The sequence below is a fragment of the Ceratotherium simum genome, chromosome 5, assembly GCF_057802395.1.
Source record: "Ceratotherium simum simum isolate JZ-2026a chromosome 5, ASM5780239v1, whole genome shotgun sequence".
In the NCBI taxonomy this organism is placed as follows: domain Eukaryota; kingdom Metazoa; phylum Chordata; class Mammalia; order Perissodactyla; family Rhinocerotidae; genus Ceratotherium; species Ceratotherium simum.
Genome location: NC_141904.1, coordinates 78,385,702 through 78,529,880, shown reverse-complemented (window position 1 = coordinate 78,529,880; position 144,179 = coordinate 78,385,702). Strand labels below are relative to the sequence as shown.

The 144,179-nt window shown below is 41.1% G+C and overlaps 2 protein-coding genes across 2 annotated transcripts; both read right to left on the bottom strand.

The window, feature by feature from the left end:
* Window positions 1-42,342: 42,342 nt before the first annotated feature.
* On the bottom strand, window positions 42,343-81,605 carry EDEM1 (ER degradation enhancing alpha-mannosidase like protein 1). Its single transcript, XM_004442208.3, has 12 exons — window positions 80,983-81,605; window positions 75,186-75,258; window positions 72,108-72,211; window positions 69,967-70,138; window positions 68,522-68,705; window positions 56,185-56,359; window positions 54,486-54,606; window positions 53,829-53,999; window positions 51,895-51,968; window positions 50,931-51,027; window positions 48,629-48,832; window positions 42,343-46,323 (listed from the first exon to the last, which is right to left on the bottom strand). Exons 1-12 carry the CDS (start codon window positions 81,498-81,500, stop codon window positions 46,234-46,236), a joined length of 1,983 nt encoding a protein of 660 aa, XP_004442265.2. The 5' UTR covers window positions 81,501-81,605; the 3' UTR covers window positions 42,343-46,233.
* Window positions 81,606-90,024: 8,419 nt separating this feature from the next.
* On the bottom strand, window positions 90,025-137,741 carry ARL8B (ARF like GTPase 8B). Its single transcript, XM_004442207.3, has 7 exons — window positions 137,421-137,741; window positions 102,629-102,709; window positions 101,182-101,255; window positions 100,667-100,760; window positions 97,356-97,423; window positions 96,997-97,067; window positions 90,025-92,098 (listed from the first exon to the last, which is right to left on the bottom strand). The coding sequence occupies exons 1-7, from the start codon at window positions 137,712-137,714 to the stop codon at window positions 92,049-92,051; spliced, it is 732 nt and encodes a 243-aa protein (XP_004442264.3). The 5' UTR covers window positions 137,715-137,741; the 3' UTR covers window positions 90,025-92,048.
* Window positions 137,742-144,179: the final 6,438 nt, after the last annotated feature.

Here is a 144,179-nt window from a genome sequence, read left to right as displayed (position 1 = left end):
ATCAAAATGTCCAGAATTAAAGATAAAGAGAGAATCCTAAAAGCCGCAAGAGAATGTCAAGTTACATACAAAGGAAACCCCATAAGGCTATCAGCTGACTTCTCAGCAGAAACCTTACAGGCTAGAAGAGAATGGCACGATATATTTAAAGTGCTAAAAGGAAAAAACTTACAGCCAAGAATACTCTACCCAGCAAGGTTATCGCTCAAAATGGAAGAGAGAGATCAAAATTTTCCCAGATAAGCAAAAATTAAAGGAGTTTGTCACCAAGAAACCAGTGCTACAAGAAATGTTAAAGGGACTGATTTAAGGGGAAAGAGAAGACCACAAATAGGAAAAATTATCTATTTCACGATTAGAACGTAATGGATACAAATGCACAAAAAGAGGTTAGATATGATATCAAAAACATAAAAGGAGGGAGGAGGGGAGTTAAAGAGGACAGCTTTCAGACAGAGGTCAAACTAAAGTGACCATCAATTCTGTATAGAAGAAGTAAGGAACAGAGAAGGACTACTAAAACACTGAGGGAAAAAAAAAAAAAATAAAGTTAAAAAATGGCAGTAAGTAAATACTTATCAATAGCTACTTTAAACATCAATGGACTAAATGCTCCAATTAAAGGCAGATGGTGGCTGACTGGGTAAAAAAAAAAGACCCATGTACATGCTGCACACAAGAGACACTTCAGACCTAAAGACACTCACAAACTGAAAGCAAAGGGATGGAAAAAGATACTCCATGTAAATGGCAATGAAAAGAAAGCTGGGGTAGCAGTACATATATCAGACAGAAAAGACTTTAAAACAAAACTGTAAAAAAGAGACAAAGAAGGGCATTACATAATGATCAAGGGAACAATCCAACAAGAGGATATAACACTTAGAATATCTACGCACTCCAATGTAGGTGCACCTAAATATATAAAGCAATTATAAACAGACATAAAAACAGAAATAGACAGTAACCCAATAATAGTAGGGGACTTGAACACTCCACTTACACCAACGGATAGATCATCCAAACAGAAGATCAATAAGGAAACATTGGCCTTAAATGACACACTAGAACAGATGGACCTAGTAGATATATACAGAGCATTCCATCCAAAAACCGAAGAATACACGCTTCTTTTCAAACGCACATGGAACATTTCCTCCAGGATTGATCACATATTAGGCCACAAAACAAGGCTCCATAAATTTAAGAAGAATGAAAAAAATACAAGCATCTTTTCTGACCACAACCGTATGAAAATAGGAATCAACTATAGGAAGAAAATCAGAAAGCCACAAATACATGGAGATTAAACAAAATGCTACTGAACAACGACTGGGTTAACGAAGAAATCAAAGAAGAAATCAAAAAATACCTGGAGACAAATGAAAATGAAAATACGACATGCCAGAATTTATGGATACAGCAAAAGCGGTTCTAAGAGAGGGAAGTTTATAGCGATACAGGCCTATCTCAACAAACAAGAAAAATCTCAAATAAACAATCTAACAATGCACCTAAAGGAGCTGGAAAAAGAAGAACAAACAAAGCCCAAAATCAGTAGAAGAAGGGAAATAATAAAAATCAGAGCAGAAATAAATGAAATGGAGACCAAAAACAATAGAAAAATTAATAAAACCAAGAGCTGGTTCTTTGAAAAGATCAACAAAATAGACAAACCTTTAGCTAGACTCACCAAGAAAAAAGAGAGACGGCACAAATAAGTAAAATCAGAAATGAAAAGAGGAGAGGTTACAACAGACACCTCAGAAATACAAAAGATTATAAGAGAATACTATGAAAAACTATATGCCAACCAATTCGACAATCTGGAAGAAATGGATAAATTCTTAGAATCATACAACCTTCCAAAACTGGATCAAGAAGAAGTAGAGAATTTGAATAGACCAATCACCAGTAAGGAGAGATCGAAACAGTAATCAAAAACCTCCCAAAAATAAAAGTCCAGGACCAGACGGCTTCCTGGTGAATTCTACCAAACATTCAAAGAAGACTTAATACCTATCCTTCTCAAACTCTTCCAAAAAAATTGAGGAGGGGGAAGCTCCTAACTCATTCTACGAAGCTGACATTACCCTGATACCAAAACCAGACAAGGACAACACAAAAAAGAAAATTACAGGCCAATATCACTGATGAACATCGATGCGAAAATCCTCAACAAAATACTAGCAAGTCGCTACAACAATACGTTAAAAGATTATACACCATGATCAAGTGGGATTTATTCCAGGTATGCAGGGATGGTTTAACATTCGCAAATCAATCAACGAATACACCACATTAATAAAATGAAGAACAAAAATCACATGATCATCTCAATAGATGCAGAGAAAGCATTTGACAAGATCCAGCATCCATTTATGATAAAAACTCTGAATAAAATGGGGATGGAAGCAAAGTACCTCCAACATAATAAAGACCAGATATGAGAAACCCACAGCTAATATTATCCTCAATGGTGAAAAACTGAAAGCTATCCTCTAAGAACAGGAACCAGACAAGGATGCCCACTGTCACCACTCCTATTTAACATAGTATTGAAGTCCTAGCCAGAGCAATCAGGCAAGAGAAAGAAATAAAAGGGATCCAAATTGGAAAGGAAGAAGTGAAACTGTCACTATTTGCAGATGACATGATTTTATATATAGAAAACCCTAAAGAATCCACCAGAAAACTTTTAGAAGTAATAAACGAATATGGTAAAGATGCAGGATACAAAATCAACATACAAAAATCAGTAGCATTTCTGTTCACAAACAACAAAGTAGGAGAAAGAACACTTAAGACTCCCATCTGATTTACAATTGCAACAAAAAGAATAAAATACCTAGGAATAAACTTAACCAAAGAGGTGAAAGATCTGTACACCAAAAACTATAAAAACATTTCTGAAAGAAATTGAAGAAGACACAAAGAAATGGAAAGATATTCTGTGCTCTTGGATTGGAAGAATTAACATAGTTAAGATGTCCATACTTCCTAAAGCCATCTATAGATTCAATGCAATCCCTATCAAAGTTCCAACAACATTTTTCACAGAAATAGAACAAAGAATTCTAAAATTTATATGGAACAACAAAAAAGACCTGAATAAGCTAAAGGAATCCTGAGAAAAAGAACAAAGCTGGAGGTATCACACTCCCTTCAAAATATACTACAAAGCTATAGTAACCAAAACAGCATGGTACTGGCACAAAAACAGACACACAGATCAGTGGAATAGAATCGAAAGCCCAGAAATAAACCCACACATCTATGGACAGCTAATCTTTGACAAAGGAGCCAAGAACATACAATGGGGAAAAGAAAGTCTCTTCAACAAATGGTGTTGGGAAAACTGGATAGGCATATGCAAAAAAATGAAAGTAGATCCTTACCTTACACCATACACAAAAATTAACTCCAAATGCATTAAAGACTTGAATGTAAGACCTGAAACTGTGAAAGTTCTAGAAGAAAACATAGGCAGTACGCTCTTCGACATCGGTCTTAGCAACATCTTTTCAAACACCACATCTGACCGGGCAAGAGAAACAATAGAAAAAATAAACAACTGGGACTACAACAAAATAAAAAGCTTCTGCACAGCAAAGGAAACCATCAACAAAACGAAAAGACAACCTAACAATTGGGAGAAGATATTTGCAAACCATACATCTGATAAGGGCTTAATCTCCAAAATATATAAAGAACACATGCATCTCAACAACAAAAAAACTACCAACCCAATTAAAAAATGGGCAAAAGACCTGAACAGACATTTCTCCAAAGAAGATATACAGATGGCCAACAGACACATGAAAAGATGTTCAAAATCACTAATTATCAGGAAATCCAAATCAAAACTACAATGAGATATCACCCCACGCCCGTCAGAATGGCTATAATTAACAAGACAGGAAACAACATGTGTTGGAGAGGATGTGGAGAGAAGGGAACTCTCATACACTGCTGGTGGTGCAGCCACTATGGAAAACAGTATGGAGATTCCTCAAAAATCAACGATAGAACTACCATATGATCCAGCTATTCCACTGTTGGGTATTTATCCAAAGAACTTGAAAACACCAATTTGCAAAGGTACATGCACCCTGTGTTCATTGCAGCCTTATTCACGATAGCCAAGACTTGAAGCAACCTAAGTGCCCATCAAGGGACGAATGGATAAAGAAGCTGTGGTATATATACACAATGGAATACTACTCAGCCATAAGAAACTTGACTGAAATCCAGCCATTTGTGACAACATGGATGGACATTGAGGGTATAATGCAAAGTGAAATAAGTCAGAGGGAGAAGGTCAAATATCACGTATGATTTCCTTCATTAAGTAGTAGATAGTGACAACAATGGACGGATACATAGGGACAGAGATTGGATTGGTGGTTGCCAGAGGGGAGGGCGGAGGGAGGAGGGTGAAAGGGATAATTCGGTGCATGTGTGTGGTGATGGGTTGTAATTAGTATTTTGGTGGTGAACATGATGTGGTCCATGCAGAAATAGAAGTATAATGATGTACACCTGAAATTTTTACAATGTTATAAACCAATGTTACTGCAATAAACAAAAAATTTTTTTAAAAATTAAAAAATTAAAAAAAAATAAAAAATAAAAAAATAAAGTTGTGCCCATCCCCTTGTCTTTCTTTTCCTTACTAAGAGAGGCTACATAATGGTTTTCACATATAGATTTATGGCCAAATGTAGAGTCCCAAGAATTAAAATTTCAGTAAGTAAGCAACTAGAAGGATGTGCAACTGACATACAACTATCTACTGGGGCTTTGGGGGAAAAAATAAATAAATAAAATTATTAAAAAAAAAAAAATTTCAGTAAGTGAACCACCAGGAGTACATTACAGCACAGGTCAGCCATAAAATTGCAGTTGTGTATTTTTAGGGCCATTGTATACTAACAGACAAGGCCTATTTGTTTTCCTTTTCCTGTGATACTGAATTTTGAAATTGCTTCCTTGGTTCAAAAAATTCTGATGCCATTTGTGTTGTGTCAGTTGCAAAACAAATTCAAGTAATCCTGAAGAATCTAATAATCATGTGTCAACAAAAGATGAGGGTTGTGTTTCTTCATCCTGTGAATAATGCATTCTTAATGAAACTATTTCACTTCTCGAGTTTGAAAACTATAGCCCAAGTGTTCCTTCCTCTCACATTATTTTGTTCTGGGTGGTCATTTTCCTGCCTTGGCTGGCAACTTCAAGATACAGAAAAGGAAGGAGTCAAGTAGATAGACATGAGCATCCAGGGTCACTTGGTGTTGAGTTGCCATCAGAGAAAATGTTCTCACCCTAAAGGATCAGATTCTCACTTGGTGCAACCCATTTACTTTCTTTCCTGAAATACACAATTTTCCATCTGTTCCAGGAGTTGGCTCCCATCAACGTCTGGCATGGGGTAAAGTGCTCAAAAAATCAAATGAAGCCTTGCCTCAGCCATTCTGTCAGAATTCCCAAGTGGAACTTCTAAAATGGCCCACTTTTCAAAGTGACATAACAAGCAATGAGCCATGTAGTGATTCAGCTGAAAAGAAAAACCTCAGGCTGTTTATCCTTAAGCATTTCCATAAGGTGAAAAAAACCAGAGAGGAGAGAAGAGAAAGAGAACTTTTTCTTATGATCTACATCAGGGATGGTGAAAGTTTTCATCTCAGTCAAGTGGTAGTTCTCCCTGGAGGGCTGTGTTGAGAAGAATTTTGAGGTCATGTCTGGACGTGATGGGAAATGTGCAGCAATCAATTAGTAATGTCTGCTTAGTTATAAAATTAGGAGTGGCAGCCTGTGTGCCATCCTGGCTTTGTTCCTCCAAAAGTCACAGTTGTTTAAGAGTTCATTCATCTAGAGTTATCCAATATGTTTTATTATATATGGACAATAAAAAAGTATCTTTTAATGTCCAACATAACTGATGGCATTAAAGAAATTACAGTAGATATCAGCATCTTTCCACAATGGGCCACTACTCAAAAAAGTCATCTAGGGTTTTTTCCTAGAAACTATATCAGAAACCTATAACCTGCTTACATACTTATTGTTCATTTCCAAGCTCCATAAAATTGGCTTCATCCAACTGGATTTCACTTTAAAAATAAATAATTATTCTTTTGTATTCTCTCACCATAGTTTAGAAATTGAATGCTATAAAATGACTACGTAACCCTGTTTTTGTGCAGCCCCAGAATCGAATCAGTGAATTAGGTAGAAATTAACTGCCTTTTTTGTCTGGTATTTCATTAAAGTTCAAAAATAATAGTTTTCCCTACTAGTTAGCACTTATTGTACATCTCCCCTTATCACTTTGTAGTGAAACAATCTATTCATTGATGTCAGCACAGACCTGGGACCAAATGGTGCTTTGTTCATTAAGCAAAGGTTGCAGCACAAGATGAGGTGCCTGCCCTCGGTGGAACCCAACGGCTCTGGGCTTAGCTGACACCTAAGCAGGAAGGGATGAGAAGCCTCCAGTTTCTTTCTCTATTCTTTCTTCTTCTCTGACTCTCTTTTCCTTCTTTTCTTGTTGTGTGTTTTATCCTTTCCTTTGTACTTTTCTCAACTTTCCTCACTTTGTTTTCTTTTGATTTTTCTTCTTTTCTTTTTTCCTTCTCTTTTCTTTACCTTTTTGCTTTGATTCTTTCCTTCCTCTTCCCCCTTTTCTCTTTTATCTTTGTACACCAATTACCTTCAGTCATGTGTCGCTTAACGATGGGGACACGTTCTAAGAAATGTGTTGTTAGGCAGTTTCGTCGTTGTGCGAACATCACAGAGTGTACTCACACAAACCTAGATGATACAGCCTACTACGAACCTAGGTTGTATGGTACTAATCTTATGGGACCATCCTCATATACGCGATTTGTTGTTGACTGAAATGTCGCTATGTGGAACATGACTGTATTTCTAGCCATTGAGACTATGAGTTCAACATATATCGAGTGCTTTTTCACACGGTCACACCTGATAAACAATCCTACTATCAGATCCTTTTCAGAGAAGCCATTTTGTTGCTGACTGGGGAAGGGCTAAGGAGTAAAGGAGATGGAGTGGACTGCCCGCCTCTGAGCAAGTGGCGCCACCATTGCTGACAGAGTAGAAGTCTATGTCCCACGGTCCTATAGCTTCATCTATATTTATTTAATAAACTGTGGCACAAGGAAGATTTAGAAGGAAAATAATTTTAACCCATATTCTAGATGTTTATTTTATTTTAGTAGAATTTGGGGGATAATATTGTACCATTCCTTGATTACAGCTGATTTTGGCCTGACTCTCAGTTTGCACAGCACCGTGGGCTCTGACCTCAGACAACAGGCAGTGGAGAGAGGGCTAAGTGGGCTCCTTTGGCCTGGGGTTTAAATCAGTGCTTGGTCGTGGCTGAGAGCCTCAAAATTCACGAAGAGCAGAAAATTCACTGGAGCCCACACAGTCCATCCACCCCTCTATCTGACACACCCCTCTTTCTTGTTTTCCTGCTGAGTCCTCAGTCCCTATAAGCCGCATCTGACTTCCCTGAGAGAAAGATCGAGGATAAAACCTACGTCTGTATTTAAGTTATTATTAAAAGGTCACCTTTACCAAGAACATACAGATACTAAGATTTTTGCACAAATTAATCTCTTTTAATTTTTACAACAACCTTCTGAGGTGAGAACTATTGTTTCTATTTAACAGATATGGAAAATGAGGCCTAGATATGTGAACTTATTTGCCCAGGTCACACAACCAGTACGCGGCGGAGCCATGACTTAAAGCAAAGCAGCCAGCTCCAAAGCCCTTATTCGCAGTCCCTATGCTTCACTGCCTCCCTTAAAAAGCCTATAAATGCGTCTGTACAATGACTAACCTCAAGTCCGCAAAACCCCATAGACTGGGTACCCATCCTTCTAGGGCCAACTAAAGCTTCGTTTTCTCTGTGAAGCCTTTTATAAAGCCCCAGCCTGCATGGATCTCTCCCCATAGAGAACTGGTTAGCATATATTTACATTTTGTACTGAAATTTCACCCCCTTTTTACCATTTTCTCTGTCTCTCCAACTAGACATTGGGGGATCAAAACACTTCTTTCCACTTCACGTTTTTGTGCAAAAAGGATAGAGGTTCTCCAACCAGACTCTGCATATCAGAGTCACCCAGGGAACTTGTTAAAAATACAAAGGGCGACACCTGACCTACTGAACAGGCCTCTCCAGCAAGAGCCCCGGCCATCTGTATTTTTAGCCATTTTACTAAGTTCTTCTGAAGCACAGCCAAGCATGTAAACAACTTACCTACAATGTCTAGAAGAAGTTTGAGCACTTCTCTTCTTAAAATGGGGATGGAGTCTAGTCATTGATATTTTTCATGACCAAACCTCCTATCTTCCTCTAACTGCCAGAGCCCCTGCTAAAAGGATAAGGCTGGGTGGTGCCTTTGTCCTCAAGTGACCCAGACCCAGGACTGTACTAGGTCCCTTGAGGTAAGAGGCAGAGCATGGCCCAAGGGTGTTACAATTTTCCAATGGAGGGAGAAGGCCAGACCCATGCACACATCCTAGAGAAAGTTAAACTGTGCTGAATGCTATGACAGAGGTGTGTGCAAAATGCTCTCTGAAACCTGAAGAGGAATTTTGGAAGTCTTCTCCAAGGTTACATTGATTGAAGGATGAACAGATGTTGTAGGGAATGTGACTGGGGATGGATGGGGCTCTATCTAGGAGGAAAAAGAGACTCAAGAACATGTATGAAGGCAAGGAATGGTACTCAAAGAAATCTGGTTTTTTTAAAATAACCCCTAAATTACCATTAATATAGTTATAAATGGTTATAGATAATAATATAGCTTTACAGTAGACTACTATACGGATGCAAAACAATTGAATTCAGTAGGACTGTATGTGCTAATGTGGAATAATCTCCAAGATACATTGTTTTAAAAAGGAAAAAAGCAAGATACAGAACCGTGTGAATTGTATGCTCCCATTTGTGCTAAAAAAAAGGGGGGGGGTGGGGAGACTGTGTACACACACACATTCACATACACATTTGTCTAAAGGCAAGAATACTTCTGGAAATGCACATGAACTACACTGGGAAGAGTGTCTGGGGATGAGCGCCAAAAGGAAGACAATGTTTCTTGATACATCCTTTTGTACTGATACTCTCAGACACTACGTGCAAACATCTGCAGGCAGGGCTTGTACCACCAAGTTCAATGAAACAAGCCCACCGCAATGAAGTTACCGAATCCAAAATCTTATTAAAATGTCTCCATTTTGAAAGTCTGCTCATAAATAACAAAGCCACATTAATCTAAGATTTAAATGAAGTTAAATTTCTGTTAACAAATACACTAAATGTCAAAATCTTTACTTTCCACCGGGCAGCTAGCATTACTGCAAATACTATTCATGCACAGGCTACTCCTTGGTTTCTGTTGAAACTGGCTTGCCCATTGCCCCTCATTATCTCCCTCCAGCCAAAGGAGCAGCAATCTCCTCATTTCAGCTCAACTCCAGGGCGGCATTGCCTTTGTGATATGATCAGGTATCTTTCTCCGGAAATTTCCTTTGAACTCCTCGTTGTTAGAAAAGAGATTTCCTCTGTGGCATGAAACCAGCTGGTGGGTGTAATTTGTGGCATTGTGCCACACCACCAGGAGACTGGAGGAAGGCAGGAACATTAATCAAATTTGGAAACAACGAAGAAACAGTGGGCTCCAAGTGTATCAGCAGGTGATTAGCAGCCCACAGGATCAGACTTTAGAACATGAAAACCGGAGACCCTTGTGGTTGAGCTGCATGCTTCTGGGATTAAAGTGCCAACCTGCTGGGCACCCCAAGGGCTCTGAGAGCAAGTATTACCTCCAAATGTATAATGCACCGTCATTAATTTACAAGTTGTTTGTATTTCCTGTCTCTCTATCATGAACTGCAATTTTTCAGAAAACTATAAATTTATCAATTTGGTATAGTCCCTAGCATGGCACAAGGGCATGAGGGTTTGATGAGTGCTTCTAGCCAATGAAACGTTTGTTGAGTACCTACCGTATACAAACAGCACTCTTGGGGATGCATAGTTGGACATTTCTTCAAAATATGTAATTATTCATCATGGCATTTTTTAACCTCTGGGCTTCTCATACATTTTACCCTGACAGAAATGTTCTCAATCTTTCAAGATTCTACTCCTCCTTCAACACTGTTCCCGATCCCTGATGTCTTTCTCCTTTGAGATCCCATAGTACTTTGTATGTTCTGAGAGTACTCTTCATGAACATCATTATAAATAGCTACCTGTGTATATTCCTTATTTTCCCTCCTAGGAGTAAGGATCCTATTTGCTTGATCAGTTTCTCTCCCTATACAGTGCCCAGCACAGAGCCTTATAAACAGCGTGTTCTCAATATTTTTCTTTTCTTTTCTTTTCTTTTTTGTGAGGAAGATCTGCCCTGAGCTAACATCCATGCTAATCCTCCTCTTTTTGCTGAGGAAGACCGGCTCTGAGCTAATATCTATTGCCAATCCTCCTCCTTTTTTCCCCCAAAGCCCCAGTAGGTAATCGTATGTCGTAGTTGCACATCCTGCTAGTTCTGTATGTGGGACACCGCCTCAGCGTGGCCAGACAAGCAGTGCATTGGTGCGGGCCTGGGATCCAAACCTGGGCTGCCATTAGTGGAGCGCGCGCACTTAACCGCTAAGCCATGGCAATATTTTTCAAATAAAGGAATAGCAATCACCATGTGACATTGTAGTGGATTGAATAGTGGCCCCTCCAAAATACATACACTCAGAACCCATGAATGTGCTATTTGGATAAAGGGTCTTTGCAGGTGTTTCTAAGTTGAAGATCTGGAGGTGAGATCATCCTAGATTAACCAAATGGGCCCTAATCCAATGACACATATTCCTATAAGAAACAGAAGAGGGCCCGCCCCGTGGTGTAGTGGTTAAGTGCACGCACTCTGCTGCTGGCGACCTGGGTTTGGATCCCGGGCGCGCACCAACATACTGCTTGTCAAGCCATGCTGTGGCAGCGTCCCACATAAAGTGGAGGAAGATCCGCATGGATGTTAGCCCAGGGCCAGTCTTCCTCAGCAAAAAGAGGAGGATTGGCATGGATGTTAGCTCCGGGCTGATCTTCCTCACAAAAAAAAAAAAAAAATGAAGAGAAGATATAGACACAGAAAAAGAGAAGGCCTTGTGAAGACAGAGGCTGAGACTGGAGTGATGCTGCTACAAGCTAAACAATGCCTGACACCATCAAAAGCTGCAGAGGCAAGGAAGACTCTTCCACTAGAACTTTCGGAGAGAACGTGGTTCTGCCAACACCTCGATTTTGACCTTCTGTCCTATAAAGCTGTGAGAGGATAAATTCTGTTGTTTTAAGACTCCATGTTTGTGGTAATTTGTTACAGAAGCAATAGGAAATGAATACAAATACGGGCTCCGGCTTTAAAGAAATTAGTTGGAGAGACAACATGTGCAGATTTTGTAGAAGGATGTTCACATATAAAAAGATGACAGTAAAGTCAGGTGTTCTTAGGTGCTGCATGAGTTGCACAGGTTTTGGATGCCAGGTATTCATTCACTCTGCAAACATTGACTGATCATCTCTTAGGCTCCAGGCTCTGAGAACTCAGCAACAAAAACAGCAGGCATATGTCTAATCTCATAGAGCTTACAGACTGGGCAGACACTGCAAAATGCAAATGCCCCACAGGGGCCAGGTAGACGTTGGGAAGCAATAAGGTAGGGTGCGTGGATCCACCATTCACTTTCCCACTTTTGATAAAACAGAAATACAGAGAAATATTTCTTTACTTTAAAAAATATCAGCATGAATACCATATGATTTCACTCATGTGTGGAAGATAAACAAACACATAGATACAGAGACCAGATTGGTGGTTATCAGAGGGGAAGGGGGTAGGGGGAGGGCAAAAGGGACAAAGGGGGACATTTATACAGTGACAGATGGCAACTAAACTTTACGTGGTGAACACAATGTAGTCTATACAGAAGTCGAAGTATAATGATGCACACCTGAAATTTACATGATGTTATAAATCAATGTTACCTCAATAAAAAAAATATGTCAGCACAAGCATGATGATAAATAGCAATCGACACTCAGACTTCATTTGGAGAGAAACAATAGGGAAACGTGGAGATTGTGGCAAACTGGAGACACACACCCCAGCTGAAGGGGAGGCTTCCACTGCTGCCACATGGAAATGAGAGAAGCGTTGCCAGAGTTTCTGATTTTAAGAGAAATGAGAATTCCAGGTTTTTGACTACAATCTCCTTTTTTTTTTTTTTTGTGAGGAAGATCAGCCCTGAGCTAACATCCATGCTAATCCTCCTCATTTTGCTGAGGAAGACTGGCTCTGAGCTAACATCTATTGCCAATCCTCCTCCTTTGTTTTTTTCCCCCCAAAGCCCCAGTAGATAGTTGTACGTCATAGTTGCACATCCTCCTAGTTGCTGTACGTGGGACGCGGCCTCAGCATGGCCGGAGAAGCGGTGCCTCAGTGCGCTCCCGGGCTCCAAACCCGGGCCGCCAGTAGCAGAACGCGCGCACTTACCGCTAAGCCATGGGGCCGGCCCGACTGCAATCTCCTTTAAAGATTTTATTTATTCAGTTTTTTCCCCCCAAAGCCCCAGTAGATAGTTGTATGTCATAGGTTCACATCCTTCTAGTTGCTGTACGTGGGACTCGGCCTCACATTGGACGGAGAAGTGGTGCCTCGGGGCGCTCCCGGGATCCGAACCCGGGCCGCCAGCATCAGAGCGCGCGCACTTAACCGCTAAGCCACGGAGCCGGCCCGACTGCAATCTCCTTTAAATGAAGACTCAAATGTTTAAAAATGACTGTACAAGCCAGAAAATAGACCAGTGTATCTAATCCAGCCCTTGTGCCTCCAGGCCTCTGGTTCAGATAATAAATTAGTTCAAAAGAGAAAGATCTCCCTACGAACGTGTGCCAATAAAAGGACGCCACACAACTGTGAGACCTGAGCTGGACCTCTAAAAGTGAGGAATATTCTTGGCAAGGAGAGGGAGAATACTTTAGTTTAGAAGAGTCTCTCATTGAATGGAAAACTACAATCAAACATCTTTAAGGCTTTTTCAACACCAAACTGGGGCATAAAGATGGAAATACATAAGGTACGTGCCAGGCAAAGACAAGAGAAATGTGTAAAACGTAAGAAAGCCTGATCAACAGAGATAACAGAGCCTTCCTCTTTAAAACTCTGTCCTTACTTAGATCCAGTGGAAAAGCAGAGGTTCCTGATTCCTTCCATCACTCATGCTTGTATTCAGAGAGGAAAAAAAACATTTATAATGATCATTTTGTGGGAATTCTAAAATTCAGAGACATCTTAGTGGAAAAGAGAAGGAAGAGGAGGAGAGGGGTTGAGAAAGCTAAAGATTCATTTAGACATTTATTTATTTATACATGTAGAGCATTTGCTAAGTGCCAGGAGTTATTTTAGGAGCTGAGAATGCAGCCCTGAAAAAATCAAGGAAAGCTTCCATTTTCAGGGGGCCTCTATTCCAGTGAGGGAAAAGAGATAATAAACAAATAAATGTGTAAATACATAATATATCAGTTGTGCAAGCCATGTGGCTATCTAGAGAGGACAGCGGCAAGTGCAAAGGTCCTGAGGTGAGACTGATCACAACACGTTTGAGGAACAGTGTGGGAGACAGAATTCTAAGAGGGGTCCCATGATCTTCCCCTTCTCCCCTATCTTACTCCTAGGATTATGTATGTTAAAGGAATTTTGCAGCTGTAACTAAGATTACTAATCAGTTGATCTTTACTTAGGAAGATTATCCAGGTGAGCTTAACCTAATCACACAAGTCCTTTAAAAGCAGAGAGTTTTCTCTGGCTGGCTGCAGAAGGGGAGGTCAGAGAGATTCAAAGTGTGAGAAGGATCCAATGCACCCTTGCTGGCTTAAATATAGAGGGGACCACATGGCAAGGAATATGGGTGGTCTGCAGGAGCTGAGAGTGGCCCTCATCTGACAGCCAGCAAGGAAACAAGGATCTCAGTCCTACAACCTCAAGGAACTGAATTCTGCCAATGACCTGAATGAATTTGGGAGTAAACTTTTCCCCAGAGCCCAGTCCAGCAGACAAGCTGATTTTGACATAAGCAGAACATGTGGCCGAGCCTGCCCAGACTTCTGACCTACAAATCTGTGAGATGATAATAAATGGGGCTGTTCTGAGCTGCTACACTTGTAGCAATTTATTATGCAGCAACAGAAAACCAATAGAAATAGTAAGGAGGCCAACATGGCAGGAGTGGAGTGAGCAAAGGTAGTTGCTGAGAAGATGAAATCTAAGAGACTGTCAGAGGCCAGAAACTGCCAGGCTTTCTGTGCCTTGATCAGGCCGTTCGATTTCTGCCGAATGAGAAGGGACGCCCCTGGAGGGTTTGAGCAGGGGAAACATGGCCTTGACTTGCTCCTGGGAGCTCAGCACCACTTGATGAACTGATATCCGGAGAAAGCAACTCCATTGATGGAATTCCAGATGACCTCCAGATGCACTGGTAAATACTTGATTATAAAATATTCAGAAGAAGCTGGCAAAACAAATGGAGAACAGCCAGAAAGGTTGAGAGGAAAAGCATATCAAACACAGCATTAAAGATACGCCAGCAGCTTAGAAGAGCAAATCCGTCCAGAGAGATCACACCAGACAGCCTAAAATGCAACTATGCTTCCATTATCTTCAGCTCCCACACGCAAGAGGAAAAATGCTTTCCGTAGACATGTTTCTCTAACAAACATATCTGCACAGTACAGACTCAGCCTCAGAAATATCTGAAGCTTGCCCCCATGCCACCCTGGCAAATGATTAACGTATGATTAATCCTGATGATTAATCATGGCCAGGAGTTTGATTGCTAATAGTCAGAGAGTCAGGGGGCAACTTTTATTGGCGGTTGAGAGCTTTGCCAGAAACTGCCTCCCAGAGGGAGCTGCGGGATTGGAAAGATGACTAAGGAGCTCTGTGGTGGGAAAAATGAGACCGTAGACCCATGAGATAATAACAGCAATAGAGAGAGAAGCAAAGCCTCCCACACACACACCAAGTCAGAAATACCTCAGGGATAATTAAACCCTACTCCAGAATTCAGCACCTTTTTGTAATAAGAACCTTTACTTGCAGTCCTCAGCCTCCTGTTGCCTTGGCAAAAACCCCATCTCTTGACATTTGAGAGGTTTCTGTCCTATTGTCAAAGAACAGTCCTGGTGGAGGTGCCTTTAAAAATGTGTTTTGTGTCTGCAGATGCCTTTCCTGCTGAATCCCCCTACTCCACCCCTACCCCAGGCAGAGTAACCTGCTCTCTGGCAGAATCTGTTCATATCCCCCACCTGTCTTCTCCATAATGGGCATCCCCCCCCACAATTTTCACTGGCAAACCTTGGGTTGGACAAGCCATGGGGACCCAGTTGTATGAGGGTGCCCAGGCAGGAAGCAACCGAGATTTCCATGTCACATGGTGTCTTTGAGTGCCCACTGTCTGAACTGGTGACCTTCTGCTTGTCTTTGATCCCGGTCCCTGGGAATAGTCCACTCCTGAAGCAGGTTGAGCTTCTTGGATTTGGGATTGGCGATTTATGCTTTCTTGACTGGTTTCTGGTCAGTTTTATCCCGACTGTCAGTTTATGGGGACTCGTACCTTCCATTTCCATTCCTGCCCCTATTTGCTTTCTCCTGGCTCCCTGCTCTCTTTCTTCAAGATTTATGGTCAGAGCCTAATGCTGTTAGGAATAAACTGTAACTAGGAATTCTGTAAACTAGGAATACTCGTGATTCGATCACAAAGGGTGATTGTGATGATCTGGAAGATAATACATAGAAAGCACTGTGAGGGTGGTTGGCACATAAGTGTTGAACAAACGTTAGACATTTTTCGCAGGAAAGCAGGTGGTTGGGTGGGAGAGGATCAGAATGAAACAGAGAGAGTGCTGGTAGGAGAGGCAACTTGGGCTATAGGAATAGACTTTCAGAATTCTTTTTACACACAAAAGGCACTGGGCAGTGGACTCCCATTTCATGAGCATCGATCCAGCCCTATAGTCATAGAAACACAGAATGAGGCATTTGGGAGTTTGCTTAAAGCCAGGTAAGGCTGAGTATGCTGTTTGAAAACTCTAGTGATGGAAAATTCGCTTTAGTCCTGCTTTAGCCTTCTCTGTCATAGTGATGACAATGATGATGTCTTCATTCACTAACTGAAGTAGTTCCCCCTCATCCACGGGGAACACATTCCAAGACCCCCTGTGGATGCCTGAAACTGCAGATAGTACCGAATCCTGTATATACTGTTTTTTCCTATACACACATATTTGAGGCACGCCAGCAAAACTAGCATGAATTTCATTTGCCTTCTTCATAATTTCACAGATAGCAGATTCTTTCTCACCGTAGATCTTAGCAACCTCAACATACAATTTTTTTTCTTCCCTTTTAAGTCAAGATCTTTCACCTTTTCACTTGAAGGAAGCAAGCACTTTATGGCTTCTCTTTGGCATATCCATCCAAACTGCCAGAATCACTACTCTTAAGCTTTGGGGCCATAATAAGGGTTACTTGAACACAAGCACTGAGATGCCGCAGCAGTCAATCTGATACCTGAGACAGCTACTAAGTGACTAACAGGAGAGTATACAGTGTGGATATGCTGGACAAAGGGATGATTCAGAGTGGGATGGAGTGGGATAGCACAAGATTTTATCATCGTACTCAGAACAGTGCACAATTTAAAACTTATGAATTGTTTATTTCTGGAATTTTCCATTGAATATTTTTGGACCACAGTTGACTGGGGGTAACTGAAACCCCAGAAAGCAAAACCGAGGCTAAAGAGGGGACTACTATGTAATAAGTATGTACTATGTGCTAGGCATTAGGTATATTGCAGAAAGCAAAGCAAAGGCCATGTCCTCATGTGTCTTAACCGTCTGGTGGGGAAGATAGATAATATATACAAACATGATGTAAATAAGTCATTGCAGTCGAAATGGTGGTATGAGTAACAGGAAGGAATCTCTTTCAGACGGGGTTATCAAGGAAGGCCTCCTTGAGAAGGTAACATTTGAATGGAGACTTGAAGCAAATGAAAATAAACAAAACAAGCAAACAACAGAAGTAAGGCAGAAGGAGGAAGTAAGGTGGGGAAAATGATAGTAATAGTATTGAGCTGCTATATGCCAGCCCCTGTATAGATTATCTCATTTGATCCCACAACTCTGCAAGGAAGGAGCAATTTTTCCAGAAGATAACTGAGGCTCAGAGAGCTCAAGTAAATCACCCAAGGCAAGGGACAACATTGACTAACACTGAGTGGATCAGTATCTATCTGTGGTGCAGAGCCTTGTTTTGGAAACCCAAGGTCAGAGCAAGGCAATGGACCAGAACTGGTAAGAACAAAAAAGACAAGGATCCTGGGCCTGGGAGAAGGCCAGCAGCCACCATGATTGATTTCAAATGATTCTCTTAATGAAAATTATAATAATAGCTACCACATTCTAAGAGACTGTCTTGTGCCAGGCACCGTGCTAAGCCCTCCACAGCATCAGTCATGGCCTCCTGACAGCACCCCATAAGGTAAGAAGCACTACACTCCGGGTTTGTAGATGAAGAAAGGGATATAACACCCCTTGCCCGCACCCCCTTCTCCCCCATCACCAGGTCACACACAGACCCAAGTAGAAGCCAGGATTTCGAATATTGACTTTGAATGTTGACTGCAAAGGTAAGGCATGAGGGAGATCGTGAGTCTTTCAACCATGTCTTATGAGCATTAGTTAAAACAAAGTGAACCTGGAGAAGAGAACAGTACAACAGAGAGCCCAGATAAGATTTCATCTGCGAGCATCTGGAAGGTTACATCTTACAGAAGCTAGACTAGATTTGTTGACCTCGGAAAACAGGACTCAAGTCGATGTGTGTAGTGGAGGCTACTAGTGCCCCACCCAGATCCCCTTTACCAGACCCGTCCTCTCAAACCCAAGTTGCTGGGAGTGCTGGCTACCAAGTTCTCACAGGGGCACCCTTTTCTGGAGAATCTGCCCTGAGGATGCACCCCAAAGCAACTGAATGTTTGCTTGGTCCCAGCGACTCTATTCAACCTGAATTTTGACACGTATAATGACTGTCTGAAAACCCAGCCCCCCTCCTTGTGCAGCTCACTTTAATAAAGTGCAAGAAGACTGTGATTTGGAGACAAAATGAATACCACAGTATCCTGATTCTCCCCAGCAAGCACACAAAAGAAACCAAAAGAGGACACACCGAATGTAGCACCTGGAAAATATGGTTTTGGAGTTTCTCCATGCCAATATTTTATTTAATCCCTGGAGCTTTCCTTCACTTGGATAATTTACAGGTCAATGATTTCTATTCTCTTTGCACACCTAATATTTGCCTCCTCGCTTTCATCAAGGAAAGATGGAGGCAAAAAGCAAGGATGTCTGGCTGTAACAAAAAGCAGTTGTGAAAAGCCTTAAGCCAAGATCAAATATTTATGCTGCAGCAAGCTAGCTAACTGATCGTAATATCAAAGGATAATAAATCATTTGAAAAAAGGGAGAAAAAGCGATCAATGTGAATAGTATAATTTGCCTTTCATCAGGTGCTGTTGAGATCTTGATTTTTTAGTTGTTCATCTAACAATGATCTTTTCTGACTTTCTCTTTTCTCACTTAAAAATACATTTCATTTCCCTCCCCCAAAACACTCAGACCTGCAGTGTTATGAGATGAGGTTTTGTGAAGACGGCATCGAATTCCATGTTTTGTAGCCTGTAAAAGAAAACGTGTAGTTCTCTGCAGCCCACGTCTCCTTTCCAGTGGCTCCCGCTGTCATTACATGATTAAGAAATTGATTGACCTCTGAGAGACCGGAACATTTCAAAGAACAGCCCTGTTCAAATTATAGATTTCAGTAAATGAGACTTATGAAAAATTAACAGCAGCCAACTGGCCAATATTTCTCATCCCTAGCCACCACCACCCCCAAGCTCAAATGGGCAGCAGGTAATAAATTAAATGTAGATAATAAAAGAAAAATGATAATGAACAATTTGACATCTCTTCGTCATTAACATTTTCTAAAAATCTACTTTTTTACTATGTTAAACTGTAACATTCATATTATTGCATTTTTTTTATTTTATTATGTACTTCAATTACAAAATCTTCCTAGGAAAGTCTGCATCAAGGTCATACTTAGAAGATAAATTACCCTAAGATTTATCATCAGACTGTTAATTTCCAGTGAAAATGACCTGGTTCTTACAGAAAGCTTAGTGTTTATGGAATTTGGTCCTCCTGATTTTTTTAATTTACTTATAACAGCTTTATTGAGATGCAATTCACATACCATACAATTCATCCATTTAAAGTATACAATTCAGTGGTTTTTACTATATTCACAGAGTTGACTTTCTTTTGAATAATCACAATTCTGTTGTTTTGAATTGGTCTTTTTGGAGGGAAAGCTTTAGAGAAAAATCTTAACCTTTAACCTCACGAACTCTGAACTCAAAGAAATCAGCTGCCACTTTTCTTTCCCCTCATGGTTTCTTTCTTGTAGATCTATATTTTTACTTTTAGAAGAATTCACTCATCTATTGAAGCTTTCTTTGCCTAATGTCAGTACAGAAGCAGTGTCATTAGGTTAAACGTGCCCCTTTGCTCTGGAAAGCATCGTAGGGGCTCTGCTGCTGGAAAACAAAACCTTGATTTCCCTTGTGCTTCCTTGCAGACATATTTAGGCATGCCTCAGTGCAGCCTGATCTTTGCAACTTCACAGTTGCTCAAGGCAAGGGATTTATTAGCAGTAGTACCAACATAAATTCATAGAGGAAAAATCTGGATAAAGTATCAATGAACCAGATTCACTTTTCACACTTTGTGCTGCCTGGGCACATGTGTGTGATTTGCATGCACACACACACATTCAGTCATTCATAGCATGGCTCACGGTACAATTCTGTTGTTTTTTCCTTTTATAAGAGGAGATAATTAAACACGAACACTTACTGTCCATCCAATTCCTGTACATCACTCCCTCTCACCCCAGGCTTCCTGAACCTCTTGGAGGGATGGGGCCCAGGAACTTGTATTTTAAACAAACTTTCCAGGTGACTCTGATGGCCCAACATTGGGGCACCGAGGCTACTCTGTCACATACTGAAGACTGGGTATTCAGTGCAAGCAGTGGATGGCTTTACGGCTCATATTCAGGGAGACTGATGCACAAGAATTTAATTCCTGACTGCTGTGGTCTGAATGTTTGTAACCTCCCAAAATTTGTATTTTGAAATCCTAACCCCTTAGGTAACGGTATTAGGAGGTGGGGCCTTTGGATGTTTATTAGGACATGAGAGTGGAGCCCTCATGAATGGAATTAGAACCCTTATAGAAGAGGCCCCACAGAGAACCCTCACCCCTTCCACCACGTGAGGACACAGCAAGAAGGCCCCAGCTGTGAATCGGGAAGAAGGTTCTCACCAGAACCCAACCATGTTAGCACCTTGATCTTGAACTTCCAGCCTCCAGAACTGTGAGAAATAAGTTTCTCTTGTATGTAAGCCCCCCAGTCTGTGGTATTTTGTTACTGCAGCCCCAACGGACTAAGACACTAACTGTCCTAAAGTCTGAGAGTACCCACCTCCACATGCGCTACCACGTGTCTACTCTATGCCATACACAGGGACTACAAGATAAACCAGACTCAGCTCTCCACTCTCTATCTAGTGGGGATCTGGACATGCAGGCCAGTAAACTACAGTAAAGTATTAAAAGTATGAAAGCAAAAATCTGTGTTACAAGGCCAATTTGGGGAAAACTGTTTAAAAACCCCTTCAGGTTTCCTGTATCTCCACTTTCTTTCTTCTGACCAAACCTCCCGGCCCCCTACCCAAACACATACCCCTCCACACAATAACACACATACACCATGTACACACACACACCACACATCCCCCACACTGCTCCCTACTCACACATCACACAGATAGGGTTGCCAGATTTAGCAAATAAAATACAAGACGCCATTTAAACGAGAATTTCAGACAGATATATTTGGGACATACTTATACTAAAAAGAAATTATTTGGGCCGGCCCCGTGGCTTAGCGGTTAAGAGCGCGCGCTCCGCTGCTGGCGGCCTGGGTTCAGATCCTGGGCACACACCGACGCACCGCTTCTCTGGCCATGCTGAGGCCGCGTCCCACATACAGCAACTAGAAGGATGTGCAGCTATGACATACAACTATCTACTGGGGCTTTGAGGGAAAAAATAAATAAATAAAATAAAAATTTAAAAAAAAAATTATTTATCTGAAATTCTAATTTAACTGAGGATCCTAGAGTTTACTTGGCATCTCTTCAGACACTTCTCTCTCTCTCTTTCTCATACACACACACACACACCCCTGTACTCTATTTTCACATAGTTCTACTATATTGCTGCAAAACCCCACAAGTAAAGAGAGTTCTAAGTCCCTATCTCTTTCACCTTTTTATAATGTTTGCTTGAATTTTTTTAATGCATATGTACACATTTGAAATTAGAAATTTAAAAGCTGTTCAAAAATATTTTAAATGCATATTCATCCCATTAAGCTATCAGCATTCCTGAGAATGTGTCCCCTCCTCACCAAGTTGGTGAACTGCTACAGAGAGCATCAAGTTTCTGGGGAAATGCGGGAGCTTTAGAAAGAGCAAGAACATAAGTCCAGCAAAAAAGGCAGCTAGGAATGGATGCTGGAGAAGGCAACCAGGAGGGCCCCAGGCATGGGGACTGCTAAAGCCTTTGCTTTTTTTTTAATGATACAATTGATTACACAATAATAGTTACCAGGACTGCTACATTTGGTTGTGTGATACGTGCACTGCAAAAAGGGCTCATCCAAGGGGGGAGGGGCTGTACTCTGCCTGCCCCTCCCCCAAGTCCAGAGGGTGCCTTTTTCTAACTTATATAAAGGCCCCCTAGAGGCTAACAACTGCCTCGGTGAGTTAGCATTTAGGGAAATTTGTTACATGCTAGCTAGTGTGCTAATTGGCTTAAGATTCACGACTCCCTGTGAAGACCTCCCCATTACAGAAGGAACACCACCCCGGGAAATTCAGAGCATTAGCAGCTAACATGAACACCTGTCTAGTTCATACCTTGGAAGCTGTCACCCTTCTTTAGCCTGGCCTCCCTCACACTGGACTCCAGAGAGAGGTGGAGGATTGTATTTGCCAAAGATGGCTGCAGTAGACTCTCCTACAGTGTGACTCTCCAACCTGGAAACCAGGCAGGATTGCCACCGTTTCAACCAGAGAGTAGAGCAGAGTTGACGCAGATGGCTTCAGAGGCTGGGTCATAACAGGTGAGGCAGCTTCCACCTTGAGTCTAACTACCCTGAGGCCGCCATACTATGAGGAAGCCATGTGGCATGGAGAGGCCAGGTATAGACCTCTGAGTCCTAGTCCAGGCACCAGATATGTGCAGGAATGAACCTTCAGGAGATTCTAGTCCCATGCAGTTGCATCAACACCAACCTTTGAGTCTTCCCAACTGAGACCCCAACATCCTGGCACATTGATACGCCATCCCCACTATGCCTTGCCTGATTTCCTTACCCACAGAATCCGTGGGTATCAGTCAGTAAGTATTCAGTAACTTGTAACACAGACATAGTACCTGGAATAAGAGAACAGAATGCCATCTGACCTATGAACCTGGTGAGAGCCAACAAGTTTTATCATAGCCTGGAGAATGGAGAGGTGTAAGCAAGGTCAACTGCACTGCCCTGGAATGTACCAGACTTGGGCTGTTTCCCTCCCTGGCCTAAACAGCACTTTGAGCCCATTTGATCACACCAAGACAGAAACTGCAGGACATGAAAGATCAGCGACCAGCAAAAATGGCTTTACTCTCTTATTACTGCCTATCAGAAGCAATCCTAAGCTCACTCTGCTCCTATCCTCTGGGAAAGTTTGGTTCTTCAATAGTCTGAACATCCCTGGGCCCCAGGGCTAGCAGAGCCTGCTCAGCAATGGTGGCAGGACAGCAGATCTTGCAGGTACAACTGGGCTACTATTCCCCAAGGAGAGGGGCAGTCTGATGCCTTTTAGTATTTCTCCCCGGAAAGAAATTGTGAAGTCAGGGTGCTATCCTATCACAACACTCTTGGGCCTTTTTTGGGATATAAAGTATAAGCTGCTCCCTAATATGTATAAGAACATGCCTAAGAATAAAGATAAACAAGCGTAATTTTTAAATGAAGGAGGGAATTTTCAGCAAAGGGTTTGCAAACATTAAGAATTCTCTTATTTTTTGCAGATAGACTTGCAGCCCATCTTTGGGAAAAGACACAGAAAGTTTAGGAGACCCCATAAAAAGATTGTGAGAAACTAGCTACAGTCCATTAATTCCATCGATCACCCATGAAATGAAAAAGTCACTACATAGTGTTGTCGGAGGTCTCAAGGCTTACGTAAGGGATTTTTCTGAGGGTCTCCCATGACATTTGCATATAGTTTAAATAAGCACTTGCGATGATTCAATAAGGTCTAAGAGGATGCCCAAATCACCTCTGTACTTTCATAGGACTCACAATTTAAGACACTCACTGTCACCAAGAAGTAGAAAAGTCAAGATCCATGAAAAAGTTTTGGGTCATTTGAAGAGGTTGTGCACTGCTACTCAGAAGCAAAAATAATGGCCCTCATTGTTCACAGTGACATCAGCAAGCTTATATTGTACACTAACAGTCTGCCTGGAAGGGCTGGCATTAACCCAGGGTCTCTAGTAAAAGGATGACACGCAAGGTACTTCCAGATCTCCAATAAGTGACATGATGTAGTGGCCCAAGCACTGGCCTCTGACAAGTTTGAATCCCAGCCTAACCACCATCCTACAAGACCTTGAGAGAATCATGCTAACCTCTTTGGAACTCATTTCTCATAACCTATAAAATGAGGAGTTTATGGGGCCGGCCCCGTGGCTTAGTGGTTAAGTGCGTGCGCTCCGCTGCTGGCAGCCGGGGTTCGATCCCGGGTGCGCACCGACGCACTGCTTCTCCGGCCATGCTGAGGCCGCGTCCCACATACAGCAACTAGAAGGATGTGCAGCTATGACCTACAACTATCTGCTGGGGCTTTGGGGGAAAAAATACATAAAGAAAATTTTTTAAAAACTTATTAAAAAATAAATAAATAAATAAAATGAGGAGTTTGGACAAGCATGGTGTTTCCCAAAATGTGTTTCTTAGAATACTAATTTTACAAGATATTTCACAGATTTAAAAACAAAGGGGGGGGTGGTGCAGCCTGGTGGCATAGTGATTAAGCTCACGCGCTCCGCTTTGGTAGTCTGGGATTCAGATCCTGGGCACAGACCTACATGCTGTGGAGGCATCCCACATACAAAGTAGAGAAAGATTGGCACAGATGTTAGCTCAGGGACAATCTTCCCAACAAAAAAAAAAAAAAGAAAAAGGAAAAGATCCTGTGATCACATACGTTTGGAAGACAGCATATTGAATCACTTTTTGGGGAACCACAAGATGCATTGACATATACGAGTTCTGAGAAGTCTTGCGTTAAAGAAGTTTGTTTCAGGGCCGGCCCCGTGGCTTAGCGGTTGAGTGCGCGCGCTCCGCTGCTCGCGGCCGGGGTTCGGATCCGGGCACGCACTGACGCACCGCTTCTCCGGCCATGCTGAGGCCACGTCCCACATACAGCAACTAGAAGGATGTGCAGCTATGACATACAACTGTCTACTGGGGTTTTAGGGGGAAAAAAACAAAGTTTAAAAAAAAAAAAAAGAAGTTTGTTTCATTTTGTTAACCCAGCATTTCCAAAACATGGTTGACCATGAAACGCTTTTAACCTATAACTCCTGTTAATACTTGGAAAATGGTTCCATGGAACCCATTTTGGGAAATACTGGGTTATGTTCATTTGTTCATTCACTCATTCACTAATGCATGTTCTCTTCGTCTCCCCAAGTCCCCTAATTCTTTTATTCCACCTTAATTAGTTTGTTTGTTTGAGTGGGACACGTGCCAAGTGGTTTATAAGAATGTCATTGGAGTCAGAACCAGACCCGAGACACAACATGCTTTCTACCAAATTTGGCAGAGGGACAGCCCCAGGTCTCATCGATAGGACTCTGGTTGTGAAAATGTTAATAAATGAGTTCTCCAGGAACAAAAAAAGCCTAATGGAAGTGCTGAGAAATATTTTCATGCTGAGAGCTCCTTTTGTCCTCTCTGATGCTATTTAGCCATTGCCAGGTTGACTGGGGTAAACCATTCCTCCTTAACTGCCCCCAAAATAGTAAGAATGTTCCCCTGTTTCCCAGAAGTAGCCAGTTCTGAACAATTTTCTATAGCTGTTCTGAGAACTGAATATTTATCTTGCTGCACTTCAGATAAAATGCCTATCCCTCATCCAAGGAGAGCAACTAGGTTTCTGACCTTTTCTCTCCCTTTCTTGGACTGGGGGAGAGAAGAAATCTAAAGCCATGTCATAGAGTCATGGGGAAAGAGTTCTGGAGTTGATTAATGATGTCTGCAGGGGATCAGGGAGCAAAGACATGCACCATGGATTTGCTGTTCTGGCTCTGAACTAAGGTGAGGTGGAAGCCACTATCCCAAAACAGCAGGACTGTCACAAAAATAACCACAAAAATCAATCATAAATGAGCAGGGGAAATGTAAACAAATGCTTGTTTTTTCAATATTGTTCTTTTCACTCCACCAGCATTCAAGGAAAAAAATTTGAAAAATTAGTCCATTTTATTACACTCCCAGATCCTGCTACTGATTCTAGTGGGATTAGAGTTAATAAACCTCTGAAATGGAAGATTGAGTTGTAGTTGCTGCAATCCCCATTCTATTTCGTTACAGATAATATGTACTCACCAAAAGTAACTTTCTTATTCTTCTGATATCTTTTATCTAATTCAGAAATGGGCAATTCCAGCCGTGAAATGTGTGTGCCGCGTGCCAATATATTCAGAAGCTGGGCAAAGCCCTGAGTGCTGGTTATGCATGAAGAAGGGTCTGTGGTTGGCCCCTCGGGATCTCCATGCAGCCCCGGTGGCCCTGTCATCAAATTCACATGAGTGCATTAGTGACAGCCGCTTCCTACTCGCAGTCACTACCTTGCAGTGAAGATGGCGGGAATCAGTGAGCTGCTCTGGACTCTGCTCTGTTTTAAGGGCTGGGGAGCACCTGTGGGTCAAGCACAGTCTAGAGTTGCTGACCGCAGCCCCCGAACACTAAAGGACTCCAAACTGAGCAGGGAATCCGGCCGTGCATTGGGCCAGGAACTTTAGGAGGCCTAGATTCTGGATGAGCACTGTCCAACAGCACCTTCTGGGACAGTGGAAATGTTCTATCCTCTGCCTGTCCAATAAGGCAGCCATATACTGAGCACTTATATTGAGGCTGATGCCACTGAGAAAGTGGAATGTTTAATTTTTAATTAATGTAAATTTAAATAGCCACTATGTGACTCTGGTCAAGTTATTTAACTTCTCCAGCCCTCAGTTTCACTTCCTACAGATCTCCCAAATCCATCCACTTCTTTCCATCTCTCTGCTAGCATTCTGATCCCCTTAATGCACGCTCCTCTGGCTATCTTTATCCAGGATAGCCACAATGGCCCCCTCATTAATTCTCCTTGCTGATTGTGGATCATAAGCACTTGTAAAAATAAAAATTGGACTAAAAAAATCTTTCAGTGGCTTCCCAATGCTCTCTGGATACAGGCCACAAGCACTATCGTGGCCTGCTCCCTTCTACCTCCCCAGCCTGAACTCTCACTGTGATGCCCTTGCCCTCTGGGCTCTAGCCACTCTGGCCTTTCCCTGTCCCTTGAAGTTCCATGCTCCTTCCTGCCCCAAGGCCTTTGCACATTCTTCCTTTCCCATTCCTTGCTCTCTGTCATCCTCCTCTCTCCCTTCGCCATATTCACTCTTGTGCATCTTTAGAACTCAGCTCAAGCATTCCTTTTCCAGGGAGGTCTCCAGTCTGGGTCCCAATCCTCTGTTGTGAGGTCTCTTAGGATTGTAGTTCACTCCTTCAGAGAACCATTGCCTGCCAACTTCAAGGTCATTGCTCCTACAATAAGGGAGAGCACAGCCTTGTCAAATTTGTGGTAGCATCTCAGAGCACAAGGGCACAATTGGAATATTTAGGAGATTTAGGGGGACTGGTTTAAGGCACCTCTCAAGGCAAGGTCTGACTGGGCTTGGACGAAGTTCATAACATCATCATTCAGGATTGGTGAATGCAGCAAGGCGAGGGCTTCGAAGTAGTCCTGAAAAGTCATTTGATGACCCTAGTTAAGCAACCTATTGCCCTGAGAAAGGAATATTTAGCCCAATGAGAGCCAGTTGGGAAGTTCAATTTGAATAAATGGATTTTCCCAAACAGTCCAGCTATTTGCAACTTCAACTTTCTGGAATGGTAAGTCCTGTTAATGCAGTCAATGGACAAGTTTTGTTAATGAGGACCATGAGCGGAGTGCTCGCAGAGGGCTCTGGTTCTCAGCACCTATGGGAATTTGTAATTATGCATTTGGGTGACTATTCGATTAATGTCTCTCCCTTTAGGCTACAAACCCCGTGAGAGCAGGGACTATATCCACTTCTTGAATCACCACTGTATCCTAACACTGAATCTCACATGACGTCTGGCAATAAATAGTTGTTCAACAAATAAATAAATAAACAAACATAAGGAAGGAGTGGACCAGTGAGACTTTACATAGGGTGAGGAAGTCAAGAGGAAAATGCTGGGAGGAGGCAGAGGTGGTTATGAAAGGGAGAAGGAGAATGGCCCAAAATGGAGACCATGCTGCCTGATTAACAAACGAGATTCCAGCTGCAGAGACACTCTCAAGCCTCAGAGTTGTTCTGCCTCCGTCTTCAGTATCCACAGCGGCCCGTCTCTGTCCTTTGCTCTTTCTTCCCAGGAATCTAGGCCCCCACAGACCCCCTTTCCATCTCACCCTTCCTCTATCAAAACCTTAGATCAGGTCCGGCCCAGTGGAGTAGTGGTTAAGTTCTCCCACTCTGCTTTGGCAGCCCAGGGTTCACAGGTTCAAATCGAGGGCGCGGACCAAGGCACCACACATCAAGCCACACTGTGGTGGCATCTCACATACAAAATACAGGAAGATGGGCACAGGTGTTAGCTCAGAGCCAATCTTTCTCAGCAAAAAGGGGAATATTGGCAACAGATGTTAGCTCAGGGCCAATCTCCCTCACCAAAAAAGAAAAAAAAAAAAAGTTACACCAATCACATACCTTCCATCCCTGCAAATTTAAGTCACTATAGGCCTTCCCCCCAGAAGCTTCTTCATCAGCAGCTCTGTTTCTTGTGGAATCAAGGGCTTTTCCCCTCATAAAGGGAACACAGGCCACCTCTTTCCCCAGCCTGCGGGAAGCAGAGGGTCATTCCATAAACATTCACTGAACCTATTCTGTGTGCACGGGCGTTCCTCAATTGAGAAGTGGGCTGACAACACTTCCGACCCCCTGCAGAGGTCTCTGTCGACAGGGCCCACCCTGCGAACATCCCCACAGGCAGTGTCTCAGTTCCTCCTGTGCTTGAGGGTGAACCCGTTGGCCTCAGGAGCCGGGCTGGCAGATAGTACTTAGGATCTCTGGGACCTTACAGAAAGACCCTGGCTCCAGGCCACACACAAGGGGAGGGGATTACGCAGGCCACGAATGCCAGTAGAGGGAGATCGTGGGGGGCCAGTGTAGAAGCGGCCTGCTCCACCTTCCACAGTCAGCCGGAGGCCCGCAGCTGAAGCTGGCCCAGACTTGCCCCTCACCCTCAGCAATGCTAAGGGAACAGAGCAGATTTTAAGCACCTGATGTTTTCATTGAGTCAGACACCAATGAGAACACAAAAGAATCGGATGCAAACAGTGAAGAATTAAACATTTAGAAAGATCATCTTGTGTAAACACAAAGACTAAAGATGACAAATGTCAGAGAAGCACAGATTAAGCAGCTAGAGGAAACTCAGGTCTCTAACTTGAGGTTATCCCCAGAACCAGGGCCTCAGCCAAGGCCAGTGTGACTTGCTTAGACTTCTTAAAAGAAATGAAACAGATACTCAACAAAGAGATAGAAGGAGGCTCTGTAGCACCCGCCCCGGATCTCCCTTCCCAGGAGCACCTACTAGGAGCATTGGCCGCTACCGGTGCACAGCTGCCCGTTCTCCAGAGAATTGCCCCCAGATGGCAGGAGCCAACTCTCCCAGAAAGTTGCATGCACACCCCACCCAGGGGTGGCCCACTGCCTAGCAAGAGGACAGCGTGTGGTGCCAAGGCCAGTCTCCATGAATCTCCATCCTTCCTCTGCTCCTTTCCCTTAACTATCCTGCCTCCCTCACACCCTTACACACTTGTTTTCCTCAAGAAATCACATATATCCAAATCCCTGTCTCAAGCTCTGCTTCTAGGGGATCTGACCTAAGATAGTGATAAAAGATACAAGATGCCAGGTGCTGTTGGAAGGGCTGGTCCTCCAGGATCTATGCCAAGTGCTGGAACATTCGACTGCAGTTGGTAAAGGCCAAATATCCAGGCAACAGGGGTTGGTGAAAAGAGTGGCCCTATGAGGAGTATTTGTTGTGTTTAAGTGAATTGGCATGACAAACTCAGGTCTAAAAAAAAATGGAAGAGATCTGCCCAAGAACGGGACTGCTGTTCTTACGAGTCTCAAGGAGGTAGGTTAAGGAACGGATCCCAGGCCATCCTTGGCTGGCTGCAGCTTGTAGTCCACCAAGAGCGTCATGTTGACAAGGTAAATGAGAAGCATGGTCCATTAGCAATAGTTGACCTCAATGCAGGAGTGAAGCGCCAACCCTGCCCGCCTTGAGCAAGCCACCTCTGGACCGTAGAAGTGAGAACTAGGCTTTGGAGCCAGGGAGGCCTCTGTTAAAATTCTAGAACAGCTTCTTACTAGCCCTAGGGCCCCAAGCAAACACTCAGCTCCTCTGTGTCTCAGTGTATTTGTTTCCTATGTCTGCTGTAACAAATTACCACCAATTTGGAGGCTTAACAAAACACACCTATTTTCTTCCAGTTCTGGAGGCCAGAAGTCCAGAATCAGTTACATGAGGCTAAAGTCAAGGCGTCAGCAGGGCTGGTTCCTCTGGAGGCTTTGAGAGGAGAATTCGTTTCCCTGCCTTTTTCAGATTCTAGTGCCGCTTGTATTTCCTGGCTCAAAGGCTTTTCCTCCATCTTCAAAGTTCATCACTCTAATCTCTGCTCATATTGCCTCCTCTTCTGTGTTAAATCTCCCTCTACCTCCCTCGTATAAGGAAACTTGCGATTACATTCAGGGACCACCTGGTGACAATCCAGGATACTCTCCCTATCACAGCATCCCTATCTTAATCACATCCGCAAAGTCCATTTTGCCAATAAGGGCTCCAGGGATCAGAACCTAGATCTTTGGGGGCCATTATTCAGCCTACCACACTCAGTTTACTCATATGTGCGGTGGGAACATGCCCATCTCCTCAGGGTGTTGTTGTAATGATTATAACACTCGAATGTTAGGTCCTTCCTCTTTCCCATGGGTACAAACTGTCTGTTTTTAGATCCCAGCTCCACCACTATGCAGTAAACAACTTGGCTTTACCCAAAGAGAGCTCTGAACTTTGTCCTCAGCTTCTGGGAGGTAATTGATGTCATACCTGATAGGATGTGGGCAGGGGCTGGCCATGTCAGATCTTAGAGTGGGGCTGGCCATACCTGACAGTCTTGGGGTGGGGGCTGGCCATGCCTGAAAGACCAACCATGTGATTTAGGGTGGGGGCTTTGGTCAAGCTGTATCAGCTGACCTGGAGACTGAGTTCAACCACATGGGCAATCAATCAATCAATCATTCCTACGTAATGAAGCCCCAATAAACACTGGACAACAAAGTTTCTTGGGTAAGCATTCCCTGGGTGGCAATACTCCATGCATATTGTCACGCACTGATGCCAAGAGGGTAACACAACTTGAGGACAATAGAAGCTTCACGTTTTAAACTCTTCCTGACTCTGCCCTGTGCATTTCTTCCTTTGGGTGACTAATCTGTGTCCTTTCCCTGTAATATACTGTAACCATGAGTATACTAGCTTGCAGTGAGTCCTTCTAGCAAATTATCACACGTCAGGGTAGTTTGGGAAGGAGTTTGCTCCCTCTAACTTTGTAGCTGACCAAAACCCCTTGTAGCTGGTGTCAAAAGTGAGGGAAGTCTTGCATGGACTCTATTCCCTTAAACTTTGCAGCTTGATTAACTTGAGACCAGCACCCATGAGCTCTGTAACCTTGAACAAGTCACTTGTCTGTGTCTCAGTGCCCCAACTCTGAAATGGGAATACCTGGTAGGGTCATTGTGAGGGTTAAATCAGTTAATATAAGTAAGCACTCAGAAGAGAGCCTTGTGCATACAGAGTAAGCATAGATCACGCATATGATTTTTATGTATAAAGCACAGACACACGTGCAGTACATAAACAGGTATATGGTATATATATGGTATTAAATTTCATGGTGGGGTGGTGGGGAGGATTAGGAAAAAAGCCTAAAAGGCTCCATGGGGGGGCAATAACGCAAAAAAAAAATGTTGAGGAACACTGCCCTCGATGGATGCTAACTATGGTGATGGTGGTGACAGAGTCCAAACTGCTCCAAATGGCTGAAATATGGAAATGGGCTCTTTCTGTTACTCGGGCAGAATCGCAATCTAAGGACTGGTCAGTCCAGACTGTTCTCCAGAACCCCCACTTCATCCCCACCCCCTCCCCAGGCGGTCAGTGTTGTGACCTGGTGGGACTGTTCTCAGCTGGAGGAAATGCTTCCTGCCTCTGTGGCTCACAGCACATTCATGCACGGCCAGGCCTGGCCATTCTCCCTCACCTCCACCCCTGCTTTGCGTATTACTGAAACCAAATTATTTGGATGTCTGGGCTGAGAGTATTTTACTTTTTTTCTCATTGAAATCTATTTTGAAATTGATGGATGTGTAAAAGACACATGCAATGTGAATTAGCCTCAGAATGACTGAATTTTTCTGTAATTCTGAGGAAAGAGATAGTGTTGCCCCAAGAAAGTGTCATCTATCTGCATACAATTTGGGTTAGAAAGAGAACATCCTTATCAGTACCTTATTATATAGCTCTCAACCCAGCACCAGAAAGAGTGTAATTTGAGACAACGAATATCATCAATGCCATGAATGCAGTGTAATTATATTTCATTGAGAAAAGGAAAAATGTCTCTCCTCAGCATACTTGTGCTTCTTTGATGGGGGAGAGGAAGAAAAGGGAGAGAGAGCACTGTACCATCTGGACCATCAGAATAGAGATGAAAAATAGAACAGCCACTCACTCCGTCATTGAGAACTCAGTCACACGTTTCTGAAACACAAAAGATGAACACACTTAAGCTAAGGTAAAAAGAAATCTGCTCGACAGCTGGTTATTCTCTGCAATCCAGCCACCCCTTGTTGAACACCTACTATGGGCCAAGGGCTGTGGTAGCTGCCTCGCAGATTCTCTCCCCTTGCTGAATCTTCTCAACCAGCCGTTTTAACAGAAGAGGTAACGACTCACCCTGAAAGTGGCAGAACCAGGAGTTGAACCCATGTTCTCTGAGTTTAATATTATAACCCTTTGAGTTTCAAGAGATTGAAACAGGTTTCAGCTGAAAAATAAAGTATGGGGTCACCAAATTAAAAAGTCCAGGAGTAAATGCTTCAGGCATGGCTGGATCTAGTGGTTCAAACAATGTGATTAGGACTCTCTCCTCCTCTCAGCTCCACTTCCTGTGGGTGGGCTTTGTTTCTCAGGAAAGCCTCATGGCAATCCCAGAAAATCCCAAGCCTAAAATCCTCACAGCCCAATAACTTCAGCAGTTATTTTAAAAAGGTTATTCATTTCTTTTTCTCTCCAGGAGTTTCTAGTAGAAGCCCCAGGACTGAGTCTCCTTTGGGCAGCTCAGAGCCCATCACTGAAGTGTTCACTGTTGGGGCCAGGGAGATGAATGCTCTGGTTGGCCGGGCCTGGGTCATGCGCCTACCCCCAAAACTGTGGGAAGGAGAGCGGAGCCTTTTCAACTGAGAGGGAGCAGGGGAAGATCAAGGTGCTCTTCCCAGAACAAGGATTAAAGGGCAAAACATAGTCCTCTGTGTCATCCAAGAGAAAACAAATAGCCCTTTTCCCCTTCGCCATGCCCTCTCCCACCCAGCCTCTGTCCTCTTGCCCTGCTGGGCCCTCATGGCCCTTACCACGCTTTGACATTATAGCAGAACCTTAGTTATCTCTGCAGAGGCACAATCTTATCACTATTTTCCCCGGTACCCAGAGAGTGCCTGGCACATAAGAGCTCTTGAATATTTGTTTAATAAAAGAAGGAATGAATCAGAAACACCAAACCTGCCTCTCAACTATAAACAACATAGGGTTTTGGTGATGGGGCATGTTAGAGGGGATAATAAATGACCAACACACCCAGTGGGTGCTTAATAAATGCTCAGGGGCCGCACCCTCAGGAGAGTGGAGAACAAGCCTCCCCTCCCACTGCTACCAGCCGAAGGCTGGCAGGAACTGGATAGAGTCCAGGATCTGTCCCACCCGGTCGGGAGGAAGACGTGCTGGCCCGCACAGGAGACCGGCCCTCCACACAACTACAGAATCCCCGAGGCTTGTCACAGCGCAGACTGCAGGGCCCCATCCCAGAGTTCCCTGTTGAGTAAATCTTGCGGGGGGGCGGGGGGGGCATGAATTTGCATTTCCAACAAGTTCCCAGGTGCTGCTGCTGCTTCAGGAAGCGAGCTTTCCTGCAGTCAAAGACAGTGTTTTTCTAACAGTATTCCAACGTTGGCAGGCAGCTACTGAGTGCCTGGGGGCCCATAGGAGGGTACAGTGGGCAGATGCCTGGAGGACCTAGATTTGTGAATTTTATTAAACCGGTCCCTGAAGGTAAGCCTTGAGATGCAGGATGTGGTGCGGGTCCCCCAGCAAACTCCCAAGGCCGTGGTTCTCAGACTGTGATCCTCTGACCGCTGGCCTCTTGAGAGATTGTTAAAAAGCAGATTCTGACCCAGGGCCATCCAGGAATTATTTGGCAATCACACCAACGGATTCTTTTTCTTTTTAGATATATAGAAAGAGATTGATTGATTACCTGATTATGGAGTCTGAAAAGCCCCACAATCTTCTGGCTGCAAGCTGGAAGCCCAGGAAAGCCAATGGTGTGGTTCTAGTCCAAGTCTAAAAGCCTGAGAACCAGGGAAGCCAATGGTGCAAGTCCGCGTCCAAGTCTGAAGACCTGAGAACAAAGAGTGCAGATGTCCAAGGGCAGAAGAGGATGGATGCCCCAGCTCAGCAGACAGCAAATTTGCCCTTCCTCTGCCTTTTTGTGCTACTCAGGCCTTCAATGGACTGGATGATGCCTGCCCGCATTAGTGAGGGCCATCTTGACTCAGCCAGCCACGAGGGGTGGAGGTGGCAGGGAGGGCCACTGGCCCGCTGTGCTTTCATGAGGGGGATCCCCACAGAGACTAGACCTGCCGGGCGTCTCGGAATTGAACAGGAGATTCTTATTTAAGTGTGAGAACCACTGCCTGAAGGACTTCAGGATTTTACCAGAACATAATTAGGTCTGTAACAAGTATTCTGTGAATTCTCCCAGAACCGGGGACCACAAGCACAGAAGCAGCTGATCTGAGGGTGAAGGAGGAAGAAAGGGAAGGAGGATTTGCTAAGCAAATTCACCTACTGCACACCAGGCCCCTTACAGACACAATCGCTTGAATCCCCACAAAACCCTATAAGATGAGTATCATTAGCCCCATTTTACAGATGAGGAAACTGAGACTCAGAGAGCTTTACTAACTCACCCAGCTAAGAAGGAGCAGAGTCCAGAGTCAAACCCACAATGTTGACTCCAAATACTGCCTCTGTCTGCCAAATGGGATCACGGGAACAAAAGGCAGGGCAGTAACTACAGAGGGCTAAGAGGTAGGGCTCCACGGGACCCGGAAGTTTCTAACATCCAGAGGTAGATGTCTCATCTCATGATGAGAGGCTGTGAGGAAGGAGAGCCTAAGGAAGCTGTCGTCTGGGAAACTCCCAGCTGTGCAATGATCCGAGGGTGACCAGAGACACCCTGCTAAGCTCTATCTAGAACGACATATCTACCCAATTTCACAGCAAGTTGAAAGTAACTCCACAAGATGAAAATTAAACCACCCACCTGAAGGAAGGTAGGTGTGCTTCCAAAAGCATAGGTTTACATTTCCCCCTTTTCTTACTTACCTCTCGGTTCTGAAACATCACCACCTAACTATGCAAAAATTGTGGAGTTTCCCTAATTTTTCTCTCTGGAAAACGAGAACTGCAAGACGCATGGCACTGTGAGTCGTAACTGAATAATATATATGAAAGAGCTTGATCCTGGGAGGAGGACCCTATAGAGACGCCAATGTTATCATTGCCATAATCACTATCACTCATATTTCAATTAGCAGCACGCACCGAGAGTTAGATACAAGATTCCAAAGGACCATGAAATTACATTTTTGCACTCTGTGTTTAAAATATGCCAACACTGATTTTTTCTGTACCACTAGTTGTTAAAACTGCATTTTTAAAGCCACCTTTACAAAAAGTTAAGCAATAGTGGTCTCTTGTGGAAGTGAACAGTATGTACAACAATTTATAGAACCTGAATTGCACAGGATCCTTGGAAGCCCATTGGTGGAAAATGGCCCGTTTTCAGAGTGGAGGGTTTTTTGAAAGTGCTTGCCTAGGCCATACTTGGGAACCTTTTCTTGGGGCCATGGAAAGTTGTATTTCTCCTGTCAGCCGCCAGCCTTCCTGCTCTGTGCTCAATCACTCAGGTATGTGAAGCAGGTGTTCAGGGGATGCTCTTTGAGATTCAGTGTTCCAATGAGTTTCGCCAGCACCGTGTGCTGCATACCACTGCGTTTTCTTCAAATACCACTTTCAAAGTGGAGCCATGCTACTTAACGACTTTCCCTCCTGGGCACCCATTCAAAACTGGGCTGCTAACCCAGTGACAACCCATCCTCTAGGTTTGTGTCCATGTAAGGCAAAGAAAGAGTGAGGCTAGCGGAGGTGTAACAGAGCTAAAAGGTTGGAGGGGGCCCAAATGCTTGGTAGATTTCTCCACCCGATGATGCACATTGTTTTGTTTTCCCCTATGTTGATGAAGATTTTGCCATTTTGGGGTGCCGGCCCGGTGGCGCAGTGGTTAAGTTCACGCAATCCACTTCAGTGGCCTGGGGTTTGGATACCCGACGCAGACCGACACACTGCTTGTCAAGCCATGCTGTGGCGGCGTCCCATATAAAATAGAGGAAGATGGGCACGGATGTTAGCCCAGGGCCAATCTTCCTCAGCAAAAAGAGGAGGATTGGCAACGGATGTTAGGTCAGGGCTCACCTTCCTCACAAAAAAAAAAAAAAAAGGTTTTGCCATTTTTACACTGTACCAGAACAAACTGAATTATGACTTATGCTTCTTGATTTGGGAAACCAATTTCACATACAATGTTAAAATTCATTTATTATGAAATTTGACATCACACTGAAGAACATCTAAACACGTGGACCGTATATAAAGAATAAAAATAAAGTGAGCATCCACACAACTAAAACCGAGGCCAGGCTAAGAAAGAACATTGCCAGGACCCCTGTGACCCTCCCCACAATTACATCCACTCCAGGGATGACAGACCCCTATGCTAACATTTATGATAGTCATGTCCTTGTTTTCCTTTATAGCTTTCCACGTGTGTTTCTATCTCTAAGCAATAAATTTAGTTTGGGTTGCTTTTGAATTGTATATAAATGGACCTATTGTGATCGCTTCTCTGCTCTATAATATTCCATTGTATGAAATGACTACTATTGATGGACATTTGGGTAGTTTTTCAATTTTTTGCTTTGGCAAACAATGCTGCTGTGAACAGTCTCATATGTCCCCTGATTCCCACATGCAAGGGATCCTCTAGACCAGAGGTTGCTAAACATTTTCTGAAAATGGCCATAGTAAATATTTTGGGCTTTACAAACCAGACGTTTCTCTCTCGCAACTGTTCGACTCAGCCGTTGTTTCGGGAAAGCAACCATGACCAAAGGTAAACAAATGCATGACAGTGCACCAACAAAACTTTAACAAAACAAAAACAAATGGCAGGCCAGATTTGGACCATGGTCCAATAGTTTGCCGACTCCTGCTAAAGATGACTTGCCTAGGAGTGGAATTGCCAGGGCCACCCCACTGCACAGCTCAGCGGCAGCCCTGAGTGGTGCAGTGCACGGGGTATACGCAAATTCAGCTTTGCTGGGTAATGACCAACTCCTCCCAAAGCAGGTTTGCAATTTTGCATTCCCAGCAGTGTGGAAGTGTCCCAATTGCTCACATCCTTATCAGTACTCGGTATCACTAATTTTTGCCAAACTCATGAGCGTGCAATAGTTTTGCTTTGCATTTTGCTGATAAGTAGCTGAGTCTTGAGTTCGCGTATTTCTGACAGCAATACTACTTTCGTGTAAATTGAAGATCAGTCATTTTTCTTGGGCACTTGAGTGGCAGAAGCATGTGCTTCAATATCTCCCTCTGGCCTCTGTCCCAAAACCATGCTCACACATTGCTGAGACAAGTATTTTGGTAATTCAAATCATGCCTTAAAAATTTGAAAAATCCTCCTAACGATGAAAGACAGGCAACCAAGACTGGTGGTTGAGGCTGAGGGCATTTTTTTTTTTTAAATACAGACCGTATTACAACCCTGAAAAATAAACACAACCCTACTAGTGAAGAAAGCCAAGTGAGTGGCTATCTCAGGGGTTCTAGGGGACCCCTAGGTCTGGTAAAACAGGCCTGTTTGGGAGAGGGGGGAGGTTAGGGGTGGGATGTGCCAAGTGTACAGGGTCTCTGCTCCCACCCCCACCTCACCAGAGCTACAAGTATTGGGTTTTGTTTTTTTTTTCATCTGTTTTATAAATTCAATTACTACACATTTTATTTGAAGATTTTTATAAGTTTTTTAAAGACTACAAACCACTGTTTACTATTAATCAACTTACAGAGAGCCAATACAAGAAACTGCCCCACATGAGGCATATATGAGACAGTTAGTGGTTAAGATCTGGGTGCTGCAGCCAGACATTCTGTGTTCAAATCTGGTTTCCATCACCGACTGGCTGGGTGAACTTGGGCTGATGCTACACTTCTCTGAACCTGTTTCCTCATGTGCAAAATGGCAGTAATGATTGAACCTCCCTCACTGGCTTAGTCTAAGTGTTAAATGAGATAATACATGGGAAAAGCTCACTATGTTTCTGGCATAAAATTTAAGCAATAAATGCTGGCTATTGCTATCTTAGTAGTTTTTTTTTTTAAATGCAATCAGGAATATAGTAGAATGTCCCTTATACAATTCCCCTAAACTCTTCTGGCTCTGAACCACTTGTCTCCTATTGAAGAAGTAGGGTTGGCTTGGCTAGACAGTGAGAGGCCGAAAATTCAACTACTTCCCCTCTTTGCTCTAACTGCCAGGAAGCTGAGGTTCTGTAACCAGACGGTTGAGGGTATGTGTTAGGGAAGAGGCATACAAATGTGAGCCACAAAATATATACATATTAATATAAGTATAAACACAGAAAATAATCAAAGGATATGTAGCCAAAAAATGTAGGAACAAAAGAGGTGAATCAGGTAATTTTAATTAAAATATTCTAATTTTTATGGATTTTGTGTAGTGGTATTTGTCAGCTTTTTAATATTTGCAATTTGCTGTGATTTCTTTTCTCAACCTAAATACATATTCACTTTTGCATTTCTGATTTTGCGTTCATAATTTTAGGGTTTTTTTCTTAAAAGGAATTCCCTCCAGAACCTGGAGACAAGCTACCCCTGCAAGACATGGAAAAGTTAAGACAGTGTTGCTCGTACTGGAAGAACTTCCAAGAGGCATGTCTGCAAGGAAAGCTTTAAGCAGGGTTCACAGACTGTGGTCCCAGATCGGCAGCATCAGCCTCACCTGGAAACTTGTTAGTAATGCAGATTCTCAGGTCTCACCCCAGACCTACTGAGTCAGAAATGCTGGGGGGCAGCCCAACCATCTGTGTGTTCACAAACACTTCAAGTGACTGAGGCACTGTAAAGTCCGAGAACCACTGGCTTTAAGGGAATCAATTTCCAGATCCTCAATGCATAGAACGTAAAAGTATGCATCTGTGATCTGCCTGTTCTCGTCCTCCACAATCCCCTCTTCTAGTTTATCAGAGGGCGCGCCTCTCACAAACCCAGAATCTCACTGTTCTGGGTGCACAGCCCTGGTGTGTAAAAACCTCTGGGGCACCAAAAGGGGGATGTGAAATATTTTTCATGTAACAACCTGCCTCTTCCCTTCCCTGCTTGTTGGCAAACGATGCCTTGCTCCAGAGGTTGAGTCTCCATGAGGCTGCAGACTGCAGCCAAGCTTCCTGCTGCGTCTTTCCGTCCCAGAACTTGGAAGGGAGAGGGCTATCACAGGACATGCGTTAACACATCTATTAGGACTGAGAAATGAAGGCAGACTTTTCTGGTTAGCAAATAACCCTGATAGGGCCAATTAGCTTGAAAACAAGCACCAGCTTAGCCAACTAGGTTAAACGATGGATATATTTTCTAAATTGAATGAGTTAAGTCTACAGCTCCAAAGTTTTAATGCAAATATATTTCAGGGAGATGACAAGATAAGGGCACTTATTTTTTTAAATGTATTATCAGAGATATGTTGAATTTTTAATTTCCCAGGACTTTCTGAGTACTTCAGGTTACACAAAGTGCCTCTAAATTAAAAAATAACAGGTACAATGAAGAACCATTTGATAAATCTTGGAAGGCTTTTCTGGAATACATTCCAGAAATTGCAAAAGTGAATGACTCTAATAACTGAATAACAAATCTTTTTGCAAGTCAGTGGTTTCCAATTCTTTGCTTGCAACAAAATTGAAAGAGAGCCCAATCAATTCGTCAACAAGTGGATTCTTAAAAATAAATTCTAACAATAAATTGTGTAATTTTGGTGTATTGCTCAGAAGTTCAAAGAATTAAGATATCTATGTCTATAGATACTATATGTAATGTCTATAACAAAAACTGCTTCTTTCCCATCCCTTGTTTATGTGAATGAGATTACTTACATCTATAAAAATGAAAAATAGGAATATAATTGATACTGAAACCCATCCCATTCTGACAATAAGTAGCGTTCATCCAAAGACACACAATTCAATTAACGGGGGGTGGGGGGGGAACCCTGTCATTTAATAAAAGGAAACATTTCCAACAAAATTTTACCCTTTGAATAATTATCAAAATATATATTTATGCTGTTTATATACTAATTGTAATGTTAGCTCGATCCTGAAGAAATTTTTAATACTTAGAAACTCATGATCATAGAAAATTTGTTAAACCTTATATTTGTCAAACTATATATATTTTTGTGGCACAGTTTGGGTAGATAATGAGACTTCAAAGGATTGAAATATATAAATCAGTATAAAATTCTGTGGTGGGAGAAGAATAAAGAACTTGTTGGAATATACGTTTTAATAGACGATGGTAAATAGCAATGGTTTTTAGATTTCAATAGATTTTCAAAAGAGTAACAGTGTTATTTTAAAACGTTCTTATTGATCAGCTTTTGGTGGCTCAGATGGGTTTTCTGTCAACGGAAGCTGGCTCTTCACTCCCTTTTGGAGTCTTCTTGCTAAGCAGGTGTCAAGCTTTTCAAATACTCAGGCAGTTTTCTCCAAGAATTTGATTATCCCGCCATTGAAAATTATCCCCTCAGAGTAGAGCTTCCTCAAAGTACCCCACAAAGCAAGAAATCCTTGCCCTGGAAAGGTGGATATTTGAGGAGGACCAAGCTCTTGAAAGAGGGCATTTCTTTGTGTAGCGGCAGTGCAGACCCCCAAAGTGGCCTTACTGCCTCCTCCCCACCCCCCCACCCCCCACAGGCACAGAGAATATTCTGAGTTGTACAGAAAGGCTCCTGCCCAGGCCTCTCCGCACCAGTCTAAGTTCTTATCCCTCCTCAATATCCGTTTAAAGACCCTGGGGCTTGCCCTGGGTATCAAATCCAACTTGGCCATGATTATAGGAAATGCACACACAGAGCCTGCTATGTGCCACGTACTGTTTTAAGCACTTCACATATTAATCCACTCAATTCACCCCATGCACATGGTCTATTATTATCATCTAATTGATGGGGAAACTGAGGCCTGGTGAGGTAGTGTAATTTGTGTGACTCGGCACAGAGCTTGTCGGGGGTAGAGCTAAGACAGTACCCTACACAGTGTGGGTCCAGATTCCCGACCCTCAACTCTGACGCTCTACTGCAGTATCAACACAGGATGCTCCAGTCCACTCGCTCCACGGCTGACCAAGGGCACTGGTGCTCCCACTAGCAGGGCTCAGCCTCTTGGAAAGGGAAGGTGGGACCGACGTGGGCTCTATGGCTCTTCAGCTGTCCCTTTCGTGTACTGGGCCTGCTTGGATTGATCAAGAGGACTACAAACCCATGGGACTTCATAATCTCAACCACCAGGCCTTACAATGCACACGCTTTAATATCAGCAAAGTGCTTCCAATCTCAGGACTCTCTCCTTTGCCCTGTGGCAATTCATAGTTTTTATAAAGGCCCATCACAATTGCCTATGACACAAAGCTGGGACACCAAGGGGCAAAATCAGCAATCTCCTTCAAGATCCCATCACGACTCAGGGAGCAGTGGGGACGAGACTGTCCCTCTGAAACCCTCCTGGCTGACGCTTCCCCTGAACCAGTGCACCCCACATCGACCACATAGTGCCATTACTCCCATCTTAACCGGTAAGAAGTTAGGAGAAATGAATTGCCTTGCTTAAGATAACAAAGAATTGGTTCTAGAACCTCAAGAGACTCAGATAAATGGCATCAAGAATTGAGAATGAGTCAGTGCCTGGGAGAAAGGAGGCTAATGCAGAAAGGAGGATAGGGATGGGACAGAGATCATCAAAAGCGGCTCTCATCCATATGTGAGGGACAGTTATATGAAGATGTGACAGACAAAAATGAGGGCTTAGCTGTACAAAGAAAAAAAAAAACAAAATAAAGTTTTTATTTATCTAGCTTTCTAGTTTCCTTTAAAGATGTTTTCTCCTTGTTTGTCCTGCATGTAAAGTGTATATGCGAGTACATAAAGAAACAAAATGACAACTCAAAAAAAAAGAATCTTTTAATAAAAATTACTCATAAAAATCCTAATAAATTTCAAAAAGCAAGATATTTCTTAGTACATTTAGAAAAGAACATTTGGTCCTTTTACAAAAAGCTCCCTTTTAATTTAAATACATTTCTTATTTACAGATTAAACATAAAATATCATCTATAGTTGCAAAGCATATTGCACATTACAGAGAGAGAAGCATTTGTATATTTCAATAGGTTTTCCCAGAGTTTCCAACTCTATATTTTTTTGTAAAAACAGATTTACCTTTCTTGTGCATAATAAATAAAAACATAGCTTGTGTTTTGCCATTTAAAACTAAAACAAAATACCTTTAAAAATATTATTTCTCTGCCTCTCAGAAAGAGGGAAGGGGGTAATGAATCAGGAAGGTCCACAGGTACTTAACGTTTTCACCAGATTCACATCCAAATTCAAGCCTGAACATAACCCTGAGCCCTGCAGACCTGGGACACACAGCCCAGCTCGTCCCCCTTCTCACTTGCACAAGGATCCCTGCCCTGCAGGGAAGAGGCATTAGAGGAGCAGCTGGATGTCTGGGAATAGAAAAGGAAAGATCATGATATTTTTTCTAAAGTCCCCGCACAGCCACCCTGGCTCGAGCGATCATTCAGCCCTGTTAGCCGGCACTAAATTTGAAAATGTCAAGAAAGAAAGACCTCTGGAACTCTCCAGAAAGAAGAAAGGAACGTCTGATGTTGAGTCTACAAAATCCAAAGAGAAGAATTACAGTTTGCAATCGTTCAGTAAACTGAGCTAAGAAAATAGCTAAGAGGGTTCTTTTTCTTTGGCAAGGGAGAGAGGGGGATTGAGGGGGGAATCAAGTTCAGGCTCTCAGATTGCCCAACTGCACTTATCCAGCCAGGTCACTACAGGTGTCCTCTAATCTTCCTCTGCACAGACACCTCCGTGGTGCATAAACACAGAGAAAACAATTTAGTGACGTGTGCACACCCCCACGATCCAGGACAGCCTCAGAACCTGGGATTCGGCTACACAGAGCAAGTTCTGGCAGAAGAGCTGGAACAAACTGAAGGAAAGATCTGGAAACGGAAAAGGGATTTTCACAAAGGCCCACACAATTGGAGAGTTAAAAAACACTTCCATTGTCACCTACTCTTCCTGGAAGTGGACGAGTTCCTCAGTCACATCATCTGGAGTGGCAAAGCCTGCCCTGTAAGGATTGAGAACTTGGTGGTGGAGACTTAGACTCCACCAAGACTAACTCCACCAAGCTTTCTACAACGGTTTTGCAAAATCACTTTCATCATGTCGACCAAAGCAGACTCTAGACACTAGCTACACACAGGAAAGCAAGGATGGTGCAGGCTCACAGCTGTTCCAAAGCTGTTCCGTTCCGTTCAGAATCAGGGCGTCCCTGGGGCAAAGCAGTGATCAAGGGAATTTCTCTGACGCCCCCGCCTCAGCCCTCCCCTACCTGATATCTAACAACACAGACTAGAAGGAACAGCAAAAGCCCTGCAGGATGGATCGCAGTTGTTGACATTTTGATTTTCAAAAAGAAAACAAGCAAGCTTTGAACTTGGCTCAGAGAACCTTCTTTTTACAACTGGCACTAGAGAGCATTCTGGAATCTAATCCCACAAACCACTGACTAGGGAGCATCCGACTTGAGAGTGGATAGTCTGGAAGCTCAACAACCAGCACTAGTGTGCAGTAACTCACTCACCCTCAGACTCACCAACTGGTACCAGTCCAGTGCCTGCAAGTCGAGAGCGTTTGAGACTTAACACAAAACATGACTCCTGTCAGCGTGCAGCCCCTGAGGTTCCTCTGAGGCATTTGGTGCTGCCAGGCACAGATCCCTATTCGGAGCAGGAGGAGGAAGAAATGCCCAAGCGGGTGGCAGGTTAAGGGCCCCGATGAGAGGGGGATGTTGGTGTGCTACACATCAGCGTTGTCACAGAAGCTGGAGAGGGAAGCCAGGAGGGCGCCAAGAGAGAAAACAGATGTACGAGGGACCCACTTTCTTCTCTGTGCCCCATTCTCCCAGCTGGGTCCTTTACAATCCCACCTCGACTGCTTGGAGAAATGGTCCAGGGATGCTCGTGTGCGTGTGTGTGTGTTTCTGTTTTTAACATGGGACATTTTAGTTTTACTGAGTCAATGAAAACATTTAAAACATACAGTATTCTCCCAGAAAATTCTCTGTTCAGTAGATGAGACAATGTTGATAAACAGAATGCTTCTGAAATGAAGAAAAAAGGTAAAATAGAAGCATTTGACTTTTTTTTACTTTAAAACAATTTGCATAGTAAATGTTTAAAAGATAGAGGTGACACATTACTGAAAATCCCTTTTTTAAAAAATCTCAAAGAACTGAATTATATACCTATTTTATAGAACAACACAACTTTTCAAGAAGGAATAAAATTTCTCCTGTTTGATAATGCAATGGCATAGAAAGCACTTCTAGTTTTAAAAAGACTAAAATGAAATCATTTGAAGTGTGCAAGGAGTGACAGGTGAGCAACATGATAAATGAGGTTGGTGGTTTTTAAGAGACTTTCTGCCCTTTCTATTGGGATTCATTTCAGCCTCTGAAGTTACACAGCAGCCAGGCTAGGGTTCAAATCCACCTCTGCTTTGTATGAGTGCTCAGCCCAATTTCAAAGAGGGATACTCCAGTTCTGGCTGAGAAAATAACAAAAAACACAGAAGGCATTTTAGCACAACTTCCTCCTTATACATGCTTGCTTAAAATATCAGGTTGAAAGGCAAGGACTGGCCAAGATATTTCCAGAATCTAATAACTAATACCCATCTTGTCCCCCTTTCACTGTGGTGCCACCATGTGGCAACACAAAACTAGCCTGCTAAGACCATAGCAGCAGCTGGCACATCCAGTGGCTCAAACCAAAATCGTATAAGGCACTCATCTAAAGCCTGTATTACACAGAGAAATGGCTCAAGGATGCCAGAAAGTCCTCTATCATTTCTTTCTCCCTGACTTAGCTAATTGGCACTAGTCACAAGAAACAAAAACAAAACAAAATTCTAACCCAAACACGGTCAGAATTGAGAATCCTTGGTTAGCAAATACGAGACAGATGGAAGCTCAGACAATCTTATGTATTTTTCTCTCCCTAAAAGGCACCTGGTTCTGGAACTGTGGCGTTCCTCAGGTAAGTTCCAAATAAAGGTAAAATACCATCCAAAAGATCTACCTGTTAACCTCTTAAACCGTGATGTGACAACATAAGAGACTGCCTGTTAGAATTTGGATAAAACCATTATTCATAAGCAAATAATCTGTAACACTGTGAAGATTACTTGGGGCACAAGTGAGTAACGGGACGATTGTTTCCCCATGTGATCAAAAATCATGGGTGGATATCTGGGGGAGAGCCCCATCATCCAACAAGAGAGAGAACGGACAACAAAACACAATAAAGAGGAATGCCAAGTGAACCTCAGGCTCTTTTGCACAGAAATTCCATTCACAATCCCCTCACAGAGAGGGAGCAATACTGCAGTCACAGTGAGTGCTGGCCACGGGAAGAGACCTGCTGGATTCCAGAGTCTGAAGCAGTGAAAATCAATCCAAGAATGCCCCATCCACTGCGCTTAATAACATCAGCATGTCACAAGAAGACAACTTCTATGGGCCTTCTCACTTCAAATTATATCCTTAAGAAATACAGGGCATTTTATTTGAACAGAAGAGAAACACTAAATTATCTAAGATTTGACTACTAGATGTGGGTGAGGAGCTAAACAGAAATTCCTACACCATCACGGACAGCCAGACTTCCATCCTCTCCCACTTGAGACCGGATCTTGGCCTGGGCTCAGCTGTTTAGGTCCAGTTTCAGAGGAGGCCACGCAGAGGAGAGCCGATCAGATCAAACCAACCATCTGGTCAATCTGCCGCATGTAGATGCTCTTTAAGGGCAGGGAGTACCTCCTCTCGTCAGGAACCCGATTGCACTAGAAAGAAAAAAATGAGAGAAAATGTGAACTCCGAGTTAAAAGTCCATGTGTCACTTCCTCAGGAAATGTGGTTGAATGACCTAATCTGGGGTTTCTCAGCCTGGGCACTGTTGACATTTGGGGCTGTAGGATGGTGAGCCACATCCCTGGCCTCTCCCACTAGATGCCCCCCCCCGACCCATACCTCCCAGTTGTGACAAATAAGATTGTCTGCAGATGGTGCCCAACATCCCTTGAGGAGCAAAGGCAGCCCCAGTTGAAGACCATTGAGGTAATTTAACACCCTCACCTCACAGGGGAAGAAATGAGAGCCAAGGAGGCTGAAAGACATCATGCACGGGCAGAGTGGCCAGGACTAACAGCTGCATCCCTTGGGTCCTTAATCCACCCCAAACTTCAGAAAATGCTTTAGCTATTTGAAAACACTGTGGTTTTTCTGAGTTGACAGTTCTTCTCATCCACAGCTAAAACCTAAATGCTTAAGACTGCTATCTTTTGTTGTTGTTGTTAACTAAAGGCTTTCTTTCCCCTCAAAAGTGATACAAATTTGAGAAGCAAACATGTTATTTGGAAATAGTTTCCACATACATTCATTACATGCTCTTCCCCAAAGAACCATGTTCCCACTGCTCTGTACTTGAACTCACTATACCAGCTCCTCATCCTTGCAAGATCAAGACTCACAGGTCCTCCAGTTGATCCCAACCACTCCCCTGACCCCGGTGCTTTTGTAGGTGCTGTTCCTTCTGCCTGAACGTCCCTTCCTGAGAAGCTCCTCATCCTTCCAGGATCTACTGCAAAGCAACCTCCTCAGTGAAGCCCTCCTTATTTTCCCTGGCAGATTAATTCCTCCCTCCTTTATGTTTTAACAGCATTTCTCACAGACCCCTACTGACATATGCCTGGGGAGAACCAGTCTCCCTACCAGGCCATGAGCCTAATCCAGAATCAGGACCCCTCTGATCAGCCCGCATCCCCAGTGTCTGGCACAAGGGGATCAGGTCTATTAGATGAGTGTCTCCTTTGGTCCAAATCCTGGCTCCACCACACGGCTCTACTGTGTGACCTGAACCTCTCTGTGCCTCCCTTTTCTCATCTATAAAGTGGGAATATTGAAAGTACCTATACCTCATGGGGCTGTTGTTGAGAAGTAAATAAGTCAACGTACGTGAGCATTGAGAACAGTGCCTGGCATATGGTAAGCGTTATAAATAAATATTGGCTGTTATTATTATTTCTCCCTTTAACTCACCTTCTTTTTCCTTCTCAATTATGCTTTGTTCACTTAATCTACACTCCATGGCCTCATGGAAACTTGGGGGACTTTGCTCTGCTCTGGCCTGTGAATGTAGTTCATAGACTAAAGACCTTCAACGAGACACTACAGGGAAAGTCCTGAAGCACAGTCTGGGATGAAAGGGTGTCCCCTAACCAAGGCAGGCTGGGGGTGGGTGGTAGGACTCTCGACAAGTGAGGCTTTTTCTGAGAAGAGAGATGGCATCTAATGCATTGTGGGATAATAAGGTTTGATATTTCAACTGACACAGGGTCCATTTCCCCATCCTCACTTCCCAACCATCCTATTTGATTCAAGTCAATATAACTAGCTGAGACTGCTACTACAGACTCAAGGATTGTGTTTCCAAACCTTTCCACTGCTTATCAGGATAATGTAGGCATGCTCAGTGTGGCCCTGCTTTAAATGAAACTGGGCACTTACTGCCCTTCAAGAGCATCTTCAGTAAAAACACAATGACTAATGACTGCTATTTTCCCTCTCCTACTGCTGGGTGATTTTGCGGGATCCCTTCCATTTGCCCCTCTGGATCCACTCTCCACCCTTCTCCACCCTGCTCTAGCATCGTATCTGGATTCTATCAACAGGTTCTCTTGCCCTCTGGCTTCTGGTGGGGATAGCCAATGAGAAGCTCCAGCAGATCAGAGGAGACAAGGATGCTCAGATATTCACTCTATTGGCTCCCTTCCTGCAAGGTCACTGAAGCCAGCTCAGAGCAGCGGCTCCTGCCAGGAGGCTACCCCCTCCCACACGCCTCTCTCCATCCAGGTTCCATGACCACATACTCCACTGGCCCCTTCAGCCAGGAGTGATGTCACTGCTCCCATGGTATTCCCGTGGTACACCCTCACGACACCTACCTAAATGGCCTCTCTGTGAAACTCTTCTCAAATTACCCAATCTGAGTGTGCCATCAATTTTCTGTCAGGAACTATGGATGACAAAGTAATTGGTGGTATTTTCTCTTCCTCCACATACAAACTACCCCTGGAAAAAGCAACTTACATTGGAGCTGGAGTTGATGACTTTTAACTCGTGAGCTTTAGGCCTGTGCATGGACTCTCCCTCTTGGTCCTGCCCTCCCACTTCAGAAAAGAATTCCTTCCAGGGTGATTCCCGAAGATGCTTGTCCACAGATACAATGTGTCCCTCCGTTGTAAACATGTATCTGGTTCCAGATTTGTGGACTGGATTCTCCTCATCAAATAGCTAATGGGAAAGAAAAAGAAAAAAGATACAACTGGTCATAGTAGCACGTTTGGAACTAACTCATAGGGTGCTATGTCCCATACCATGCAGGGAGCAGAACTGTGCTTGGCCCTCAGGCTTTTCAGTGACAAATGGGTAAAAAGGCATCAATTAACAACTGTGGTTCCCAACAGTCGTTGACTACAAGGCAGAATCACCAGTTTTGTTTAAACTCAGATGCCTGGACTTACCCCACCCCAGACCTAGAGATTCCAAAGCCCAGGGCTGAGATCCAAGCACCAGTAGTCTATAAAAGCCCTCTGGATGATCCATCTACGCTCCCCCAAGAGTTCTTGTGCTAGAACACTAGAACTACCCCCACGTCACACACAGCTAGGCCCTAATGCTGGAGGGAAGAAGGTGCACGTTTCATCCTTCACCGTATCCCCAGGGCCTAGCAGGGAGTCTGACACCTGTGCAGCATTCAGTTCATTCCTGTGTGAGAACACGGGCCGGGCTCTGAGGGCGCAGGCCATGTGCGCCGGTCCTTTCCTTCAAGAGTGGGCGTGGTGGGGATGAAAGAGGGGCAGCGGGAGCAGCCAGAAAGAACACCTCACCAATACGGGGCAGGTCGGTGCGGGCAGAAAGCAGGTGTCCAGTAAATGGTGAATGAGAGAACACTCAGAAGCAGAAATCTCAGAGATGGAAGAAACCTTACAGTCACCTCAGGTATTTTACAGATGAGGAGAAACAAGACGCAGCGCAGCTTGTCCGTGTTTACACAGCTAACAGGAGAAGAATGGGATAGGCCTCAGGTTTTCTCCTCCCAGACTCTGAGTTCCTTCCCCTAGAACACCCTAGAGGATCCCCTTCCCTCACTCCAGAACTCATCCTGTGAACATCCCAATACCAACGGCTGCTGGACGGGGGTGCAGGCCAGCCTCTGACCAGCCTGCTTCAGCCGACCTGCCCCCGCCATGCTGCACTGTGAGTAAGGACTCGCACACCACGGGACTCAGCAGCAGGACAGCCGTCTTCCCACTGCCTGGACTACAAGGCCTGCTGGTGGGCACACCTCCTCTGCAGCCTTCTGCGGTAAAAAGTGGTGCCAGATGCAGAAGTGTCATCTTAAAGGATTAGATCAGTACTTCCAAAATCTGGCTTTGTACAAAATCATGAGCCGTTCACCAAACCACAGAATCCTGAGCCCACTTCTAAAAACTGATTCAACAGAGCCATGATTTTAACAAGGGCCCTCAGGGGATTCTGATCTAGCTGGCCCCAGGGCTGGGGAACCGCTGAACTAGATAATACAAGTGTCACTACTGATCCATGTCTTTGAATCTCAGCCCAAGTTCTCAGTCTCCATGCTGTCTCCTCACCAGGAAATCCTGACCCTCTGTGCCTTGAGGAAGCGTCCTTTCATATACAGCCAGACTGAGTCCAGTGGCAGAGAGGGAAGGAGTGGCTACGCACACAAGCGCACAGACACCATGCGTGCATGTGACAGAGTGGTAAAGTGGAAAGAGCACTGGAGAAGGAGTCAAGACCAGGGTTCAAGCTTCAGCTCTGCCACGCAGTCACCCCGAGAACCCAGGCAAGTCACCTGACCTCTCAATGTAGACTGCAGTTCCCATGAGGGGAAGAATCAACAACAATAAGACGATCCCCTAAGGTTCCTTCCAGTTCCAAAAATTCTCTGTCTCTCTCTTCAGACATGAGAATGTGCCTAGGGCCATAGAGCCAGCTGGGCTGTGGGTCTCAGCCAAGATCACTCACGTCAAGAGAAGGAAGAGCTATAGACACAGCTCTCTTCCTCAGGGAAGCCTTCCTCACCACCATGCTGACGCGAGCCCTCCATCAACCATTACCACATTTGGCACAGTTTGTAATCTTACATTCGTTGTTTGTTTACCTGACATTGCCTCCTCCATGATGAGGTTAGAAACCATGGAGGAAGACAGCCACATCCTTTTGTTCTGAGATCGCTGTGTCCTGGGCCAGCACAATGGCCGGCATGGAGCACTGCCCAGGAAATACATGCCAGATGGAAGACTGCGTGAGCGCCTGCTCCAGGCAGTAGTAAACATTTCTTGGGTTAATCTTACAAGACACATACCAGATACAAGTATTTACAGGTCTCGCTGAGGAAGAAGCTCTCCATCCGGTCCTCTTTGGATTTGTCTATGACGTGATGCAGCGTGGCATACCCACACCTATAAAACAATCTTCCTGTTAGTCCTGTCTCTATTCCTCCCCACCTGCCTATTTACGTAAGAAGAACAAGTAGTCTATTAACAGAATAATCAATCAAATTATCAAATCCCGTATGAAAAACAAACTACATTAGGTTTAAGGGCTATCCTTTATTAGCCTAGATCGTCTACAAATTCATTTAAAAAGTGGTTTGGTTGCTAAATCATCAGGTTAGTTGTAGGGGGAAACGGGTGGGAGGTGCAGGGTGTTTGCCAAAAGCATAACAAGACACCAAGAAAATGACTGGCAACAAATTCAAAAGGACTGATTTAAATTTTTTGTCCCAATATTTGCAGAACTGACTTATCATTTGGGTAGTCTAAAACAGTATTTTTTAAGAGAAAACTTATGATATACTGCTAGGTGAAAAAAGCAGGTCACAAAATTGAAATATAGATTTTTTAATCTATACATATATACACACATTATATATATAAATATATAAAAGAGACTCTAAGTATTCATACTTAAATGCTGATTGTGGTTACCGCTGCACGTGGAGATTACAGTGATAATATTCTACCTCTATATTTTCTGTACTCAAACTTTTTAATGTATGTACAAATAACTAGGGGAAATAAGTTACTTAAACAAACACACATAGTCTGCGGGAACCTTACATAAAAAAAGGTAAAAAAAAAAATAAAAAGCAATTCACACTATAATGGACAGGTTCTACCACACAAAAAGTAAGCAATTTCCCTACAAAATTAACATTAATGACCTGTTCCATAAATTAAAATGCAAAATAGAGTAATATTTCCCAGAACAACTCAAAATAAATCAAAAGTGGCCAACAGAAAAAGGAAGAAACTTAGATAACTAACTTGACTTTTGTGTACTTTTCCAGACTCTGCAGAATATCCATTCCTACATGGAGGTAGAAGGGATTCTTGGTTGCCTAGAGAGAACATGAGAGAACGTGATCCAGCAAGGGCCTGGAAGACAAGCCATCAACAAACATCACGGTGACCGCAGGAATTTCCCGAGGAGATGAGTCACTAGCCGAAAGAAGGCACAGCACCCAGTTCACTTCATCTTGAAGGGTCATGAACGTTAAAGGTCTGAGGTATTCTGTCAGCTCACGTCAAAGCGCACCTATGATCTGTTTAACTTTAACCTGGTTGAGACAATCTGCTCCAGGGTAGAACAATACTCTGCTTTGGGTCTCCTGATCCCCATCATGATCAGAAATGAAACAACACCTCACTGACAGTACCATCTCTAAGAAGAAATCCAGTTTCTATCTTGCCTCAGAACTCTCTAGAAACTTAAGATACAGGCACAGGGAAAGAGGACCTTGCCCCCATTATTCTACTTTCAGCATTGTGAGGAAAGGCTAATAGGAAGAAGACGACTTTCAAAAGTATCTAAAGGAGGCCTCCACACTTAGCTCTCTAATCGCCTAGGAACTCACTCCTTGGGCTGCTTACTCTTCTGTTACATGCTCCTAGGTGGTTTCCTTACAGAAAAAAATTCTCTGGGAAGATGAGACTTTTACCCCACAAATAGTTTAAAAATTCGGGTTCATCTTTAATTCGTGCCAAGTGTCAACCTGCAGCAGCAAAAGCAAACTACTAAAAGGTGAGCTGTCTCTGGATGAAGAGAGCACAGGGAGTGGCTTCAGAAGGCAAAGCCGTAAAGCTGAAGATTTCTCTGGAATCTAAGAAAACAGTCACTGTGAGGAAGAAGCTGAAAATAAGAAAGAAGTGGTGACAGAAATTAAGAGGTATAAACCCAAAGGCAACAGACCTAAGCTTAAGAGGAGAACTTGGACAACACCAGGCATGTCATCCTCAAAGAGTGTATGCCAACTGTACACTGAGTTCAGGGAGGCAAAGTCAGAGGCTGTCCTTTCCCTCTTCTGAGAGGTTATCTAAAACTCATGAGGTCTCTCATTAGGCATGAGCACTATTATCAGTTTCATAGGACCTCTCCCTTTTTCATCTAGAAGCAAGTAGCAAGGATTCAGTATCAACAAATTATTGAATAAATCTAAACCACAGTACTAAACCTACTACCAAAGCTCATAAAAATAAGGGCCTGCCCACGGCAGGTGTCTGTTACAGGTTTACTGGGCTGCACTGAAGGCCAGCTTCTTGGAAAGTGAACAGCTCGTGCTGCTGTATTTGTGAACGGATGAGGACTCTCAGTGTGTATATATGTATGGCAGGCACAGAAGTATAAATATCTGCCTTAAACTATGGGGGAGAACACTTTTCATAGTTAAATTGACATTCCCTCTGGCACTAAAGTAATTTCATGAAAGATGAACATTATATTTTTTTAGCATTAAACAAAAATAGGCATTCAGATGAATCCAAGATGATTTCCTTTACAACCAAGAAAAATAATTTTTTTGTCTGAATAATTATTACATAGACCAGTGTTCCACAATACATTAGTACAGAATTGCATCTCAAGAAAAGAATTCTTTGATCAAATAAATTTGGAAAACACTGAATACCAAATCTTCCTTCTGATTACTTAAGGATGTGAGAAATAAACCCTACAGTAAAGACACGATTCAGCTTTGCAGAATGTTAGGTTAAAAAACGTATGTGACCGCAGACGCCTTCCCTGTCCTGTGGACCAATGAATGACACTAAACACTACCAAGACTATGGATAGATGGTAACTCTATCAGAGTCACTATGAAACAACACAATTCTACATCAGTCATCAAATGTTCACTAAGAACCAACTGCCACAGGTCCTCCTAGTGTTTAAATACAAACTACTGTTGAACAAACTCTAGTACCTGGTAGAGGAGATATGTCGATTCCACTAATTCTGGTCTCAGCGGGTAGAAGAGCACGTCAGGAGCCTGTAGCTGCCAGTTATACCTCTCAGGGAGGGCCCCATATCGCTTCCATATGGCATAGTAAAAGGCATGGAGGCAGATGGCATCTTCCACGTCTCCTATCAGAACCTAAGGAGAAGACACAGGGCACCAAGCTAAGACACTTTTCCCAGAGTGGCAAGACACGAAGGCCCTGGGCTCTCCCTCTACCCCCGTTTCTCATCTGACCTACAAGCATGACTGGAGATAAAACCAACCCAAAAGTAGCAACCCAGGCAAACAGATGCTCTCCTCGTCTGGCCATCAACGCCAAATTGATGTCAACTGCATAGGACAAGAGGTTAATTGTACTCATGAACAAAGAATAGACAACTGAGAGATGGGTCCTCCAAAAATCACACGCGGCTACTTTTCAAGCGTGGTTTTGCAATTATTTAATGGCTCTGTTCAATATTCTGGGGACTAATTTCACAGAGTAACCAAGACATACTGTGCGAAATAACCTCCCAAATCCAAAGCAACCAGAGAACACTCTGGTATCATAAAAAGAAGAGAGAGAAAAAAAAAGCTCTTTCCAGTGATAGCTTTTTCTTAGCGAATATGACTGCAAACTACCTGCAGTCCGGGAAAGAAGGCCTGCAGAGAGTCAATCCAAGTGTTCATCAGCTGCCCACTGAACATGTTCACGTTGACATACAGCGGAGGGTCTCCTTCCCCTTCGTTACAGGCTTCCCGGCTGAGGAGCCAAGCAGAGCGGTCACAGGTAAAGAGAAAGATCACTGACAGGACACCACCTCCACTTCTCCTGCAGCCCCTGGTGGTTTAACTGAAATGAACTTTTCCTCCTCCCTCGTTCTCTAAACCTCAGGAGACAGACTGCCTCTACCTGTCCATACTAGACTCTAGCATCAGATAACACCTACCATAGAACCAAAGTTCTAAATTCAGCCATTGTAACACAGCAGGATTTCACTGTATTTTTCAGAAAGCACTTTGACATTCAGATTTAAAAACAATGCCATGTAATAGAATTTTGTGTACAGCATGGGTCTACGTTGGATTTGACCTGAGTGGGGAAGCCTGGTTATTTCTGCACAAAAAAAGAGTCTCTTCTCTAATAAGGTCCTACACCAGGGGCCTGGAGGACTTCATCAGAGAAGGGCACTCAGGGATTACTACTCAATTTAGTTTGGGGCTTTAAAAAGCAAAAATGACTGAACTCTGGCCAAACAACCTCTTCCTAAAACATAGCACTCACACAAGTAGTCCCTACCAAGGCTAATGTGGCAATGGATCCAAGAAAATTCTATCACGCAGGAAGCTCATTAGCTATCGCTTGCACTGGCCATTAGCCTGGAGAAGAGAGAGGTGATGTCAGGGTAGAAGTCACGATAGCTTCGAATGGTACTCTCTCTCCTGCCATCCTGAAGGCACAAGTGAGAAGGAGCAAATAATGGTATTTTAAACAAACATAGAGGGAAAAAAATGTGGTAACTGTTCTTTCTCTCATCAGGTATAAAGCCCAATCCTAACAATTCTCTGGAAAGTAAAAGAACCAAAACAACTCAACAACTGTCCTGCATTACAGCTCTATCTACAATTAAAGCCACAGGTAAACACAGGGATATGTCACCCCTTGTGGCAGCCAGTCTCCAAGATGGCCCCCAGTGACCCCTGCCTCCTGGTAGTCACACCCTTGAGTAGTCCCCTCCCACACTATATCAGGGCTGGTCTGTATGGCCAATAGAGTCAGGCTTTGTCACTCCAAGATTAGGTCATGAAAGCACGTGGCTTCCACTGTGCTCTCTTCCTTTCTATTTCTCTCAGATCATTTGCTCTGGGGGAAGCCAGCTGCCATGAGCTGCCTACAAAGAGGCCCACGTGGCAAGGAACTGAGACCTCCAGCCAAGAGCCAGTGAGGAACTGAAGCCTGCCCATCACCACAGGAGTGAGCCTGAAAGCGGATTCTCCAGTCCCATTCGACCCTTGTCACGGCTGTAGCCCCCAATAATAGCTTGATGACAACCTCCTGAGAAACCATGGATCAGCTCAGCTGCTCGTGGCTTCCCGACCCTCAGAAACTATGTGACATCTTTGTTGTTTTAAGCTACCAAATTCTGGAATAATTTGTTATGCAGCAGTAGATAGCTAATATACCTCTTCATCCCCAAATGACTGATAAACAACTAGGAGGCAGTAAGGTGAGGGCAGAGACCAACAGACCCTGTGAATTTATGTTGAGAAAAATAGGAACTTTTCAGAATGCATTCTATTTGCTTTACACAGCAAGAGAAGAGATGTTAAGGAGACATACCCTCTTCTTAAGTAGTTCTGAATACTCTGATATGCAGCATTAAACATCTCTAGGTCTTCTTTTTCTCCAAAGAGAATATAAGATTTCAAGAGGTATTCATAGAAGGAGTCTAATCCAGCACCCAAGCCACTCTGCTTTCCAACCCAATGGCCCGTCTGAATGTTCACAACATTGCCTGCAAAAACAAACAAGGCACTTCAGATCCCAACTATCTTGGGAGGAAGAGGCCTCCTAGTGCAGCCCCAGTGCTCTTCAGGACCTTTGTCCCTGACAGGTAAGGGAAGGAATGAATGCTTGGCCCTCAAACGTTTGTCAGTCCTGTCAGTAGCATGGAGAGCCAGGAGATCTTTCTGAATATAGTGTGTAACCACTGACACAAAAAGGGGCAAAACATTTAACGCAAAAGAAAAACAGGTTTGTCATTTTGCTTTCCCAGACTGACAACACATTTCAAAAGCCAGAAGAGTGTTCACAGCTTTTGATCCAGTACCGCCATTCCTTGAAATTTATCCTAAAAAAAAAGCTTTTAAAAAGAAAAAGTATTACATTATTCATAGAGAATTATCTGTAAAACAGGGAAAAAAAAAAAAAAACCTGTAGAAATTATCCAAACATTCAACATCAGAAGAGGTAATGGACTGTCAAGTAGCTTTTAAAGACAATAACTGTGAAAACAAGGTAACGACTTGAAAATACTTGAATGACTTGCCAAAAGTAAGGTTAATAAAAACGTTTATGTTGTATTATACTTTGAAAATATACAAAAGTTGCACATGCCAGGCTGAAAGGACCTATGGAAAGCTGAAAATTTGACAATTTGGGATGACATTGGTTAACCATTTGGTGTTGGGCGGACAATTTGGGCGACTTTTTTATTTCTACTGATATTGTAAAATAAAACAAATGTCAATAAATGTAAGAACTTAAGGAATAATCAAAAATCTCTTTTACAAAACAGTGCTTTTGCAGAGTGAAGTCAGCATCATGGCAGAGTGAGCTTCCCCCTTAGACTCTCCCTCCCTAAGATACAACAAAAAGGACATTCATATACCAACAGAGGACATTCACACAACACAAAAGACATCTGAGAGACCCACGCAGCCTTACATCTGAAGGTGGAGGTGCTGGTAACCCCGGAGGAAGTGAAAGGAGGTAAGGAGAACTCCTCTCCTTCCCCAATGACAGCGACCCTGGTACTGGGACTGCGCAGCTCTCTGAGAGAGATGGGGGAGGGGCAGCCCTCCACGGGAAAACCGTCACTCTCCAAGTTCTCTCACAGTCCCATACAGAGGGGACTGAACTGTTGCGGGGGTGTATTCATCAAGCTAGCACCCCAGGAGAGCAGAGAGTGAGGGAAGAACAAGAAGCCACCGGGATCGGGCAGGTAAAAGAAAGAGCCCCTCCCCCAGCCCAGAGCACCAGCACAGCCGGTCGGCCAGAGCACCTGCGGATCACAGAGGGCTCAGAATACATAGCTTTTGACCCCCATCCAGTGGCGGCAGGTGGAAGCTGCAACCACATATTTTCAGAATGAGGAAAAATAAGCCCACAACCTCCAGGAGTACACAAAAATATATTAAATCTCCAGACCAGCAGGAAAATGACAAGCACCCAGAAATCAATCCTGAAGGCACAGAAATCTATAACCTAAACGACAGAGAATTCAAAATAGCTATCATAAAAAAGCTAAATGAACTACAAGAAAATAGAGATAGACAATTCAATGAAATCATGAACTTCTTCACAAAAGAGATTGAAACTATAAAGAAAAACCAATCAGAAATGTTGGAAATGAAAAACACAATGGAGGAGATAAAGAAAAATCGGGAATCTTTAAAGAACAGAGCTGACGATATGGAGGAAAGAATCAGCAATATTGAGGACAGGAATGCAGAAACGCTCCAGATGGAGGAGGAGAGAGAACTAAGACTAAAAAGAAATGAAGAAATTCTCCGAGAAATATCCAACTCAATTAGGAAATGCGATATAAGGATTATAGGTATTCCAGAGGGAGAAGAAAGGGAAAAAGGAGCAGAGAGCTTGTTCAAAGAAATAATAGCTGGGAACTTCCCAAACCTAGGGAAAGAACTGGAAATACCAGTGAACGAAATCAATAGATCTCCTAAATATATCAACAGGAAAAGACCCTCTCCAAGGGTATAGTAGTAAAACTGGCAAAAGTCGATGATAAAGAAAAAATATTAAGGGCAGCAAGACAAAAAAAAAATAACATACAAAGGAATCCCTATCAGGCTTTCAGCTGATTTCTTAGCAGAAACTTTACAGGCTAGGAGAGAGTGGAATGACATATGCAAAAATCTGAAAGACAAAAACTTTCAGCCAAGAATACTCTATCCAGCAAAACTTTATGGTAACCACTAAGCAAATAATCAGAACAGAGACACACATGATAAATAAAGAGAAAACTAAGAAAACCATCATACGGAACTACCAAACTGAATTGGTAGTCCGAAATACACAGGATGAGAAACAAAGGAAATGCAGAAGAAATGGAAAACGAGTGATAAAATGGGAGCATTAAGCCCTCATATATGAATAATCAGTCTAAACATAAATGGATTGAATTCTCCAATCAAAAGACACAGAGTGGCAGGATGCATTAAAAAGCAAGACCCAACAATATGCTGCCTCCAGGAAACACATCTCAGCAGTAAGGACAAACACAGACTCAGAGTGAAAGGATGGAAGACAATACTCCAAGCTAATGGCAAACACAAGAAAGCAGGTGTTGCCATACTTATATCAAACAAAGTAGACTTCAACATAGAACAGGTAATGAGAGAAAAAGAGTGGCAATATATAATGATAAAAGAGACACTCCACCAAGAAGACATATCACTTATAAATATATATGCACCCAACACAGGAGCACCAAAGTACATAAAGCAACTATTAACAGACCTAAAAGGAGATATTAGCAACAACACAATAACAGAAGGGGATCTTAACATCCCACTTACATCAATGGATAGATCATCCAGGCAGAAAGTCAATAAGAAAATAGTGGACTTAAATGAAAAACTAGAAGAGATGGTCTTAATAGATATAGAGAGAGTACTCCACCCAAACACAGCAGATTACACATTCTTCTCAAGCGCGCATAGAATATTCTCAAGAATAGACTATATGTTGGGAAGCAAGGCAAGCCTCTACAAATTTAAGAAGATTGAAATCATAACAAGCATCTTCTCCAACCATAATGCTATGAAACTAGAAATCAACTACAAGAAAAAAACTAGGAAAGTGACAAAAATGTGGAGACTAAAGAACACAATACTGAATAACCAATGGATCACTGAAAAAAATTAAAGGAAAAATAAAAAAATATCTGGAGACAAATGAAAATGAAAATACACCATACCAACTCATATGGGATGGAGCAAAAATGGTCCTGAGAGGGAAACTCATAGTGATATAGGCCCACCTTAACAAATAAGAAAAATCCCAAATGAGCAACCTTAAAACTAGACCTAACAGAATTAGAAAAAAAGAACAAACAAAGCCTAGAGAGAGCAGAAGGAAGGAAATAATAAAAATTAGAGCAGAAAAACATGAAATTTAAACCAAAAAAACAGTAGAAAAGATCAATGAAACAAAGAGCTGGTTCTCTAAGAAGATAAACAAAATTGACATACCCTTAGCCAGACTCACTAAGAAAAAAAGAGAAAAGGCTCAAATAAATAATATTAGAAATGAAAGAGGAGAAATTACAATGGATACCATCTAAATACAAAGGATTATAACAGAATACTATGAAAAACTAAATGCCAACAAATTGGACAATCTAGAAGAAATGGATAAATTCTTAGACTCATACAACCTCCCAAAACTGAATTAAGAAGAAACAGAGAATCTGAATAGACAAGTGACAAGTAAAGAGATTGAAACACTAATCAAAAAGCTCCCAGAAAATAAAAGTCCAGAACCAGGTGGCTTCTCTAGAGAATTTTACCAAACATTTAAAGAAGATTTAATACCTATCCTTCTCAAACTATTACAAAAAATAGAGGAAGATGGAACACATCCTAACACATTCTATGAGGCCAACAGCACCCTGATACCAAAGCCAGACAAACACAATACAAAGAAGGAAAATTACAGGCCAGTATCACTGATGAACATAGATGCAAAAATCCTCAACAAAATATTGGCAAACTGAATACAGCAATACATTAAAAAGATCATACACCATGATCGAGTGGGATTTATACCAGGGACACAGGGATGGTTCTCATCCGCAAATCAATCAATGTGATACACCACATTAACAGAACGAGGAATAAAAACCACATGATCATCTCAACAGATGCAGAGAAGGCATTTGACAAGATCCAACAACCATTTATGATAAGAACTCTCAAGAAAATGGGTATAGAAGGAGGGGGCTGGCCCAGTGGCGTAGCGGTTAAGTGCACACACTCCACCCAGGTTCAGATCCCGGGCACGCACCAATGCACTGCTTCTCAGGCCATGCTGTGGCAGTGTCCCACATAAAGTGGAGGAAGATGGGCACAGATGTTAGCCCAGGGCCAGTCTTCCTCAGCAAAAAGAGGAGGATTGGCATGGATGGTAGCTCAGGGCTGATCTTCCTCACAAAAAAAAAAAAAAATGGGTATAGAAGGAAAGTACCTCAACATAATAAACACCACATATGACAAACCCACAGCCAACATCATACTCAGCGGGGAAAAACTGAAAGCCATTCCTCTGAGAACAGGAACAAGACAAGGGTGCCCACTTTCACCAATTTTATTCAACACAGTACTGGAGGTTTTGGCCAGAGCAATTAGGCAAGAAAAAGGAATAAAAGGAATCCAAATAGGCAATGAAGAAGTGAAACTTCATCACTGTTTGCAGACAACATGATTTTATATATAGAAAACCCTAAAGAATCCACTGGAAAACTATTAAAAATAATCAACAACTACAGCAAAGTTGCAGGATACAAAATCAACTTAGAGAAATCAGTTGCATTTCTATACTCTAATAACGAACTAACAGAAAGAGAACTCAAGAAGACAATCCCATTTACAATCGTAACAAAAAGAATAAAATATCTAGGAATAAAGTTAACCAAGGAGGTGAAGGACCTATACAATGACAACTATAAGACATTATCGAGAGAAATCAATGATGACATAAAGAAATGGAAAGATATCCCATGTACGTGGATTAGAAGAATAAACATAGTTAAAACGTCCATACTACCTAAAGCAATCTACAGATTCAATGCAATCCCAATCAGAATCGCAATGACATTCTTCATGGAAACAGAACGAAGAATCCTAAAATTCATATGGGGCAACAAAAGACCCTGAATAGCTAAAGCAATCCTGAGAAAAAAGAACGAAGCTGGAGGCATCACAATCCCTGACTTCAAAAAATACCACAAAGCTATAATAATTAAAACAGCATGGTACTGGTACAAAAACAGACACACAGCTCAATGGAACACAACTGAAATCCCAGAAATAAAATCACACATCTATGGATAGCTAATCTTTGACAAAGGAGCTAAGAACATACAATGGAGAAACGAAAGTCTCTTCAATAAATGGTGCTGGGAAAACTGGACAGCCACAAAAGAATGCAAAAGAATGAAAGTAGACTATTTTCTTTCACCATACACAAAAATTAACTCAAAATGGATCAAAGACTTGAAGATAAGACCTGAAATTATAAAACTCCTGGAAGAAAACATAGGCAGGACACTCTTTGACATCAGTCATAGAGGGATCTTTTCGAATTCCATGTCTACTCAGACAAGGGAAACAAAAGAAAACAGAAACAGGTGGGACTTCATCAGACTAAAGAGTTCCTGCAAGGCAAATGAAACCAGGATCAAAATGAAAAGACAACCCACCAGCTGGGAGAAAATATTTGCAAATCATATATCCGACAAGGGGTTAATCTCCATAGTATATAAAGAACTCATACAACTGAACAACAAAAAAACAAACAACCCGACCAAAAGATGGGCAGACGGGCAGGCCCGGTGGCATAGCAGTTAAGTTCTCCAGCTCCGCTTTGGCGGCCCAGGGTTCACAGGTTCACATCCTGGGCACAGACCAAGGCACTGCTTGTCAAGCCATGCTGTGGCGGCGTCCCATATAAAGTAGAGGACGATGGGCACAGATGTTAGCCCAAGGCCAACCTTCCTCAGCAAAAAGAGGAGGGTTAGCAATGGATGTTAGCTCAGGGCTAACCTTCCTCACCAAAAAAAAAAAAAGGGCAGAGAATATTAACAGACATTTTTCCAGGAAAGATATACAGATGGCCAATAGGCACATGAAAAGATGTTCAACATCACTAATCATCAGTGAAATGCAAATCAAAACTATACTAAGATATCACCTTACACCTGTTAGAATGGCTGTAATCACCAAGACAAATGTTGGAGAGGTTGTGGAGAAATGGGAACCCTAATTCACTGCTGATGGGAATGCAAACTGGTGCAGCCTCTATGGAAAACAGTATGGAGATTCTTCAAAAAATTAAAAATAATACCTTATGATCCAGCTATCCCACTTCTGGGTATCTATCCCACAAACCTGAAATCAACAATCCAAAGAGTCTTATCACCCCTATGTTCATTGCAGCATTATTCACTATAGCCAAGAAATGGAAGCAACCCAAGTGTCCCTCCACTGATGATTGGATAAAGAAGATGTGGTGTATATATATACAATGGAATACTACTCAGCCATAAAAAAGACAAAATCGTCCCATTTGCAACAACATGGATGGACGTGGAGGGTATTATGTTAACTGAAATAAGCCAGACAGAGAAAGACAAACAGTGCATGAATTCACTCATAAGTGGAAGATAAAGCAACACACGGACAGAGAGAACAGTTTGGTGGTTACCAGAAGGAAGGGGGTTGGGGGGTGGGCACAGGGGTGAAGGGATGCATTTATATGGTAACTGACAAACAAAAATGTACAACTAATATTTCACAATGTTATACACTATTATGACATCAATTAAAAAAAGCTAAAAAAAAAAAAATAAGCAGTGCTTTTGCAATGACACTCTGGCTCTAGGACAACCAATCAAATTACTTCCCAATGGCAAAAAGAAAATATTTCTCAGTATAAGACAAAGAGTTACATCAGGTAGAAACCCATTTTTAAATAACATCTTGACTTACCAAAATATTGACAATTATTGAAGATAAATGATGAGTACACAGGGATTCATTATTCATTATACTTTCTTCCTACCTTTATATGTTTGATATTTTCCATAATAATTTTTTTTAATAACATCTTGTGGAGAGATAAAAAGTTTCCCAGACAAGCAAAAATTAAAGGAGTTTGTCACCAAGAAATCAGTACTACAAGAAATGCTAAAGGGACTTATTTAAGGGGAAAAGAGAAGACCACAAATAGGAAAAATTATCTATTTCCATGATAAGAGCATAATGGATACAAATGCACAAAAAAGAGGTTAGATATGATATCAAAAACATAAAGTGTGGGAGGAGGGGAGTTAAAGAGGAGAGCTTTCAGACAGAGGTCAAACTAAAGAGCCCATCAACTCTGTATATGGACCCCATGGTAATCACAAACCAGAAGCCTACAATAAACATACAAAAAACTAAGAGAAAGGAAGCCAAACATAATACTAAAGAAAGCCATCAAACCACAAGGGAAGAGAGCAAGAGAAGAAGAAAGGAACAGAGAAGGACTACTAAAACACTGAGAAAAAAAGTTAAAAAAATGGCAGTAAGTACATACTTATCAATAGCTACTTTAAACATCAATGGGCTAAATGCTCCAATGAAAAGGCATAGGGTGGCTGATTGGATAAAAAAACAAGACCCATACATATGCTGCATACAAGAGACACACTTCAGACCTAAAGACATCCACAAACTGAAAGTGAAGGGATGGAAAAAGATACTCCAGGCAAACGGCAATGAAAAGAAAGCTGGGGTAGCAATACTCTTATCAGACAAAATAGACTTTAAAACAAAAACTGTAAAAGGAGACAAAGAAGGGCATTACATAATGATCAAGGGAACAATCCAACAAGAGGATATAACACTTGTAAATATCTATGCACCAAAAATAGGAGCACCTAAATATATAAAGCAATTATTAACAAACATAAAAAGAGAAATAGACAGTGACACAATAATAGTAGGGGACTTTAACACTCCACTTACACCAATGGATAGATCATCCAAATAGAAGATCAATAAGGAAACATTGGCCTTAAATGACACACTAGAACAGATGGACTTAGTAGATATATACAGAACATTCCATCCAAAAACCGAAGAATACACATTCTTTTGAAATGCACGTGGAACATTCTCCAGGATTGATCACATACTAGGCTACAAAACAAATCTACATAAATTTAAGAAGATTGAAATAATACCAAGCATCTTTTCTGACCACAATGGTATGAAACTAGAAATCAACTACAGGAAGAAAATCAGAAAAGCCACAAATATGTGGAGATTAAACAAAAGGCTACTGAACAACAATTGGGTCAACAAAGAAATCAAAGGAGAAATCAAAAAATACCTGGAGATAAATGAAAATGAAAATACAACATGCCAGAATTTATGGGATAAGCAAAAGCAGTTCTAAGAAGGAAGTTTACAGTAATATAGGCCTATCTCAACAAACAAGAAAAATCTCAAATAAACAGTCTAACAATGCACCTAACGGAACTCGAAAAAGAAGAACAAACAAAGCCCAAAATCAGTAGAAGAAGGGAAACAATAAAAATCAGAGCAGAAATAAATGAAATAGAGACAAATAAAACAATAGAAAAAATTAATAAAACCAAGAGCTGGTTCTTAGAAAAGATAAACAAAATTGACAAACCTTGAGCTAGACTGACCAAGAAAAAAAGAGAGAAGGCTCAAATAAGTAAAATCAGAAATGAAAGAGGAGAAATTACGACAGACACCTCAGAAATACAAAAGATTATAAAAGAATACTATGAAAAGCTATATGCCAACAAATTGGACAATCTGGAAGAAATGGATAAATTCTTAGAATCATACAACCTTCCAAAACTGGATCAAGAAGAAATAGAGAATTTGAATAGACCAAATACCAGTAAGATCAAAACCGTAATCAAAAACCTCCCCAAAAATAAAAGTCCAGGACCAGACAGCTACCCTGGTGAATTCTACCAAACATTCAAAGAAGACTTAATACCTATCCTTCTCAAACTCTTCCAAAAAATTGAGGAGGGCAGGAAGCTCCCTAACTCATTCTATGAAGCCAACATTACCCTGATACCAAAAGCAGACAAGGACAACACAAAAGAAGAAAATTACAGGCCAATATCACTGATGAACGTTGATGCAAAAATCCTCAACAAAATACTAGCAAATCGCATACAACAATACATTAAAAAGATTATACACCCTGATCAAGTGGGATTGCTTCTAAGGATGCAGGGATGGTTCAACATTCACAAATCAATCAATGTGATACACCACATTAATAAAATGAAGAATACAAACCACGTGATCATTTCAATAGATCCAGAGAAAGCATTTGACAAGCAGCATCCATTTATGATAAAAACTCTGAATAAAATGGGTATAGAAGGAAAGTACCTCAACATAATAAAGGCCATATATGACAAACCCACAGCTAATATCATTCTCAATGGTGAAAAACTGAAAGCTATCTCTTTAAGAACAGGAACCAGACGAGGATGCCCACTCTCACCACTCCTATTTAAGACAGTATTAGAAGTCCTAGCCAAAGCAATCAGGCAAGAAAAAGAAATAAAAGGGATCCAAACAGGAAAGAAGAAGTGAAACTCTCACTATTTGCAGATGACATGATTTTATATATAGAAAACCCTAAAGAATCCACCAAAACACTTTTAGAAGTAATAAATGAATAGGGTAAAGTTGCAGGATACAAAATCAACATAGAAAACATTAACATACAAAAATCCATACACTAACAACATATAAAAATCCATACACTAACAATGAAGTAGCAGAAAGAGAAATTAAGAATACAATCCCATTTACAATTGCAACAAAAAGAATAAAATACCTAGGAATAAACTTAACCAAAGAGGTGAAAGATCTGTACAACGAAAACTATAAAACACTGCTGAAAGAAATTGAAAAAGACACAAAGAAATGGAAAGATATTCTGTGCTCTTGGATTAGAAGAATTAACATAGTTAAGATGTCCATACTTCCTGAAGTAATCTATAGATTCAATGCAATCCCTATCAAAGTTCCAACAACATTTTTCATAGAAATAGAACAAAGAATCCTAAAATTTATATGGAACAACAAAAGACCCTGAATAGCTAAAGGAATCCTGAGAAAAAAGAACAAAGCTGGAGGTATCACACTCCCTGATTTCAAAATACACTACAAAGCTATAGTAACCAAAACAGCATGGTACTGGCACAAAAACAGACACACAGATCAATGGAAAAGAATCAAAAGCCCAGAAATAAACCCACACATCTATGGATAGCTAATCTTTGACAAAGGAGCCAAGAACACACAATGGAGAAAGGAAAGTCTCTTCAACAAATGGTGTTGGGAAAACTGGACAGCCACATACAAAAAAATGAAAGTAGACCCTTACCTTACACCATACACAAAAATTAACTCAAAATGGATTAAAGACTTGAATGTAAGATCTGAAACTATGAAACTTCTAGAAGAAAACATAGGCAGTATGCTCTTCGACATCTGGCTTAGCAACATATTTTCAAGCACCATGTCTGACCGGGCAAGGGAAACAACAGAAAAAATAAACAACTGGGACTACATCAAACTAAAAAGCTTCTGCACAGCAAAGGAAACCATCAACAAAACGAAAAGACAACCTAACAATTGGGAGAAGATATTTGCAAACCATACATCTGATAAGGGCTTAATCTCCAAAATACATAAAGAACTCATGCATCTCAACAACAAAAAAACTAACAACCCAATTAAAAAACAGGCAAAAGACCTGAATATATTTCTCCAAAGAAGATATACAGATGGCCAACAGGCACATGAAAAGATGTTCAACATCATTAACTACCAGGGAAATGCAAATCAAAACTACAATGAGATATTACCTCACACCCGTCAGGATGGCTATAATTAACAAGACAGGAAACAACCCGTGTTGGAGAGGATGTGGAGAGAAGGGAACTCTCATACACTGCTGGTGGGAGTGCAAACTGGTGCAGCCACTATGGAAAACAGTATGGAGATTCCTCAAAAAATTAGGGATAGAACTACCATACGATCCAGCTATTCCACTGCTGGGTATTTATCCAAAGAACTTGAAAACACCAATGCGTAAAGATACATGCACCCCTGTGTTCACTATAGCGTTATTCACAATAGCCAAGACTTGGAAGCAACCTAAGTGCCCATCAAGGGACGAATGGATAAAGATGTGGTATATATACTCAATGGAATATTACTCAGCCATAAGAAACAATGAAATCCAGCCATTTGTGACAACATGGATGGACAATGAGGGTATTATGCAAAGTGAAATAAGTCAGAGGGAGAGGGTCAAATACCGTATGCTCTCACTCATTAAGTAGTAGATAATAACAACAACAAACAAACACATAGAGACAGAGATTGGATTGGTGGTTACCAGAGGGGAAGAGTGGGGGGAGGAGGGCAAAAGGGATAATTTGGCACATGTGTGTGGTGATGGATTGTAATTAGTATTTGGGTGGTGAACATGAGAACATAATGTAATCCATGCAGAAACAGAAGTATAATGATATACACTTGAAATTTATACAATGTTATAAACCAATGTTACTGCAATAAACAAAAAATTTTAAAAAAATAATCATAATAACATCTTGACCAAATATTCTCAAGGGAAAAAAAACACCCCACCTAATACAGGTTTAATCTGGGCTTTCAATCTACTACCACATGCCTTTTTAAAAGGAGAAAGCCACCCTACCAGTAACTCTAAATTCCTATATTTAGAACCTTATATTGAAGCAAATATAATCTGCCTCAGAGGCAGTTCTTTTTATAGCATTTCCATTAACAATTATCTTCAAGTGGAATATGCCAAGGGATTCAAATCAGAAGGGAGCCCTCAAACAGCAAAAGCATTATTCTTTCCCATCAAACCTTATAGCCTCACTCTAAGCAAAAAGTCACATAAAAAGAAATTGGATATGGCAGACACTAAGGGCCATTCTGAGTTGTCAATTTTTAGATTTAACTGTACAAGAAAGAAAGAGTGGAGAGGAGGGAGAGACCCAGAGAAGATGAAAGGAGAAGGCACCAAACGTATACAGTCCTGATGGTGCGAGAAGGTGCCACCACACCTAATAATCCTGTATCATTGCTCCTGAGGTTCCAAAGGGCTTTCACTGCTCGTCTGGCCACCCACTCAAACGTGGAATCACCAAGCAGTCGGCTCAGAATCCCGAATTCCACCAGGAGGGAGCCAGCCCCTGCCGTGCATGTCTCATTATTGCTGTCAGGAGGAACGCCTGTCTTTAGATTCACCTGAGGACACAAAGAGATAAAAGATTCACAGTAAAACTCAAGGAACCCACAGGGCTAGCAGGCAAGGTCACAGCTACTATATTCCACTAATGAATAAGCTCACCACAGTGAGTCAGCTCACTGCCTTCCACTTTATATCCAAGATGAAGATGGGAGTTAAGTTTCAAAGACACAGACAAGACAATCAGAACACCACAGCCTTGTTTTATTAATAAGAGCAAGTCTTAGGAGAATCATTATAATGCTATTCACTAATCCATCTCTTTCCCGCAGGTTCTCTTCACGGTTACACACACCAGGCTGTGGCATTAGAGACAAAGACCAGCTGTGGAATCACTTATAGATTTTAGTGAGCTCCTGTGAACTCACTCCTGCTCAGTGAATGTAAACAAATCTCAGACTGGGGGAGAAAGGAGACACAGTGAGAACATGACAGCCTGTTTCATCACTTAGGCTCTGTGGTCTGGTGATTCTCTGCTAGTTACCTCAAAAGGCTTACTCAACTCCCAGAGGCATTCTGGGCTCAGCAAATCAGACGCCACAAAGACACAATCTTATTCCAGATCTTGCATTTAAATCAGCAGCTAACTTGTTGGTCTGTGCCGGCTTTATTTGAAAGATCCATGTGAAGCATTCAAAAGAACATTCACTGAGCTCCTACATTATACATGTGAGGGTCTTTGGGGAAATGTGCCCACATTAGAAATGAAGACAGGGCCGGCCCTGTGGCTTGGTGGTTAAGTGAGCGCGCTCCACTGCTGGCGACCCGGGTTCGGATCCCGGGCTCGCACCGACGCGCTGCTTCTCCGGCCATGCTGAGGCCGCGTCCCACATACAGCAACTAGAAGGATGTGCAGCTATGACACACAACTATCTACTGGGGCTTTGGGGGGAAAAAATAAATAAATAAAATCTTTAAAAAAAAAAAAAAAAAGAAATGAAGACAAATTCCCCACGCTATTTTGTAGCAGGGGATATAAATTCCACGTTTAAAAGGACTTAAGAATAGTGAGCACAGGAACATAACTTCTTCCTTAAGGAGAAGGATTAAATCGGACATGTCACCATGTGCCTGGCATACAGTAGGTGCTCAGTAAATGTTGAATGAATTAAAAAATATTTACATCATATTTTAGGGCCAAATTCTCTCAAGGACATGTCTTTCCTCTTCCATATCAGCCCCACTCCTTCCCCCAAATAAATTAATCAACAAAGAGTTTTAACTCAGGAAGACAGTGAACTGTCAAACCAGTCTACCTACCCGAGGATAGGGGATCCCTGTCTTGGTGTTTTCAAAGGCAGGGAGGAGCCGTACGGCCAGGTCATGAGCCATGTGCAACAATTCATTATCATAATCCTTAATTGTCATGTCACCAAAGGGCTGCTTGGAGTCAGTTATTATTCTGTGGGCAGAAAGGAGGCTTCCTAGGACCCTAATGAGAGGAAGAACAAAAAAATAAATAAAATCCTATCAATTGTAAATGCATACAATCCAGTTCAGAATGACAGAAGCAGTCTGGAATTCCTTATGGACTCAGAGCTGCCTGGAATCAGAGGGAATGGACTTACTGGCTTCTTGAAGTTCTTTCCAGCCCTAATAATAAATGATCGATCCTTATGTCAACCACATTACTGAAAGGAAGAAAGGGAGCCATTCATCAGAGGCTACTGAGAATAATCCCACTTAAAGTAATAACTAATGTTTGGTAATCTCAATAATCTCATCAGAAGTGAGTGTACTAATCATTCTCAGAATAAATATTACCTTTTTGTATTAATAGATTACTCTTGATTTCTCTCACTTGGGGAAAAAACTTAGCCATATAAGAAACAGAAAAGGGCAAGACAACAAATACTAAGTAATTTTTGTAGTTTTGGCTGCCAAGCAACTGATGAAATTCTCTAACCTCTGGTAAAAAGGAAAGGTGAGGAGGAGGAGATGAGGAAAAAAGGACCTACTCAGAGGTAGGAGGCACCAGCTTACATTTATGTCCCTGATGAGCCATGAATTCATGTCCCACTCCAATGATCTGAAGTGGATTGTGACATTTTTCAGAACATATGTTTTCATAACTTTAATTTCATAATTTTAATAAATATTACATCTGGAATGTTACGCAGTAATACAATTTTCAAAAAGTTTAAATGAAATAGGAAAATAGACACAATACAGTCATCCCCCTTATCTGCAGTTTCACTCACTTTCTGCAGTTTCAGTTACCCACAGTCAACCACGGTCTGAAAATATCACATGGAAAATTCCAGAAATATACAATTCATCAGTTTTAAACTGCACGCCATTCTGAGTAGTGTGATGAAATCTTGTGCCATCCCACTCCATCCTGCCCGGGGCGAGAATCACCCCTTTGTCCAAAGGATCCATGCTGTACATGCTACCTGCCCATTAGTCACTTAGTAGCCGTCTGGGTTATCAGATCCACTGTCTCAGTATTGCAGTGCTTGTGTTCAAGTAACACTTATTTTACTTAATAATGGCCCCAAAGTGAGAGAGTAATGATGCTGGCAATTCTGATATGCCAAAGAGAAGCCTTAAAATGCTTCCTTTAAGTAAAAAGTGAAAGTTCTCTACTTAATAAGGCAAGAAAAAAAATTGTATGCTGAGGTTGCTAAGATCTATGGTAACTCTTATTACAGTATATTGTTATAATTGTTCTATTTTATTGTTAGTTATTGTTGTTAATCTCTTACCGTGCCTAATCTATAAATTTAACTTTATCATAGGTATGTATGCGTAGGAAAAAATACAGTATACATAGGGTTCAGTACTATCCACAGTTTTAGGCATCCACAGGAGGTCTCGGAAGTATCCCCCGCAGATAAGGGGGAATTACTGTATATCAAGCTAAAAAAGGCAGGATACAAAACTGGGTATGAAACATGAGCCCAATACATTGGGGGTGGGGAGAGCAGAAGCAAGGGGGAGAAGGAAGGAGATGCGGAGGGAAAGAGAGACACAGACACACACACATAAGGAGGAAATATACCCAAACGGTAAGAAGTGGTCTTCTGTGGGTGGTAAGTGAGATGGGAAACTTTCATTTCCTTCAGAAATATGTAGGGGTTTTCCTAGGACACACTGAAGGAAGCAAATGAGACCAGACACAAAGCAAAACCGTGAAAAACTGCATTAAAGGGAGCCCTATCTTACACCTTCATTCACCTTCAAGTGTGTCTTATTGTTCAGTCCAAAACTTTAACTCCTTTGAAATGTCAATTGTACCAGTTTTGATAAATCCAAAAACAGAGATGAAAAATGGACACTGCGCCCACAAGGTCCACAGGGACTCTCTATCTGGATCTCGCAGCTGACAGACCCTCACAGGGGTTTTTCTCCCTACACACACAAAAGAAGCCTTCAATCCACTTTATGCACTATTTTACCTTATTGTGGCCTCAAAGACTTGGACGGTGGAATCTCTGTCAAATGAAACTGTGTTGATCACTAACTTGACTGCTTTCTGGAACTCGGATGAATTTCCCATTATCTTTAAAAAGAGGAACACAAACCATTACAACAGCTTGAAATGAAACTGAGGCTACATGATCGCAGGAGCTGGGCCACTTCATCTAAATGTCTGTATGTGTGGTTTTGCCACCCGTGGGAGTAGAAACAAAAGGTAGAAAAGCACAGTTATCTCTTAGAATATATTTCGGGACAGATGGGAAGCTCATTTCCTCCGACTCAAGAATCATATCTCCAAATGGCAAAACTGTGAAAATAATTCCTCATAAAATCATTAGCATCCCTCATCTTCCCACTCTCCCTCAAACTTCAGTCTGATCTTATTTAGCATGCAAGGTATTATAGTTCCTAAAATTCCTAAAATGAGTAAAAATAAATACCAAAACTGAAGAAACAAAAATATGACTTTCCCTCTGCTCCTCAAATAATTGACAGCATGGGTGCTTGGCTCCCAGGAGACCAAAACATCTGGAAAACTGACTTGTTGCTTGTTACCCAGATGTCTAAACACTTTGAAAAATAGTAACGTTATCTTTTGGATCCACATAACCAGTGACTTCAAACAAACAAAATATCCAAGTATTAGCTCTATGTCCTTTTTAAAAAGTGATCTAAAATTACGATTCCTATTTTGGGTATGTGGATATGATTTCATACCAAGCTGCTCTCTCCTTTATGAAGTGCAAATTGGGCATAACATTTTATAGATTAACCTGCATTGAAAAGCTTTCATTCTGTTCAAAATTTTATGACAATCCTGCGACTATAACAACATCATAAGGACACACACACAAAAACAAGTAAAAACAAATAATTTCATCCAGACACTGCTTCTTTCAAGTATGTCTTACTTCCTAATATTTATTGGTCTAGTGCATCTTTTTTTCCCCTCCTTCTTGTTATTTTGCTGTAACACACAGAGAGCGAGTACAGACGTTTCTTTTCTGGCTTTCAGTTCTTTCCTTTTTAAAAGATTATGCAACAATGCTGCAAGTTGCATCCAATGCTCAGGGGACTGCCATCTTCCACGTGTTTCCACAGCACATCTGTTAGAGCCTGTTTAAAATGTTAGCAGAAGAAAAGGAAAACCTCAACAGAAGTAGCACCTGAAAAATAAGCCTGAAGTGCTAACACATGAAAGGCCGGATATTCTACAGTGAAAACCACAGAGATAGGTTTATTTCCTTACAGATGTTTACCAGCAACAATATCTGTTAGCAGGTGCAGATGCTGATACAATCTCAGACCAAGTGGAGGACGGTGAAGGAAGCCAGCAACTTTCAATTACATATTGTACATTACCATTTTAGTCAGATAGCTACAGAACAGAGTAACCAGGCTATGAAATAATGCACTTAAGCTTAAGAAAAGCCGAATTGGACAGAAGAGTTAAATAGGTTTCTTTACTGCATGACATCTCAGTGCCTTTAAAACGCTGCTGTGCATTGCAGCTCTCTGATAGCGGGACAGACATGCAGAATTTCTCAAGTTCATTTGGGAACAGAATTATTCTTTCAGGGGTATACCCTTGGAATACACGTTGGGAAATGCTGGATTAGTAGAAATTCATTTTTGAACGTATTATTTGCACTCCTACTATGTACCAGAGACCATTAGGTGTGGAGAGAGCGTAGTAAATAATAGAGATAAGGTCTCTGTACTTAACAAGCATGACAGGGGGATAAAAAGACACAACAGGGCAAAAAAGGAGACCTCAGGGTGAAGAAGTGAGCTTTCATAAGCTATATATGAGTTTTAGGACTTTTTTTTTAAGCAACACTTTAAGGCTGAGTCAGCCTCTGGTATCTTCAACACATTAACTCTAATTAGGTTGAACCTACTTGCCTGGGCACATTGTGATCCATGATGGCAGGTGACTGAAGGGGAGCAGCAATAACTTCAGAAGGAGATATTGGGAGACTAAATTGCTTTGCAACTACAGCCTGGCAGAATGAAATCCCAGATTTCCCATTAGACCATGGGCCCAGGAGAATGTAGAATGATCTCTCAAGCTGTCTTCAAGTTCTAGTAATTCTACCACTAGCAAGACACTGGACAGTTGTAATGCAAACTTAGCTAGCATTAACCAGTTCTAACTCCTGACAGCTTTAAACTCTTCTAAGGAAAGTTACAAGAAACAAGACTAAATTATTAACTACAGGATTTGGGCTAGACTACAGTAAGAATTTTCTAACGGTAAAGGCTTACTGGACAATGAAGACGAGCAAAGAGGTTGTAAGATCACCCTTACTAAGGAGATTTTTAAAACAACGCTATGCTGGAATCCAGTCCCGTGGGAGCTGTATTCTATAGCGAAAGGTCATGAAGTCAACCGAGCACACAGCTCAGTCTGATAATAAGTACCAGCCCACAGCGCCTTCTTGCTTTCAATGTGCTTCTGCAAATCTGTTCAAGGGTCTCCAGTTCCCCAGAGTCAATGAGGGAAACCACAGGATGCGGAGATAAAGGCAGCACCTGAGTTGGCAGCCCAGGTGTGGAGTGTCCACAAAACACAGAGTAGCAAATAAAAGAGGAGTGCTTACGGATAGGGTCCCTGCACAGGGTCTGGGACGGGGCTCAGAAACACTCTTGGGGAGCCAGTAGCTGGATGATATTTCAGGGGACCTAGCAATCCTGACATCTTGTCTTTTACTCCTGAAATCTTAACTACAGTAACTGTAAACTTTAATGGAATTCTCTATGGATTCCTGCAGGGAATAAAATAGTGGGAAACGGGGAGAAAAACAGGTTCCCTAAAAACAATCATACTTTCTTCTCCATGTTTTTACAGTAATCACGTTTCCCCTCATTTAACCTTCATGCTTCTCTTGCTCTCCACATTAAGGTCATTAAAATCAACAATAGCTATCAAAGCTATAAATACATTTTGAGTATTGGGTTTCCTGGCATTCCCATCCCTGGGGAAAAGTAGGGGTAATTAATTCCAAAATATCTTAACTAATTAAAAAATAATAATAATAAGGCTGAACACTTACTGCAAGTGTATCCAATGCATCAACAAGAGTCAATGAATAGTTCCCTAGGACATCATTGATGTTCAGATTTGAACTGAAAAAGAAATAAAATTAAAATTAAACAAAGGTATAAAAGAGAAAAAAGACAATAAAACTAAACACCCATCAGAAACTAAAATTACTGGCAACTCTCATTTATGCAGGGACCATTGTGGGCGGACCAGTATGGCAAAGGTCTCTCTCTCTCTCTCTCTCACAACTGACAGTTTCTATAGTGTCTACTAGCAGAATTGAGTCACAGAACCGCAGACACACTTACACTATGGTGGAAAGAACACGGAACAGGAAGTCAGGAGACAGTGAACAAGAGTCATTTGCCCTCTGAGATACGAGTTTTATCACCAAAAATGATCTCTCAGTCCAGTTTCAAAAAGCTCTGATTTCAAAATCACTAAGAATGAAAAAGGAGGGGACCTGTCATATGACCAGCCTATAATACTTGATTTAACACAGAAATCAGACACTCAAGCAATTACACACAGAAAGATGCAAATACTTTCAGCTAAAATCTCAACATCATGCATCTGTCCTTTGGGTGGGGGAATAAAATAACTTCCTTATACCATTTTTTCACTTACATCTCACCCAAAGAATCCCCATCAATTCTAAGGAGATGTTTTCTTAACATGAACCAAGGCAGGACTTCTCTGAACTTGGGCTGCGTAAACATTTCTGCACACACCTCCTGCCCCGTAATCAGCACCAATTTCCCGTCTGAAACAAGCTCGAGATGCCAGCCTCAGGCCGGCAAGGAGGGTAAAGCTCCTCAGCCACTCTGAGCGTTCTTAGTAACACTGAAAATGATGGCAACGACAACTAACACATCTGGAAGGGCAGGGATGGAGAAATAGTGAGAGCGACCAAGTGCAGCTTGAGAAATTCTGGGCAGTTCAGTTACTCCTCTGTCCTCGTCCCAGCAACCCAGAAAGCAACCATGGAGGCTTGGAAAAGATGATAGTAAGGGGAGAACAAAGAAGACTGTTTAAAGATTATGTTTATTAAAGACCAGAGTGAAAAAGTCCTGGTTTTATCTTCTGCCAGATTCCCTGAATATTCTGACATGTTCCATCAAATCCCAGGACCCCTTTCTTTCCTCCTTGGGTCCCTCTCACAGATCCTTGTCTCACTTGCCTGTGGGCAGCATCTCCGTATTCTCCACAGCTGGCTATGCTCCCTGAACGGCCTCCTATGTGCCTCAGCTGGAGTGAAATGGGCCTTACATCATGTAGGCATAAACAGCTTCAACACTTCAAATCTGATCTTATTTGAACCTTCCAGTTGCTTTGTTTATGATGTGTTATGTCACTTAATCTAGGACAAAGAATTTATAGCAAAATTTTAGATACATTTTTTAAGTCAAACTGTTGAGAAGGGGTTATCTAGGAACCAGGGCTAACTCGTCTCTCACAAGTCACGAAGCCAGCAAATGGCACAGCTGCAAAACCGCACCCGCTTCTTGGATTTGTTGATTCTTTCTAGACAAATTTATATAATTGCAAAAGGTCCCCTAAAGACAAGAGCTGTGGATTAAAATAAGCACTTCAAGGGCAATGCCAGCCAGAAAGGACCTAGGAAGTGTCATAGTTGAAAGAGAAGGTCAAAGTAGACAGGGAGATCCTCGTGCTCAATTCTGCCAACCCAAGAATATTCTGTTGCGCTTACATATTTAACTTCATTGCTCTGCTGCTCAGAAACAGAGTGGGCTCCAACAACCCACCTCACCAGAAAATGCTTGCCTCATCCTTTAGAAGCCAAGCTAGATACGTGGTGAGTGAACCACTCGTAACCACTCTGTCCTGAGTTACACCGGAATCTACGGCTTCCATCACCCCTCCACATGCACAGGCCCATGGAAGGCGTTACTAATTCTGATCACTGCACTCCTTCCCATGTTTTATTGTGCTTTTCCTTGTAGGCTAATGACTAAAATGGACCTAGTTTTAAAATACTTCTCAATACAATGCCCAAGCAGTCATTAATAATTAACAACTATAAGACTTGCCTTGCAAATTGCAAAATGTATTTGCAATTATGGGGGTGGTTCCTTCTCTCTACTCTACTCAGACAAATCCACTCAAATATCTAAGGTGTTCATTAAAACACTTCCAGTTCTTTTCTACCAATTAATTACTATACACTCTTTCAAAATATGCCAGTATAGAAAAAAAGAAAGAGAAGGAGGGGAATGAAGGAAGAAGTAGACTCCATAAAATCCTCCTGGCCTGACAGCACCAAGTTTTCATGACTCCATTATGCCAGCCCACTGAGGAGGTAAGACTGTGGATTGGTTCTTTGTGGATATTCTTGATTGATGGCCAGTCTGATTTGATACCTTCTAAGTGCCTCCAGCCAAGAACTCAATCCTCCTGCACAAGGCTAGACTCAAAAGTGCACATCTTTCACATAACCAGCTAGCTGAACCTCGAGGACCCAGAATTAAACTCTCCACTTAATCTACCATGTGGGACTGTTCATGACATTCACCCCACTGAATTTTCAAACTTCTTATCACCCCAAAAACAGAGAAGATAGAGAAAACAATGGCCTCTGAAAGAGAAGTTTTGATTATGTAGCTAACAAAATCAAATACACGTGTAAAAAAAAAATTCCCACATATACTTAACCCGTAACAGCTGTTCAGAAATCTACCTGGTGCTGTGTAGGCACACAGATAACATAAGAAACAGTCCCTATGTTCAAGGGATTGACAATCCGGGGAGACAAGATGAAGGGATAAGAAGATGATTATATAACAGAACTCAATGCTCAAATGATGTTAAAATGCAGAAGAGCAGCTCAAAGAAAAGGAACGAGAAAAACTGAGTAAATCAAGGAAAATTATCTTCAAACAGTTTAACAGCATCCTACAGAAGGACTTGAACCTGATTCTGAAGGAGAACAGGACTTTAGAAAGAAAAAGGAATGCAGACGAGGCCACCTTAAGCTAGCGGTGCCTAGGAATGAGTTGGTTTGGGGGGAGTTAATATTTGTTTGGTTTGTTAACTTGAGATTTGCTTTTTTGGTCTGAATAGCGATTTGGCTGGGGAGAAAGCAAGGTTCATGTGCTCAAGGCCTAACTATAGTTATTATTCACAAGATTGCAAAAATACAATATCCAAATTTACTTAAAGAAACTTCTAATTTTGGAACCTCCAACCCAAATTGGGGATGTAAGAGGAACTGACTTTGCATAGGAATCTAAAGCTGGGCAGAAAGATTTGCTATTTTTAAAGTGTTCAGGTTTTATTTACTCTATGTTAACTCCTCACCCTACCTCCAGTCAAACAAGACAAGCAAGATAAGCCTCAAGTAAACAGAGGCTTAAAGAAAAGATACTCATGTTTAGCACCCACATTTTGTTTCTGTACTTTTTATAGAATATCCTTATGACTACTTCACTCCATTTTTTAAAACAAATCATTGGAATACACTTGACAACAATCATTAGACTATGTTTGATAAAAAAAAATCTGAAAGATTTTTATTACAGGTTATTTATTTTGAGGATGAAAATGTGTCCTTTTGTTTCAGAGCCAGAATGACAAAGCTTTGGTTCTAAACTTTCCCTGAAAATACTAAGTTTGAGAGGGGTTAAAGGTAGGAGAGTATGAAAAATTGACCTTTCTACTCTTTGTCAGTGGCCAGTGTGAGGATCTACTCAAGGCCCCCATAACCCCAGAGCTCTCTCACCTCCTCGAAGACCTGAAAGTTTACCAACTCAAAGGTTTATTAATCTCTGGGTACAACCCTTCCCAAAGGCCACCCCCTCAATATTTCTAACTCCATCTTTCCAACAGCAACATAGCTGTCTGAAAGCAACCTGACCTCGACTTACCCAGACTGTCACTGTACACCAAATCGAAACCCTCGTCAGCAGACTTCATCCCGAAACAGAGGCCTGCGCCACGTGGAACTACCACCAGACCAGCCAGCTAATCAACCGCCACCTCACCTTGCAGGAGAGAAGTGCTACTCTCCAGAAGGTTCTTAAGGTTCATTAAGAAAAGCATTAAAATGTCACCGACTCACTCTCCAGATCGTCATATTCCCCAATGAAAGTGTTATCACAAGTTCTCATTAAACTGTTTTCCTTAGGTCCACACCATAAAAGGAAATCTGAGAAAAAAGTCTGTGAGACCGAATAAGGAAGGGCACTTACTAAAAGAGTTCCTTCCCTTCTTGTAATACCATGAGCATTAGTGAGAAAATACAATTAAGATCCAAAATATGTACACACACTTTGATTTCAACTATGTAAAAAATGTGTAGGCATAAGGGCATGAGCTGGCAGGAAAGATAAAATAAAAATAACTGTCTGGCAGGATTTTAGGCTTTTTTTTTTTCAAATTTTAATGTTTTTTCTCCCCAAAAAATTGAAATTGAAAGAAAATACATAGGTATAAATTCCGATAAGTTAAGCAAGACAAATAACTCATTAATTTCCTATAATCTGGAAAGGCCCAATACTTTTTTTCAAAGTTTAATAAAATTTTTTCTAAAAGAAAATTGAGATAGAAAATACATTTACATGTATAAAGCCTGATATGGTGAAAAAGAAAATTAACTCAGCTTCCTACAATTTTAGAAGCTGTCCTTTCTAAAGTCCTTTGAAGTTTGCCTGGCATCTGCCCTTGCTTCACTAAAACTCATGCTCTCAAACTGCAATTTAAGACGTGAATTTGTAGATAACCAAACCATCTTCAAAACTCCTCAAGCCTGTTAGGTATGGGCTTCCTCTTTAGAACCTCAGGATTGGACTCTGCTGCTTTTCACCAGGTGCCCCAAATGTCCCAAGGCACCCATAGGGTGTGGTGCCAAGGCAGTGAGCAGCCCAACTCCTCCAATGCCACCTAAGGGGAGGGACCTGGAAGAAGATAGTCACCTATCCCCCCTAACAGGGTCGGCACACCCTTCCCTCCAGCTGGGAGGTCCTCAGCTGGGCGTGCTGACCTCTTGGACTCTGATGTCAACAGCAGTAACTCTTGAAGCTCTGCCTCTGCAAACAAGGCTGGTGGAAGCGGAAGACCTGGCCGACCTTCCCTGACGGCCCAGCCACCAGAGCCGGGGGTGGGGGGGCGGCAGCATTTATGGAGCAGATGGTACAGGGCAATGATGCTGACAGTCAGTGCAGCAGCCAAGGAATCCCACTCTGAGTATCAGGACCCCAAATCCGGGCCAGACAGCCTCTCTCCCTCCTACCTAACTATCCTCAGCCTAAGAAGCAGCCCCTGCGATGAAGGAGAAAGATTGTAGCCCCGCTCCGCCTCAAACTCACTGGATGGCTCTGGAGAAGTCCCTGCCCGGGACCAACTCCTGAATCTGATATTTATATATAGAAAAGCCTCGGGGGGTGGGGGGGGTGAAGATAAGGGCTTGTTTTGAAGCTACGTTTACAAAGGATTTCATTTTGATTATATGTTCATCTGAGGAGGAGTTGGAGATGGAGTCTAAAGCCCCCCAAGCCACCCCGTAGTACCGCCACTGTCCCTTCCGGTCTCTGGGCCTCAGTTTCCCCATCTGTAAAGGAGATTGCGCTGGACGGCTGTCCCGTAGTTCAGAGATTCCCGGAGAATCAGGAAGGAGGACAGCCACCGGCCCATCCACGCACCCCCAGGCCCGGGGGAACCTCAAAGGGGGTCGGCCAAGGCTCGAGGCGGGCGGGCGCTGGCCCCGGGACCCTAAACGTTCCAGCGTCCCTTGGGGACCCGGAGGACCGAGGACGGCGCGTGGGGCGCGGCCCGGGGCGTCGGCTACTCACGGGTCCCCGCGGTCGGGCCCCCGGCCGCGGCAGTGGATGGGGTTGAGCTCGTCCTGGGGAAAGGCGTGCGCCATGTAGTTGTCGTAGCCGAAGACGAACATACCCCGCGCCAGGTCGCGCATCTGGGCGCGCAGCTGCGGCGGGAAGGCGCCGCTGTAGCGCTTCTCGTACTCGTCGTGCCCGCGGCCCCGGCCGCCCAGCACGTAGCCCCAGTGCGCCGGGCCGCACACGCCGGGCCGGGCCCGCCGCGGAGCCTGGCGCCGTCCCGCTGCCGCCCCGGGGACCGGCGGCTGCAGCCAAGACGGCCCCGACGGTGCCCCGGGCATCCCGGGCCGGCCCGCGGGCCCTGAGGCGGGAGACGCGGGGCTGTCGGGGCCCCTCAGGCGCTGGAAGCCGAAGCTGAGCGGAAAGTGCTGGTAGAAGCCCATGCTGGGCCCCAGCCCAAAGACGAGCCACAGCACCGCATGGAGGCCGAGCCGGAGGAGCACCAGGCCCAGGACGAGCGCTCGCCATTGCATGGTCGCGCGGGCGCCGCGGGCATTATTTTAAAGCGCTGGGGGCCTCCCCCGCCGACCACCGCACCGCGCGCCCGCCCCGGAGCCCTGCTCACTTCCCCTTTAAGGAACTTCCCCGTGACGCACCAGGAACTGATCCATTGTCCCCCACCCCCAGCCCTGCGGGCCCGGCCGGTCAGGCCTCGCGTTCGCCCGCCCTGTCGCGGGGATTGGCCCGGCTCCGGGCCGGCCTCGAGGGGCGCGGCCCCGGACTCCCTCCCACGCCGTAGGCCGCCCAAGCGCCCGCCGCGCCGCGAGGCCCCGCCCCGGCCCTCGGCCCGCCCCCCAGTCCCGCCCCCGCGCGCGGTGCCGGCCCCTGGGCGGTCCCGAGTCCGGATGGGCTGGCGTGGCGAGCAGGGGCCGCTCGGGCTACGGCGAGGGAACTTCCAGCCAATGGGAGCGCCGCACGGGAACGCCCGCTGGACGCCGGACAGAGACGTGGCCCCGGACCCGCCCGGCTTTGGACAGAGCGAGTGTTCCCACGAGCTGGGGCCGAGCTGGCACCGGAGAAAGCCACTCCGGCTCTAGGTTAGGGATGGTGACAGTTAAAAGACGTAAGAGGAGAGAGAGGCGCATTTCTGTTTGAAAGGAGCTACTTTTGCATAGCAAGGGCAGGGTTTTTAACTTGATTGTTTATGGTGCGGGTCGCATGCTCCTTTTAGCTCAATACTGCACAAAACGGTATCCTGAATTCTGCTATTTTTATTAGAACACGAGAATTTGTAAGAATCCCTCACAATGATTATAAAACACATACTTCCAGATCCTGTCCTAGACCTATCGAACTCCAATGGAGGGTCCCGGGAATGTATGTATAACAAGCGCTCTTGGGCGATTCTTAGCGTCTGGCAATTTCAGGAAATACTGAGTTAGGTTATATTGCATTTGTCTCAGAAATTGGATCATTAAAAAAGAGAGAGCAGGAGGAGTCAAAGCTGCTGCCACCACCAAATTATTTTTACCAGACCTATGTAATCATCTCCCCTCCTGCCCCTCCCACTCCCACCATCTTTCCTGCGCACGCAGCAGGGATCTCACCTTTGAGGTGTGGGATAGATTCCTGGTCAAATCACTTTACCCCTCTATATCTACCTCCTGTAATTAAGAAGGTTGCAAATGTCAGCTCTGAAGGGCTATGGCTTTTATGTAATGATTCAACAGTTTAGGGTTTTTGTTTCTTTTGTTTGCTGCATTTGGAAAAGTCTGCTCAAGTTTGCACTCCCTGAGGTTAGACCATGTGCCTGTTATACCGAGGTTCCTGAAAAGCTTGGGAAGCAAGGCCTGAGAAGTGGCCCAAATCAGAGATTGGCTGAGTGACCAAGAGAGTGATTAAGAGGATGACGAAGTTGTCATGTGGCACAGTCATCACATTCTTAGAGTCAGGGGACTTTTTGCAATACAGAGGAGGTGTAATGGAGACTGAGAAGGCGCCCAAAGAAACATCTGATTACAACACAAGGTGGTTGACACATACTAAGGGCCTTTTTGCTGGCTGAGCCTATTTCTCCCCCAAATCCTGAGAGAGAGGCCTGCCCAAGCATTAAAAAAAAAAAAGATAAAGAGGGGCCGGCCAATGGCATAGCAGTTAAGTGTGCGCGCTCCCCCGCTGGCAGCCCGGGTTCAGATCCCAGGTGCGCACTGAGGCACTGCTTGTCAGGCCATGCTATGGCGGCATCCCACATAAAGTGGAGGGAGATGGGCGCAGATGTTAGCCCAGGACCAGTCTTCCTCAGCAAAAAAGAGGAGGATTGGCATGGATGTTAGCTCAGGGCTGATCTTCCTCACACACACACACAAAAGGGATAAAGAGAGCTCGAGCCAGGGTTTTTTGCCCACACATTCTGCTTTTTCTCCTCCATGAAAGACACCTAGGACTCTGCTGGAGTCCAGCCTCAGTGCCTGATCCTGAACTTTCGGGTCTGCCATCCCAGAACTTGCAGACTGAATGTGGACCATTAAGGTGTGTGTTGTATGTTTCCTTCCTAAGCCATTTTATTGCAAAATTTACTTAAAAGTTTTAAATTTGATCTTGCACCATGGTCAACTGTAGACACTTTGATGACTGCTCCTCTCCTCACATTAGAGACAATCTCTAATAAAAACAAATCTCTTTTTCATAACCAGAGAAAACCATCCAACTTCTGAAACATGCTTTTCACAGTAAAACTGATAATAGCTGCCAGTCGTATATGTCCTGTGGTTTTTAAAATTCACTTGTTCTTGTTTAATCTTCACAAAAAAAAACTCGTAAATTCTAATGCACAAGCCATAATGGAAGAAATGAGGTTGGGGGCTCAAGTTCTCCAAGCCAGTTGGCTCTAGGCAGAAAAAGAGCTACTGCCTAGCTCTCCCATGCTTCAGTCTGGGGAAACTTACTAAAACTGACCCTCAAAGCACAGAAAGACTGGTCCTTCTACTCTTCCCAAGCCACCCCACAGGCAACAATGTTGACATTAGTGCCCTGCAAGGCACAGCTAGGATTTAGGGGCCAGGTTCAGAAAGGGTTTCCTTCTCAAATTAAATTGAACCAAAAGAAAATGGAATATCTTGTTCTAGCCCTTTAGACTAGGATTCCCCTCAAGGTAAATGTGGCTGATGAGATTGGGACAATGCCTATATCTAATCAGAAAAGCCCAACCTTAAAAATCAACTCTTGGGGTAGGCCTAGTGTCGTAGTGGGTTGAGTTCATGCGCTCTGCTTCAGCGGCCCAGGGTTCACAGGTTCAGATCCTGGGCACGGACTTACACACCACTTATCAAGCCATGCTGTGGCAGCGTCCCATATAAAGTAGAGGAAGATGGGCTCGGATGTCAGCCAAGGGCCAATCTTCCTCAGCAAAAAAAAAAAAAAAAAACCAGGAGGATTGGCAACAGATGTTAGCTCAGGGCTGAGCTTCCTCACACACACACACACAAAATCAACTCTTTAAGAAACTGATTTGTGATAGGTTTTTCTGTACATAATCTCACAAGAGCACCAGGGGACCAATTAAGAAAGAACACTGAAATGCACTCTGGTAAAAATGGTTTTACTCTGGGGGGCACCAGAGAGAGCACAGCTAAGAACCCAGACTCAGAAGTCTGATTGCCAGGTATTCAAATCATAGCTCTGCCCTCTGAGTGACCTTCTTTTCTGGAACTGTTTTCTTACTGTAAAATGAGGGTGATAAGAATAGTACTTACTGTATACAGCAGTTGCTAGAATTAAATTATTTAACGTATATAGTGTACCTACAACAATGCTACATACACAGTGAGCCCTATTATTATTACTCATCAACTATGTGAACTGTTTTTGTGTGTGTGTGAGGAAGATCAGCCCTGAGCTAACATCCGTGCTAATCCTCCTTTATTTTTGCTGAGGAAGACCAGCTCTGAGCTAACATCTATTGCCAGTCCTCCTCGTTTTTTTTCCCCCAAAGCCCCAGTAGATAGTTGTATGTCATAGTTGCACATCCTTCTAGTTGCTGTATGTGGGACGCGGCCTCAGCATGGCCGGAGACGCGGTGCGTTGGTGTGCGCGCGGGATCCGAACCCGGGCCGCCAGTAGCGGAGCACGGGCACTTAACCGCTAAGCCACGGGGCCGGCCCCTATGTGAACTTTTTAAGACCAGCATCTAGTAAAAGTACCTGGTACATATACACCTGAGGTCTACTGGATGAACTAAACTAAGCCCCTCCTATTTTCAAAGCCCTATTTTAGGAGAAAAATGTGTCTAAAGAAACCAAGCATAAAATGTGACAAGGGTTAAAATTCACCCCAGTCCAAAAACAGCTGAAAAGGCTCTGAGTCCTCAAGTCTATCTCCAGTTCTGTTTAACTCAACCTGTTCCAGCTTCTATGCATCATGGTCCTAAATCTCTGTGATTTGGGGTTATATCCCACAAGGTGATCCAAATTCAGTCTCCTTCTTACTTTGATAGTTGAAGGAGGTAGCTGACCTGGCTAACAGATGTATTTCAGTGCCTTTAAAAATATCCTCCATTGTAAAAACGGCAGACATCCCAGTTTCGGGAATCAGTCTTGTGAGTCTGAGTGCACGAATCAACGCACTTGGTTCCTAAAACTGCAAAGCCAGAAAAAACCTCTGGCCCTAGAATGACCTCAAAGTGTAGTCCAAGAGCTTCCTATGTTAAATATCAGGGTTAAAATAGTCTATTAACAGCAGGGATTAAAAAAAAAAAAGGAGGGATTTTTCTACTCTAAGAAGTTATGATTTATTATCCAAAGCAATAATGTAAAAAAATCAAGTGATGTAATGATGACTTTTAGAAGTCTGACCATTGCTTTCTGAAGCAATATATACTTGTTTTATAAAGGAGGGGGGAGAAATAAATTTAAGCAAAAAAGGGGAGGGAGGGAATCACCTATAATTATTAATTTGGTGAAGATCCAACTCCAGAATTAAGGTAATACTGTTTCTTCAGCTCAGTAAGAAAAGCTAAATTTCACATGTAGTTTAAAATTGAATAGTATACTTATTGTTCTCACTTACTTGATGGGCAGAAATCCAGAAGTTTTTCAACACACTCTGCTGGCAAAACACAGGAGACAGAGACTAGTAGAAATAACTGTGACATCCCCCGTCAAGGGCAATTTGGCAATTCCTAGCATAAGTACAAATGCATTTACCCTTTGACCCAGATATGCTTCTGTGAATTGCTACACATGTACCTGATTCACTGCAGTATTGTTTATAAAAGCAAAAGGTTATAACAACCCAAAAGTCTATCAACAGGGTACCAGTTAAATAAACTTGGGAATCTCCCCATACAGTGAAAACCACACACACAATGAAATGGGAGCCATGCTGCTGTGAAAGAGAATGAGGAACCCTCTGTATACTGATATGGAAAGACTGCCAGGACATGGTAGGTGGGGAAAAACCATGTTCAAATCAGTATGCTACCTTCTCTGTAAGAAAGTGGTTAAAAAAAAAAAAAAGCATATATATTTCTATTTGCTTTTTGTATTTTGTATAAAGAAAACACTAGAAAGATAAATTAAAAAACTGATATAAGGGTTACCTGTAAAGCCTGGGTGGGGGTGGAGGGGTGGTTACTCAGTCACGGATGGGATCAAGAGTTCATATGTCTTTTTAGGTATTTTCAATTTTTGAATCATGTGACTTACCTATTAAAAATCACCTTATTCAAAAAACAAATGGAACTTAGAAAAAAAGTGGTGAGCTTCCTTTCCCACCTGTTCTAACTAAACCACTAAATCAAATGCAGTGACTATCCACCAAGAACTGACATTCACCACCCATGTGCCATGCCCCAGCCCCTAGGTTATAGATGCTTCCAGAGAAAGTAAGAACTATGTAAATTCTTAACCCTTCTTTGAAGGGTGAGAAGAGCTAGCGCTTTCATAAATAAGCTAGTGGCATGACAAATAATAGCAATTTCTTTTTCCTTAGAGAATGATAGAAATAGAAAAAGGAGTTAGCTAATTCATATACTGGGTAACAGTAGATAGAAATGATGGACTCTCTTAAAATGTAGCAACAAGATAGCACATTGTGTGATAACAGACTGTACACAACTGAGGGTAAGCCAAAGCTGTAGATTACCTGTATATAAGAGCTGGCTGGAAGAGACACTGTAATTACCAATCCATTAATGTTCTACTTCCCATATTCAAAAGGGAACACATTGGGTTTGCTGGGGTTTTGTTTTTCCCCCCTCATTACTTTGAAAGGAAGTATTTTCTAACTGCTCCAGTTTGCTCCAAGCTCCAAATAAATTCAAGCAGAACCTAGCAACACAGCAGTTATAAAGTGTTAAACATTAGCTCTAAAACATTTACCCCAAAATTGGTAGTAGGTATATATTTTTCCATCTTGTATACCAGAATAAACATTTTTCTGCAGTCTGGAAGAAACGCTTTAAAATTTTTAAATGACTTTCAAAATATAAGCCCATGTGATTACAGTATTTCCTTCAAACAATATGTAAGTTATTGTATCATTCTGTAAAATGTCTGTGATCTCCAGCCCTTAACTATGTTAAGATTTAAAGTTATAAAATGTAAACATTTCTGTGTTTTTGGATTATTTTCAAGTGGAAGGAACACAACATGAACATATTCACTAGGACAAGTGTGCGTTTTCATCTCTCTTCTCTGCCTTCTGTTTCACCACCATCCAAATCTCAAGGCTGCTAGAACCACAGCCTGTTAGTGGGAGAAGTTAATTAGAAATCCTCTCCTCTTCATCTTACAGATGGGAAAACTACGGAGCCAGGGGAGGTTCAGCAACTCACCACAGTCACACAGTTAACAGCAAAGAACAGAACCCATTCTCTCAAATGCCAATCCAGCACTCTTGACAGAACCAAGCTACGTGAACATTTTAAGCTGACAATTCTGCTCCTACCACATCCCCTCCTTTTAAGAATGCAAGACCTGCAAACCCCAGTAAAATGAGGCTAAGGTATCTTTCCCCTCTCCTGATTCCTGTAGGAAATCTGCATTATCTAAGTCTCCAGCTGCCTTGGGATTTTAAAATAGAATTACCTTACTGAAGAGAGGGCTTGTTAATGAAATGGAATAATGAATGACTACTGCTGTTGCTTAGATTAAGGAACTTCCCATTGCAGTCCATCCAGCATGTCAACATCCTGCTTCAGTTTCCCTAAGAACATTCAAGAGGTAGCAATTACAAAAGTACCCATTTTTAATAATAGCTGAGTTTTAAACAGAAATTGTGTGGAGGATATTTACTAATCAACAGGAAACACCTGCTGTGGGCCACACATTTGTGGAACTGCAAACTTAAGGGAAGTCAACACGGCTAGTGTTTGCTTTACTGTCTTCCTTTTTTCAAGGATCTTCACTGGCATATATGTTGTTGAGGGCACAAGCTTTAAAGTTGGTAACAAATTGAAAATATTTCAAATACTAAACAAGGTGGTTTCCCCGCAATGGCACATTTTTAGAGTAAAGCATTTGGCCAACTGGAGGTTACAGTTACAGTGCTAGCTACAGTAAATTTAAACTTTCACTCCAGTTCTCAATGCGCCAGACGCTGAGAAGTTGAAATTACCAAATCAACAGGATTTCAGTGTAACTGGATTCTATATGGATAGAATACACAAAGCAATTGGTTCCTCAAAAACAATGAACAGTAAAGTAGCCAGGGCCCAATACATGCAACTTACTTGACGGAACCAAAGGGACTAATTTTAGAAGTCCCAATTTTTGAAAGCAGATATAAACTTAGAATCAAGAGTTAAGTAACCCAAATTTATATCTCCCCATCCTCCCCCCACCGCCCCACTCCTCCTCCAAAAATTGCTTTGGTAGGAGGGTGGTGAGAAGAGGACCAAATTGATTGCTTGACTAAATGGCTCCACCAATTCAATAAAAGAATTTAAGGCTGATATCCTAGGGACTTCTGTCCTAGAAATGCTAAATCACATATCTGATTGGCCAACAAGGTTTGGCTGTACAGAATGACAGTATGGATACAGAGGAAAAGTTGAACTTCCCTGAGTAAAAATACATAAAATCATTTCTCCAATAGCTTTGATGAGATGTTCACTTTTATAGCACAAAAGACAACATACTAGCAAAATAAATCAAATGCTTTACTTTAAAAAGGTGCTTTTTGGGCCGGCCCGGTGTCATAGTGGTTAAGTTCGAGAGTTCTGCTTCAGCAGCCCAGGGTTCACAGGTTCAGATCCCAGGCACGGACTGACCCACCACTTGTCAAGCCATGCTGTGGTGGCATCCCATATAAAGTGGAGGAAGATGGGCACGGATATTAGCATAGGGCCGATCTTCCTCAGCAAAAACAGGAGGATTGGGAACAGATGTTATCTCAGGGCTAATCTTCCTCATCACACACACAAAAAAAGTGCTTTTGTGGGAAAAACACGTTTGATATTTAAAATCTTTTCATTCTGGGGGCCAGCCCCGTGGCCTAGTGGTTAACTTCAGCACACTTCTCTTGGCAGCCTGGGTTCAGTTCCCGGGCACGGTCCTACACCACTTGGCGGCAGCCATGCCATGGCCGAGACCCACATACAAAACAGAGGAAGACTGGCATGGAAGTTAGCTCAGGGTGAATCTTCCTCAGCAAAAAAAAAAAATCTTTGCATTCTGGAACTGAAGCCAGTAAGTAAGCATGTCTTGCAATTTATTAGTAGAGTTTTATTATGATTTTTAAAACAACTGGATTATAAAATACTTAACTAGCTCTTGCCACTTTTAAAAGTCCTAGATTTGGTGTATCATGCCAGTTTACAAGTAGTAGCATCTCCTCCACCACCACGACCCCCCAAAAATTGCAATATCAATTCTGTGGATATTTTAAAAGTTTATTTCTATTTAACTAGCTCACAGACCCAATTCTTTGAGAGCTGAGCTGATTTCTTTCTAGCACACGGTCTAGGGACCCTGCTCATGGTAACCTTCTCTCCATCCCCTCCCAAAAAAGTCAGCACCTTCCATCATGATGCACATTTTAAGTTAAAATTGTCAATACAACCCTCAAAATGCAAGTTTATTGAATAAAGCTGAGAACAGTAAACAGACAAAAAATGCATCCACCTAAATAAAAAAAATTCACATATTTACAAAGTTCAATAACTGTTAAGTTTTCACATGCAGAGGTTAATGCACAGGAAAATGTTGGTAGTAGTGTTTGGATGTCCTGAAATGCTGAAAGCAATGAACAGACACACAAACACATTAGGGTTTAGCTATAGGTCAATTAACAAACCTATGCGGTCCCCACAAAGTCACACATTCTAGTTCAGATTCCTCCTCTTAGGCACAAGCAAACTGCCGCTTTCTTTGTAATGGTTCATAGTGACCGTTAATGGTGTTGAACTACAGCAGCAAGTTTAAATATCTCTTCTTTACAGAACCATCCATCCCATCAGGCAAGTATGCAACATGCTTTAAAGAATAAGAACAGAATTTTAAAAGCCAAGATTCTACTCATAAAAATCTGAAAGGAGAAAAACAAGTAGTGTCTGTGCAACACGGTGCAGTATTTTGTACAGACTATTGTTAAGGCCATGGCAGTCTATAAATTAAAACTGGTACTCATTAAAAGAACTTACTGTTGACTGTACTTAGAGTGCTCAACACATTTGGAAATGCACTGTCTACATGGGTGCTGCTTAACAAAAGAAACAAAACCACACACAGTGTGAGGTAACACATAAGCAGGTGTACTATAGAGTTTTATCTACCTCAGTGGTCTATGTGAATAACAATTTACAAGTGAACCAGTATTAATATGTCCCTTTATGTATATGGAGATCAGTAAACTACAAAACAGGCTCATTTTAAGTTTTTACACATCTCTGTATCATAGAAGCAAACAATAAACGGCATCAGTTCCTCCGTTCTCGGCGTGACTGACTATCAAACAACCTGCAGACGTTGCGCGAGATTACATTAGATAAAGCAGGCAGGTCTAGAGTTGTCACAATAACCAAGATGTCTAGTGGCACCAGACAAAAGAGTGCCAAATCTTACATCAATAAGAGAGAAAAATAAGAATTTTTATTTGTTTACAAGTATCTATTGTGCTGAAAGTCAACTTTATGACTGGATATAAAAGTCAAGAGTGAAAGTGTCATGCAGCAGCACTGATTTAATGACTAGAGATAGAAAGAACAAACAGGTGTTTGAACAAAGTTTGACATTCTTAACATGTTTTATTATATTGGCTGGAATGCTCTAAATTCATGAAAGCTTTTGAGAAAATCTTCAATTCCCAACCCCTTAAAAAAGTGTGTTGAACCAGGAAAAAAAGAAATATATAGAAGTAATGATCTGGATAGATACAAAACAGCATGCCTTAGTTCCTCCCATATCCCCAGCTGCTATCTGGTGATGAAGAATTCTCAGAAAGCAGACTGTTTTTAAAATTCATCCCGTAAGATCTAACCAGAGTAAAGAACCAATAACAAAATTAATCTGGTGCCTCTGCTCACTCTTCGCAGACTATTTTTTTAATTCCTAAGGTGTAATTATACATTTTACATGCATTTGTGAGATATGTAAACATTATGTTTATATCCCACATGAGTCAGGCTAAAAGTTTTCTAAATACTGTGTGTGGCACTAGAAACTTCATGCTGTATCAAGTCAGTATCAGTATTAAGCTACTGGACTCTATAATGAAATATCATAGATAGACATTTACTGAAAACCAATATAAAAGTCTGGCCCAGAAAGACCAGAACAGAAATATGCAATTTTCTTGATTTAAGATGGTCAAAAGTGTGTTTTTTAAAAAAAGCTCTACACACTGTTTAAGACAAGTATGTATAAGAAGCCTTTTTTTGTGTGCTGACTTTATCATGACAACTCTAGCTGATTTTTCATGAAGGATTAGGGATACACATCTTCAGCAGTGCACATGAGAAATAAACTCTGAAAAAGGCAATTTCTTGGGTTTAGGAAGGACTGTATTCTAGGAAGTACTTCAGAGGTACGGACAATAATTCTAAGATTACAGCCAAGAAGGACTGGAAGACGTCAGGAGATGCTTCAGCTTCTTCTAGATTTTGAATGTTGAATAAGCCACTGAAGTGTGATATCTAAAGACGGAGAAAAAAAAGTGAAGGCATTAAGATACCAAAGTTAAACTAAACATCAGAGATAATATTTAAAATGCAGCAATTTCCAAGCACATGTTGGGCCTGCCCTTCTGCTCTTCTGCATCTATACTACTGTCCTCTATTAATAATCAAGGAATAATCTGAGGAATTACGAGAGACTGAACAGCCTCTAATTTAAAAGTTAAATTGCATACAGGCCAGCCTGTGCCATCTTTTATTCATTTAAAATTTTACTGATTGCCTATAAGATCAGATATTGTATGTGAAGTGTCAGGAATGCAAAGACAGGGGAGAACCCCGCTCTGCCCTCAAGGAGCTTTTAGTATAACCATCAGAAAACATACAAGTAATCATTTGGGGTTGTGGGGCTGCCCCACAGAATTTCAGGCAAAAGAAACAGCAAATGCAAAAGAATAAACAAAGGCATGAAACAGTATAGAGCTCTGGATGGATGATAAGTGGTAAGATGTGGCTGAAGCACAGAGATGGAGAAGGGAGTTGCCCCTCATTGCTAAGGCTAGAGCAGGGGTTCTCACCCTTTAGACATTTTGGGCTGGATAATTCTTCACTGGGAAGCCGGGAGGGCCCTTCTTGTGCACTGTAGAATATTTTGCGGCATCCGTGACCTTTACCACTAGATGCCATTATCACGCCCCATCCTCAGTGTGACAACCAATAATGTCTCCACATATTGCCAAATGTTACCTGGAGAGCAAAACTGTCCTCAGTTGAGAACCACAGGGCTAGAGGGAGCCAGATAACCTTGTACGCCATTCTAAGATGCTAAGCAGTTTTATTCTCAAGTCAATAAGAAGTTATTGGAGAATTTTAAGCAAGGAAATTATATTAGTGTTTTTAATAAGATCAACCATGGCAACAGAGGAGGACAACTCAGAAGGTTGCCAACATAGAGACTGACTATTACAACAGGAATAGGAAAGGCATAAGGGCCTGAAGCAAACCAAATGCTGTAAGGATGGAGAGGAGTAAAATGAGGAGCACGGTTAAGATACAGAACTGAAAGGACTGACTGTATGTAGTGGGTGAGAAAGAAGCTTCTGCCCTAAATGAGTAGTATGTGTCACGGAGCTGCTGACTAACCCAGTGGCTAAAGGAAGAATGGCCTGAGAAAAAAAGATTAAGAGTTCAGCTATAAGTACATCAAGTTTGAGAGACAGAAGGGAACACACATGAGAGAGACGTCCAGCAGGTAGTTTTAGCTATATGGATCTGAGGAAGAGATGGAAACTGCCAAGATATCATCGTATAGATGGCAACTGAAGCTACAGTAGGTGAGATTAGCCAGGAAAAGCACTTAGACGGATAAGAGAAGGCAGGTAAGTGAAAACACTGAATTACTCTCTTTGAGTTCTTTAAAATGTGTTATCCACATAAAGGGTATGTGTGCATCTATTAGAAGCACCACTCTATTCTCCAAGCCTGAAAGATGAGTGCAAATTCAACCTCTCAGTTTCCTAGCTAACATGCATTAAAGAAACTATAAGCCACACACATATAAAGAATAGCCCAAAGCTGAGATCTGAACAATCACGACCTGTTCAGAGCTGTGGAAACAATGATTTAACTGGACTGCTGAAGCAGGTCATTTGCACTTCAAAAGGAGGACAGCAGTGTGTAATAAGAGCAAAGCCACACTCATTTGAACTGAATGAGGGAAAAGGTAAATTTGAAAGTGAAATGGTCAGATTTAAATAAACAAAGAAACAAAACTTGTGGACACTGGACAGAAATCATATCCTAAAGATATAGATCCTTAAGGATCCTTAAGACTAGATAAAAAGGCAGAAAAAGAAATAAGATACTCAGATGAAGGAGGAGTCATCTTCCATGACAAAAACGGCCACAAGTATGAGCCATCTTTGCAAAGATGTAATTACTTCCCAGAAGTAATCTATTCTGTGTGTGGTTTGAGGACACATTACTAATGAAACCATTATGGTACTTCATGTACCACATCAGGAAGCTGGAAGTATAATACACAATCTATGTGCACTGAAATACTTTTTGGAGCAATTTAGCAAATTCATAAATTTGGTACTAAAATCTGTTACAAAACCTGAAATTAGGAGGGTGTTCTGACTTGATCACCCAAGAAGTCTAATTTACTTGGCTGTTAGTTGTATTTCTTGCTCCAAATAAACAGGCATTCTGATTTACAAACTACTTGTTTTGAAGCTAGTTAAAGCGGATCAGTTTCCTTGGGCTTAATAATACTAGGTGCATCAGGAGTTCCGCAATCACAATCCTGGTGACTATAGAGCGCTACAGAAAACTATGAAGATCAGTCTCAAACAGCAAAACAAGTTCTCACCAGCTCTCTGGCATTTACTTCATAAATGAGCTCACAAGATTTTTTCAGGAAAATATGTGGCTGGTTTGTCACGGTAGTAAAACAAAGGATGTTTTTCTCCCTTCAAAAACTTTTTTTTCTTATTTTAGGAAATACTAGAGAAAATATAAGGAAGTAATAGATTTACAGAATAGCACAATGTATTAAACATTATGGTTAGTGTATAACAGGGCTTCTCAACCTCACCACTACTGACATTTTTGGCTGGAAAATTCCTAGCTGTGGGGCTGTAGGATGTTTGGAACATCCCTGGTCTCTACCTACTGGATGCCAGCATCACCCTCCTTATTATGACAACCAAAAACGTCTCCACACATTGCCAAATGTCTCCTGGGAGAAAAATCCCCCAATGAGAACTACTGGTGTATAAGCAAATGGTCTCTTGGGGGCACAACTTAAAATTTAACACGCGTTGCCCCCAACATAGAAAAAAATTTTTTTTCAAATAAATTCTAAGTAACCCTAAGTACTTGAATAGTCTGTTCTCAAATTAACTGAATGCTCCCAATGTAATAAGTCACTTATTCTATCCATTTAAAAGAGGAGAATTTGTGTCCATCAGCAAAGTAGCCGCAAATTGTTTTGGGTAGTCTTTAAAGGAAGCCTAGAATCAGCCAGAAAACTATCACCACTTTGAGCTCATCAGAGCATGTTTGAGAGGGGTGGGAAGGAGTTGAGATAAACTGGAATTGACTTGGAAAAAAAGTATGATGAGAACCAATACATACTGAATGAAAGCTAAAAAAAAAAAAATATTAGGATACCTTGTTAGACTATTTTGGCACTATTATTACATTTTATTCCAATATACTTTTTTTTTCTAATTGGAGATGTGACTATAGAAGTATGGTCAGAGATATATAATGTTTTTGGCTTTGAAGATGGAGGAAGGAGCCATGAGCCAAGAATGCAGGCAGTCTCTAGAAACTAGAAAAGGCAAGGAAATGAATTCTCCCCTCAAGTCTCCATAAGGAGCACAACCTGTAATTTCAGTCCTTGATTTTAGCTCAGTGAGACCTGTGACAGACTTCTGACAGTAGCACTAGAAAACTAATACACCCACGTGATGTCCACCATACGTCAAACACTGTGCAGTTCATTTTCTCACTCCCTCTCACAAAAGAGTTTTGAAGTTGTTGCCATTATCCCCTTTTTTATGATGAGTAAAAACTGGAGATCAAGAAAGTTCAGTGCTTTGTGCAAAGCCAGTCAGAAAATAACTTAGGACCAAGTGTTCCGGCCTGAGGCTGACTGACTCCAAAGCCCATGCTGTTTCTAGCCCACTATGCAGCACTGACAGACGGCCTCATTTTTCTATAGTGACCCACAGAGAGATTTTTAGCACCAGTGACCACCAAACTGGGAGAGGCGAAGCAACCATGAAAATCCCTAGGTTCCTATCCATCTGTTTCAAGGCACATACATTAAACTTTCCTTTCAAACTTTGGTTGAGCCTGTCATGCCAGATAAGAATTGTGTGACTTAGCTTAAGTATCTTTTGTCATGAAGGTATCCATTACTGGTGAGTATATTTTATTGCACTGTTATAGGTCTTTTCACTCAAGCAGCTAACATGTTGAACAGCCTTTCATCTTGTCAAACACTTACATTGGTCTTTTTTTTTTTTATCTGTTGACCCTCTTCACCCATTCCAATACACTTTTATTAAATAATCCCTCACCAAATTAGTTAGGAGATTAGAGCTGAGCCAGACATATTATTCTTTAAGAATACTCTACTCGATTGAAGAGTGTCCCCTAAAAATTCACATTAGGGTAGGCCCTAATCCAATGACATGTGTCCTTATAAGAAGAGAAAACAGACACACAGAGGAGAAGGCCAGAGGCAGAAACTGGAGTGATGCATCTACAAGCCAAGGAATGCCAAAGACTGCTGGCAACTACCGCAAGCTAGAGAAAGGAAAGGAAGGATCCTCCCCAGAGCCTTCAGAGAGAGCATGGCCCTGCTGACACCTTGATTTCAGACTTCTAGCTTCCTGAACTTGAGGGAATAAATTTCTGCTGTTTTAAGCCACCCAGTTTGTGGTACTTTGCTTTGCCAGCCTTTGGAAATTAATACAGACATTAAGTAGATAAAGGGTATTTTTGGCTTATGCCTCCAACAGAGTACTAACGTATTGCAGTAATATACTGGTTCAATAAATGAAAAATTACTATAGTGACTATAGACCAATTTTTGTAAAGTCTTACTTCAAAAACAACATTTTGTTATAAGGCTCAGCTGGATACCAGCTCTGCAAAAATTAATACTATAAATTTATATCACATAATGTTTAACTTCCTGTCTTTATTGCATTTACTTCTTTAAATAGCATAGAGCAGATTGTTGTCAAAAGGTATAATGTCTACTCTTCCTCCTGAGGCAAAGCAACAGTACTCTATAAAGCAAGTCACTTAAGCAGAAATGGGGAGAACAAACAGTAAGAAGCATTACACATCCCTTCCAACGATATTCAGTTCTTCCAAAAACACTAGTCATTTCTTACCTATATTATCCTTTTCTTTGCAAGAAATTGAATAGCAGCAAATTTCTCTATCCTGAATAGCAGACAGATTCCTATAAAAAGCAGAATTAAGAGAATAAGTCTGTGCTTTAAAACAACTGTCATACCTATCACTCTTCGCTCAATTTTACTTGTTTTTTTATCACTATACTGAAGAAATTATTTTACTATTACTAAAATTTTAGAGATTCACTTCTCCAGTAGGCCAAGTTTATATACCTAAAAGCACAGCTATGATCATTACTGAATAACATAACAATGCTAAACAAAGTAGTGGGCAAAATAGCATAATTTAGAACCACATTTTCTTAAAAATGCCATTATTCATTCTTAAGACATACATTTTTTCAATTAGCTGTTTCTCATCCAAGGCATTAGGAAGATCTCTCTTGTTTCCAAGTACTAGCACCTTTAAAAAGAAAAGATATTAAGGGTAAACTTTTACGTAAGAAAATGTCACAGAAATATATCATATTCACATCTCCAGATGTTAAAATGAGAATGCTACCACATGCCACATTATTAAAGCATAGGCCATAATATTAGAGTGTAACTGGTGGCCTATCTCATTTAATCATTTAATCATTCAAATCAGCATTTATTTTAACTTCTACTACACAGATGCCCTTAATTCAATATGTGGCTGCCAACTTCCATTTAAAATATTGTAAGTCTATAGTACACATTCTGCTATTTCTTTTCTTTTTTTTTTGTGAGGAAGATCAGCCCTGAGCTAACATCTATGCCAATCCTCCTCTTTTTGCTGAGGAAGACTGGCCCTGGGCTAACATCCGTGCCCATCTTCCTCCACTTTATATGGGACGCCGCCACAGCATGGCCTGACAAGCAGTGCATCGGTGCGCACCCGGGGTCCGAACCCGGGCCGCCAGCAGCAAAGCGTGCACACTTAACAGCTACACCATGGGGCCAGCCCCCACATTCTGCTATTTCTTAATAAATCTTTACCAAAATGTGAATATGATCTTAACAACAAGGGGAACAATTTCTGAACCATTTTTTTAATCTGTTAGCCATTAATCATGTGAACATGTTAAGTAGGCTTTTAAAGTTCCAGATCCATCTTGTAGAATATCATGTATAAATATTCTAGGACAATGAATAAATCTGGGGATCAGGATAAATATAGTAGCCAGCAATACACCCTTGGAGTAAATGTTATCATCTGATTGCTATATGTGCTTTGAAAAGGGAGGAAAGCAGTGACGGGCTTCTCAGTTACCACTCTGTCTTTCCCAGATATATATAGCCTTTCTGCCTCACAGAAAGAAAAGAATATGAGTACATATAACATATTTGATAACATCCATACTCTCAGTCAGTGTTTTCTAAGAACTTACATCTTTCCACCCATCCTAACAAAGTACACTCCAAGTCTACCTTGTCATACCTATTTCTTTCACTTAATACAACCCCACCCCTGACTCTGGAGACTGACTGATTCTACCCATAGGCCCTAGACTCTATTTCACACAAAGGACAAGGAAACAAGGAGAGAGGCACAGAGAGCCAGGGGCACTGGGAGCTCACAGGGGAATGTTAAACTTCAGGGAGTTGGAGAGCCAAGAGCCAAATCTCAGTACCTTTGGTCAGCCTGTCTTCTGTTCCCCAGCTCTTAACCCTCTCCATACTCTTATTTAAGTCACTCCAGGCTCTCAAGCTGGACCAACCTGAGTTTCTAATAATACATCATGGTCATTTGTGATCAGTTGTCAGTTCTGGGGTTGCCTGGCATCTTAGCCCCCTTCCTACATTTAAGAAATCTCCCACCTGGGGCCGGCCCGGTGGTGCAGGCGGTTAAGTGTACGCACTCCACTGCAGCGGCCCGGGGTTCGCCAGTTCAGACCCTGGGTGCACACCGACACACCGCTTGTCAAGCCATCCTGTGGTGGGGTCCCATATAAAGTAGAGGAAGATAGACACTGATGTTAGCCCAGGGTCAGTCTTCCTCAGCAAAAAGAGGAGGACTGGCAAATGTTTGCTCAGGGCCGATCTTCCTCACCAAAAAAGAAAAAAAAAAAATCTCCCACCTTTTCAATCTGCCTCCCAATAAAACTACTTGCTTCTGCAGATAATTTCTTTCCCAGCTTTCCTTTTTGCTAGAGCATGGACACATAATCTAGGATCAACCAAAACTTTGAATACAGAGCCAGCGATGCAAGAAAGCAGGAATAGAGAACCCATTCTGATGGGGAAAGAGCATTAACTGCATGACCTTCCAATCACAGCAATTGTGTCTAGTGTTCAGAAATTGCACGTCACCAGACTTATTCTATGGTGTGAGTTTGAATGTGATCCTGGCAGCTGCTTAGCTTCCCTTGTTTCAGCCTATTTTCTGAGCCTGGTTATGTACAGCTTTCTCAGAGACTCTTTGAGCTACCCAATATCCTTTCAATGATTCCTTTCTACTTAAATCAGCTTTTGATTGCTTGCAACTAATAATCCTTATGGTGACGAAGATTAAGACTGATTTTTACTTATGGTATATAACACTTGTTTTTAATATAAAAGAAAAAGAATGGGCTTTGAAGTCAGGATTCAAAACCTGGGTGTGCAACATACTAATGGCCATATGATCTTGAGTGAATAACAACTGTTATAAAGGAGGGATAATACCGCCAACCTCAATACGTTGTGAGAATTAATTGAGATAATATACCTCAAGCATCTGACACTCATGAACTCGTCATGAAGCTAAAGCCTGGTCCTTTTCTAGCATTCCTGAGCTCAGCAAATGGCACCACCTTCCATCTAACTACATGAGCCAGGAACTAGGAATTATTCTTTATATTTCCCCCTTTTAATCCATTACCAAGTCTAGTGGACTATGTTCCTAAATATTCCTAGAATCTGTTTGCTTCTTATCATCTTGTCTATACCACCATAATCCATGGTACTGTAACTTGCCAGGACAACTTCAACAACTTCCTAAAACTACCCTCCTTATAGTCCCTCTTGTCACTTCAATCCATGCTTAAACCGAATTCAGAATAATTTAAATAATAAATCTGATCATTTAAAACACTACAATAGCTTCCCCCACCGTGCATGGCTCATCACACTCTACCCGACCCTCCCCACTCTGCTCTGTGCTCTAGAGAGACTGGCCTCCTCTCAGTGCCTTGTTTCCTCCTACTAAAGGGCCTTTGTCTGCAATTCTTTTTTCCTCCAATTGTCATATCCTTCACATGCCCACACATCCCTCACATCCCAACTCAAGCATCACTTCCTTCTTTCTTCCCTCAAACTAGATCAAATCTCCCCTCTAAGTTACAACTCTCATAGCCCCCTGTACATCTCCTTCGTAGCATGTAGCAGAACTGTATTATTCAAGTGATTTCATATCATCTACCTTTCTTACTAAACCATAAGCTCCACAATGGCAGGGAGCATGTTTCTATCCACTTCCATTCATCACTATAACCCCAGGACTGAGCACTGCTCCTACTGCATATAGTTTAATAACAGCTGGTTAAGAAATGAATAAAAAGCACAGTACCCAGTACATGGCAGATATTCAGTAAATATAAGCCTTCCAGACTTTAAGACAGAAGAAATTTTACTGATTTCATAATTAAGATAATTGTATAATTATAAATATTATAATCATATAACATAAGTACTCCATACTTACTGGAATTCCTTGTAACTGTGGTTTATCTAGAAGATTATGCAGCTCATTTCGAGAGGCTTCTATCTTTTCATGATCTGCAGCATCTATCATGTAACTTTAAAAAAAAATAAAGTGATCTCAATATGCCTTCTCCATATTCTTTGATGATCACAATTAAGATTATAGATCTTTAATTTTCTTAAGATTTACACTATTAAAACTGTTAATCAAAATAAAGTCCTAGATAAAGAAAAGCTCAGCACCCAAAAATACTTCTAAATAGATTGTTCTAAGGGTCTAATACATTTATATCCCTTAAATATACAACATTTATATCCCTTAGCTCTTAAGTGCATAAACAAAAAACAAAATTCTCATTCTATGATTAAATTTTTAAAGTCTCATGTTAATGGGGTTATACTAAGAAAATATCTAAGACAGACTGTTATTGCCTGAAATAAAAATTGAGCCTTTGAAGTATTAAAAACAACTTTTTTCCTTGAAACCCAAACTGACTTTAAAAGAAAAGTGCTTACACAATAGCATTGACTCCTCTGCAGTACCGTTCCCACATGCTCCGGAATCGGGGTTGTCCTCCTATGTCCCAAATCTTTAAATCAAGACAGACAATTCTTAATAAAGACATTTCAAATACTACATTGAAGGAAAAAGTGGCAAAAGAAGGAGAGAAAGATCGGGCAGATATGCCCATTTCCACAATGTTAGAGCCTCACTGCTCCTGAAAAACTTGAGCTCAAATAAGCTCTTAATCTGGAAGTTCTTGGGGCTACTTCTAAACCTGAAGTTCGTATTTAATATGTTTAGACTAGATCCAATAAGTTCAGCTTGAGCAAAGATTTAGTTTTTGTGGAATACTTTCTTTGCCTGTTAACCAACAAATTTCCAATACTGAAAATATATATCTTTAAGATAACACTTTTAGAATCTACAGAATCATGCATTATCCAGATTTGAATGTCAAGACAGAAAACAGTTCATTCAGAATCTTTTAAAGTTTAATTGACTGATTGGGTATACATTAATGCCTAATCACTTTTAATTACTCTGTAAATAACATAGCCAACATTCCTACTTAGGTTTTTTTTTTAAATATAAAATTCTTTTATGCATATGAAAGTCACTACTCACAATAATTCCATTATTGTGCCTACTCTGTAGGGTACTACTCTGGGCACTGGGCTACATAAAAGTCTTAAGTCATGGTATTTATTTAGATACCATGCAGCTTCCAATTTAGCTATAGACACCAGTAATATGCATAAAAACATATATATATGAAAAATTAGGAGCTTTATTAGATGAACTATAGAAAGAATTTAGTAAACAGCTTCTATGAGCCACAAGAATTGGATGAAGTGGCCATAAGGGCTCAGGCTATAGAAATAAACTCCCGTAAACTATTGAACAAAAAAAAAAACACTAAAATATGGCCCCTAATAAATAGCCCAACAGTCCATGATTTCAACCTGTCAAATTCATTCTAAAAACAAAATTATGTTAAACTAGTTAACTTTTTCCTATTTTATAGTTTTAATTTTAGGGCTTAGTAGTAAAGAAAGGGAAAACTGGGTTAATATATTTCCTACCACAAATATACTACTAAATTACCAATATTATAAATAATAAGTTATTTTTCAATATAAAATATCGTTTATGAAATAATGTAATACCACATTCCAAATACTCTAAAGATGGGATTTTTATTTCCTCAGAACATCGAAACCCCAAATATACTTCTGATAACCCATATACTAAGTTTTTAATGGCACTTAACATTTCAACTCTTATACATTTTGATCTCTTAGAGCAGGAAAAAAAAAACTGATTTACACTCTTTGGAACACGCCCATTCATTAGTTAAGAACAGCCAATACTCATGTAAACAAACAAACAAACAAACAGAAAAATTCCTAGCTGTATGTGCTAACAATTTAAATCGAGTACGGCAAGAAGATGACATACCTTTATTGTGACGTTACCTTTAGTTACTTTCCTCATGTTGAAGCCCACTGTGGGTATCATATCTTCACTGAATTGACCTGACTGAATGAAAGAAAACATCTGAAGTTAGACTAATCAATATTTATTAAGACATATAACACTGCAAAACCTTTTAGCATCAACGCTGCTTCTGTATCTATCTTAGTAAATAATTTTTCAGTGATGGTAACAATCTGCATTAAGAAAACATTCCTTCTAGCAATAATTCTTGAAGAAGTGTATTACTTTGTTCACATAAAGACATATTCTCCCATTTAAAAAGATATTTTTGAAACTAAGGTAATTTTTTACATATTTCCTTAAGTTTAAAAAAAGAACTATTGTACATTACAACTATATATGACAACTTATTAATTCCCCCACCTATATATACATTTTCACACACAAAGTAGAAGAAAATCAGAAGTAAAACTTCAAAGTTTTCCATTTTTAGCTTTTAAATTATTATAACTGTTAAAATTCACTGCTAAATGGCTTTTGAGCTTGTCTTTTAACAAGACTTATAAAATGTTTTGTCACACAGAAGGTCTTCCTTTTATGTAATCAATTCCGTTCTTTTTGGTTTATGATCTTCCTGTCATAAAACTAAAATATTTTCTAATAGTATTTATATGACGTTTTCAAATTTAAAATGTTCATCCATCTAGAATTTGATTATACAGTGGCAAGAAAGTTCCTTTTTTCAAATGGATAACCAATAATCATCTCACTCATGTCAAAATCCACACTTTCCCAACTAATTTGAAGTGATATGCCAAATTCCATATAGAGACAGTTCTATGTCTGAGTCTTCAATTCTTTTTCATTAGTCTATTTATTCCTAGATCAGGACTATATGAATTACTGCAGCTTATACTATGTATTATTCTTTATAGCAGATCAAGTATTTGGAACGTTCTCGAAATTGTCTTAGTTGGTTCATCTCTCACATTACAAATAAACTTTATTTTTTTTTTTAAAGATTTTTTATTTATTTATTTTTCCCCCAAAGCCCCAGCAGATAGTTGTCTGTCATAGCTGCACATCCTTCTAGTTGCCGTACGTGGGACGCGGCCCCAGCATGGCCAGAGGAGCGGTGCGTCAGTGCGCACCCGGGATCCGAACCCGGGCCGCCGGCAGCACAGTGCGCGCACTTAACCGCCAAGCCACGGGGCCGGCCCACAAATAAACTTTAAAAATTAATAATTCTGTTAAAATATTGACTGGAATTATAATAAATGTATTAATTTGAGAAGAACTGCCTTTATCAACACTTGATATTTAACCACTATCAAGTCTCTCCATTCAGGCTCATGGTTTGTCCACTCAAACATTCAAATCTTTTATAACTTTCAGTAAAGTATCATAAGTCTCATAAGGTCTTCCACATTTCTTGTCACATTCTTTATTTTGACTGCAATTGTAAAGTACATCTGATGAGTCACAGTTAATTTTATATGTTTACATATTTACATATTTTATTTACCAAATATTAACTTCTCAGTTGACCTGACTCTTACTTTTTAGGTAAACAGCCCAGGATTATGAAATATCTCAACAAGGAATTGGTTAAACAAACAGGACTATTTTCAAGGCCCTAACACTGGCAGATTGCTTCCTGTGACCTTATGGTAACCACACATGCATTCCAGAACTGTCAATAAGTCCTCAGCACAATGAATTCCAATCTTACAAATTAATTTCCTCTACATAACTCCAAAAGTTCTACCCTTTCTTCTCCCTTGTTCAGTGGAGTTTGGGCTGATTTCAGAAAAAATGTTAACACAACCATAATCACTACTTTCATTTACATTAGACATTATAATTTTCAGGACTTTCACATATGATTTATATATGAAAATCTAGTCATGATATCAAAACTACATGTATCAAACTAGTCATGATACAACAAAAAATATAACCTGATTAGAAAACGGGCAAAGGCAACACCAAAGGCACAATCCATGAAATAAATAATTAATAAGCTGGACTTCATTAAAATTAAAAACTTCTGCTCTGCAAAAAATGTTAAGAGAGTCAGAAGACAAACCATAAAGTAGGACAAAATATTTGCAAAAGACACATCCAATAAAAAACTGTTGGGCAAAATATAAAAAGAACTCTTAAAACTCAGCAATATGAAAATAAACAACCCAATTAAAAAATGAGCCAAAGATCTTGACACCTCATCAAAGAAGATACGCAGATGGCAAATAAGCATACAAAAAGATGCCCCACATCATATGTCATCAGGGAAATGCAAATTAAAACAACGAGATGCCACTGCACATCTATCAGAGTGGCCAAAATCTGGTTCACTGATAACACCAAATGCTGGTGAGGACGTGGAGCAACAGAAATTCTAATTGTTCTTGGGAATGCAAAATGGTACAGCCACTTTGGAAGACAGTTTGGTTGTTTCTACAAAACAAAATATACTCTTACCACCATACAATCTAGCAATCATGCTCCTTAGTATTTACCCAAAGGAGCTGAACACTTAAATCCACACAAAAACCTGCACATTAATGCTTATAGCATATTTATTCATAATTGCTAAAACTTGGAAGCAACGAAGATGTCTTCCAGTAAGTGAATGGATAAACTGACTGTGGTATATCAGACAATGAAATATTATTCAGCACTAAAAAGAAATGAGCTACCAAGCCACAAAAAGACATGGAGGAACTTGAAATGCATATCTAAATGAAAGACCCAATCTGGACAGACTACATACTGTATGAGTCCAACAACAGATATTCTGAAAAAGGCAAAACTATGGAAACAGTAAAAAGATCAGTGGTTGCCAGGGGTTAGAAGGGTGGGAAGGGGTGAAAATACTCTGCATGATACCATAATGATGGATACATGTCATTATACATTTGTCCAAATCCACAGAATGTACAACACAAAGAGTGAACCATAATGTAAACTATGGACTCTGGGTAATTATGATGTGTCAGTGTATGTGCATCAGTTGTAACAAATGTACCACTCTGGTGTGGGATGTTGACAATGGGTGAGGCTGTGAGTGTAGGGGCAGGGGATATATAGGAAATCTCTGTACCTTCCCCTCAGTTATGCTGTGAACCTAAAAATGCTCTAAAAAGTTTAACAAAATGAAAAACAAAATGGACAAAGGACTTGAATAGACATTTTTCCAAAGGAAATATATAAATGGCTAATAAGCACACAAAAAGATGCTCAACATCACTAGTCATTAGGAAAATGCAAATCAAAACCACAAAGAGATACCACCTCACACCCACGAAGATGGCTACTATCAGAAAACAACAAAAACCAAATAACAAGTATGAGTGAGGATGCAGAGAAACTGGAACCCTGGTACACTGTTGGTGGGAATGCAAAACGGCATAGCTGCCTTAGAAAACAGTGTAGCAGTTCTTCAAAAACTTAAAAATAGAATTACACCACATGATCCAGCAATTCCACTTCTGGGTATATATCCAGAAGAATTGAAAGCAGAGACTCACAGAGATATTTGTACACCCATGTTCATAGAAGCATTATTCATAATCATCAAAAGGTGGAAGCAACCCAAGTGTCCTTCAGCAGATGAATGGATAAACAAAACGTGGTCTATTCCTATAATGTAATATTTTTCAGCCTTAAAAACCTTATTCATGCTACAACATGGATGAACCTTGAGGACATTATGCTAAGTGAAATAAGCCAGTCACAAAAAGACAAATACCATACGATTCTACTTATATGAGGAACCTAGGGTAGTTAAATTCACAAAGACAGAAAGTAGAATGGTGGCTGCCAAAGGCTGGGGAGTGGGGGAAACAGGGAGTTACTGCTTAGTGGGTATGGAATTTCGGTTTAGGAATACAAAAAAGTTCTGCAGATGGATGGTGGTGATGGGGACACAACCATGTGAATGTACTTACTATTGAACTGTACACTTAAAAATAGTTAAGATGGTAAATTTTATGTTTTGTGTATTTTACCACAATTTAAAACAAAAACTAGTATGATATAAGGAGAGGCAATTATGACCACCATTTTATAGAACAGGAAATAAATTCCCAAGGTCACGCAGCTCAATAGTGGCTGATTATATTTTTCTTAAAGATTTCCACTGTAATTATATGTATTGTAATAGGCTTTAATTCATCTCTGAGGAGAGGTCTATGTGAAATAATGCCTCCTTTATTTGGTATCATTAGGAAATAGGTGTTTTACATAATGAAGCAGCCAGAAATGGTAGCTAAACTTTTTAAGTACCAAAACTTTTAAACTAGCTTGCACAGAAATCTTTCTAAAACGCAATACATACTTGGCTAACTTCTCACACATAATCTATGTAACATGATTTAATGTGATCTGGGTGTTTCAGAGCTATTTTATCAATTGTTAAACAAGAAAACTAAATGAGATAACCCTTAATGGCCCTTCTGGCAGCAAAATTTTATGATTACGAACACCAATTATGGCACCACCCCATGATAAAATGATGTAGGGGGTGCAGTATACTGGGGTGCCCCTCAAATTTCTTAGATGTTCATTCATCTCTTTCTTCACCATTACTTCTCACTGCTGGCAGATGCTGACAACGACTTTCCCTAATTTAGTTGCTACTGCTAATCTGCAATGGCTAAAAATTAAGTAATCAAGTCCTTGGGTTTTTAATTCCAAAATGTCTTGAGTACAGCAAAATGTTCAATAAATATTTGTTACCTTTGACGCATGGATTTTGTGGCATAACTACTTTACAGACTTGGAAGCATTTTCTACTTCTTTCTTAGTGCCAAATTTTAATCGTCACTTTTCAAAGCTTGTGTTGAATGACTAACCACTCAGTTGGCAGTTATACTCTAGATAACTGAACACTTATTTCTACACTGTCGAAATGCCACTAAACAGACTAGCAATTTAGGAAACAAATGCAGTCATGTGTCGTTAAACAACAGGAATACATTCTGAGAAATGCGTCATTAGGCGATTTCATCATTGTGCGAACATCACAGAGTGTACTTACACAAACCTAGATGGTATAGCCTACTACACGCCTAGGTTATGTGGTACTAAGCTTATGGGATCACTGTAGTATACGTGGTCCGTTGTTGATTGAAACATAATGCAGCACGTGACTGTAGATGCTTAAAAAATACTACTTGTGTATCATTCTATTTATTTTAGCAAATTTAACAAACACTTAACACCCAGCACTGTTCTGAGCACTTAATAAATATCAATATTAATTTATTTAATCCATATAACAACCCTATGAAACAAGTAGCATTATCCTCATTTTCCAGATGAGAAAACCAAGGCAAAGACAAATTAAGACACTTGTACAAAGTCCCATTATTTTTAAGATCTGTATAAGGAAATAAAAATAAGCTTTCATGCTTGTATTCTTTTTTTATTTTTTATTTTTTGGCTGAGGAAGATTCACCCTGAGCTAACATCTGTACCAACCTTCCTCTATTTGGTACATGGTCACCACCACAGCATGGATGACGAGTGGCATACATCCACACCCAGGATCTGAACTCACGAACCCAGGCTGCCAAAGCAGAGCACACCGAACTTAACCACTAGGCCACAGTGCCGGCCCCTCATGCCTGTATTCTTAAATAGTATATGAAATATAAACTGACCTTCACTTAATAACACAAATTCGTGATTACAAGTGGCACTCACTGTGATTTTGTGATAATGGATGGAACTGTAGTTATGAATGCATACCCTATAAGCCAAAGTCGCAAGGCAGCAGCCTTGGAATTTGTTTGGTTGGGCAAAATAAATTTGAAGCAAAATAAGATGGCAAAAAGAAGACTATCCTCAAAGTCAGGGAATCTTATTACTCGTTATGCTGTTTACTAACCACATGCAAGTCATTTTACCTTTGGAATTAAGCTACCTTATCTAGAAGAAGAGGGAACCAGATGAAGGAGTATCTCCAAAGTCACTGCCAGCTCTAACATTATGGTTTTATGTTTTATTCATAGGCCTCTCGTTTAAAATATAGTTAAACAAGAGATGAAGGCTTACCACGGTAGAAAAATGGGGATCTCTTTTTCCAATTAGTATACCAAAGCCTAAACGCAGACCTTGTCCCAAGAAGTTCTATTAGTGTCAACTCCATCACATAGAGCTTACCTAAATTTATTACTGCAGATCTTAGAAATGAAAATGGAAGAGGGGAAGGAATTTAGAGGAAAGAGAGGAACCAAGGTAAAAGTTAACATCAGGAAGGCAGAAAACAGGAGGCAGTGGACCTATATTAGTGAAAGGATACTTCACAACTTCACAGACCACACTCTAAGACAATACCAAAGCAGGAGAGGTCTCTTCTTTGTAAACAGGTTAATATACCAGAGATGTACCATGCACTGGCTGTTTGTAAACCATGATATCTGACACCGGTGAGAACACAGTGAAACACTCATATATTTCAGTGCTTTAAAGTATGGAGATTCTAAATGAATTAGATTAGATATTACAATTGCTTTTTTAAATGAACAAATGCAGACAGCAAGCTGGGAAACATGGGAAAAGAAGTTTCTCTTTGCTTGATCTGATCACCTACAGTAACAGTCCAATCTAATCCAATAAACTTGAAAAGACAAGTGGAAAAATACTTGCTTTGACAAATGTCTCTCAGTTTTTTCTCTAAGAATCTTTTTTTAAGGCTTTGGTTATCAAGCTACCTTGTAAAAACAGAATGAAAAAAAAGAGCATAATAAAAGCCTCATACTCAATTTTTCCTCTTGGCCAGAAGAAACAACTTTCACATGCTAAGCAGAGTCATCATCATCGTCTTTTTTTTAAACACATACTATGACTCAATTGTTAAATTGCCAAAATTCACACACTTGACAAGTGAGAAGATATGGCCAATAAATATACAAGTTAGTCATTTTTCTTTCCAAGAACTTTTAATTCAATACGAAACCATTATTACCAATACTCATTTTTCCTGTTGGTAGCATTATTATGCCTCTTACATTTCACTAATAAGTGGAATTACTGGTAGTAATATTACTCTTATATTTCAATATACATTAGTAAGAAAAAAGAATGACAACCTTATTTTTTGCTGGTGAAGCATTTAAAATGAAAGGTAGATCTAGGAGGGAATTTTGATGAGAAGCAGGATATTTCCATGGTCTTAAAGTGTATCCCCACAGACAGCTCATTAGTTGTAGGGGGAAAAACTAGTAATTATACAATGGAGAAATCAGAGGACACCTTGACTGAGTGATCAAAATTAACATCACGATGAGGCTTAGATGGACATCATGTGCCTAAAGAAGTGATACCATGAGAAGGATACAATATTCCCTATGTAGTATTTCAGCTGAGAATGCATAAACCAAATCTAATCACGAGGAAACAGCAGACAAACCCAAAATGAGGAACATTCTACTTAAAAAATAGGGTATTTTTCAAAAATGTCAATTTCATAAAAGACAAAGAAAAGCTGTAAAAATGTTTCAGACTAGAGGGGGCTAAAGAGACATGACAACTAAATGTAGTACCTGACCCTAGACTGGATCCTGTACTGGAGGGCAAAAACACTATAAATCACATTATTGGGTCAATTGACAAAACAGGAATAGATAAAATCTATGAGGTATCAGTTTTTAATGTAATAAAGTTAGTAACTAAACTAGTCACTTAAGAGAATATCCCTAATCTCAGAAAATACAAGTAATTAGGAATAAAGGGCCATGGTGCATATATCTTACTTACGTAAGGTGACACACAGGGAGGGTACACAAATGATAAAGCAAATGAGATAAAATGCTAACAAACAGTTTGATCTCGGTAAAGGGTATATGGATGTTCTTTGCAATGCTTTTATTCCTGCAACTTTCCTGTAAATTTGAAATTATTTCCAAATAAAACATTTTAATATGACAAATTTTTAAATGGGGATAATCAAATATCACCTTCTCCTATATAACATCAAGGACATCTAGAATTAAAAGATAAATTAGCCATACCACTACTACCTATTACCCACCACGATAACAATGAAATTCATAAATACACTCAATCATAAGGAGGAATTCTGACAACTAGTTCAGGAACAAGTCATTGCCAATCTTATTCTGTCCTTTAATACTCTAAAAGGATACTAATTTATAAACGTCTTCTAATAGAAAAATCCATGTTTTATAGTTTTGGTATAAGGAAAAAGCCTCTGGGCTTTAAAATTGGCATTTTAAAATCTACTCCAATGTTTTAGTATTTATTTATAAGCGGGAAATGAATTAAATATAGTATGCTCTTCCAAGTCTAAGCTTCTCTTAGTTTCTGGAAAACAATACCACTTTAACATATTTTCCTCTTCTTTTCTTTCTAAGCACTTAATACAGTTATTACCATTGTGAATACATACATCATGCCTGAGGACTTCTCCCTAAAAGCACTCTGTTTTTAAAGAGCTAGAAAAGGGCCGGCCCCGTGGCTTGGTGGTTAAGTGAGCGCGCTCCAGTGCTGGCGACCCGGGTTCGGATCCCGGGCTCGCACCGACGTGCTGCTTCTCCGGCCATGCTGAGACCGCGTCCCACATACAGCAACTAGAAGGATGTGCAGCTATGACATACAACTATCTACTGGGGCTTTGGGGGAAAAATAAATAAATAAAATCTTTAAAATAAAGAGCTAGAAAAAATAGACTCACTCACTATAGTAGCATTTCAAGGATCATATAATGTTCATTTTCTCCCAATTTTAGAACACTTTGGACAATCCTTCCATAAATAATTTCCCCAATTTTTCTCAGTTTTATGAGCAAATCTGGATTTATTCCAACTACAGACATAACTCCTTCCCACAGGATGTCAGTTTAAAAGCACATGTTAAAAGATTCATTCGGGCAGCTAAATCTTACTAAGAATAACATCTTACAAAGAATAACATCTCTCAAAATTCCAGTGGGCTTCTGTTTTTTTGTTTGTTTTGGGAGGGAGGGGTTCTCTTCAGTACTTACCACACAGAATTGAGTAGTATGCAAAAATTTTAAATTTTAGGTTCCTTAGGGGCATAATCAATTAAGGCTTCTTTTCTTCAAATGGCCCAAATTCTCAAAATGGGCTATCATTCCAAATAAACTAAACTTGGAAATTATTTCTCTGAAGTAAATCAAATAATAAAAAACTTTCTGCAAAATCATAAAATTCTAAGATTATCCTTCAAAAAAATGACATAATTTGCAACAACGACTCAAAAAAACTTCTAACTCTTCAAAAAACACTAGCCAAAGAGATAAACGCATCTTTAGATTCTTGCATGGACAGGCACCCCGCGCAGACTGTGGTCTGGACGCCAACGATTTTCATCTGGTCTGCCAACTCAAATAGACCCGCAGCGGCTTTGACATCAGTGAGTGATGTGCTCCTCTTTCATCTGTGTTGTCTACACAGATGAGGGAGAAGTGGTTGCAGCTCTCATGCGAGGCATTTAAGAATTCTGGCCTAGGTGTTCTAATGCAGGCAGGCCAATTATAAAAGCCTGCTTCAAAGATGATCCAGTCATCAACAGCATACATAGATAATGAATCTGTGTTATACTGATTCACAAACAGCTATTACAGTGCACCTTTTCCTCTATGGTCTTATAAACCCACAAAGCTACTCTGACTCTGCCATTATTCATTTATTCACTCATTTCAGCAACAGAGGGAAGAAAAAGAAACTAGAAAACAAATATAAAAATATTGCACAATAAATATATGCTATTTAAAACAGAGGAGATAATGTGGGGTGACTGAGTATCCAAGATCTCTCTGAAGTAGTAACATTTAAGCCTCTAGAGATAATTTAAAATCTACATAGGATAATAGGACAGGTTCTGCAGATCACCTACCTACTGTGCTACTTGAAAATGAGTAAGGAAATCTAAATTTCAGCCCCAGCTATGTCACTTTCAACTACATATAGACAAAGAGAACTCATAAAAACTCTCTTACTCAGAATGCAAAGGTTCTGTCTCTTCTCCTTACTGCTTCTCCTAAGTGCCTATAGCTAAATTCATTTCCCCCATCACCTCAAGCATTCACTCCTCCCTTCCCTCTGCTCTTCTTCTTTCCTGAGCCTCAAAAGCTACTGTAGATAGGAGTTTCTGCTCCCAAACAGCTGGTCTTTAATAAATAAAGTACATTCCTTTCATCTATGAGGCAAGCAGATCCACTCCAAACCATAAGATGTAATATTTAACTCTTAACTGCTATACGGGTACTCAGAAACCACTCAAGAATCCCCTTCCTGCTGTCAGAGGTGCTCTTGATATACTTCTGAACTGAGGACCCCTCCTGAACTCTCATGGTCCAGGAAAGCAAGTCTCCAGGTTTTAGTGTTAAAATTGCCAGGTTTTTTTGTTTTGTCCTTTTTTGATGTTGTTAAATGTACGGTAATTTGGCAAGCAACCGGGTTTGTCTTAGGAGGGACTGGGGGTGGATAGTTTATGTTTCCAGTTAACTCTTGGTAGGTTTTATTTACACTGTCAGGATATATAATACCCCGAACAGTAGCAGCATGGATTTTAAAATAGTTCTTTTTGGGTGGCAACATTAAAACTGAGTGAAAGATATTATGTTTTCTTTGACATCAGGCTACCCAAACTGAATATAACAGATGAAAATTCTCTGGATAAGAAGTTTTTATAAAGCATAATGGCATAGGGAACTCTCGAACTACTAATTTGCCTGTCATTCCAAATCAACTCATTTCAAACAACTAATTAATCCTTACTACCTACCAATACCAATAAAGCTGTTTTGCAGCAACCTCTTTTACAAAGACAACTCTTGAGGATTAAAGTATTCTCAAACCCACAATTTCAATTAGTAGCCTGAAAACTCTCATTCCTGCTAACCTCTATTCCTGAAGAAAATTCATTTCAAAAGGTGTCTAATGGGGGCCGGCCCAGTGGCATAGTGGTTAAGATCACGCGCTCCGTCCGCTTTGGCAGCCCGGGGTTCGCAGGTTCAGATTCCAGGCACGGGCCTACACACCGCTCATCAAGCCATGCTGCGGCAGCGTCCCATATACAAAATAGAGGCAGACTGGCACAGATGTTAGCTCAGGGCCACTCTTCCTCAGCAAAAAGAGGAAGATTGGCAACAGATGTTAGCTCATGGCCAATCTCGCTCACCAAAAAAAAAACAAAAGTCTCTAATGACTATTTCCTATGTTTGCGGGCCGGCCCCGTGGCTTAGCGGTTAAGTGCGTGCGTTCCACGGCTGGCGGCCCGGGTTCGGATCCCAGGTGCGCACTGATGCACCGCTTCTCCAGCCATGCTGAGGCCGCGTCTCACGTACAGCAACTAGAAGGATGTGAAACTATGATGTACAACTATCTACTGGGGCTTTGGGGGGAAAAAAAAAATAAAATTATTTCCTATGTTTGCTATACCTTTCGTTAACAGCACTTTAATAATGGTTTTAATAAATCTATATACAAAACTGAAGAAAATCTGTATCTCTATGTGTAAATCTATAGATCTATATCTAAATCTATATCCTGCTGAAAAAAATTCAACTTGTTTGTCTGTAAAATAATCTACCAGTGAGCATCCCCAGTCAACTGCTCAATGACCACATCACAGCACAGCATTTTCATTCAGATATTCAGAAATTCTGATGATGCAATAACAATGTAAAAATGGATCCAAAAAGAAATCAGCGCTGGAGAGCTTTAGCAAATACAGTATTTGCAACATGTGAAGTCACTAATATGTCTGGATGTACTTCCCATGAACACCAAGGGTCCACCATAAATCTTTAATCAACACCTGCATCCATACATAAAAAGACTACTAATCTTCACATGTAGGCTGCAGCAGGTTCTAAAGTCAGAAGCATGGGGTGGGGGGAATTAGCATACAAGTGACATTTTCAGGCCTTGATACTATTCTACTAGTTGGTGTCTAGACATTTCAACTACTTTTTTATTTTAACTTTTCTTTCTAACTTAAATACTTTATCATAAAGAAAGTGATTTTCTATATTTAAAAGTTTCTTTCCCTCTTTCTGGGAAGAACTGAGTATTTAGGGAACTAGAGTGAGAAAGAGACTTATTTTTCACTGTATGCCCCTCTGTGAGTGCATGTATAGCTTGTTCAAAAAAAAAGTTTCCTTCAAATCCTGAAATAGGCTTCTATTACTGAACTTAAAAAGGGGGATTCCTAGAACCACCCAAATGCTACAAATCAATAAGTTATGTATGTAACAAAAGTTCTTTACTCTTAAGAAAAACTTCCTTAAGAAAAAGCTTCAGCATATATAACAAATTTTTAACCTACAAACGGTAAAATGAATTTTGTACTCTTTAAAACAAACTAAGAAGGCTTAGTCTTTATCAAGATCTATTAAAGTAAGCCAGAATCAGAATAATAATAAAATAAAAATTTGAATGTAATTAATATTGCCCATCCTAAAAAAATAAAATCACATAGCTGATTAATAAACATTTGAGTATAAAGAATCCCAGTGGCTGTGGAGTTACTAACAAGAGGTCCTGTTCATTTTCTCAGGTAACGGATGTTAAAACACAATGAAATAGAGGTAGTGTTAGTCTGGTGGTTATGAATGGATTCTGGAGACCGTTACACTAGGTCACAACTCTGGTCTTACCACTTGCCTAGCTGGCTGTAATGTCCTTCTCGCATCTTTCTTAACTTTGCAAAGCCTCACTTTCCCCCAATGTAAATGTAAAATGGAGATAACAACAGTCTCTATCTCATAGAGTTGTTTAAAATTAAATTAATTAAAACACACAGCATTTAGAACAATGCTTTGCTTCAGGCATTGCTACATTCAATATCTGCTACCACCATCACACAGGGTCCATGAAACGTGATGTAAAAAAGCAGTTCACAGGGTTCTGGGTAAGATCAGGTAAGCACACTCCATCCTGTCCCTTCCACTAAATGTAACTAAAACCCTGGAGAGATGCATGCAGCAGCTATCTGAGGACTCTGAGAATGGTAGCAGGTAGATTTAGAAGGAAATCAGAACTCAAAACACAAGCAATTTGGTGCTATTTCCTAGTTTTTCTTTCCCCCCGATCTCCCAGCCTAGATTCAAATGTAGCCCAATTGTGAGAAATGTACACCAGATATGAACAAAAAAAGCTCCAAGAGAAGTCTTCTCTTTTTGATCTGAGGAGTATGCGTGTATGCTGCGGGGGAAGGCAGGTAGGACAGAGTGGGAGAAATCCCCTGGATTTTTGCCCCCTCTCTCCTACCATAGCCCCTAGACAAAACCAAGCCTGGAAGCTGTGAACACCTATGGCAGCAATGGCTAGGCAGCTACCTAGAGAGAAGGGAATTCTCTCCAACCATAGGAACTGTGGTCCAAGAAGAGCTGGGCAGCGGGCGGTTAAAGGGAGGAACTGCTGCTATTGTTTTGGTCTCTATTCTCTCTCCTACCACTTGGCCCCTGAGACAGATTCAGCTGAGGTAAGGGCATAGAAAAGCAGGGAGACTGAAGCCCCAACTTTCTAGCCAGAGGATCAGGAAAGGGGTGGGGGGGCAGAGCTGTGAGTCAGACAGTTATCAGGGAAATTCATAAAGGAACAAACTAGAGACATACACCTCATGAAGTTGTACACAAACTCCTGGGCTCATCTCTAAGTTGTGATGTGAATCCGACCTAAACAACATATCAAAGGCCTTGAGAACTAAACTATGAGGTAGACCACTAGCCAGGTTTCTGGTTAACCTCCTAGGTGGTGTATAGGCAGGAATGATCCAAATAGTACTACTGAGGCTTTGAAAACTGGACTGACATTAGAACCAAAGCCCACAGAAGAAGGCAGGTTGGATCTTGTGGTCTGAACCTAACTGGGTCAGTTGCCTGCTAAAGCAAAACAAAACAACAAATCAACATTCTCCATAGGATTTAAACAAAACCCAGAATCTCACAGTATTCCAAGTGTCCAAAATAAGTGAACATATGAAGAATCAAGATAATCTCAATAACTAGCAAGGGAAAAAGACATTGAACAGATGCCAACATCAAGATAACCCAAATGTTGGAAATATCAAAGACTAGCTATCATAACCATGCTCCAAGAAGGGCAAACACTCCACAAATGAAAGGAATACAAAGTTTCAGCAGGTAAATAAAAGCTATAAAATAGAACCAAATTGAAATCTTAGAACTGAAAAATACAATAACCAAAATTGAAAAAAAAAAATCACTGGATGAGCTCAATAAAAGAATGGAGATGACAGAGGAAAAACTCAATGAACTTGAAGACAGATCAATAGAAATTATCAGCAGCTGAACAAAAGAGAGAAAAAAATATGCATTAAAAAAAAAATCCACAGAGCCTCAGGGATCTGTAGGACAATAAAAAAGGGTCTAACATGTCATTGCAATCTCAGAATAAGAGAAAGAGAATGGAACCACAAAAGACCCTGAATAGTCAAAGCAATCTTGAGAAAGAACAAAGCTGAAGGCATCACACTCCTGGATTTCAAACTTTATTACAAAGCCATAGTAATCAAAACAGTATGGTACTGGCATAAAAACAGACACACAGATCAACAGAACAGAGAGCCTAGAAACAAACCATGCATATATGGTCAATTAACTTGCAATAAAGCAGCCAAGAATGTACAATGAGAAAAGGACAGTCTCTTCAATAAATGGTGCTGAGAAAACTGGACAACCACACGCAAAAGAATGAAACTGGACCACTATCTTACACCACACACAAAAATTAACTCACAATGGATTAAAGACTTGAACATAAGATCTGAAACCAGAAAACTCATAGAAGAAAACATAGGCAGTAAGGTCCTTGACACAGGTCTTAGCAATGACTTTTTAAATCTGACATCAAAAGCAAAAATAAACTGGGACTACACCAAACTAAAAAGCTTCTGCACAGCAAATGAAATCATTAGCAAAATGAAAAGGAAACTTACCAAATCAGAGAAAATATTGGCAAATCATGTATCTGATAAGGGGTTTATACCCAAAATATATAAAGATCTCACACAACTCAACAGCAAAAAAAAATCTGATTAAAAAATGGGCAGAAGATTTGAATAGACACTTTTCCAAAGACATACAGATGGCCAATGGGTACATGAAAATGTACTCAACATCACTAATAACCAGGGAAATGCAAATCAAAACCACAATGAGATATCACCTCACATCTGTTAGAATGGCTATTATCAAAATGACAAGAGGGGGCCGGCCCCATGGCTTGGCTGTTAAGTGCGCGCGCTCCACTGCTGGCGGCCCGGGTTCAGATCCAGGGCGCGCACCGACGCACCGCTTCTCCGGCCATGCTGAGGCGGCGTCCCACATACAGCAACTAGAAGGATGTGCAGCTGTGACATACAACTATCTACTGGGGCTTTGGGGGCAAAAAATAAATAAATAAAATTATTTTTAAAAATGTAAATTGTCCATTCAACTGTGTTAAAGAGTCCATTTAGAAAACTTCAAAAAAACTCTTAAAAAAAAAAAAAAAAGACAAGCAATAATAGGTATTGGCAAGGATGTAGAAAAAAGGGAATGCTTGCGCACCGTTGGTGGGAATGTAAATCAGTACTATTGGCCACTACAGAAAACTGTATGGAGGTTCCTCAAAAAATTAAAAATAGAACTATCATATGATCCAGTACTTCCACTTCTGGGTATTTATCTGAAGAAAATGAAAAGACTACTTATACGCAACCTCACGTTCACTGCAACATTATTTACAACAGCCAAGATATGGAAACCTAAGCGTCCATCAATGGATGAATAAAGAAAATGTGGTGTGTATATATATACAATGGAATATTATTCAGCCATAAAAAAGAATGAAATCTTGGGGCCGGCCCCGTGGCTTAGCGGTTAAGTGCGCGCGCTCAGCTACTGGCGGCCTAGGTTCGGATCCCGGGCACGCACCGATGCACCGCTTCTCCGGCCATGCTGAGGCCGCGTCCCACATACAGCAACTAGAAGGATGTGCAACTATGACACACAACTATCTACTGGGGCTTTGGGGAAAAAAAGGGGAGGAGGATTGGCAATAGGTGTTAGCTCAGAGCCGGTCTTCCTCAGCAAAAAGAGGAGGATTAGTACAGATGTTAGCTCAGGGCTGATCTTCCTCACTAAACAAATAAATAAATAAATAATGAAATTTGCCATTTGCAACAAGGATGGACCTCAAGAGCATTACGCTTAGTAAAATAAATCAGACATAGAAAGACAAATATCATATGATGTCACACATATGTGGAATCTAAAAACAAAAAACCAAACTCATAGATACAATTGATACCCTGTCCTAAAACAAGTGTAATGATACAAGACAGTAACAGGAATGGATCACTGGCTAGAAAATTCACACCAATCTACAGCAAAATTCTACAAACTAATGGATATTTTTGTGATTTGGGAACAACAGACCTTGACATCTATTATTTGCTGAATGGTCTAGATTGTCAATTTTGTTCAACCAAAGGCTGGTGGGTGGAGGGTAGGGGAGTGGGAGCCAACCAACTCCTCCACCAGGAGATGACAGGTGGTAACCCATCAATGTTTCCTGGTGCCTCAGGAACCATTTATTCTAACCTAAAATTTCCAGAATACAATAAATCACAGTTCCACCCATACAGCTGCTTCCCTCAGGGTGTCTTTTCTCTTCTGGTTGTACCCTTGGTTCAGTTTTAAGCAACCTGAAATCTGCTCCAACATTCACTAAATAGAGAATTAAAGGTAATATTAATCTGTGTTGGAATTTAGCCATGAGGCTTAGTTCCTGAAGAACCAACAGGAGAGCATTATTTTTAAAACTGCCAGGCATGGTCCCCAAAGTGAAGAAAACAAGCTAAGCACATGTGAAGAAAACAAGCTAAGCACATCTTGTACAGGAGGAAGATGCCATATCTACCACTACCTCTGAAAGAATCTGACTAGGAAGGCCACTGGGACCCCTGCAAGTTTTGCATCATATATTGTCCTAATTTCTTTGAGGCAGGATACCCTGTAGGAATTGAACTGATTCATTCAGAATTCTCAGGTCCAATATCATCCATTAACTACTTTTGCTTCTTGTTCAGCTCCATTTCTTTAAGGAAAGCTATATAGGAGTTTTTCTGGGCCATGAAGAAATCTAACTGGTGATAAACATTTTACACAATTTTCTGAGTCTGCCTCATTCTAATTCCAGGGAAATAAACTTCACTGCTCACTGCAACTGTAACATCCCTTAGTGGCTGTTTAGATCTGCTATTAAACAAATGTCAGAGATGTTACTGAGAAGTTACCCAGAAACTGTCTCCTAATTTAGAATTTAACCCATGACTCCACTCCTACAGTTACACGAAACACTTAAATATTATAATGAAAAATCCTCTAAATGTAAGCAAGGATTACAGCCTATCATGCCAGATGACTGCAGATACACAACCTCTTATCAGTTCTCCTTTCTATCTGGAAGATGAATGAAGCTACTAAAACCCTGTTCCACAGGTATGTCATAAAACAGACAGGCAATCCTCTCTTCCTTATCTTTTAAAGACTAGCCCAGGCATCCTTGACAGCAGTAGTAGAGGCAAGAAAATGTTTATAAACACAATTTTGTTGTCAGATTCTGGAGGAAGCAAACTGTGTCACCTATCATTACGATACATTAAAACCTGGATTTTAATTTATTAGTCCTTTATGGCCTACTTTTAACATTTTCCTGCCTTGTGGATTTAAAACCTTATCTCCTCCCCTAATAACATCATGTGGATTGCTTTATTTTCCCCCACTGGAAAATGTTAGTAATACTGTTTACTTTTTAAAATATTAAAGTTACCAATTCCCTAAAAACATTTTAAACTAGAGTACATCAAATCTTTTAGCTGTTTCTTTACATATCAGTAGAGACATCTCTGCTTCCATGTTTATCAGTTTGGCAGTAAAGTGGTGTGGCTGTAGAAAATGCCATGGTCTGAATACATTCTCTTTCAATGGCTATTTTTCACCCCTGGCTCTCTCTGGGTGTCCCCAAAGAAAGACTAAACACTGTAAAGCTACTCCATTAGCCTAGTCAGTATTATCAGAATTGCTTCACACTGAAACTTAGATCTTAAATGATGGACAGTTATGAAATACTGAGTCACTGTACACTGCTCAGGTTTCCAAATTGCAGTGCCTTCTAGATTCCAACATCATTATTTATTCAGTAGCTGTCTACAACCCCATTTACTACCATCCGGGTGGGGAGCCTGGCAGGGAATTAAAAGTGCAGGAAGAGGCTGGAGTGACAAGAATGTTTTCTAGTTATATGTGATGACTGCATCAAGAATACATCATTGTTGACAAGATCCAACATCCATTTATGATAAAAACTCTCAACAAAATGGCTATAGAAGGCAAGTAGCTTAACATAATAAAGGCCATATATGACAGACCCACAGCCAACATCATACTCAATGCAGAAAAACTGAAAGCCACCCCTCTGAAAACAGGAACAAGACAAGGGTGCCCACTCTTGCCACTCTTATTCAACACAGTACTGGAGGTTCTGGCCAGAGCAACTAGGCAAGAAAAAGGAATAAGAGGAATCCAAATAGGCCACAAAGAAGTGAAACTCTTGCTGTTTGCAGATGACAAGATCTTATTATAGAAAACCCTAAAGAATCCATTGGAAAACTATTAGAAATAATCAACAACTACAGCCAAGTGGCAGGGTACAAAATTAACTTACAGAAATCAGTTGCATTTCTATATACCAACAACAAACTAACAGAAAGAGAACTCAAGAAGACAATCCCATTTATAATTGCAACAAAAAGAATAAAATATCTAGGAGCAAATTTAACCAAGGAAGTGAAAGATCTACACAATGAAAACTATAAGACATTATTGAGTGAAATCAAGGATGACATAAAGAAATGGAAAAATATTCCATGCACTTGCATTGGAAGAACAAATGTCCATACTACCTAAAGCAATCTACAGATTCAATGCAATCCCAATTAGAATCCCAGGACATTCTTCACAGAAATAGAACAAAGAATACTAACATTCATATGGGACAACAAAAGACCCCGTATAGCTAAAGCAATCCTGAAAAAGAAGAACAAGGCTGGAGGCATCACAATCCCTGACTTCAAAACATCCTACAAAGCGATAGTAATTAAAACAGCATGGTATTGGTACAAAAACAGACACACAGATCAATGGAACAGAATTGAAAGTCCAGAAACAAAACCTCATATCTACGGGCAGCTAATCTTTGACAAAGGAGCTATGGACATACAGTGGAGAAAGGAAAGTCTCTTCAATAAATGGTGCTGGGAAAACTGGACAGCCACTTGCAAAAGAATGAAAGTAGACCATCTTCTTTTGCCATACACAAAAATTAACCCAAAATGTATCAAAGACCTGAAGGTGAGACCTGAAACTATAAAACTCCTGGAGGAAAATATAGGTAGTACACTACTCATCATCAGGCATAAAGGGATATTTTTGAATTCCATGTCTACTCAGACAAGGCAAACAAAAGAAAAAATAAACAAGTGGGACTTCATCAGATTAAAGAGCTTCTACAAGGCAAATGAAACCAGGATCAAAATGAATAGGGAACCCACCAGCTGGGAAAAAACATTTGCAAACCATATATCTGACAAGGGATTAATCTCCATAATATATAAAGAACTCACACAACTGAATAACAAAAAAAACAAACAACCCCATCAAAAAACAGGCAGAGGAAATCAACAGACACTTCTCCAAAGAAGATATACAGATGGCCAACAGGCACATGAAAAGATGCTCAACATCACTAATCATCAGGTAAATGCAAATCAAAACCACATTAAGATATCATCTTACACCCATTAGAATGACTATAATCACCAAGACAAAAAACAACAAATGCTGGAGAGGCTGTGGAAAAATGGGAACCCTAATCCACTGCTGGTGGGAATGCAAACTGGTGCAGCCTCTATGGAAAACAGTATGGAGAGTCCTCAAAAAATTTAAAATAGACATACCTTATGATCCAGCTATCCAACTACTGGGTATCTACCCAACGAACCCGAAATCAACAATCCAAAGAGGCTTATGCACCCCTGTGTTCATCGCAGCATTATTCACTATAGTCAAGACATAGAAGCAACCCAAGTGTCCCTCGACTGATGATTGGATAAAGAAGATGTGGTATATACATACCATGGTACTACGCAGCCATAAAGAAAGACAAAATCGTCCCATTTGCAACAACATGGATGGACCTGGAGGGTATTATGTTAAGTGAAATAAGGCAGAAAGAGAAAGACAAACAGTGCATGATTTCACTCATATGTGGAAGATAAACCAACACACAGACAGATAGAACTGTTTGTGGTTACCAGGGGCTAGGGGGGTGGGGAGTGGGCACAAGGGGTGGAGGGATGCACTTATATGGTAACTGACAAACAATAACGTACAACAAAAATTTCACAATAAATAAAACAAACAAAAAAGAATACATCATTGTTATTAGCTAGGATACATGTTGTTCACTTATACTGTTAATAACAATAATAATAATTATGATAGTAGCATAACACCATGCACTTTACATGCCTCATTTTACAGGAAAGGAAGCTTGAAGTCAAGAAGGTCACAAGGTCACACACACAGCTAAATAGTGGCAAAACTGGGATTTGAACCCAGGTCTGAACTTCAAAGCCCTAATATTACTTTCTACTCAAGTAAAATGCTTCAGGCATTAGAGGGTTGTTTGTTGATAGATAAGCAAGGGCCACTATTTGCAGAGAAGATTGAAGCCAATGTCAGGTGGCTCAACAACAGTAACAACAAAATACAAACTCAATGGTTAACTGAGAGGTTATAAATAGATACTATGTTAGTATTCTATTAGCATATGCAGTAAAATACCAATTTAGAGCAATCACAATCTCTTCCACCAAGCCAAAACTAGTAACCACATCCAAATTTACCAACAGGAAGACATACCAAACAGACCAGCAAATTTTTCAGCAGGTTGCTCCAAATATCCTAGCACATCTATAGCGGATGGCAAAGGACAGTCTGTTATTTTAGTTTCTCTCTCACAGTGACAGAAAACCTTCACCAACAAGCAGAAACTGGTCCCTAGTGCCCAGTACACCTTCATCTTGGAAGTCAGGAATCTTTCACCTCCCTCTGAAACTAAATTCCTACTCAGTGCTCACTTAAGAGGTGATGGGGTTCCATTTCATCTACCCTCTAACTGGAGTACATGCTCCTGCCCTAAATCCCCAAAAGTCACATCACCCACAACGGTAATTACTAACTACAGAGCATTCACTTTATGCCAGGCACTGTGCTGATTATCTTACCTCACACCATGAGGCCATGGGGCAACAATTCTCATTCTCAAGTCACCAATGAGGAAACAGAAGCTTTGAGGGGGTCATGGAGCTCTGGCAGATCTAGAATTCAAATTTAGGCCTGTCTGACCCAACTTACTTAAACATTACCCTATACTGCTTCACTCTATTAAGTCAATAATTACGGAGCACCTACTGAGTCAGGCCCAGAGCTACATTTAGGGGGCATAAATAATAATAACGAAGTTTGCAGTCTGGAAGTAGAGACAGATGAACAGATAATTGGTACAAATATATACAATTTTGAACAAAGTGCTATGAAAACAGAGCAACGGGCAATCAATTTTGCCTGGGAGAAGAGCTGGGGCAAGGCTTCACAGATCTGGGACCTAAACAATCTGTAAGACACTGCCATCAAAGGGAAAAGGAGCTCCAGGAGATAAAAAATGTATTGTAGGCAAACAAAATGGCTTGGTATCTTGAGTGTCTCATTCTCCATCATTACCACAGTCTAACATGTATTTCAAAGGCCTGCTTCCTCCATCCTTCTCCCCACACCCATCTTCTTAATTTTCACTGGCAAATTTAAGACCTCCTCCAAAGTCTGCCAAAAAAATACTAAAATTTACAAGTGCTCCTAGGAAGGATAATATAGGAAAGCAGTAAAAACCAGTAAAGCAGACTTGAAGCATATGGCAACAAGGAGCCAAAGAAAGCTAAAACCACATATAGAACATCACAAGGTCACATCCAATTTCCAAACTAGTCTCAGTCACAGGACTTGAAAGAGCTGCACTTATCAAGTGGCAAAGCAAGATCCTAAAGGATTTGCCTATAAACATGGATTCATCATAGCTCACCTTTTTTAGGGAACAGAATATTCAGACTGAGAGTTGGAGTTGAATTCCAGACCTATCTAAAAACTGTGTCACTTAACCTTTCTTTACCTTATATAAGCCAATGAATAACTACTTAACAAGGGGGCCAAAAGAATCATACAATGGATTGTGTGTGAAAGCACTTCATAAAATAGTCAACTGTTTCATTAACTAAATAAATGAAAAATTTTTTAATGAATGCCCCCTGTGTGTTGGAGATAGAGGAAAAAGATGATTAGGAAATAGCAGGTCATCTAGGAACATCCTTTGTGTTAACTACCCTTAAAAACGACATAGTGTAGGTGGTACAGCCATTTCCTGTCTTGTTTTATGGTAATGTCCACGTGTTCCAAGATGAACTGGTGTCTTTGAGCACTCTGAGCACTATAAATCCACAACAGACTGCACTAAGTGAGTCTCTAAGCAGATATCAAACAACCTCACTGGGATATGAGGACTGAGGATCATATTTTGTCTTTTCAACCACACAGTAAAGTAATCAGTAATGTAACCTGATAAGAGAGAAAAATGATATTCTGAGTCTAATACTATCTACATGTTTACCCAGCACCTAAGAAAAGTCCCAACTTAAATAAATCCCAAGAAATTAGATATCCTTTATGTTTAAAGCACATAAATTACACATAACTCTTCTCTTCAGTAGAAAGACACCATATAAACCTAAACCAGATACTTTCCAGGGACAGAAACACCGCTCTTCAAATTAAACAGCAAAGGCTTCCAAGCCTACAAGAGTCTGAGCCACTCTGAACATACAGTCTTCATTCAGCTGCCTGAAGGGCCTATGATTAGGACTTCTAGTCAGCCTGCATTCTGGGCACAGATTAATGTACATAAGCACCAAAAATAAATCAAGATAGCCCAACTGCAATTCTAGAGGAGTAGGGAACATTCTGCTTAGTCCTTGTGTACAAAATGTTGGCAAAACAAGTAACCAGCAGGGTAAGATAATCAACACGAATCACTAGAAAGAAAATACAATTCTCTTTTGAAAAGAAACCAGGACTCAATTCTCAACTACTTCCTAAGTCTCTTACTACTCCTGATGATAAAGATATGAATTGAATGAAATTTTAATTCTCAGTTTGTCTCAATGTACTTAAATACGGCATTAATGCCCTTTGCAAACAGCATTCTCTTTATATCATTAATTATATAATACATTTTATATTCAACTCATCCCTTTCTATTCTAAACCCATTCCTCCTTCTCCACCCATATCTGCTACTTGTTGATCACAAAACCATATTCCCCATCATTCACTCAAACCCTTAAAAAAGTCGTTAACTACAAATTCCCCTTTGCCCTGGGCATCTGATTCAACCCCTAAATTGTACTCATTCTACTTCCACAAGCTCCTCTTTCCCTTACTCCTTAACTCTCCCCCTCATTATCTCAATCAGACCTTTGTAACCAATTTCCTTTTCAATGGTCTCCATATTGCTATTATTTTTTTTTTAAAGATTTTATTTATTCATTTTTTCCCCCCAAAGCCCCAGTAGATAGTTGTATGTCGTAGGTTCACATCCTTCTAGTTGCTGTACGCGGGACTCGGCCTCGGGTTGGACGGAGATGTGGTGCCTCGGGGCGCGCCCGGGATCCGAACCCGGGCCGCCAGCATCAGAGCGCGCGCACTTAACCGCTAAGCCACGGAGCCGGCCCTCCATATTGCTATTAAATTACTCCTTTGGAAATACAGGTCTTACTTCATTCCCCTGAACAAAAATCTTCAATGGCTCCCCACGCCTACAGATTCAAACTCAGTCAAGGCTTTGTAAGAACTGATACAATCTACTTTTCCAGCCTTTTATTTTTTTCTTCATGCAGGTTACACATAATCCAACGAAACTTCTTGTCCTCAACTGTGTCTTTGCTTCTCCTACTGTTCCTTCTTGAACATCTATCTTTTCTTCCCTCCATGATACTGGAAGCTCAACAAGGGAAGGAACCATGTCTGTTTTGTTCTCATTATATCTGTGCTTCCTAGAACACTGCTTCAAATACTCATCGAATGAATGAAAACCACTTTACCCTCAATCATCAGCTCAAAGGCCATTCTCACCATGGTCCCACCAAAAATCAGCAAATTGCCGTTCTAAAACCCCTCGATGTCTTAGTGAGGTGAGGGTGGGGAGATTCCCGTACTGTCTTATACCAAACTTAAAAGCATTTAATATTTCTATTCTATACATGGCAACTATGAAGCACATACTCTATCATAAATAACCTTGTCTGGTACATTTATGAATCATCTCCTGTCACAATGCCTTGCACACAGTTTAAGGATACATAGAATAGACACACTTTGTTGTTGCATTCATTCATTAATTTACTCAATATTTAGAGAGCATATTATGTGCCAGGCTCTGTTTTTTGCACTGGAATACAGCATTAAAAAAAGGACAAAGCGTTGCCCCAATGGAACTTATGTTCATAAAAAAGACAAAGACAATAAACAAGATAATTTCTGATGATGAGAAGTGTGGTAAAAATTACAATGGAGTTGATATGATCAATCCTGACTTGAGAAGATACCTACTACAGACAGGATGACAAGAAAACCAAAAGGCTAAAACTGGTCAAACCATTTGGCCCACTTCTGGAACTCCAAAGAAAATTACAAAAACAAAAGTTTTAGGCACAAACATTTCAATCAGTGGAAAATAATGTCCGTAACAAAAATATACATCTAAGAGTTAATTAAAGCCTACAACATCCATTTGATTGAATATTTTTAAGAAAAAGGTAGATACTGGTTCCTTGGATTGAGGGAGGAGGGGATCAAGAATTCCACTGTGGGGCCGGCCCTGTGGCTTAGTGGTTAAGTGCCCACGCTCTGCTACCGGCAGCCCGGGGTTTGGATCCAGGCGCGCACCGACGCACCACTCCTCAGGCCATGCTGAGGCCATGTCCCACATACAGCAACTAGAAGGAAAAGGAGGAGGACTGGGCATGGATGCTAGCCCAGGGCCAATCTTCCTCAGCAAAAAGAGAAGGATTGGCATCGGATGTCAGCTCAGGGCTAATATTCCTCAAAAAAAAAAAATTTTTAAAGAAAAAAAAGCCTACAACATCCATTGATTGAATATTTTTAAGGTAGATGTTGGTTCCTTAGATTGAGGGAGGAGGGGATCAAGAATTCCACTGTGTACTGACTGAACTTGAGTTTCCTATTATCCACGAAAGCAGAGATATCAAGTAGACAGCATGAGATCACTCAGTATGTACAGCATGATCCCATCACTGTTATCAAGAAAGCATTTATTGGGCATTATGCTAAGTCAAATAAGTCAGACGGAGAGACGTATATGTGAAACCTAAAACAAAAAGCAAACCGAACTCATAGATAAAAAGAACAGATTGGTGGCTGCCCGAGGTGAAGGGTGGGTGAGTGGGTGAAATGGGAGAAGAGGGTCAAAAGGTACAAACTTCCAGTTCTAAAATAAATAAGTCATGGGACTTAATGTACAGCATGGTGACTATAGCTAATAACACTGTACTGCATATTTGAAAGAGAAATATATTGCTTTTATTAAGATTTTTTGCTAATTTCATCTTCTAAAAGGAAGAACCATATGAGTACATCCACAAAAAATTACTAGCCTACCCTGGAGACTGAAACATTTTTTCCACCAGTCCATCTCTGCTATCAATGAAATTCTACATGATAAATTATAATATGTTCAAATTTTCCCAAGAATTATTTATTGCTTACTAAGATTTATTGTTAAGAGAATAAATCTTAAAAGTTCTCATCACAAGAAAAAAAATTTATAACTATGTGTAGTGATGGATGTTAACTAGACTTATTGTGGTGATCATTTCAAAACATACACAAATATAGAATCAGTATATTATACACGTGAAGTTAATATATGTCAATGATACCTCAATTTAAAAAAAGCATATATCTGTATAAATATAAGGACAGGGAAAACTCAGAAGGACACACAGCTTAATATTAATAGTGACTAAATCTTAATGGTGTTAAAGGACGATTTTTTGCTGTTTGTGTATCTGTACTATGTTTTTAAACAATATGAATTATATGCGTTCTTTTAAAGAAACAAATGTTTTAAGTTTTTGAATTTAGCCATTGAAAGAAGAAATAAGATCAAGATAAGGAAACCAAAAGCTAGTGGAGTGAAACAGCTAGATTTTGGAGGGGGGAAAAAGTGAGTTTCCTCCATTTCCTAGTTTTTCCTCTGAAACGAACCATTTAGAAATAATCAAGTCTATATATTTGCATTAAAACATTCTCCAGACAAAACGAGCTTTCAAGAAAAAAGGAAAGAAAAAGTAGGCCTAATGATCAGTGTCTAAACCAGACCTTAAGCCACCTTAAGAGAGGCAACTCTTTCTGCCAAAAGCTCTTTCTGGCCCAGCCCACGAGCAGTCTACAGAGCCCACTTCTCATCTGGGAGACCACGGGCTAAGGCAGACACAGAACATTGTTTGTAGGAGCTTGCAAATTTACGGCTGTCAACAGTGATTAAACCCACTCTGATCTTAAATTCTGCTTCAAATATTACAACAAACACATGCAAATGGACAGCAATATTATGGGCTTACCCAAATTTAAAATTAGAATCTAAGCATACACTTGTACAGGGCACCTAAATTCCAGAGGGCAGGTACTACTGCCAAGGTGCTCTCTTCCTCCTGTTCAGATCAGTGCACCTTTCCACCTCCTACCATAAAGCTGCAAACCACTCAGTTTTTGTTCTGGCAAGAGGCTGGAATTTTATAACCAGCGTCTTATATTGGAGCCCTTACACTTTTATTTAACTCTACAATCGATCCCTAAGAGTTCTAACTCCACGTACAAGAAAGCACCACTCACTCTCAAACTGCAAGGTTCTCACGGTGATTATTCACTCCGCACAAAGATCAAAACTGAAGAACAGAGAAGTTAAATGACTTGTCCCCAGTTCCGCCATTAGTCAGTGGTGGGACAAGCAAAAGGACAACTCATATTTCCAACTCTTTCCTCAGAACTGTTCCCACAACAAATACTCTAATTATATACTGACCAAGGACAAGCATATCAGATCTAATTTCATCTTCTAAAAGGAAGAACCATACGAGTACGTCCATCAAAAGTTACTAGCCTGCCCTGGAGGCTGAAACATTTCTTCCACCAGCCCATCTCTGCTATCAATTAAATTCATCAACATGATAAATTATAACATGTTCAAAATTTTCCCAAGAATTAAGCAAACAAAAAACGCTTACTTCCTAAACAAAAGCTACTAATATTTAAAACATAATCAAGAGAAATCTAAATGGAATTGAACATAGCTCATAATTACCACTACTCCAGATACATAACAGTCACCATTTTCAGAGTGCTTTCTAGGTGCCAGGCACTGTGCTAAGCACTTTGCATACATTCACTTAATTCTGACAACGACTCTAAGAGGCAGCTCGATGATCATCTACATTTTACAGAGGAGGAAAAAAGGAAACACAGAGACGCTAACACAAGTGATAGATGGCCAAGTCAATATTCAAATCCAATGGTAGGACTCCAGAACTCTCCTTAACATTATGCTACACTTTGCATACTGAAATATGAATATAAGCTTATAAAGACATTTTTTCTTAATTTTATATTTTGAATATAATAATATTTTCCATTCAAAAATATAGTTGAGCACCTAGCACGTACCAGGCACTGTTTCAGGCATTTGGAATACATCAGCGAACAAAAGAGACAGAAATCCCTGCCCTCAAGGAGACATTAGAGTAACACAGCAGCTAACATGACGTGCTTCCACATCACGCCTTGTTTTGAACACTGTTCAGTGTTTTACAACTATTCACTCATAACAACTCTACGAGGTAGAAGCTACTGTTATTCCTATCTTACAAGTAAGCAAACAGACACTGCAGGGGTAAATAACTTGCCAAAAATAACACAAGTGGAAGAGTCAGGATTTAAACCTAAACAGTCTGGCTCTCAGCTCCTAACCTCCATGCCATTCAAACTCACATAGCCACCTAATTTAAACGTATTCCAAATAAATATGCCACCATATCAACCACACCACATTCATATGCCAAGAGTTTAGGCTCAAAAAATATTCTTAAAGTAATCCTACTTTGGTAGATCCTAAAGTAATTGTTATCCAGTAAATTGTTACAAAAGACATTTTTAGTATCATTTTGTCCATTATCCAACTTTTTTTGTGTTGTTGCTGCTATTTTTTACAACAAATGATTATTTTCTAACCCAGTTTACGAGGAAAGGCCTCAATTTTCAAGCAGAAATGTCACTACTTAGATACCCAAAACCTAAATTGTTTTACCAGTACTATAATTTTTTAAAAATACAGTATTCTTAGAGATGATTTTTAAATAAACTCTAAAGCTTTGTTGATTTTTTAAATTTTTTTAAAAGTTCCTTTCAAGATATAAAATAAGAATGTGATTCTACTGTATAACACTGGGCAAACTATGAAATGGGATCCAAATACAAGATCCAATATCTAATTTAAGAAACAATGTAACTTTAAAAAAAAACAGCACAATAGAACTTAAGCCTTGTGGTTTTGACTTTGAAGAAAGAAATTCACTCAAATTACTCCATTAGAGATTTCAATTTTGGTTTGTCACATCTTAGAAAAACTAAATGCCTTAAATTATCACTTAATTTTGACCTATTCAGCAAATAGGTTAATATTTTTTTTCCTTAGTTTTTTTCATATACAAGCCTAAAGGACATGAATCAACTTTTATAATATAATTATACATGACACTCAAATCATGAATTAAAAAAAAGTTCATATGCCATACACTCAAAAAGTGGTCTACCTGGCAAACTTTCTTAGCCTCTGGTTTAGAAAAGAATATTTTTTAACACCCCGCCCCCCAAAAGAAAAGCAGCATCCCACTATAACAGGACAAGATTAGGTAAGGACTGTGTGGAAATATACCAGAATCCTGGAATACAAACTCCTAATGCAATCCACCAACAAGTTTAAAACAAATTTGATCATGATAGCTAAAGGGGATGAGCTGCATTTATACGGCTTGCCTACAAAGTTCAATAAAACAGAAAATTGAAAAAAGAATTATGTTCTCTATAGTCTCAGCAGTTGCTGAAACATAAATAGGTACTTCTTAAAACATTAAACACAGAAACAATTATCTAACAGGATAGTTTAAACATACTGCTGGTTTACTTTACCTTAGCAACAAAACTAAATATGTTTTGCCCTAAAAATAGCAAAGGACAAAGTGCTTAACTGAAGGCCAATTTTGTACATGAAATCTGTTCAGAAGACCTAGTAGAAGGGTATCCTTTCTGGGAAGCAATTTGGCCATTTAACATGAAATATGTTCATATCCTTTGGCCCAGTGATGCCAACTCTGGAGCCCATCTTCAGGAAATGCAGATCAAATTGCTATACAACAGCAAAACCCTGGAAACCACTCAAGTGTCCAATAATGAGGAAATGATCAAATATATTATGATATATCCACAAGACAGGCCATTATAGAATAAATTATGAAGGCATTAAAAACGGTTTTAGATGTAGAAAAATGCATACACCAGAATTAAAAGAAAAATGCATACACCAGAATTAAAAGAAAAATGCATACACCAGAATTAAAAGAAAACAAACCAGGATAAAAACAGTACAAATAGCATCATCTCAAAACTTTTAAAAAGGAATTTGGATATACACGTTTTTAAAAAGACAAAAAGAAAATACTTTGAAATGTGGACAGTAGTTAACCTCGGATGGTGGAGATAACAAGTGGTTTCTTCTACTCTATACTCTTCAAATTTCTACTAATTGCCCTGTATTATTTTGATAATCAGAAAAAAAGATCCTAAAAATAACATTTAAATAACTAGTTTTTATAGGTGCAATGCATTTTGTATCCATGTTCAGTGACGATCCACTTTATCTTTTTAGAAACTTAAAAAGTGCTTTAAGTGGTGAAATATCCTCTAAGTCACTAATTTAAAATGCATTATTGCACTCGAACAGCTTCTTAGCTAGAACATTTGGCTTTTGAGATTCTAGGTCTGAATGGAAAAAATATCTGGAGAGGGGATGGGGACAGGGAACTTTGAAGAGGTGCTCCTGGCAGGACACCTCATGTTCCACAACTCCGAATCTATATTTGAAGACTGTATCATTGGAAGGCTAGCTTCCATAGCAAAGTTTCAGATGTGTTAAACTTCAGACTTGAGCCACAGCATATTTTATTTAAAAACTGTTTTTGCCTTTCTTACTCCAAAGTAATTAAATAATAAGAGCTCTGATAAACAAAATTATTTCTGCTTTCTAAAGATATTAAACACGGTTCAAAATCCCAACAATGCCTGTTAGCCAATTATTTAAATGTCCAAATATGATATTATAATATTCCACTACTCCTACTTGCCATAGATTATCATTCCTTCCCATAATCCATGTCCTCAAATATATATATACACAAACACTTATATATAAACACATATTGTATATATATAGTCCTCAAATGTTAGTCAACATGCTTAAGATGCTTGGATTTAAAATGCTATCCAGATTCATAAAAGGAGTAAATTTATATACAAAAAAGATTTTTAAAGGATTACCATATCACAATTCACAGCTTGGTGGTTCTAACCTTAGCTGGATCTACAGAGAGAGAGAAGAAAAACAGAAAGTGCACTGGCCTTGGGTTCTCATTTTATCTCTGCCACTAATGAGCTTTGCTGCCTTAGGAATTTCACTTAACCTTTCTGGATCTCCCAGATACATCTATAAAATGAAGGTAAAATGAAACCACTTATTTAACGTTTCTACAAACTCTTAAAAACTGATTCTAGGTTCAGATTTCTACAATCTTCCCAAATATTTCCTTTACCTAATTCTCAGCAGTAATCAACTTTTCTTTGCATTTAGCTTTGACGTATCAACACTTCACAAAAACGTAGACAAATTTTTAAGCTACTCATTTCAAAAATACACAATATCTATAAAACTTATCCTATAACATTGGTAAATCCTATTAAACATTTCTTTTTTGTTTGTTTGTTTGTGAGGAAGGTCAGCCTTGAGCTAACATCGGTGCCAATCCTCCTCTTTTTGCTGAGGAAGACCGGCCCTGAGCTAACATCTATTGCCAATCCTCTTCCTTCCCCCTCCCCCCCCAAAGCCCCAGGAGACAGTTATATGTCATAGTTGCACATCCTTCTAGTTGCTGTATGTGGGACGCGGCCTCAGCATGGCCGGAGAAGCGGTGCGTCGGTGCGCACCCGGTATCTCAACCCCGGCCAACAGTAGTGGAGCGCGCACACTTAACCACTAAGCCACGGGGCTGGCCTCCTAAACATTTCTTATTAACCATCCTATAACCCATCTGAGAGGCTCAGTTAAAAACAGAAATTACTCAACATACATTACACGTGCAGGGCACATGATTTATTATGCAATAACTGCCAGAATACTTAGCAACCAGCAGTATTTCATGCCCTAACACTAATCAGAAAACTGCAGACTAGAGGTGTTTCTTTCTTTAATACCCAAAAATATACAAAAAATAACTCTGTAAGAAAGATATTATTATCTACGTTTAAATAAACATTAGGTATATTAAGTGTCTCTCATAAAATATTATATAAAATTAACTACTGTTTATGAAGTAACACCATAAGAAGATGAAGTTTAGGAATGAATTCCTCTGTAAGGAAACTGCCTAATTTCAGAATGGACCAAACCCTACATAGAAGAAATTCAGCTTCACAAACCTCTGGAGAAAGTTAAATGACATTTATTGCATTTTTCTTAACTTTTAAGGCAGAAGATATAGCCACATTTTAATTTGATGTTTACAAAGTTCATTTTACTAAAAGAAAAACAGTTTCATCTGAAGCTTTTCATACCTGTGAAGTTACTTGTTGAATCTGAGTAAATAAATAGCCAACACTCTAAAGTGACACAACAGTGCTCAACACATCTGTATTTCTGAGTCTATTAATCAAACATCTTACACAAAATACAAAGAACAGTGCAATTGGTTTTTTTAAAAGATACGGCTAAATTTGCTATTTTGGACACTGCTTCTATCTAAAAGTCTGCAAAATCACCTTTACCTACTAACCTTTTCCTCACCCTCAATATATTCCATAAGAACCACAGATTAGGGTGCAGTCTAAGGTTTAAAAAAAAAAAAAGGTATGAAGTTTACTGAGGTCTCTTTTTTTCAGCATCTTAAAGGCCATAGCCTATTACACCCCAGATTTTCTTTATTAACAGAACCTACCCATATTATCATAATCCAAAAAGAATAGTGTAATGTTAAAATAATAGTGGAACCACTGGTTCATTTTGAATTCAACAGTTTTCCAGAAGTTTTGTTGTTGTTAAAACAATTTAATACAAAAGAGAAAGGGAGGGTGGGGATACATGATGCGATTACTTGCCACAATCCATAAATCCACTATGGCAGCCCACATTTCGATACACACACAGATTCAAAGAAGGAAAGGACCCCAACTAATTCCCTTCTGAAGTTTTAAAAATATTGTTTCTGCATTAAACACGTGTGCCCATTACAAATAATAACAATGGTTACCATTTACCTAGCCCCTTCTATGGGCAGGCATGGTGCCAGTACTTAACATCTGTCATTTCACTTACTCCTCAGAGTAACTCTGTAAGAAACTTATTATTATCTATGTTTAATAGAAGAGAAGCAAGGACTGAAAGAGGATACAAGGCTGCTAAATGGCAGAGCCATACTGCAAACCCAGAGTTGCTTGACTTCAAAGTTCATGCGCATTATATTAAGCTACACTGTCTACTAACAACACATGCATGAAAATCCTGCCTATGTTTTTAGACAGTCCTCAAAGATTCACCAAACTTTTTTAGGTTTCCCATGCATAACTATTTTTCTACAAAAAATACAACAACTGATTGTTGTAATACACCTATCTACACTATAAATTAATTCAATCTTGTCAAAAGGACAAGATTTATAAGGAGACTCCAATTCTTAAGGGAATACCAGAAACTTTACAGTTAATTGAGCTCAGCTGCACTCGGGTTGATGTTTTCCACATCATATAAAAGTTCTAGTATGGATACTTAGCCCAAAGTTTCTCCTTTTCAATTTTAGTGGTATCAGATACACACTCCACTCTACCATACCTGCTGAAAACATAGTCATCCCAAGCCAAAAAAAAAAAAAAAAATCATACTACAAAAACAAACAAGTAGGTAACTTTTCTTCATACTTATAGGCAACATTCCTCAAAAGGAAGTTTGGATTTCTGCTAATCTCTTTTTCTCCAACTCGTACTACTTCCTGTTGCTCTATTACACAAAGACGAAGAGTCACAAGTTACATATTTTCTCCAATAAGAGAGCTGTATTTCAATCATTCCTGTAACCAAACCAGTTGGACAGCTAGTCTCTTATTAAATAAAGATTTCAACCATCATCTAAAAGGTAGAAGAACTGCTGCCATCTTTCTTGACAACAGTTCTAAAGTTCATCCCTGACAACTACAGGCCCCTATCGGCTAAGACTGAGTCACAGCAACTCCTGGGCTCTAAATCAAGACTGACGAGAATCTTTCCCGCTGATGCCTTCCCCAGCCAACCAAACAAGCAAAATTTAATAAACATCCTTCCCTTCAGTCACTGCTGAATACACACCACATCCTATATTAGTTCCCAGGGCAATCTCCCTCCCAGACACCCATTCCGTGGGCCTGGAATAAGCTATGTTCCTGCCCAGTCCCCTGTTTTCTCTTCAAGTAAGAAACACCCTCACAAAAGACCAACCCTTCTTTTTCAAGCTAGTTAACTTGATGCTGACTGCAGATCCATCTTAGCCTCTCGCTGAAGACAACTAGCTCGGGAACAGCAGAGACGCCTAACTGCTTGGCTTCATAAATGCTGTGGACTACTACAGACTGGCTGGAAGTCTCTCTCCCCACTTTCGCCCAGTGAGCGCAGCAGCAATCAACCTGATCTCGGCCCCAAGGGAAACGACTGAAAACCAGTAACTGAATTACAGGAGACAAGCTGCCCACACAATTCAGGAAGGAGCCCACACAGGTCTCCCGTTTTCCTCACAAGAGGGCTCTTCGTCCACGAGCGGCGACTTAGGCTGCCTCTCAATTCTTACGCTTTCTCACCGGACAGACGGACTCGCCGAATCCCACCCTTCGGGAAAGTGACAGGCTGGAGTTAACCCTTCAGCTGCCCCCACAGAACAAACCCGAAGGAAACCCCAATCGCTCCAAAAATGTGGCAAGCCCCATCTCGCCCTTTCCAAGCCCCAGCTGCGTTGAGGACACAGCCCTTTGAAGAACACAACGAAATGGAATTAACCCTTCGGCTGCCGATCTCGGCGCTACACCTCAGCCACCAACCCGCGGGAAACTCCAACTCCCGGTCCTCGGGGACGTGACAGGCACGGCTTGCACAATCCCCACCCCCCAACACTCCCATTAGCCCCACCGCGCCAAGGGGAGCCCCGACCCGGGCCTTCGGGCCGACGCTGGGCCGGACTCGCGCGCTGCGGGCCCCGGGCGGGTGAGCCGGGGGCACTCACCGCGATGACATTGACGAAGGTGGTCTTGCCCGAGTACTGCAGCCCCACGAGCGTCAGCTCCATCTCCTCCTTCCAGAAGAGCGAGCGGAACCAGTCCAGCAGGCGGGAGATGAGCGCCAGCATGATGGCGGCGGGGAGCGAGGACGGACAGGCGAGCGGGCGGCCAGCGGCAGCGACGACTTCCACGCGAGCGCACCTCGGCCCGGACCCCTCTACGGCTCCTCGGGGCCCCGGCACCACACTCACGGACACGGGCGGCGGCGGCGGCCGGAGCCAGGAAGCCGAGCGGGTCATATGACTCGCCCTGCCCCCTACGCTCTTCCCCACGCCGCCGTGGGCGCCCACGGCAAGAGCGGCGGGCCCCGCCCGGCCAGGCGCGTCCGCCGCCTGCAGCGCCACCTTGTGGGGCCTCCCCGCAGCAGGGCGTACCCGCGGGCCGCCCTGGGGCTCCCTTTCCTACCGTCCCTCCTCCGCTCATTAATGTTGGTTAATTCATCGTTCATTCTTTTTACGATTGTTTATTGCCAGTCAACTCTGTGCAGAAAGACTTCAAGACTCTGGGGGATTCAGCATAAAAATCCCTGTCTTGGGGCCCGCCCAGTGGCCCAAGCGGTTAAGTGTGTGCGCTTCGCTGCAGCGGCCTGGGGTTCGCGGGTTCGGATCTGGGGCACACACTGACGCATCGCTTGGCAAGCCATGCTGTGGCGGTGTCCCATATAAAGTGGAGGAAGATGGGCATGGTTGTTAGCCCAGGGCCAGTCTTCCTCAGCAACAAAAGAGGAGGATTGGCAGATGTTAGCACAGGGCCGATCCCCTCACACACAAAAAAAATCCCTGTGCTGGGGCCCGGCCCCCTGTCTTAGTGGTTAAGTTCACGCGTCCGTCATCTCTTGCCCAGTGTTCACATGTTCCGAACCCCGGGCACGAACAGAGGCACCACTCACCGAGTTATCCTGTGGCGGCATCCCACATACAAAACAGAGGAAGATGGGCACAGACGTTAGCTCAGAGCTAATCTTCTTCAGCAAAAAGAGGAGGATTGGCCATGGATGTTAGCTCAGAGCCAGTCTTCCTCACACAGACGCAAAAAAATCCCTGTCCTACATTTTTCGTAATAGCAACAGATGGGAAGCCACAAATGTTTATCAGGAGGGAATTGATTAAATAAACTATAGTAGGTCCTCCAAAAGGAATGCTATGCAGCTGTAAAAAGAGAATGAGGAAGTTCTCTATAAGCTGGTATGGAATGATGTCCAAGAAATATTTTCAACAACATAAATGCAAGGTACAGAATATGTATATAATATTTTCAGTGTGAGTTGGGAAAATAAGAATATATGTACATATATGCAAATATGTATTGCATTTGCATAAAGAAATACTAGAAGACTAATAAAAATGGTTTCCTATGGAGGAGGAGGAAATCGGATAGGCAGAGGCAGGAATGAGAATGAGACTTCTCTAGATATCTTTTTACATCGTTGTGACTTTCAACAACGTAAATGAGTTGCCTGCTCAAAAGTCTAATTTAATTGAAAAATAAATAAAAATACTATGCGGCTTTCAAATTCAAAAACAATCCCCACCCTCATGGAGCTTACATTCTAGTGAGGAGACATGTAACATAATAAACAAATAAATATAAGATATAATGCCACGTAGTACTGAGATTTATAAAGAAAACTGAACAACAGAAGGAGACAAGAAGCTCAGAGTAGACCTCTCGGAGGAGGCGGCCCTGGTTTGAGAAGAAGTGACAAGGAGAGCCAGGCACATTCTGGTGGAAGCACATTCCAGACAGAAGGGCAGCAAAGACACTGAAGGGGAAAGGAGCTGGAACGCTCTACGAATAGAAAGGCGATGAGTGCGGCTAGCTCACATTAATAAAGCAGGGAGGGGGAAGACATGCAGATAGAGAAAAAGGCAGGGACCAGATGAAACAGGGAGTAGTGGCCCTAGTTCAGATTTTATTCTTGGTGTGATGAGAAGTCAGGAGAGTGAGCCCGTTTACGTTTTTAAAAGTTCACTTTGGCAGCTCCATGAAGGATTGGCTGTAGGAAGGCATTATGTGTTGAATTGTGTCCCCAACCCCCAAAAGATATGTTGGCGTCCTGACCCCCAGTACCTCAGAATGTGACCTTGTTAGGAAATAAGGCCACTGCAGATGTAATCAGTTATGATGGTCCTACAGGAGCAGAGTGGGCCCTTCATCCAAAATGGCTGGAAGAAGAGAAGAGACGCAGATGCAAGAAGGGAGAAGGCCATGTGACGACAGCGGCAGAGACTGAAGTGTAGCAGCTGCAAGCCAGGGAACACCAAGGAATTGCCAGCGAACCACCTGGAGCGAGGGGAGAGGCATAGCACAGATTCTCTCTCACAGCCTCAGAAGGAACCAACCCTGCCAATACCTTAATCTTGGACTTCTAGCCTCCAGAACTGTGAGACAAGAAATTTCTGTGGTCTTAAGCCACCCAGTGTATATAAGGTCCTTTGTTACTGCAGCGCTAGCAAACTGATACAGAGGGAAAGAGCAGAAGCAGTGAGATAGGTGTTGTACATTCTGTGGGTTTGGACAAATGTATACTGACATATAACTGTCATTAGAATATCCTACAGAGTACTTTCACTGCACTAGAAATCCTCTTGTGCTCTGCTTGTTCATCCCTACTCCCATCCCCCGACCCCTGGCAACCACTCATCTTTTTACTGTCTCCATAGTTTTGCCTTTTCCAGAATGTCATATCATTGAAATCATGCAATACGCTGCCTTTCAAAGTGGCTTCTTTCGCTTAGTAATGTGCATCCAAGTTTCCTCCATGTCTTTTCACGGCGTTATAGCTCATTTTTTTTTTTAATACAGAATAATAGTCCATTGTCTGGGTGTACCACAGTTTACTTATCCATTCACCTACTGAAGGACATCTTGGTTGCTTCCAAGTTTTGGCAATTATGAATAAAGCTGCTATAAACATCCGGATGCAAGTTTTTGTGTGGACATGAATTTCCAACTCCTTTGGGTAAATATCAACTATAACTTTTTAAAAAATATGTTTTTCATCTCTTTGCTTTTGCTCTATATTATAGGGGGTTTATTCAAGATTATCTTCTAGGGCCGGCCCCGTGGCTTAGTGGTTAAGACCGCGCGCTCCGCTGCTGGCGGCCCGGGTTCTGATCCCAGGTGTGCACTGACGCACCGCTTCTCTGGCCACGCTGAGGCGGTGTCCCACATACAGCAACTAGAAGGATGTGCAGCTATGACATACAACTATCTACTGGGGCTTTGGCGGTGGGGGGGAAGGAGGAGGATTGGCAATAGATGTTAGCTCAGAGCCAGTCTTCCTCAGCAAAAAGAGGAGGATTAGCCTGGATGTTAGCTCAGGGCTGATCTTCCTCATTAAAAAAAAAAAAAAAAAGATTATCTTCTAGGTTGTGGTCTCAGTCCTCACCTCCATCTGTTCTAGTATTCAGTCAGTCCATTCAGTATTTAATTTTGGTTATTTTGGTCAGATTTTTTTATTCTGCTGATTCCTTTTTCATAGCAGCCTGTATCGTTTTATGAATGCAAAATATTCTCAAATAATTTTGATGATCCTCAATTACTTTTTATTCAAAAATTAGCCTGTGTTTCCTGAATTTTTTTTTCTCCTTCTTGGATCAGTTGTGTTTGTTCATCTTGATTCTTTTCTTCACTGTTTTCAGTTTTCCTTAATTATCTGGTTCAGCTGCTCTAAATGCAATTTGTGGCAGTTTGTATTCTTCCAAAGGTGGCCTCATGAATATATGCCATCTCACATACTCTTATAATGTGACACTGACACTGTTCCATCAAGAGATAGGGTCTAGGGGCCAGCCCGGTGGCATAGTGGTTAAGTGTGCGTGCTCCGCTTCAGCAGTGCAGGTTCGGATCCCGGGCATGGACCTATGCACCACTCATCAAGCCATGCTGTGGCGGTGTCCCACATACAAAAATAGAGGAAGATGGGCACCGATGTTAGCTCAGGGCTAATCTTCCTCAGACGAAAGAGGAAGATTGGCAACAGAAGCATAAGGAATTATTATTTTTATTAAATTATCATGTATGCCACAGAAGGGTTGCTGTGTTCCTGAAAATAGATCATCAGGAACTGTGGTTTTCCTGGCTTATTTGAAGTTCAGACCACTAGAATGGACACTCCAAGAGGGTTTCTTTTTTTCTGTTTTGTTCACTGATATCCCAATGCCTAGGACAGTACCTGGCACACAGTAGGTGGTCAATAAACATTTGTTGAATGAAACTATGATTTCGAAGGATTCTCAGTTTACTGTTTTGTTTCAGCAGGTGCAAGAAGAAATTAGGAGGAGATATCAAATCTGTTTTCTGCATGGAAGCATCCAGAGTCACTACCCCTCATAATGGTGGGAGCCTCCACTGGAACTTCTAAATCAGTGATTTCAATTTGCAACCTCTGCTTTTGAGGCTAACCGCAATTTACTATTTTATGAAAAAGTAGTACCCTAAAGACATGACCAAAAATGAGCATGTCCACATTATTCCAGGTTGGTAACTGAGCTCTGTGAGAGAGGCTCTCAGGGCTCACTAGGTGATGGGTTCTGGGCAGACCTCCGTTAGACCTAGGAACTCATCTCAAGAGACCAGAGGGATTTATGGATGAGATGAAAGCCTTCAGACTTGATCTCCCGTTGTCAGATTTCTTCTTGGCATTTCACTCGTTTTGCATTTGTCTTGACATGAGTACAGCCACGTTTGGCCGCTCCATTGACCCATAGCCACCAGCACACAAAGAAATATAAAGCTGCTTTCTGTGTGGTGGGAACTGGCCTTTTCCCGGGAACTGGCCTTTCTCCCACGGAGAGAGTTCCAAGTTGTAACATTTCAAGGCTCTTCCGGCGTCATAGCGAGGGACAGACTGGCCATCTGTGCCGGGCTAGGACCATAACCAGAGAGAACAATGCACGTACACAACTACTGGGCTGGGACCTTAGCCAGGTGGCTCAGTGCACGTACACCACTGATAGCCATTTGTGCATGGAAACACTAAATGCTTGCTCTGCATACTCTGTAATTGCTTACTCTGAAAATTACTGATGGTATAAAAACTGCTGGAAACTGAGCCCCAGTGAGAGTTCCACCTGTGGAAGGGACGCCTTGCCCAGGACGTGTGATCCCTGCCCAGCCGCGTCGATTGACAGGGCTCTCCCGGCAGTGGGGCGTGGATGTTGCGAGTAATTGATTTGATGTGAAGTAATTGATTTGATGTGAAGTAATTGATTTGATGTGAAGTAATTGATCTGATGTGTGCTCTTTTCAGTCAACCTGGTGTTTCTCTTTCTGGTTGATTTGTGTCATTTCTCTTCAGTCGATGTGGATGTTTACCCTTTCCAGTCGATCTGATGTTTTTCCCTCTTAATATTTGACCTATTGGAATCTGTTTGCAGACTATTGCCTTTACTCTCCTCTATATAACAAAATATACCTTCAGTTCATTTGTTTGGAGCGGAAAGTTTCTTTGACATCTCCGATCGAATCCCCGAACCTCTCGTAACAGCATTTTCTGTTTCATTCTCTAAACCTCTTTAGAGAGGTCCTTAAACATTCATTCCCAGCTGTCTATTTTCTCCCTTTTCTTTCTGAGCCCACAACAGCCAAACCCTTAACCTAAAACACCCAGAGAGAACTGGCAGGCCATTTAAATTTAGTAGATTTTAGTTGCCTTAGGATAGTCACATTACATTAAAACAAACAAATAAAAAACACCTCCTTTAATTGGTGGTTCAGCTGAACATTAACTAGGAATGCTAATCGTGGTATTAACAGCTGTAATTTCTTCAGTACCTACTATGTGTCCCAGGTACTTTACATACATAGGCTAACTTTCATGTTGGTAATAACAGTGAAACTGAGGTTTAGAGAGATTGTCTTGCTCAGCGCAATGAGTCAGAATCACAAATCTTGGTATAAAGGTAACTATAATATATTCAGTGAAAAAGGCAAGTTTCACAACATCACGTTATACTTAATTTCATTAATAGAAAATATACATAAACACATACATATGCACTCATATAATACACGTTTGTCGATGTATGAGAAAACTATGCAGAAAGCTGTGCACTCTTGCGCAAGTCACCCACCTTCTCTAAGCCTTGGTTTTTACATCTGCAAAGCAGGGGTAGTAAAAGTATCCATCAGGTAGGAAGAATATGAGGATCATATGAAACAGTCTATATAAGGCATTTAGCACAGTGCCTGACACAAAAATGAGTCCTTGATCCATTTTTTGCTATTATTACTATTCTTACTAACATTGCTATTACAAAAGCAAATTCACCAAACTGTCAGCAGTGATTACCTTCAGGGAGTGAAGCTGGGGTGTCAGGGCGGGGATGGTGATACGCATTTTCTACTTTATACACATCTGGGTTGTTCGAAGCATTTACATCCATCAGACGCTACTTCTATTATATATTATGCAAATTATTTTACAAAAAATACCTCTCATGCCAAAATTTATTTCCCCAAATGCCTTTATCTTCCCCTACAAGCAACCAGTAAAATAATAATTATGAACTCTTTTTTTAAAAAAACAATCTGAACGATCTATTCAAGTGCTTCTGTTCCGTAGCATATTTTTGGCCCCAGAGCAGTGTGCAGACTCTGGTTATCGACAGTGTTTTCTTTGGATGCCCTGAACCAGCCTTCCCCAGCACATCAGCAGAGCAGACCACCCGCCTAGGCCTGGTCAACGCCGGCGGTGTTTT

What these genes read in the sequence shown, in the direction of transcription:
- ARL8B (XM_004442207.3), bottom strand. Translation starts at nt 137,714, where the DNA reads ATGACCCGCTCGGCTTCCTGGCTCCGGCCGCCGCCGCCGCCCGTGTCC. An exon ending in AAACAGCTAATTGAAAAAAT is followed by an intron (nt 97,068 to 97,355) that starts GTATGTCTTAAG and finishes TGCTTTTTATAG; the next exon opens with GAATCTGTCTGCTATTCAGG. An exon ending in CAAAGAAAAGGATAATATAG is followed by an intron (nt 92,099 to 96,996) that starts GTAAGAAATGAC and finishes CTCCGTCTTTAG; the next exon opens with ATATCACACTTCAGTGGCTT.
- EDEM1 (XM_004442208.3), bottom strand. Translation starts at nt 81,500, where the DNA reads ATGCAATGGCGAGCGCTCGTCCTGGGCCTGGTGCTCCTCCGGCTCGGC. An exon ending in ATGCATTGGATACACTTGCA is followed by an intron (nt 72,212 to 75,185) that starts GTAAGTGTTCAG and finishes CTCTTTTTAAAG; the next exon opens with ATAATGGGAAATTCATCCGA. An exon ending in TCATCAACTCCAGCTCCAAT is followed by an intron (nt 46,324 to 48,628) that starts GTAAGTTGCTTT and finishes TTTTCTTTCTAG; the next exon opens with TGCAATCGGGTTCCTGACGA.